Here is a 144,179-nt window from a genome sequence, read left to right as displayed (position 1 = left end):
TTTCTGCTTCATCATGAGAACATACTCAGGCTGACTTGCTGGAAGAATGTGAGAGACAATGGAAAAGAACAAAGCCCTTTCTAGACCTGATGACAGACAGCTGGTCCCAACATGAGTGTTCAGCCAAACTTAGTAGAGCCACTTACCCAACCCACAGCTGACTCAGAAAATGAGTAAACCCAGCTAATTCCAGAAGAGTTGCCCAACTGAAAATGCACAGACTCCTAGGAAATAATAAATGGTTATTGATTTACTCCACTGACCCTTGAGGGGCTTGTTAGGCAGCATTTTTGTAGCAATAAATGACTGGTACAATACCTGTGAGTTAGGTTTCACCTGTGGATCATGAACTTAAGAGCTTTGCTAGCCGAACAAAAGATTTAAAATCCAGCAATTGCTTGAATGAGTCCCACTGTGAATGTGAAGAATGGAAATATTTATAAAACAGTAGAGATAAAATTTGTCACTACTTGCTAATATTTTACAGTTAGTATAAGATATTTTAAAACCTAGGCTAATTTAAATTTTTTAAAAATACCTTTAACAAAAAAAAAAATCAAAAGTAAAATCACCAATACCTCTCTTTTCCAACACACCTATGCTAATTTTTGCATGTTTCTATTCAGCCTTACCCATGTGTATGTGTATTTTCATATAGTTCTAATAACAGTGTTGTATTTTGCTTTAATATAAAAGGAAAAGTACCAGCTGGGACCAGCTGTCTGGCCTAGAAAGGGCTTTGTTCTTTTCCATGGTCTCTCACAGTCTTCCAGCAGGTCAGCCTGAGTATGTTCTCATGATGAAGCAGAAACTGTTTACTCATTTACCCATTTACTTAATGGGTCTCCTGTGTGCCAGGCACTGTAACAGGAAACTAGAGAAACAAGGTTAAATGGGAAGTTTCCCTTTCCATTGAGGAGCTTATCATCTAATGGGAGAGACAGGCAAGTAAACCAGAGACCATAGTGCAGTATGCTAAGTGCCATGATTGTGGCGTGACAGGCCCTATGGGTACAGTGGAGGACCTTCCAAATAAAAATGGTTAAGTATGGAGTGACAGTCTTACGTGTCACAGAGGAGGTAATCCTTGAGCAAGTTTTCAGGAGGAAGGGGAAGGAAATTTCATGTAGGAGAACAGCAAAATCTCAGTGAGACAGAACGTCATGGCATTCATGGTGAAGTGCAATATTTTGGTGAAGGGTGGAGGGAAAGGAACATGAAGGAGCAGCATGAGAGAAAGCTACTCAGGGAAGTGTAGTAGTTAAGATTCTTCTGATTGCAACTAACAACTCCAGCTAGTTGACTTTACCAGAAGGATATTGGGGTATCTTATAGAATTTGGGGAATTGTTGTATAACCAGGGAAATTCAGTAGCCGGAATCCATAAAATGCCCTCTTGGCGGGTTGTAAACAATTCCCATCTCTTTGCATCTTGGTTCAAAATGTCAGTTTCCCAGGAGAGCAAATCTGTTTGGTGGTTTGGGTCAGATTTCTACTCCCATGTCACTCAGCCATGACTGACTGCAAGTTATGTGTGTGGCTCTTTGCTGCTTTTCCGCCCCTGTGCTGGGGAGGGAGCTGTCACTGTGAGCTGTGTGGCTAGTCTAAGAGGTTTCTGTTGTGTTTTATTATTTAGTTACCTTTCCCCACATGTGCAATGACAAAAATGCTGCCAACCTATGTGATCCAGTCATTCTAGTACAACAGCCCCTGCACTTGCTCTCTTTCTACGCCCAAAGGTACATCCAACTAGTGGAAGGAACATCTTGGGGGTATTGATCTTGTAGTTCTGATCTCTGGATGTAAAATACCTATTTTTCTTCCAGTTATGGCACAGTCATATCTAGGTGTGGTTCCTCGTGGTCTTGTAAGCGAAGAACTAAATGGTAAGTATAATTACTATCAGTACACTCTATAAATAATTGCTGGGGCCAGCGGTTGCAGTGGTTGCTACAGAAATAAAGAATAAGAAAACAGTTATAGTTCTTGTTTTCATAAAGCAAAAAAACAGGGTAATTTTTCAGTCATCCCGCAATATGTATGCAGACTTTTAATTCCTGCTACTGTTAATGAGGTTGTAACTGGTAAATATGACGACCCATTCCAAGTTTCCTTGTTTGCAGCTAATACGGCAGCTGACTGAGGATGCTGCCTGCCAGGGTGATTTAAGCCTTCATTTCTAGAGGTCTAAGCCCTTGGTAATCATCAGCATCAATTGTGTCAAACTAAACAAAGGCAATGCAACAGATTGGAGAATGACCCTGAGGTGGAATGACTGGGAACTCATCAATATTTGTTCAATAACTGGTTTCTGTTTTATAGATGAAGCTGAAGCACTGAGAGTTTAGAATAACTCTCTGCCTATTCCTACACTCTGTCATTAAGTGACAGAGTCAGGATTTAAACCCGTACTACCTGTCTCCAGAATGAACCTTCTACGTAGTTATGTCACACTGTCTCTGCACATTCAGTGTGGAGCCTGAGTGGAGGCACTGGGCCTCCACACCCAAGATTAATTTGTTTTAGCTCTTCATCTGTAACTAGCCTTGTCACCAAAAACAAGTACTTATTTTTTTCTAAGTTTCAGTTCTCCCCCGCCCACTCCAGTTCAAGCCGTTGTTTCTCAGTCTAGTTGTGTAGGACACAACTCCCTAGCTCATACTGGTATTATGAGCCTTGCGCTCCCCCGGGCTGTGGCAGTTGGTTGCCGGTCATCGGTAGGTTGCTCACAGAGGCTCTCAGAGCCGTTATGCTCCAACCACCTGAGCCACTGGGCCGGCCCATAAGTTTCAGTCTTTTCATTTATACAATGGAGATACTCTTTTGGCATGGCACAATGCCTATAATTTGATAAGTAGATTTGTTAAATGTTGACTATTATTATTAATTCAGTGAAAATGTACTGAGCCTACCATGGTAGGCACTATATGTACGCTGATAGGCATAATTCCTCTGCTCATGGATCTCTCAACAAACTGAACCACAGAATAAAAATAGCAATGTGTGGGCCACACATCTGCCTCCCTCACCTTGGATTATGAATACCAAGACTGACATGTGGGAACATAACAATGATTGTGAACTGAAGAGGACAGATAAGGACAGAAAACAAACCTGGGACAATCAAACGTAAAGGGAGCAAGACAAGAAACGGGTGAAATCATGAAAACTCCCAAGAGAAAGAGTATCGCCTGGTTTTCTTAAGCCTAGCATGTAAGTCTGGATTTTACAAGAAAAGTGGAGGGAATTGATCAAGAGATTCTTGTCAGAACAGGAAGTTAGTAGGTGAAATGAGAAATGATTTGTGAGAGACCTGTGGAGATGGAATACTAGATAGTCTCAATACACTGTAGAAAGTGTGATTAAAGGGACCGAAGTGAGAAACATTTAAGGAAAATTATCCTCAAGTGCTGATTTGGAGAACAGCCACACTTTGTAATATGAGCCAACAGATAAAATCAAATTTGTCTCTCAGGGGGGAAAGTAAGCCTTTTTTCAGGCTAAATTCCCCTGCCACCTGGCTTGTTTTCTTCACTATAAATGAGCACTGGGAAAAGAACAAGCTTTAGAGATTCTGCCCAAGGAATTCACAGACCGTTTTCTTGGTAATCACTATGTAGCTCTTTTTTTCAGTCAAGTTCACACACAGGATTTAATCTTGGTTTTTGATAGCAAGTATTATTTTTAACATTTATCAGTGTACCAAAATATCTCTAAAAGTGTCATAGAATGTAAGTAGGGGAAGAAAAATGAGTTATATATTTTATATGTCAATCCTTGGAGTGACCTAATATAAAACTCTGCACATTTACCCTTATGAACGTGGGTATGTAACTTGACCTAAATCATTGTCCTGGTTAAGGCCAACATTTACCGTAATGAGCTATTACATGGATTAAGTGATCAATTACATAGTATTTTCAGGAGCACCTGATGGTAAGTGGCTTAATTGTGGCTAAATTACTGGCAAAGTAGTTGAGAAAAATCACTGTTCCTAAGTAAATCCCAGCTTACAGTGTTCATCGTCAAACCTGTTATCTTTGTTAAAACTAAATGTAAGGTTATTGTTTGGATCAAAACTACATATTTGTGTGATTTTTGTTTGTTTAGGTGAAAGGGACATCTAAAGCACAAAGATAAATGCATCTTTTACACAGATGCTTTTCTATGTGTTTGCAGCTTCAATTTAAAGGATAACAAAGTTGATTTCAATTTCTGTGGTGTAATTATGTTGACTGTATTGGAAAAACATGAATTGATACATTTAACTAAGATCTACGACTGGTTACAGAAAGTTACTCATGTATATATTATCTGTTGAGCATTTCAAATTGATAAATAATATTTAGCTTCTGAATAATGATGACAAATATATACATTTATGCATATATCACACATAATACATTAACAATATCTATTGGCTTTTTGGAGCAAAATATGATCGTAAAGTATATGTCATTACAGCCCAGATACATAGCAATAAACAATTTAGAACAGAATATTTAACAACACAAATCTATTAGGAATGACATTGTTATAAAATATTTATAACATTCTCTGATTTTAAAAAAGCCAGAGATTCATTTAGTATCTTTCTGGCATTTGAACTGACATCTCTTCATCTTCTACACAATTGCTGATTGAGTGGAAAAATGGTTAGATCCGACAGGCAACTTTATATTTTTACATTAAAATTCAATGTTATTCAGAACCCAAGAAGATAGATAATAAAAGTGTCATTTCTGATCAGTGAAGAAAGTATAAATTATACAATAAGAAAAGGAACCACTAGCCAATTGTTTTTTTTTTGGGGGAAAAAATACCATGTGCCAAAATAAACTCCTGGTGGATTAAAGAGTTTAATGTAAAAATGAACCCACAAAATTACTAAAAGAAAATACAGAGAAATACTTATATAATTTTGGGAGTGGGAATTAAATTTCATGAGGTGTAAATAAAAAGATTAATTTCTAAAATATGTAAAAAACTATAAAGTGTTTCAGAAATCACCAAAAATTAAATGGCAAACACCAAATGGGTAGGGGAAAAAAGCTCACCAAAAAATTAAAGTACAAATGCCAAACTGGAAAGGAAAAAAGAGACAAAGGGGTAAGAAGGCTTACAAATCAATAAGAAAAAGATAAATAGTCAAACAAAAAAATGGACAAAGGAATTCTGCAGGTAAGTAAAAAAAAGGAATGAAAAAGTTCAAAAAAATGGTCAATAAAGATAATTTTTTTCCATTTTCATCAGTAATAAAAACTGCAAATTAAAACAATATTAAAATACTACCTTTGCCTACCTACTTGGTAAGGATTATTTTAAAAGAAAATATCCAGTGTTAAGGAGGGTACTACATTTGTTCTCCATTGCTCTTTGACAAAATTTCTGAAAAGTACATACCTTTTAACATAGCCATTGCACTTCAAAATAATGCTAAGGAAATAATTAATGATGTGCAATACACAAGATGTTTACTGCAATTTCCTTCCTTGTTCCCTCCCTCCCACTCCACCCCTTGCCCTCTCTCTTTCTTCTTTATCTCTTTTGGTTTATGTTTGATATTGGTGAAAAATTGAAAAAATTAAAATGTCCAATAAAAAGGGGACTGATTAAATTAAGTATGGTAAATTCATTGAACAAAACATCTATTTTTAACAAATAAAAATGACACCGCAGTAAATGTGTTTGAAAAGATGTTCACAATGTTTTGTTAATGAAAAAAACAAAAACAAAACAGGATACAGACGAAATTGTGTATGTGCTGCCGAAGCGAGCACCAGACCAAATTGTATTGGGGGATCTCTCTCTCTCTCTCTCTCTCTCTCTTTCTCTCTCTCTCTCTCTCTCTCTCTCTCTCTCTCTCTCTCTCTCTGTCTCTCTCTCTGTCTCCCACTACCACAGCCACATATACAGTCACTGGAAAGTTTCTAGAAAAATATAATAAAACATTGGGAAGGGAGATTACTGGATTGTTAAATGTTCTTTTTGCCTGTCATTATTTTCTAACTTTACTGCAATGAACAGGAATTACTTTTTTGATAAGCAAAAGTATTTTAAAATTAAATATATAATGTTATTCAGTGGTTGTCTTTTCAAAATATATAAGAATCATCAGTTAGCCATTTGGTTATGTATGTTTTGATTTGAGAAAAAAAATTTTGAATCTTAAAATGCTATAGAATTGGCAGATAATTTTTCATTTCATAAGGTAATATTTATAATTACTTTTTTATTGTTACTATAGCAATATTTTACACACATAGTGGCAGAGGTTAGGAATTTGTGCCCTGAAAAACATACCAGAATATCAAATCTGCAGTAAATAATGATTTCCACCTGTAACTATAACAAAGATATGGAAAGATGTAGAAGGCAAGAAGGCTCCGTGTTACTATTGAGATAATTAAGTTCTCCAGGTGCCAACCAACCCCGCTCCAGCTTCAGGGTCAATGACTCACTAGCTCACAAGGAAGTCAACAAATACTGAAGTACATACTATCTGCACAAAGTGATTTTCATTACCCAGAGAACTACTGCAAAATATTATTCAGAGAAATTAAAGAAAACCAATCTAAATTAGTATTTAAAAAATTCTAATTGGGGAGTATTTAAGATGCATGTGAAGACAAATTCTTATCCCGGGTCACTCCAGAACTGCCTCCTACCCTCAAAAGCTCACATTCAGAAGGAGAGATAGATTTGTAAGTAAATCTCTGCCATTAGCCCAATCTCAGTGCTTGCCACACCCACTGCTTCTAGCAGAAGCCTGGCCATAGCCCTTGGTGAACGAGCAGCCTTGGGTGGCCAGGTTCTGCACAGAGTGACCCACCTACTTCCGCTTTTCATCTACTTTCCCTGTCATGGCTAGGAAAAAAGCCTTGGCCCAAAAAGTTCCTCCCAGAGAGAGAGAGGGTGACAATCGGATTGCCTCTTTAAGAGTTCCAACGTGAGAAACAGATGGTGAGCTAGTAGTTGGTAGTGGGAGCTGAAGTTGAAGCTGAAAGCATTCATGGAGAGAGGCCATTATAAGCCTTCAGTGGACCAAAGTTATGCGAAAGCAAAAGCTCTGCAGTGTACGAGGAGATATATATACAGAGATGCGAAGGGAGTTAGTGGTCGCAGCAGACGAGGGAGCAGAAATGGAGACAATCGTGGTTACCTCCATGGTGAAGGATCGGTGATTTGACTACAAAGTCATCTTCAGGTAACTAAGGTTACCTGAAATCTAAGGTAGTTTACCTTAATATGACAGTGTAGTCAAATCCTGGGTTGTGAAAACAAATACTTCTCTGTGTAAATACAAACTGTTTTCTGTTCTCCACAATGAATTGTTTCCACCGTGACAGCCGATACTACCAACTACATTTGATTAGTTTGTCTGTGGCTGACGATTGTGATGTATGTGAGTGTTCTTGGCTCTCTAAGCTGCTGTGGGTAAGTCAGTCTATTTAAAAACATCTTGCAGTGCTAATATTTTATTCCAATATTACAATAATTTCCAATCTCATGTAATGTTTTGTGGCACTTTTTAGCTATAAATATTCACTGCACAATATAGGTCTTTGTTAATTTTTTCTTAATGCTTTTAAAGGAAATAAAATTTGAATTGGTTAAACGTAGAAACAGAGATCTTGTGTCTCTCACAAAGTATTTGAGCAACGGTAGTTGTCTACGTGAGATGGAAGAGGATGAATTTTTTGCCTTGTCAAGTAAGAATGCAATTGCACAATTGGCGAAGTCATTAATGGAAAGACTTTTTAAAGGAACATTTACAGCAGAAGAACTTCCAAGAGAAGAAATAAAGGATATCCTTACAGAGAGTTCTGACATTAAATCAGAATCTGATCTGAAGTGTGAATTGACTAAAGCAATATCAATTTTGACATCAAAGCCTAGACCTATGCATGCAGACAAAATATTTGCATCTCTAAGGAAGGAAATAAGCTTTATATGAAGCTATGCATTCTCTCACTCCCAACTTGAAGATGCTTTGAGACGCACTTATAACAATTCAACCAAAGTCTACAGAAAATGAAAGAAAATTTTCCTCATCAAGTATATTTGCTACAAAGCGAAGATCACGATTGTATAATTGGGCAATTAATGCTCTATGTTTCTTAATGTTTCATTTTAAAAATGACAAATAAAAACTATTTGAAGTATTTTTAAATTTTCAAATGAATAATATTTGCTTTTGTTTTCTATTAATATTTAATTTAATAAATAAAATATTTAAATGAGATTGGGAGTGTTAATACATTGTGTGACATATGTAAAAACTCACTGTACTACAAGGTTTGGTTAAATGAAATTTGTATTAATTACATTGTTTATATTTTGAGAAAACCTGAATTGGTTAAATGTAGAAACAGAGATCTTGTGTCTCTCACAAAGTACTTGAGCAACGGTAGTTGTCTACACGAGATGGAAGATGATGAATTATATATTCTGAAATATAACAGAAACCTAGCCAAATGATACCGTAGTGACCCCTGTTTAGCGCTCAGGGCAAGAGATGCACTAGTCATGAAATTCTGGTCGACCTCCATTTAGTAAATTTTTTTACTCAAGTTTTGCGTCGACCTTTTACATATAGGAGTGTCTCGAAACCTCTGAAACACTGTGCCGAGGCCACGAACTCTGGTTGCCCCACCTTATCTATGGCTTTTCTGTTTATTAACATTTACTGTTACAGCCATTATTACAGACGATCAACGAAAATTAAATTAAAAAGATTATTTCGGGAATTCTCGAGAATTCTCGGGAAATATGATTTCCCATTCTGGATTCCCAAAGGTTCCAAAATGTCAGGAATTTGGAAACCCTAATTGTCTTCCTCAGCGTCTGGCTTTCTCGATTATTCAATCCACATGACAGCTAGCAGATGGCAGTCACAGTTCCCAAATTTACTTTTACGGATCGAGCCACATGGAAAGACTCATTCCCTCTCACCTCCTAGCCCCAGTCCTATCACTGTGGCCAGATGCTAGGTAATGTACACAGTTCTGCCATAGGGGAGAGACCGGTTAAAGACGTTCCAGAATATGCATACTACACCAGGACGGTGCTACATAGATCTTACGGCTCCCGGCAGGAATAATCCCCCTCCCCTGGGAAAGGCAAATGAGATGAGGGGCAGCCAGGGAGGTAACTGTCTGTATTTACACAGACATACCTTCTCCGTACATCTCTTCACCTACGTTGGAGGTCAAACTGAAAGCGAGTTGAGAGAGAGTTGTTTTTTTTTTTTTTTTTTTTTTTTTTGCAGGGGGGAGGTCTGGGACTAAATATTCTCTAGGAAAAGAAGCAGTTATCTTTCTTTACAAGTGATCATGATCAAGTTTATTCAAAAGAATTGATTTTGCCACCTTCACATCTAATGTTGTTAGATTTGGTGGTAACAAGTTTAAATGCTTATAAATGGGCTATTGAAATAATCTATTTACTGAAAAAAATAAATACATTCTGGTATTTTTAGTACCACTTATTGAGAATAGTGTTTGTTGTTTTCTCCAGAAACATCTGGTATTCTCTCTCTTTTTTTTATTTTTTAAACATCTGGTATTCTTACAATGCACATTAGTCAGAAATAGCACTGGAAGAAAGACAGAGGAGGACAGAAGAGAGAGACTCAGGAAGGAAATAGCATTTCTAGCATATTTTATAAAAGTCCTGTTTTTTGTTTTTAAAAAATAAAATCCAAGAAGTACCCTATTTGGAGAATATACATAAATAATTTATTTTGAAAATTATACCAGTAAGAAGGTTGTGTGGCCTAAATGGGTATGGACATAAGCGGTAAAACCTTAAAACCTTGAGGGGCTATAACCCAGAATGACATTTAAATGTAGTATTTCAGGAAGTTGCGTGGCAGCCATCGTCTGCCAAATGAAGACAAAGAATTTCCAATTTAGACTCCAGTCTGATGGCTATCTTTTTTTACATAAAAAAAGAAGATTTTAAAAGACCTTTCCCTCTTCACACTACAGGAAGAACATTTTGGAGAGAGAGTGACAATGGCCACCCCCCCAGAATTGGCAGAAGGCATTTGGCAGAGAGAATTGAATCCTACTTAGTAATACCATTGATAAGGAGCTGGTACATACAGTAAAATTGAGATTTCAATGTCCCTTCTTTCAGGAAGTCATTTCTCATCCCCTCAGACTAGGTTAAAACTCCTGTTCTGAACTTCCACAGGGTTGTAAATAGCATGGGACATACTTACACTAACAAATTATAATTTATCTGAAATTCAGATTTAACTGAGCATCCTGTATTTTATCTGACAACTGTCCCTATATTTCATCTTTTCCGTTTTTAAGCACTACCACAATCCAATGTGACTGCTTGTTTAAGAGAATATGCTATACTTTGCATCTCTAGGCCAGGCATGGTGCTGATCATGTAACAAGCATTTGATAAAGATATGTTGACTGAAAGAAAAAGTTCTGCAAATGAATACAAAGTAGAAAGTGAGCATTTTTGTAGATGTTTAAAAAGACTCAGATTCAACAAGGTATACATTTTAAGGTGGAACATCTTGAGATAAAAACAGAGTGGATTAAACCATTCCTTTGAAAAGAAAACAAGAAACCAAAGTGGATTACACAGAAGAGGATTAACTGAGTCTGGATTCGATTAATGCAAGAAAAGAAGACATCATATTAGAGATAAGCCCCTAGCTTTCCTGGCTTCTCATTGAGGAGAAATAGATTCCCCCGACTGAATATTAATTATGGTTTGTCACTGTATTCTGGAATTTTGCTGAAATGAACTGTCCAGTGAACTGTTTATAGCTCTCACTCCATAACAGGCACTCAAGCCTTTTTCAGTGATTTCCAGTCATTGTTGTTCTAAAAGTTCCACCTGGTATAGAGATAGGTGAACAGAGGTGGCTGAGTCAGACACACCTAAATGACTCTTGCGGAAAGGATTCCACAGCCCAGAGTCAGAAGACTTGGGGAGCAGCTGACATTAAGCCTCTTTATTTCAGTGTGGTGTGTTACGCATTTCACTTGCAAGAGGAGAGTGCCAGACTGTTTCTCGGCTTTCTGGGTGGACATTGGAGCCAAGTGAATTGCTTCTGATTGCTAAAAGATGTTGTAAGTATATTTACACATCATGTAATTCCAGGCACTCCAACTTTGTTTATACTGTTTCCTCTCCGCAAGCAGAACTTTCCTTTCGTCTGTAGTTAAATTCAACTCTCTCACTACTGCAAGCTTGCATCCTGCAGCTGAACAGGTACCATACTCACTGGACCCACTTTAAATACATATTCCTGTGCTGCCCAGTCAACTGCAGTTCCGTAATCCATTCCCTCTCCCACTACTTCATGCCTTCTCCTCTCCTCAAACTTCCAAGACCTCTTCCCCACCCTCATTCTCAGCGGATGATCTTACTTCCCATTTCACTGTAAAAGGAGAAGCCGTGAGAAGAAAATTGGCACAAAAAGGAGAACCCACAATATTCTTTTAGGGCCTAATTCCTCAACCTCCTCGCTCATTTCCCCTCCACCCCAACTCTTACCAGACTCCTGGCCCTTTTGACCCTAATCTGTTGGGCCAACATTATTCTATTATAGGCACAGAGCAGAAAAGTAATGGAGAATAATGAAAATAATGATGTATTTGTAGTTTATTTCAAATAGCTGATGTGGTCCCCATGCTTCTAAGAGATTTTCTAGCAGTGTTTCTAGGCAACAAGGTGGAATAGTGGTTTCATTTAGAAGTATAGCTGAATTATTACTGTTATTATCTACCCCAATCCTGAACAGTCTCAGAACTGCTGAAGAAGTCCCAGGTCACCCAAATGTCATTCTAGATCTAACAGCCTCCTTTCTACTCTAAGACACTGAATGTTCATTTAGCCAGTGACTTTCAGCTTTTTGTTGTTGTTCATATTCCACAAAAAGAAATATATTTTACATCAAGACATAGCAGACACACATAAACACAGTCACATACATGACTGAAACAAAAGTTTCACTGGATAGTACTTATCTTTACAATGTGCAATGCACTCACATTTTCTAATCTATTTTTCAAATGCCGATTGTGACATAATTAAATATATTTCATTACTCACTAATGAGTCAAAGCTCATGGTTTCGAAAATGCTTCATTAGGACTAATTAGAGATGTTAATAGACAAAAATCTTTGGATTCCATGAATAAATGTATGAACATTAATCTGGAATTCATTCAACTATAACCCCTTTGCTCCCCTAAAGACATGGCCTCATAATTAAGTGCTTAGCTAAGAATACATGACTCATATGACTATTTGTCTTTGTGGTAAAAAGCAAGGCTGAGGTCAGAACAAGTAAGGTAAAATCAATTAGGGGAAGGGAACAGCTCCTTCCTAATTTTCTTTTTTGTTCTCCACCAGCACAAACACCACTATTCAGGTAGCCTCTGCATTACAGGTGGCTGAAAATAAAGCCCTGGTTTGGGGTAAGGGACTAGATACATTAGATGACTCCTAAATTAAATTACTTTCTAATCCTAAAACTTTATTCCTTCAACAAGTATTTACTAATTACTTAGTATGTATGCCAGGCACTATCCCCAGAGATTGGGACCCAACAGCGAACAAGACAAACAGTGCTGATACTGGTGAGAGGCTAACAGTCAAGCTCGAGAGACAGATAATAAACAAACAAATAATAGAATACAATTAAGTTAGGAAGGAAATAACAGAGTTCAATGATAGAGAATACTAGGGGTGGCCTACTATTCTCCATATCTATTATTATAAATTATAGGACTACCACTATTCCTATAGAAGTCGTAGTCATATAGTAATTATTAGGATAGGGTGGTCAGGAAAGGCCCCTCTGTGAAGGTGACATTTAATCTGAAACCTGAAGAATGAGAAGGAGCTGGCTATGGACTGTGCAGGAGAACAGCCTTTCAGGCAGCAGAACTGCAAGTACAAAGGTCCTCATTCAGGAAATAGCGTGTCAGGTTCTAGCAACTGACAGAGCACCGGTATGATCTCACAGAGTCAGCTGGGGGAGAGTGCATGAGACGAGTCTGGAGAGGGACGGTAGGCAGGTCAGAGCGTGGAGGCCGGAGTACGGAGTTTGGATTCTGTTTTATGTCAAATGGGCAGTCATCAGAGAATTCAAACAAGAAAGTAACATAATACGATTTTAAAAGAACACTGGATATCGTGTGGAGAATGTGTTAGACGTGGGGAAGAGTAAAATAGGGAAATTACCTTAGGTGTCCAAGCCAGACATGATCATGGTGGTGGCAAATCTAAAATCCTGTTTTGTTGCAATGAATGGACAATAAGAAAGTAGTTCTGAATATTGACTTGAAAGTGCTGCCTATTTTTGCCTCCAAAGCATGCATTTTTCCATCTTTGCTAAATAATTTAAATCCAGTGGCCCCAAAGGTGTGTGCGCGCATGAGTGCATGTTTCAGGTGGTGGTGAGGGTGGCTGTTTCTCATATCCCAGAGCTCTGTAATCATGGATGTGTAGGAGCTGGGTGGAGGGTGGAAGGACTGGAGTAAATTGAGACTTCATGGGAAGAAAAGGCTGATGCCACGTTGCTGTGCAGAATAAGGTAGCTCACTGAGAGTTCCCTCAAGCTTGGAAAAGTGTTAGAGATGCTATATAGGCCCACCTTGGGCAAGTATGGGGAAAGAAAGATGTATAATCTACAAGTTTGCTTTCGGAAGTCTAAGATATCAGAGTAAGAGGATATTATTTGCATGAGGGTCTCAAATCCTCTTGGAAAAAAATGGTAAGAATTTGGGACTGATGGTCAGTTCCCTAGAATACCATCATTATATTTCCTAAACACAATAAGAAGAAAGAGACTTTTTCTAACAATTTTGGAGGAAAGATGTGGCTGCCTTCGATGGCAGGAAACCAGGAGAGGAGGCTGTCAGCCTGTGAGGAATTGCTTATCATGATACCGATTAGTGCTTCTCTGGCCTCATGTCTGAAGAAACTTGTTTTAAGTTCTTAACAAAAACAAGAGTGAAGTTGGGGGGGAAAAAAACGGGCTGCCTCTTGGAGGTTTAAATTGTGTTAGTGTTAGCCTAAGAGCTAGTTTACAAGTTAAGAGCTGTATTAATCACTAGAAGGAAGGGATACGAATCCCTACCTTCTCCCCTCATCAATTTTGAGCAGAAGCCCTACAGGAATAGGAAAGATTGCTTCAGAGTCCCGGCTGGAGCCCTGGCTGGAGGCTGATCCTAGAGCAGCAAGAAAAAGCTCCCAGGGCCCAGGAAACCAGTGGGGCTCATGAGAATGAGAGAAACTTAAGAAGCTGGATGTCCTTATAAGGAAATCAGAATGGGAACTTAGCACCAAAGACCATGGATCTTGCCATCCCCGCACTCAAAAGCCCCAAGTATGGCCTGGGAAAACAAAGGTTACATTTATTTGGAGTGAGAATTGTTGCATCCTAAAGCGAGCTGTGGAATCCTCTTTGGAGATTTACAAGAATTAAACCAATATTTAGTCTAGAAATAGTTTACATCCAGATCTGCTTAGAAGTGAGGAAATAGATCAGGGAAACTCTCAGCCCCCAACTGCTGCTCAACAAGAGAGAACAATCACAGTCACATATTCAGAGTGATATTTTGTTCTTTCCTCCCAGACATGTGGTTGACCAAATGTGGACAAGTCTAAAAATAAGCTCCCTAATCAAGATTCCAGATCAGGTGCAGGCTACAAGAGATCTGAACAATATTTAATTTCCTAGAGCTGCTGGTCTTAAAAGCCCAGTTTGGGGTAGGTGCAAGGACCCTGCAGGAGTTTACCTGGCTGCTGACCAGTTACTGTTGGGTGTCGATGTCCATTTTGGTTCTTTAGCCACGCTTGTAAACAACAGCACATAGGTTTTTCCAAAAAGGCAAATCAAAAGCCCTCACGAAGTTATTACCATTCTATAGCAAATGGAAACATATTTGACTTTCTGAAATGTCTCAGAAATGAATCACACATGTTGCTTTCCATTTTTGGAATAGATAAGAAATGGTTTAGCACGTCAAGCAGGTTGATCTGGCTTCCAAACTCTGCGTTGCTATGTATATATGTGCATTTCTCTAAGGAAAAATAATTAACAGCATTTTCATCTGTCAGAAGTAGTTCTTTGTTTAATTACTCTTTTCATCACCTTCATAATTTCACATTTAGTTCACATCAACATTCTGGAGGAGGCTATAAGTGAGCAAATAAAAAAGTGTTATAAAAGTCATTTTAAGAAAACATCATTGATTATATTCCCCAAACTGTCTTTCATGTCTCTGTGGCAATATTGTGGCTACCAACTTCAATGGAATTGTAACAGCTATATATGATTAGAGGGGTAATGGATTAGGGGAGGGGAATTATCACTTTGGGAGGGGTGTAAATGTCTATTACATTGTTTTGTACACCTGAAACTAATAAAAATAAATAAATATAATTCTGTAGAACATGAACGAATGCTAGACACTTTCCTTTGTTAAAAAGACAGAAGTATATCTTGACAGTAATAAATGAGTATATTACATAATTACTTAAATGAGTCTTCAGCAAAAATGAAATGACTTGGGGCTTTTCAACAAATACCACGTTTAAGCTCAGTAAATAATGGCATGTGTCAAACTTGTTTATTAGCATGTATAATTTGTTCTTAACTAGACATATTTTACACTTGAAGTAATGTTTTACTAGAACTACATAAAGCAATTGTGCAAGTGATAATAAATACGTCACTATTGGTAATTAAAAAAAAAAGTCATTAAAAAAATGAGTAAGAAAATAAAATTTGCAGCCAAGATATACCTTGAATAGAACTCTTTGTTCAAATGTAGAAAATGACAACTGCATATATGCCTATTTGATTCTTGCAATGGGAAGAATCTTTGCTGATGGGAAAGAGAGATAGAAGCATGGATATCAAAACATGAATTTGATTCTTGCAAAACACCTAGGCTCCTGATGGGAAACAGGGAAGTACAGACATGGATGCATGAAAGGACTCACTTAAGGCTATAATGAGGTCAGAAAGCACTGACATTTGTGCTTTCCTGAGGCTGGTCCTGTGTTGTCAGGCCCAGATAATAGCAGATCCTTTAAAGAAAGGGAGGAAAACGAAAACAGAAACAAAAGCAAAACAAAACAAAAAAAATGGATTAAGGGAAATCACTTCTAGGCCAGAATTGAAAAAAAATGAGATTGGAGTTTTTGAAAGCCAATGCTATCTAAAAAATTAAAACATCACATTCTTTATTCCATAAAATTACTTTTTAAGAAATGTTAATTAGAATCAAAACAACAACGCTTTCATCTACTGATTAAAAAAACAACACAATCTTTGAAGAGAGAAGAGTCTAGAATGATTCCTTACCCTTAATGCAAGATACCCTTCCAAAATCCCTGCCCACCTGTTTCTATCAGCCAACTACTTTAAGTCTCATCTCACAGAGAACAGAGGGTTTTCCTTCCTCTCCTCAACCTACTTGCAGAATAAAGAAATAGCCCATTTAAACAAACATTTATTGTGCATCTATTTTGTGGCCTACAAAATAGTTCTAAGTACTGGAAAATCAGCTGTGAATAAGACAGTATAGTGCTCTCAAGGAGTTTATGCTCTAGTGAGGGAGGACAGGCAATAAACATAAAAAAGAAATGACAATGGAGTATTACGCAGCCATAAAGAAGAAAGAAATCTTACCATTTGCAACAACATGGATGGATCTAGAGAACATTCTGTTAAGTGAAATAAGTCAGAGAAAGACATACCATATGATCTCACTTATATGTGGAATCTAAAGAAAAGAATAAATGAATGAACTAATCAGAAACAGTCTCAGAGACATAGAGGAAAAACTGAGGGTTGCTAGATGGGGGGGGTGGGGATAAGGGGGAAGGTGAGGGGATTAGAAAGCACAGTCGGTAACCACAAGATGGCCATGGGGATACGAAAGTCAATTTGGGGAATGTAATCAATAATGTAAAGATTTTGTAGGGTACCTGATGGACACTTGTCTCATTAGGGAGACCACTTCAGGGATGATGTAGATGCCACACTGTACACCTGAAGCTGAAGCTGAACAATAATGAATGTCAATTACAAGCTTATATACACACATATATATGTGTGTGTGTGTATATGTATACGTATATACTTGCAAGAAGCAGAGTGCAGCATTAGGAGTAGAGACAGTGGAAATGTAATGGCTCTGTGCGATGTCAGAAGGGTAGTGGATGGGGGCGGGGGGTTCACACAGTGTGAGGCATATAAATGATAAACATCTAAGCATTACTTTGTCTTGTGCACCTGAAACTAATAAAAAAAATCAAAAAAAAAAAAGAAATGAGTAACAATTTCAGGTACTGATAAATATTATGAAGAAGCTATAATAGGATACTGAGATGAAGGTGACTGGGGGAGATGTGGCATTACTTTAGCTGCAGTGGTCAGGGAAGGATTCCCTGTGACAGTGACATTTGAGTCATTTTTTTTACCACCTAAATGATAAAAAGGAGGAACCACTGAAGATCCAGAGGCGCTCTCTAAGCAGAATGAGCAATAGGTGGGATGGCCTGAGACACGAACAAGCTTAGTGTGTTCATGGGACTGAAAGAAGCTCTCAGTTGGAGCTCAGTGAACAGGAAGAAGAGTGGAGGGAGATGAGAGCAGAAAGGCAGATGGAGCAAGATTTGGCAGGTTTCATAGACCTGACAAGAAGTTTGTAGGTTTTTCTGATTGCATTGGGAAGTCTTTAGATGGTTTTCAGCAGAATATTTATATTATTTGATTTATCATTTATAGCGATTACTCTGGGTGCTATGTGGATAGAGGAAGGGCAACAAGGGGTCAAGAGTGCAGAAGGGAGACCAGTGAGAGGTGAGGGGTGATGGCACTGGCTTAGATGAGAAAAGGAGAGATGAAGAGAAGGTGTTGTGTTTCAGATATATGTTAGAAGTTGGAACCAGTATAAATTTGAATTTGTAATAGATATTCATGGATGGACTAAATATGCTGTGTGAGAAAAACAGAAGAGCCAAGTAGGGCTCTTAAGTATGCATCCTGAGCAACTTAGTGTATGTTTGTATTATTTACTAGAATCAGGAAGGCTGGGGAAAGCAGACTTAGGGTAGGAGAGAAATCGATAGCTTTGTTTTGGCCATGTTAAATTTGAGATTCTTACTAGATATCCAAGTATGCAGCTCAAGTGCGAGTTTTGGGTCTGGAGATATAAACTTGAAAGTCATCAGTATCTGAAGGTCTTCGAAGCAACAGGACTAGATGAGCTCACTTAGGGAGACAGTAGAGAGAGCACTGAGGACAGAGTTCTGGATACTCTAACATTTAGAAGTTCAGTGTGTCTCTTTATATCCAAGGCAAGACTTTTTTATGTTCTCTGATTTCATTCACCCCTTTTGCAGTAGATAAAAAAATGTCTGTAAATTCTTTGACTCTCCTCTCACTGAGAGGTGAGCCCTTATGCTTTTCCCTTCTATCTGGGCTGAATCACTTAGGCCAGTGACTTGTTGAACCAACAGAATTCATCTGAAGTGACATTCTGGAACCTAAGAGACTAGGTCATAAAAAGTCTTGCAGCTTCTGTCCAAAACATTTGAAACTTTCTCTTTGGAAGCCTGAGCCGTTATGCAAGAAGGCCAGTTACCCTGAGACTTCCCTACAGGTGCCCTGGCTGACATTCTCAACTGAGCCCCTCCTTCAAGTCTCTCATACGAGTGAAGCAATCTTGGACCTTTCAGACTAAGCCGTCCATTGGCAGATCTGGCAAGTAACTTCATATGACATCACATGGGAGAGAACTGCTCAGCTGAGCCCTGCCTGAATCCCTGACCCCAAAATCATGAGCTATAATAATTGTGAAGTTTGAGATCATTTATTATGCAGCAATAGAAAACTGTTAACACCTTCCCTCTTTCTCTGGGACTTTATTTTATAACCTATTCCCATCCCTCTGGATCATCCTCCCTTCTCAACACACATTATTTTGTTAACTTTTTCTTCCTTACTGGTTCCTTCTCCTCCACCTGTGAGTATGCTCAGTCTTTCCCATCTTGACAAAAACCTTCAGCTCCCATTCATTCTTCAACCTTCTGCAACATTTGCCTTTTGCCTTTACCACACCCCTGAAATTGATCTCATTGAGTTCACTAATGTCAACTCCTAATTGACAAAGCCATCGTATATTTTTCTGTCCTTAAACAATATCCAGTTTTAAAAGCTCTCATCATCATTTCTTTTAAGGATCAGGAGAGCTGATGTAGCTAGCCTGAGAAATAAGGTGGGAATCAGAACTAGTCTACACAGCCAGGGACTTCAGATCTTCAAAGGCTTGAGTTTCTTCAGCTGGAATATGAGAAGCACCTCAAAACCAGGAGAAATCCTGAAGATAAGGTGGATCCAGAGTGAATGAAGCAGGTCAACAGAGTTGGGTAGGTGAAAAAAAAATACCAACCAAGAGAAATTATTTGATTTAGAATTCTGGTCCAGCAATTGAGCAACCAGCAGGATCAAACTCCTAAGAGTAAAGCAGTATATTGTTAAAAAATAATAATAAATAAATAAAAAGGAGGATTCACTTAGAACAGTGTGGAGAACAGGTAGGAGAGAGCCCTTAAACAGATTCTTAAACTTTTTTTGTGCCTGTGAATCAACTAGGGAAGTCTCATTAAAGATCCTGATTCCCCAGCCTTGCTCAAGAGATGCTGGGGTTGGATCAAACATTTCCCTTTCAAATAAACATTTCAGGTTATTCTGATACAGGTGGTCTGCAGCCAGACTTTGAGAAACACTATTTAAAGTAGGAAGGTCTTGGCTAGGATGTTTCAGAAGAAATCTGGATATTTCTTCTTTACCTACCTAGTTAACTCATTAATTTGCTCATGGTTGCATAACCTATTTGTGCTGGATTCAGCTGGGACACTGGGACAGCTGAACCGGATTTCTCTCTCTTTTTCCATGTAGTTTCAGGTCCTCTTTCTCTTTACGGGGCCGCTCTATGTAGCTTCTTTCCATGTGGTCTCTGCAGCAGGGTAGCCAGACTTCTTAGATGGTGCTATAAGGCTCCCAATAGCACAGAATAGAAGCTGCCAGGCCTCCTTACAGTTGAGGCCTGGAACTGACACTGTGTTACTTTTGCTACGCTATTGGTTCAAGCAAGTCACAGGCTTAGCCCAGATTTAAGGGAAAGGGACTATACAAGTCTGAGTCTGTGAACACTGGGAAACGTAGTTCAGTAGGGCTTATAATGTAACAGACTGACAGGGAAAATAAGGAAAAAATATGATAACGCTGGAGATGCTGGGAGCAGGGATGTGTTCGGTTAGGATATAATATGCATACCATAAGGCATGCTCACTTTTTAAAGGTGAACTACAAATTGGGTTCTGAGCATATTCCAGCAGCCAAGAACAGTTAGGATTAAATGAATTAATAAAGAATTCTAAGCAGCCTTGATACACAATAAGATATCATTATGAATATAATGAATCACAATAATAATAATTATTGCAGTAGTCCAAGTGATAATGGAAACAGGAATAATATAGATGGAAATAAGATACCAAAAAAAAAAAAGAAGAAAAAAGAAAAAAGAAAGATTTGGCTTCTAATTAGATGTGAAAAATAAGAGAGAGAGAGAATTATCATTAATTTTATTAGATATAGAACGGCATTTGAATTATGTAGAAAGCTGTCCTTATTTTTTTAGAGATGTATACTGAAGTAATAGGGATTAGCCATCAGGACTTCTATAATTTATTTGAAATGCTTTAGCAAAAAATATACAACAAATAAATACAGTAAAATACTAATAATTGTTAAAATGAAATGATTGATCATTGTTAATTTATTATACTGTCTTCTCTGCTTTTCTCATATTTGAAATGCCTAGTACTAGTAAAAAGTAAAATAAACAAACACACCCAACATTTATTAATTGCCTTGTACTTCTAGGTTCTGTTTAATGGGCTTGTGAACATCAGCAAATAGAATAGACCGAAATCACACTATAGCAGAGAAAGACAGACAATAAATAATCAAGAAAATAAATAAGAACAGCTACTGCATGTAAGAGGTGCTAAGAGCTATGGAAAAATAGAGCAGGATTAGAAAGAGTGCGACTGCAAAGATGGGAAGCAAACACAATTTTAAACATAGTGGTCAAGGTCAGCATCATTGAAAAGGACACAGCTGAACAAAGATTTCAAGCATATGAGGGAGTGTTTTTCATACTGTGTTTCCCCGAAAATAAGACCTAGCCGGACCATCAGCTCTAATGCATCTTTTGGAGCAAAAATTAATATAAGACCCGGTCTTATTATTATATTATAAGACCGGGTCTTATATAATTATAATTATTTTAATGTATATTTATTATTTTAATGTAAGACCGGGTCTTATATAACATAACGTAGCAAACATAACATAACATAACATAACACTGGGTCTTATATTAATCTTTGCTCCAAAAGACGCATTAGAGTTGATGGTCCGGCTAGGTCTTATTTTCAGGGAAACACGGCACCTATCCCTGGAAAGAGCATGGGAGGCAGAGAAAAGAGCCAGTGCAAAGGCATGGGTGTACCTGTGCTCACATTCTACAAACAGCAAGGAGGCCAATGTGAGGGAAGCAGAGCGAGCCAGCAGGGGAGCAACAAGGTAATCGGGAAAGTGACAGGGGCCAGGTCACATACAGCTTGGGGGGCCACTGCAAGGAATTTGGCTTTTAAGTGAATGAAATGGGCAGCTGCCAGAGTATTTGATCAGAGGAATGACAAGACCGGAATTTTGTTTGTAAAGGGTCACTATGGCATCTGGGTTGAGAAGGGACAACAGGGAGGAGAAGGACGGAGGCAAGGAGACAAGAGGCATCCGCAGTAATCCAAGTGACTAACGATGGTCTTTGAGTCAGCATCGTACGACTCCATGTGAAAATTAAAACTATAAATGTTCCAAGAGAAAACATAGGGGGAAAAATGGCACTGCCTTGGCATAGGCAAAGCTTTCTTAGACAGGACAACACAAAGAAATTAACCAAAAATTAGAAATCTGATAAATTTTACTTCATCAAAATTTCAAATCTCAGTTTATCAAAATATGTCATTAAGAAAGTAAAAAGGCAAACTACGAACTGGGAGAAAATATTCACAGTACATATATTTGATAAAGGACTCCTATTCAGAGTCCTACAAGTCAAGTTAAACAAAACATAAATACAGACAAAAAAAGGAAACCATTATTTCATAAATAAGATATTCACATGGCCAATAAACTTCTGAAAATGTGCTTTCTCGGCATCATTAGTCATCAGAAAAACTCCAATAAAAACTGCAGTAAGAAACCACTGCAGACCCACTAGAATGACTAATATTTAAAAGACGGGACTCCGTAACTCCCTTTTAAAGTTGTATAGCCCTTTAGTAGTGCACAGGGGGATATAGGGGGACTAAGAAGACAGGGGGTGAAGCAGAAGGGAGGCCTGGTCTACTCCGTTAGTAGGTACTGGCAAGAATGGGGAGTAACTGGCACTACCATACAATGTGTGTGGGCATGTAATATGGTTTAACTACTTTGGAAAACTGGCAGTTTTTTAATAAAGTTAAATACATACCTACCTTATAACCCAGCAATTCCACTCCTAGAAATATACCTAAGAGAAATGCATATGTCAGCAAAAGGCAAATGGTAATAGTAGTTTTATTATAGCAGATTTATTTATAATGGCCCAAATCAGGAAACGACCTAGATGTCTATTAACAGAATGAATAAACAACTGTGGTACATTCATACAGTGGAATCCTACTTAGCAATAAAAAAGAACAAACTACTTATACATGCAACAACATGGATGAAAACATGGATAAAAACCCTTGTGGATGAAAGAAGCACATGACAAAAACGGTATATACTGTATTATCCCCTTTATATGAAATTCAAGAATAGGCAAAGGTAATCTTTGATGGTAGAAAGGAGAAAATTGGTTGTGTTTGGATTGGGGCGGCTAGAAAGGGGCACAAGGAAACGTTCTGAGGTGATATATCTTGACCTGAGTGTTGATGTATACACTTGCCAAAAATCAGGTTTGTGTATTTTTCTGTTTATAAATTAAATCCTAATAAAGTACTGTAAACATAAAAAGGAATGATTCCTAATTCCCTTTAAAGTTATCTAGCATTTCAGTCAAGTGGTTTGCATGTGCCTGCTTGATCTGGCATAGTGGCCTTAAGGGAATTGAGGGGACAGAAGGGAATCCACTCCTGCCCCATTTAGGGAAGAAAACCAAGAGGGTGTAATGTCTCTGAAGTCAAGTGAAGAAAACATTTCAAGGAGGAGGGAGTGAGCAATTGTGTGAAATACTGCCAGGAGGTCAAGTAGATTTGGACTGAGGATTGACTATCGGCTTTGACAATGGAGAGGTCAGTTACTAGTGACCTTGATAAAAACAGTGGCAGAAGGGTAGTGGAGGTGAAGTTTTACTAGAGTAGGTTTAAAAGAGAATACAAGAAGACAAATTAGATATGATGAATATAGACAACCCTTTCTGATTTTCTGACTGTTCAGTGCCGTGTTCTCAGTGCCTAGCATAATGCCTGGCATATACTTACAAGATGTTCAAAAATATTTAAATTGCATGGTTTGATTATAGGAATAACCCTAAATCCACTCTAATTTATGTAAAGCATCACTCTCACACGTCAGTAGTTTAGTTATTGATAGTAATAAGTTATTCATAACACATCTCATAGGTAAGCCTCTTTACCACACACTAAAACATTCGTGTAGTCCAAATTTTCCATAGCTGGTGACACCATTATTTAAGCTACTATCGTTGGATCCAAAACATTTCTTGCTAGAACCTTGCTAAGAAGATTAAGGATTGCATGAGATACTTAATAGGTTAAAGAAGCGAATTCTGTAGATAAGACAACTAGGCCAATCTAGTGATTTCCTACAGAAAGAAAAGTTGCTTGATATTTGTTTCAGTCACTCTTAAGATTGTATGGGAACAGAGTCCCAGAGAGCAGTTTCCAGGCTCTCGGCCTCACGTGGAAAAGTGCTGGCTTGGGTAGTAGATGGCCACCAGCTGTGGCTAGTTGACCGTCAGCTGTTACCAGTGAGCCATTAGCCACTGATATAACTGCCGCGGCTGCACTGGTTGGGGAGTCCAGTCGAGAGTTGAGTCGGTTGGCAGGCAGAGAAGCGGACAGCACGTTGTGGGTTGTGTGACTCCAGCCTCCAGTGAGACTATAGTGGTGTGACTCCCCTACCTATGGCTCCGTGGGTGTTCCGTTTTGGCCTCGCCATGTCCTGCATTCTTATGTGGGGAGCAGGAGCAGAGACCCCGCAGGCCGCCCCGTAAGACACATGGAGCAGCGAGCAGTGTTTCCCGCACAACAGATTGTTTTTGGCTTTTTGATAGGCAGGAAAAATGTTCCTTTCCACAGGACAGAAAGAGTAACCCTTCCTTTCACCCTTGAGCCAGTGTTCACAGAATGGTTGAGGACAAAGTGGGCAAAGAATTTCAACAAGAGGCAAAGTCCCTTGAGTGAGGATTGAGGTAGAGAACAAAAGCACTAGGACTTACATGGCAGTCCTGGTCAGAAATGAAGAGTGAGCTCTATCAGGAGGGTGATTACCACCATGTCCTCCACCGATAATATATCCTTAGTAACTAGCTCAATGCCTGGCATGTGGTAGGCACGCACAAGGAACAGATGAGATAAAAGCGTTAGGAGCTTGGTCAGATGGGGATGATAAGGCCAAGACATCTTTTTTAGGAGTTAAGACATAATGAATGGGAAGTTGGGATGAGCTTTGGTTAATGGGATTTACGGGTAGAGGTCAGAGCCCCGGTGAGATAAATCTGCGTTGGGGCCTCAGAGCTCCAGGGTTAGCTACCATTGGGTCTTGCTATTCAATCTCTAGTCCTTTTATTTAGAGATGCTCAGATCTGCCGCTGTGGGACTGGGTGGAACCAGAACAGTTTACATAAGCCCCAATCACTCATGCTCTTGCTAGACGTTGAATCATGATTCCTTTTAGCCTAAGAAGTTTCTTTATAGGAATGGTCCTAATAACTGGACTAATGAACAAATTTTGACACATCATCAGGGTATTCCCAGCAAACGCTGAAAGGCAGATTTTTAAATGCCCACTCCACCCATAGCTCCTGCTTACTACACTAGATCATGTGACCCTTTCACTCTCTCTTCACCTCTGCCATTATTGGACCCAGCTGCTTTGAACAGCTGCTGGAAGCTGGGCCCATCAGATTCCCTCTGCCAGGAATACGGAATTGGTGGTGGGGAAACCTCTGAGGACAGGGCACAAATTGAATGCACTATCTTTTGGGATAAGAAATATTCTAAGTGCTTTATAATTTTCTATCTGAGATGAAATTCTTTTTAACATCATAAATTGAAATAGGTCTAGGATACTTATAAGCTATTCTTCAATTCTTTAGATAATTGGTTCAACTCTAAAATCTAGTAAATACCGTTATTTGTGGTTTAGTTGAGCTACAGAAGGAAAATGAAAAAACGACCTTCCATTTGAATAAAATTGAGAATATTCCAAAGAGGAGGATCCTTTAGGATAGCCTTCTCAAACTTTTTGACCATGACTCATAGTAAGAAATACATTTTCCATTGCAACACACACAAATTGAAACAAAAGTTTCACAAAACTATATTAACCCTTTTTGTTTTAGAAGATTTTTATGAGTTTATTTGATCCAAAACTGACAATTGCTGGGAAGCAAGATCTCAGATGTTCCCTATTTTGATCCTTAACATGTATGTCACACCCTGATATTTTCTATACTATTTTCTGTTTTTAAAATGCTGGTCACAACACATCAAATTGGTCTTATAACTCACTAATGAGTTGTGTCCTCAATTTTGAATAGCACTGTTCTAGGTATATGTCTTAGACTGTTTGGGCCGCTATAACAAAATACCATAAACTGGACAGCTTATAAACAATATAAATTTATTTCTCACAGTTCTGGTGGCTGGGAAGCCCAAGATCAAGGCACTGGAAGATTCGGTGTCTAGTGAGGGCCCGCTTTCTACAGACAGTGGTCTTTTCAAAAATAGTGGAAATGGGCAAGGGGTGTTTCCTATAAAAGCACTAATCCCATTCGCAAAGGCTCTGCCCTTAGGACCTAATCACCTCCCAAAGCCCCCACCGCCTAATACCATCACTTTTGGGGTTAGGATTTCAACATATGAATTGTGGGGACATAAACATTTAGTCCATTGCAGTGTCATCGGCAGGATAATAGTTCAGCAGACTTGTCCCCAACAAACATCAACTACAGAAAGAGAAAGAGCCAAAAGATTAAACAAAATGAAAGGAATTAACTCAGTTTCACTGACAAAATGTTGCAACTCCAAAAAGGAGTAACAAAGCAATAGGAGCCTGGAGAAAACATCTACAACAGGGGAATCTAAGAAACCCCAAAACCACAGACAGCGAAGATTAGATGCATCACTCTATTTTGAAAGTGATAAATGTTATATTGAAGGCCCTCAAAGGCTATAACAGGCTAGGCACTCTGGTAAATGCTGAATGAACTAAAAATAGTAGTGAAAACTACCTAGCATTTAACAAGACTCACAGAATCCTCCATGCCAGTAAAGCCAAAGCATAGTGGAGGAAAAACAAGACATTGAATACCCCTCACCCCTACTCCTGCTCCTCCATGGAGCAGGAGACCAGAGGCCCTACTGGACGAGCCCTGAGTTAGGAATGGGGTTTTGGCTGCTGAGAACCACGGTCCTGGGGCTACGAGCAGGGGCTTGGAAGGGAGTGGGCCCCACCACACACTAGCCATGTGAATTTCAAACATCTCTAAAGATCTGTTTCCCCACATGAACAGTCAGAGTCACTGTGTTGTGACTACATGGTGGTTCTCACAGTTAAATGAGATAATGCGTTTAAAAGTTTGGCCAAGTTCCTGACACATAGTAAACATTCAAAAAACTAGCTCTATGATTTCTGAATCAGTCACAAAATAGACAGTGAGGTCTGGTGCTCAAGTGCAAATGGGGTGGGAAGCAAAGGAGGAGCTAAGATAGGAAAACAAAAGGGTCCAGGATTCAAAAAGTCAGTGACTCAGGGATGGCAGCTTTCATGAGACTCAAAGGTTTAGGGAGCATTTCCCAGAAGAATAGAGAGGGTTTTCTGTTCTGCAAAGACAAAAGAAGCCTTGCAGGACATTTGGTCCTGTCTAAAATATCCACGGAGACATTTGGCCCACACTAAAAGGTCCTTGAAATTTGGTCCTGTCCTAAACATTCATGGAGATAGTTGGTGCACACCAAATGATCCTTGATGTTTGGTCTTGTCCAAAACGTCCATGCTTAAGAAAACGTCCCTGGGTTCAAAGAGCCTATAATGTTTACTTCTCCTTTGGGTTCATAGGATGAATACAGAAAAAATACTATCATGTTTTCTTGGTCCAATAATTGTATTGTGGCTGTACTGCCAACAATAACCCTTCTTACCTTGGTAACCTAGCTGGTAATGGCACATGGTGTTAGGTAGGTGGGTCACGGTTCAAATCTTACAGGAGAGCGGGATTTGTATTAACTATGGACAAAATGTTGTCATGGATGTTTTGGATAGGAACAAATGTCTGCTAATCCAAAACAGATGTCCACAATAATTAATTACCGTATTATCCCATCTTAAGACTTCACTTGGGACGTTACAATCAATAAAGTTGAACACACACACAATATGTGTGAAGAGAAATGAAAAACAGATTTGTGAAATAGTTCCACAATTAAATACTATATGTGCTTATGTTTCAGAAAATTTTCACAGTCTAACAAAACTTGCCCTCTACTAGGGGTTTTCTATTCACTTGCTATTGTTCTGTGAATAACATATTGTATAAACCTGAAAAGGAGGTAAGAAATGAGATACAGGCCTTAATGTGGAAGAATCACATGGAGCTGAAAAGTAGAAAGGGGTGAAATGTGAGATTTTCTGTATGAAAGGTATTTAGTTTAATTATCTTTAGCTGTACCAGATCTGAATGATAAAAATATAATCTTACTTTCTCAAGGTATATAAAAAGTATTCAGCAATTAGATAACTGCTTATCTTCATGGACCACTTCCTTGCTCGGCTATCTCTGTCACGGTTCATATCCCTGAGGGTTGTTATATGCTGGCTTTCATATCTTCACATTCATTCATTCAGTTTTTCATTCATTTAATAACTGTTTAACAGACACCTATATATCCCAGACACTGGAAATGCAGCGGTGAGTAAAACACACGAGCGCCCCACCCTTTGCCTTATATTCTAGTGATGAGAGAGACCAAAAAATGTGGATGGGAAGTCTTCGGGAAAAATAGAACAGGATAAGAGGGTGTAGAATGACTCTAGAGGTGGGCAGTGGGTGGGCAGAATACTTTGGATAGAGTGGTGAGGGGATCTGAGGAGACCACATTTGCTCTGACGACTCTGGGAAGTGAATGATGAATGACCAGGAGTCAGCCACAAGAAGAGATCTGTGGAAAGAGTATTCCAGGTGGGCATCAGGCACAAAAAGAGCAAAGGCCTGAGACAGAAATGCATTTGGCATCAAATGTGGTCAGAATGCAGTGAACAATCTAAGAGTGTTAGCAGATGCGTCCACAAAGCTGGCCTTGCAAAGTAGTTTCAGTTTTATTCTAATGGCAATGGGAAATTACCAGAGGGTTTTAAGTAGGGCAGTGATGTAGTTTTCTTTGAAAAAGTCTCTTTGGCTTCTCGAGTGGCAAGAAGATAAACTTGGAGAACAGTCAGATGGCCATTGCAGTCATCTGGCAAGAGATGAGTGTGGCTTGGATCAAGGTGGTAGCAGTCATGGTGAGAAGAGGTTTGATTCAGGTACCACTTTGCAGATAGGTTAACAAGACTTGTTGATGGATTGGACAGGGTGATGAGAGAAAGCACTGGGCACTTGGGGATGCTTTCCTCAAGATCGAGAAGACTGGGGTAGGAAAAAGTTCTGGAGGGAGACCAATAATTCTGTTTTGGTCTTGTTATTTTTGAAATGCATTAAGAGATAGAGGTGGAGACGTAAGAAGGCAGTTAAATATTCAAGCGTGGAGATCTGGGGAGAGATCAGAGTTGAACACATCATTTTGTAATTCATCAGCATGTAGACTGTGTTTACAGCAATGAGACTGAATACAATTACCTATGGCATGAGTTCAAGGGCAAAAGAAAAGATGTCCTAGATACAGACCTGGGGCACTTTAATTTTTAGAGGTGGAGTAAAGGAAGAAGTGACGCAGAAGAAACTCCAGTAACACAGAAGGAAAATCAAGAGCAGACGGTAATGGAAGCCAAAAACAGAGTGTGCTTTACAGAGGAGGAAATGGTCACCTCTGCCAAATCCTATAGAGAGGTCAAACTAGAGAGGACTGAGAACTGCCATTGTATTTGGCAAGCTGAAGTCATTGTGACAGATCTGATGAAAGTCATTTCAGCAAATGAGAAGAACACGATTGGAGTGAGCTGAACAGAGTAAGAGAAGTGAGAAGGTGGAGAGCAAGTATAGGCAATGTGAAGTCTCACCTGGAAAGGATGCTGAGACACAAGGCAGAAGCTGGTGAGGATGTGGACTCCTGGGTGAGTTTACTCAAGGACAATACTAAGGTATGATGCAGATAATGGAAGGAGTAAAATCCTCAACAAGGTGGGCTTGAGATCCAGAGCCCTAGAGAGAAGAGTGTATAATTCTTCATCATGAAAAGAGGGAGTACATGTATTCAGTTAGGTAGGTTAGTAGATTTGATGGTGAGAAAATGAGGTAATTATGGCCTGCTGGCTTCTGTTCCTTCAGTGAAGCGTGAAGTGAGATCACCAATTGAAAGTGAGGGAAGATGAAGTGTTGGTGCTTTAAGGAGAGAGGAGATGTACAGTAACTTGTAGAGTCAGAGGCAATGTCATATTCATATCTGTATCCTAGCACAGAGTCTGGCACATCATAGGCGCTGAAAACACATTTGAAGAGTGACTGAAAGTAAAAATCAGACAAGGAAGAACGGTGATACGCACTAACAATTTACATCATAACAACAAGAGTGATATATTACACTTTACAAGGCCACCTTTCCTACTATGTTAACCTTAAGGGTGAGGGGATTCTGTGTTTTCATCTTTATAGTGTCAGGATGTACATAAAACAGTGCCTGGCACAAAGTAAGTGTGCAATACTTTTCAAAAAATAAATGACTATAAACACAAGGAGCTTCTAATCCCAGGAGGATTTAAATACTTCAAGTGATGAAAAACTATAGTGGATTGTAAAGATAAATGGATGCTTTAGGGACATTTTGAGGGGATCACAAAACTTTCTTTATAACATTATTTCAAGAATGAAAAATGATTTTTTTAAACATTTTTTTATTAGTTTCAGGTGCACAAAACAATGTAATAGTTAGACATTTATCATTTATATCCCTCACACAGTGACAACCCCCCGTCCCCCACCTACTACCCCTCTGACATCGCACACAGCCATTACATTTCCACTGTCTCTATTCCTAATGCTGTACTCCGCTTCTTGTAAATGTATATATATGTATATAAAATTGTAGTTGACTTTCATTATTGTTCAGCTTCAGCTTCAGGTGTACAATGCAGTGATCAGGCATCTACATTATCCCTGAGGTGGTCTCCCGAATGAGACAAGTGTCCATCGGATACCCTACAAAATCTTTATATTACTGATTACATTCCCCAAATTGACTTTCGTATCCCCATGGCCATCTTGTGGTTACCGACTGTGCTTTCTAATCCCCTCACCTTCCCCCTTATCCCCACCCCCCCCATCTAGCAACCCTCAGTTTTTCCTCTATGTCTCTGAGACTGTTTCTGATTAGTTCATTCATTTATTCTTTTCTTTAGATTCCACATATAAGTGAGATCATATGGTATGTCTTTCTCTGACTTATTTCACTTAACATAATGTTCTCTAGGTCCTTCCATGTTGTTGCAAATGGTAAGATTTCTTTCTTCTTTATGGCTGCATAATACTCCATTGTATAAATGTACCACAGATTCTTAATCCAGTCATCTACCGATGTGCATTTTGGTTGTTTCCATGTCTTGGCTATTGTGTATAGTGCTGCAATAAACATAGGGGTGAATAAATTTTTTTGAATTAGTTTTGGATTTCTCCGGATAGATACCTAGGAGTGAAATTGCTGGGTCATAAGGTAGTTCCATTTTCAGATTTTTGAGATACCTCCATACTATTTTCCATAGTGGCTGCACCAATCTGCAATCCCACCAACAGTCCACAAGGGTTCCCTTTTCTCCACATCCTTACCAGCACTTGTTGTTTGTTGATTTATTGATGATAGCCATTTTGACTGGGGTGAGGTGGTATCTCATTGTGGTTTCTATTTGCATTTGTTTAATGATTAGTGAGGTTGAGCAGTTTTTCATCTCTGCTTGCCATATGTATGTCCTTTTTAGAAAAATGTCCTCTGCCCATTTTTCAATTGGGTTGTTTGTGTTTTTGGAGTTGAGTGAGTTTTTTAATAAATTTTGGATATTAACCCCTTATCGGATATATCATTGGCAAATATCTTCTTCCATTCAGTAGGATCCCTTTTTGTTTTATTGATGGTTTCCTTTGCTGTAAAAAAAACTTTTTAGTTTGATGTAATCCCACATGTTTATTTTTTCTCTTACTTCCCTTGCCCAAGGGGATATATCAGTAAAAATCTTACTCCGGGTAATGTCTGTAAACTTTCTTCCTATATTTTCTCCTAGGAGTTTTACGGTTTCAGATCTTAAAGTCTTTAATCCATTTTGAATTTATTGTTGTATATGGTGTAAAGAAGTGGTCCAGCTTCATTTTTTTGCATGTGTCTGTCCAGCTTTCCCAGCACCATTTATTGAATAGACTGTTTTACCCCACCGTAAATTCTTGCTTCCATTGTCACAGATTAAATGACCATATAGGCATATATTTATTTCTAGGCTCTCTATTCTGTTTCATTGATCTATATACCTGTTTTTATGCCAGTACCATGCTGTTTTGATTACTGTAGCTGAAAAATGATTTAAATGGATATTTGGTGACACCAATGTGGCAACTCTTCTAATTTGCTTGAGTTTACAGACTCTTTGATCTTCTTCTATAAGTAATACATTTTGTCTTGTTCAGCTAACACTGTGCACTGCGAACTACATTCCCAAATGCTTCAGAACCACTCATCTTGCTTACTCTCCTCCTCTAGGAAGACTCGGGGAGATTTCTTCTCTGTCCGGTTGATGAAGTACCATGTTCCCCAGTGTCTGCCGTGGAAGACCAGCCCCAAGGAGGGTTATACGAAACTGGCAGATTCTCTTGACTCCTATGTTAGGCTTTTCTTACTCCTAGAGTTTTGTATAGCATGGCCTCCCCATTTCCCGTAACACCGCTTTCAGGAGTAAAATATTTGAAAAAAGTACTATAAAGATGAAAAGTATGCTTGGAAAATATATGAGGGAAGGAGAGGGAGGGAAGGCAGAAAACCAAAAACAGAGAAAGGGAGGCAAAAGAGAAATCTGACCACTTTAAAGTCAGTTAATATAATTATAGTCATTCAGTTGAGCAATGAAAAAATATGACAACTTCACAGGTGCGAAAACAAAAAAAAAACACATGGCAATGGGGAAGGCAAAGAAAAGTTGAGAAAGACAGTAACTCTGACCTGGTCCTCTTGCCCTGGAATGATCCTACAAGCTATTTTTACGCTGCGGAGAAATGTAAGCGTGGTCATAGCTATCTCTGGTTTCATGTTTATGTATCACTGCAAATCACAAAGGAGAGCGAATATAAACATATTTTACTAAGTAAGGCCACTGGCTTTTCTGATCAGAAATATTTCAGAAGGGAGAAGGCAGGGACCACTACTCAGTCGTTGTGTTACTGGCGCCCTCTAGTGGCTATTTAGATTCCCTGTATGTGGATCCTAAAATGCACTTCTGAGGAGGAAAAGACCTTTAGAAAAAAAAGAACTAAACTTTTTAGAAAACCAACACCACCACCAATAAAAAACTCACCTAATTTTAATATCCTAACACAGAGGGTTTTTATTTTTCAGTGTGCTCTGGCGGCAATGCTAAATTTTTCAATTGGGGAAAATAAAATATTTGCCTGTAATATAATTATTAAAAATAAGCTGTCTTTGACAAAATAAAAGGGCAGTGTCTAAGACAATAGCAATTAGTCCTTCGGGGCAGGTTTCTCCTGTCCGTTTGCCAATATCTTCATCCAATTCTACCTAGAGAATTTGCACAGGGGAATTGAACCCTTCCGATAGGTTAATACAATGCTAAATAATTGCTATTTACATATTGATGAATGTACTTGGAAAAACATTATTCTATTAAAAATCCTTTCCTCATCGTTTATGTGTAAAGACTATCCTTTCATTTATGTTTAGGTAGCTCTGCAGAGCTTAACACTATTGTGAATTTGCTGTTTAATTCAGTGTTAAGGATGATCGAAAAAAATCTTCACTTTGATTCTTCACTAAGTTATTAGTAATGTTTGATACAGCTATAACAATCCAAACAGATCCCAAGGTAACCACGTCATAAATTGTTTGATAGCCTAAGGCTTTGGGCATTATTTGATAGGCAAAAGCAAGTTGTGATATTGACAGCATTCTTTCAAAGATAGATTACACTATTGGTACCGTAAAGGACAAACTAGATCAGGAAACGAAAGACCAGTTTGGAGGCTAGTTTGGATATTCCAAGTGAAATATGATGCAAGCCTAAGCTAATAAGGCAGAGAGGATGGAAAAGATGGGCCAGGTTGAAGATTTATCTGAAAAAGAATATTCACCACTACTGACTGAATATGAGAAGGGTGAGAGGAAGGAATTGAGAATAACTGAGGTTTCCAGCTTGGGAAAATGGATGGATGGTGACACCACTAACTAAAAGCAGGAATCTAGAGGACAAGAGTGTTTTGTTTATCCAGGTAGGTAATAAATAAAATGTGAACAAAACAGGAGGCACACACTAAACCTGACAAGCTCAGGGAGGCCCGCATGGCGGGCCTTACAAACCCAGAGACCAAAGAAACCACACAGGGTGGTCTGCACGTAAAAATTCCTAACTAAAAGCGGGTCATGGTGGGTAGTCACCCCCTGGGCCTGTAGCTTCCTCGACAAGGTCCGTCATTACCTTTGAAATTGTCTATTGTCTTGGTGCATCTAAGATAACATACCTTTGAAATGTCAGAGTTAATTTTCTTTTCCAGACCCCTCAAAGGCACAACCGCCGGCACCAGAGCACGAGACCACGTTGTTGTCTTGTTACCCACGTACCCTCTCTATGTGCTGTAAAGGTTAACTGTCCTGTACCCACCAATGTATGAGAAGTATGTGTCTCCCCATTTTACTTTTTTATCCAATCTCAGAGATTTTGCCGCTTTGCTTTCTCCCATCTCTTATCTACCACCAATGAATTTCATGTGACCTCCCTTACGTCTCTTCCTTTGATTCTAATGTATAAAATAAGCTGCAAAACTGCCATTCTCCAGAGCATTTGCTCAGCCATTGAGATTGTGCTTATTGGCAACTGTTGCCAGTTTGGCTCAAATAAACTCTTATAAGACTTTTTCTTAGGCTGGATGTTCTCTCGTCGACAATGTGTTTTGTATATCTAGGTAGAGGTGTCCAGAATACAGTTAAAACTACGAGTCTGGAATTCAATGTTGAGGTTGGCATTTAAGAAACAGATTTGGAAGTCAATATTTATAAATGAAGCCATGAGAATAGATAAGGCCATCAGATAAGCACACCAGAGAAAGAAAAGAAGAGGCCCAAGAAAATCATGTGGGATCCACTGCATTAGATGTGTTAGGGACCCTAAGATACGAATTATCAGAATTACAAAAAAAGAAAATAACAAAACAAACAAAGAAAAAGAATGATCAGAATTAGAAGGACCTTAGACAATGGTATTTGAGAAGATCAGAGAGGATAGATCATCAAACCATGGTAGTAGACAGTGTCAAATTGAGCAGAGAAGTCAAGTAGACTATGCATTAAAAACCAGCCATTTGCAATGAATTCACAGGCTAAAATAACTACCATTCAAAACCAGACAAACAAATAAGCATACTAATCAGGGTAATACAAAACAGACAATGATTTCTAAAAGCTTGTCAAAATTCTTTTGCTGTACTAGAATTTAGATATATCAAATACTGTTTGCATGGGCTCAGTGTACACACACACACACACACACACACAGATTTTTCTAGTAACAGAATTGGATCAGTATTCTCATTAAACAGCTTTAATTTCAACATGAGGAAATGAAAATCTTAAGGAGTCATAAGTTTCCCTCTAATTACCACTGTAGTTGTATCTCACCAATTTTAACTTTGTTCTTTATTACCAAAGACAATACCGACATTTCCTATTTATACATTCTTTGACACAAGGTTGTATAATTTCCACATATTTTTCTGGATTTTCTAGATATGTAGTTACTGATATTTACTTTAATTACATTGTAGTAAGAGAACACACTCTATATCAGTCTTTTGAAATTTACTGAGACCTAAATTGTGGCCCAGCATATGATCTCTCAATATTTCCTGTACAATTGAAAGCAATGTATATTTGACAGTTGTTTGGAATGGTATTCTTTAACTGTCAGTTAAAAAATCAGTTGATGGTGGTGTTCATATCTTCTATACCCCTACTGAGTTTCCGGTCTCTTATTTTTTAAATTACTGAGGGCTAACCTTGAATGTTTCCCTTCTTTTAAGGGTTACAATCTTGTGCTGCCTGTAGTTCAATACCTAAAGAACTGCCTTGCATATTTTGTCCAGTTTTATAATTGTATAGGAATCGAGGGTAAAACCAATACCAAGTATCCCATCATGGCTGGAAGTATGAGGTTGTATACTCAAAGTCCATATTCTTTAACCACTTTTGTAAATTACCTCTTTAATGGGATTCTATGTATAGGAAAATGGTAAATGGAAAAAAGTTCTTAATAATGTGGAAAAACATCAACAGGGATTGGAGAATGAGAGAGCTGAAAGAATAAGAAATTATTGTCATAGAATGTGGATGTAGGAATATAAGAGTTCCTAGAATGAACACATGATAATCAGATCCTGATATGGCCACAGGTATGGATGGCTAAAACATAATAATCTAATCTGTTTTGCAGAAAGAGAAAATAGTGATCTGAGAGCCACCAGATTATGATCTTTGATGGCAAGAACTGTGTGAATAATGATGGTAAATAAGCAAACTATCTAAACAAAAATGGAAATAGAAAAGCAAGAAAAGTTTTGAGGAAAGATAATGAGCTGAGTTTTCGATTAAATTTTTCTTAAAAACAATCTACAGGATATGCAGGGAATTTTCTGAGTAGGCAACTGAATATATAGGTCTGCTGCAAGGAAAAGATAGAGATAGATCTGGAGGTTATTACCATAAAGAGTCTTATTGAAGCAATAGGACTCGGTAAGATTAACTAAGAAAAACATATATCTTTAGAATAAGAAAGATCCAATGTAGAAACCCAGGAAATCCCAAAATTCTAGAGACAAGTAGACTAAGAATGGATGTTCAGAGAAGTGAAAGGCAATATAAAGAAGAAATTTGGTATGCCAGTTAAGAGCATGGACTCTGGAATCAAATACTTGATTCAAATCTTAGATGTTATACTTGTAAAGAAAGCTACATGACCAGGAGAAAAATTACTTAACGCTTCTGTCTGTGCCTGTTTTCTGTAAAAATATAGCGATAGATAATAGTATATACCTGATGAGAGACAAATCATGATGGCTCTGAAGCTCATCTGACCTCAGCCCCCTGCCCTCTCACACTTTTACTAGCAAAGATCAACAAGTTTCAATGAACTCAACAGAGGAACAAAAAGTTTCCCCCTTTCTAACAAGGCAGTTTCCATTGGTGCATAGCTGCACAGATATTCTCTGCCCACCCCAACCTAATAAGTGTGTAGAATATTATGAAGACATGGTTCCTCTCGGCTGCAACTTTGATCATGGTGCATGCAGACGAGGATGGATTTAAGCTGTAGGATAAGAGTTTGAGGGATTATGTGTACTCTACTACTAACCTCCTCGTTAAGATTTCCTCAAACTATTTTATGTCCACATCATGTGGCACTATAGTGCTGTGTTACATGACCTTCTTGCAAGATATTTCCTCAGAGGGTTGTTGTGAAGATTAAATAAATTAATATATGTAAAGTGTTCATAACACTGCCTAGAATGTAGTAAACATTATGTAAAAGTTAGCTCTGTTTTTAAAAGGAGAATCAGGGAGGACTTGCAGTGTTCTAGAGTCAAAGAGATACTAAATGAGAGCTGGTAAACAAGGTCAAATGCTACAAAAAATTAAAGTATGAAAACAGGACACGGTGTGTGGCAACAGAGTAGTAGGAGTGAAAGTCAGATTGTATTAACAGAGAGTAAAACAGGTAGTAGAGACGACTTTTCCTAAGAAATTTTCTGACAAAAGGAAAGACAAAGTACACTGGTTAGGGCTTTTTTGCTTCCAAGTGACAGAAATCTAGTTTGAACTAGCTTGTGACAAGAGCTTACTGTAAGAATATTGTGGTGTTTAAGAATGCAAGGTCCATAATGTGGCTGGGTCTCACAAACACGTGGAACCAAGGATCACCAGTATTCTTCTTCTTGTTTCTCTCTGTAGGTCTGCTTCATTTTCTCTCCTCCTTTATCCAGACTAGTTGCATTACTTCTTTGGCCCACATGGGAGGAAATATGGCCATCAAGAGCTCTGGAGTCTTGCATTTCACAGTCCAGGCACAAGAGATGGTAGAGTGTGATTTTTCTTTTTCAGTTCCAGTTTCAAAATTCTTAAAAAAGGACTCTAGCCCTACTTATATTAAGTGTCTAATCCTGGGTGAATCAACTGTACCAGGGATCATAGAGGTTAATGGATTAGACCATAACATGGCTATTTCTATTGCAACTGTATGAATCCAGTGGGATGTGTAAAAGATCAAACAAAATAATAAGCATGCACTATAAGGAGACAGAACATTTTCTTGAGGGGTAAGTAGTATAAAGGTGGGGGTTTTGATGGTGGTATTTTTAGGCTAGAGAAGGGATTTGAACATGTTTAAATGAATGGAGGCAAAGGAAAATGATGGAATTTTGTGCTCAAGTAGAAGGATTAGCCTTGAAAAGAAATAAGCCTTTCTGAGATAGGAGGGAAGAAAATATGAATGTACATGGGCATACGAAGGTCTAGAAAGATGAAGGAAATTGAGGGAGATTGGACCTGAAGACCTCCTATGAAATACGTCAGTAAGCTATCTCAAGAGTGTGGGAGACACGGTAAAAGAGATGCTTGAAAAGAAAAATGAATATTAATATACTTGTAATGAAGAAGAGACAGGCAGTGAAAAGGAAGAGGTTAAAGTTTGTCAAAAATTGTTCATAGTCCAACTCAGATTGGAAACTATAAATTTATTAAGGTGCCAGATGTACACTGTGACTCTACTCAGTAATGCTCACTCGTCTTATGAACAAGAACTCACAAGGCACATGCCAGAAAGACAGGGGAAAGGGAAATAAGGGTGCTGGCTAAGGAGACTTAACTCTTAGGAGCAAGGTGTTAGAAAGTAGCAGTAAAAAGATAAACTTTATTCCACACCTGACAAGTAATTCCAAATTCTGCATTAGCATTGTCAAATGGTACTGTCAATATATTAATGGCTTTAATGATTAACTATTAGAAGATTAACTCCGTATTATTGTCTAAGGATCATTTATATTCACTTACAAATTAAATATTTGGTCTAAAGACATCAACTCTGAACTCTTGAGAGATTTATAAATTCAAACGTTTAAATATGTCATCTTTACTTTCCTGCATAATTTTTATTCTACCATAAATCTAACCATGTTTAAATGGAGTCACTAACCCAAAGTCCATCTCTTAATGCTTATAACAAATCAATTTCTTTGGAACACATACTTGTGTCTTTGTTAAATAATTCTACCTGTAAAACAGGAATATTAATAGTATCTACTTTACAAGACTGCTATGTGGATTAAATGAGTTATCAAATATAAAGTGCCAAATAGTGCCTGATAAATACTCAACAAATTATGAAACTGTACCATTATGAACCTGTAGAATGACTTCTAAATTCATATTACTTAATTTAAAAATAAAGTATTACTAGAAAAATAAGCAATAGTATGGTAGTTTGATTGAAAATATAAATTACTCAATGTACATGTGCATTTTAACAATAATTTTTATATAAAAAACAAAGATAAGGAAAGCAGCAAGTTTAAACCAAAAATAATGAATAAAAGGAATTTTCACAAAAATATAAGTAAACTTTAGAGGAAAGAACGTTCTTTAAGAATATTAAAATATAATATTTATTCAAAAGCAATAAAATAACAGCTTCTATGAAGTATGAGCTACATATAAGAAAACACAGCACAGCACCAAAAATCCCGTTTTCCATCACAGCAACATCTTCTTTTAGTTATAAATTTTCTCCCTGGAATAGTGCAAAATAATAGCTTAGTACTGAAGTACTCTTATATTGATTTAGCATTAAATGCCCACTGTAACATCAGAAGCATGATTTAAAGCAAGAGTGAAAATTATTTTTTTTATGTGAAAAAAAAGTCAATAATGGAACACATGAATGTAAAAAGCAAATAATTCTGGTGGGAGGGGTGGGATGGGAGTGCAAGGTTAAAAAAAATAGGACAGAATAAAAATCAGATAGACACTAGTGTCACATAGTTCGAATGAGGGCAGAATAAGGAAGATAGATGGAGGGTGACATGAAAAAAGTCAATGGAAAAGAAAGAAGAAAAAAAAATAGAGCAGGAAAGGAAAAAGAGAGGAGAAAAAGTTTACACAAAGAAGTAGCACAACATAAAGAAGTAGAAAAATAGAGGAGAAGGCCCAGGAGAGTCTAAAACTGCAGGTCAAACAGTCTTGTCATACCTTGGTCTTTCTTGGGCCAGGAATCTGAAAATGTTATCATGTCTCTAGGTATTACCTGCATTCCCACTTCATCTTGTTTTTTCCATCTTTAATTGTTTTTCCTATAGCTTATTTTCTCAATTTTTTATTTTTCATCTTATTGCATGGTATATAGATCATATTCTGCAAACTACTTTTTCTTTTTGGAAATAAGATGGATATAAATAATACTTCTTATAACTTCCTAATAAACTGTGAATTGGCTAATTAATCGGTATTTACAACACTTCCACTGCTCTAATCTAAAACAAAAGTTCTTTATTTGAAGCCTGTGAACTCTTTGAAACTATGTTCAAAATTGTGTGTATGTGTAATTTTTTTGAGTTCCGAAGTTTTTGTCAGAGTCTGAAAGCAGAATACTGTTGTGTCACAGGCTTTATTGTGAACAGAACTGCCAACATAGTTAACCATTAGGAAAATTAGTGTTTGGGCTGCAACACAAGAAAGAGAGCTATAGCACTTATGAAGCACTTCTCACAAAACAATTTCTATGTTCTGCTGTTCAGGGGATTTTAAGACTGCATTCTCTGGGGCAGGGCTCGATTAAAGCCAATTGATGCTCTAAGCACAGCCCAGCAATGTCCCCTGGCCCTTCCATTGCTTACAATAATGAGTTTAAGGGTCCTTCACACAAATCAGCTTATGAATTAAATGCTATCTAGACTCGGCTGGTTTTACTCTCTACAGAAGTGAAACGCACACCATAAGTCAGAAACAAATGTAATATTTGATGACACCTCAAACCGAGCTTTTAAACTTTAGTCACTCACGATACCAAAGAAAAAGATTTTTTAACAGTGCAAATTAAATTGGAACATGGCAGATGGAGACAATTCCAAAAAATTCTACTACAGTTAAGTGCGGCAGTGAAAGAAAGAGATAAGGGCGTGACAGCTAGAGCAGGGTGCTCTTAGGGTGCTCCACTTCCCTGGTGCCCTAAGCGCCTGCTTATTCTCCTTAAAGGTTAATCCAGGGCTGCTCTGGGGTCTTTGCATAAGCAGCCATGAAACAGGGTGAGCAAGTCACTGGGTGAAGGTCAGAAACAACACCCTCAATCAGATAAATTATCTTTGCATATAATCAACATATTTGAATTTCCTTATAACATTTCATTTAAACAATAGTTTCTTTGGCTTAAAAAAATTTAAAATTCTTTTTGGAAATAAGAGACCAACGCACTGTCAGACTTTATTACTGGGTGAAATAAGCTGAGGACTAGAACTAGCCTGTAGATCATGGTTCTACATCCCAATATAAAGCATCTCATGTAAAATTTTACAAAGTGGTACACATTTATTAATACACACGTAGAGGCCCATGAACAGTTAAACCAGAGCAAGTCAAAGTTTCTTTCAACAGTAGCAGTCCTCGCTCTGAATTTTCTCACCTTCCATTAAAAAACAAAACAATGAAATTAGAAAAAAATGAAGGCCCAACAGAAAAAGCATTGAGGAGATATCTTCAGTTAACTTTCCCTTAGGATTAAGGTATTATACGCAGGTAATGACCATAAAAGAACTGAAGAAAACTCACAGATGAGCATTTGTCAAGTGTCAGTCCCAGCCTGGGTCCCAAGGGAGCACTGAACTGAGCGCCCAGCAAGCCTAGGAGCCAGACCCTTACATCCAAGACAAAATCAAGTCAACACAGGCAATGCAACGGAGGGTTATGAGCCATGAGAGCTTAAAGTTGTAAGTACTGACTGTGGTTAATGCAAATGTAAAACTCAGTAGAGTATCACCAGTAATAAACAAAAGTTAAATTCTATGTGTATTTAACTTTTGGCAGGACTTTATTTACGGTGGCCAAGACATGGAAACAACCAAAGTGTCCTTCAACTGATGACTGGATAAAGAAGATCTTGTATATATACACAATGAAATACTATTCTTCCATAAGAAAAAAATGAAATAGTGCCATTTGCGACAACATGGGTGGATCGTGAGATTATAATGCTAAGCGAAATAAGTCAGACAGAAGTCGAGAACCATATGATTTCACTGATGTGTGGTATATAAAATTGAACACAACGAAAGAACAAGAGAAACAAATGAAGAAACAAAAACTCATAGACACAGACAACAGTTTAGTGGTTACCAGAGGGTAAGGGGGGAGGAGGTGGTAGATGAGGGTAAAGGGGATCAAATATATACGGTGATGGAAAGAGAACTGACTCTGGGTGGTGAACACAAAATGTGATATATAGATGATGTATTACAGAATTGTACACTTGAAAGCTATGTAACTTTACTAACAATTGTCACCCCAATAAACTTTAATTAAAAAAAAAAAAAAGAACTGGCTACAATACTTTGCATATTTTAATTTGGGACTGAGCTTCCATGATCATAGAATAGGAAAAATGACTTGAAATACTCAAACGCATCTCTCTAGAAATCATTCTATCAGTTGTGTAGTAACTTTTAAGTCCCATCCTCTTAATCCTTAATTGACTAAGCATCTATAAGACCACACTAGACAATACTGAAGAAAATACAAATACAATTAAGTAAATAGTATATTAACTTAATATGTATATATTAGTATTATATATATATGTAATATGTATATATTAGTATATTAACTTAATAGTATATTAACTTAGTGGTTAAGAACAGAGACTCAGTTTCCTCACCCATGTAATGGGAATAGTAACAGTACCTACCAAAGTAGAACTATTTGGTACTATTAGGATAATAATAGTACCTATTGCAGGGTTGTTAATAAAGATTAAACGAGTTAATTTATGTAAAGCATTTACAATAGTGCCTGGCATACAGTAAATGCTATGTATTACTATGATTACAATCTGTCACTGTACTTATCCAACTTATCCTATGTAAATTAAGTTCCATTTTACTAAAAATAGACTCTTGCACACCTATGACCCTAAAGACCATGGGAATAGAGCAGAGGTCTTATAGGGAGCATCCAGGAAATGAGAATTTTACTTCTCATCTAGGAAAATTATAGATATTTGTGAGAGTACTTTTTGGTTGTCACTATGATGGGGAGAAAGGGACATCCTGTTGCTAGCATCTAATACAGACAGGGACAAAAGATGTCACATGCATTCTGTAGGACTGTGCCACACAATAAAACTATCTGCCCGGCAATCTTACTAGAATTCCCCATTTAAATTTTCCCACTCTCCAAGATAACTATTTCATACACCTTCCTGTTCTTAAACCTCCAACACCTCAGCCTGCCTTAGCGGATCATCTTTCTTCCATGTTACAATGATCAGGCCTCACTTGATCCATATATCAATGATCAGGCCTCACTTTATTTAGCAACATTTGATACGGCTGATCTCAACCCTCCTTCTTGAAGCACAACTGTCACTTGGTTTATGGGATATTATGCTCTCCTAATTTTTCTCCTGTTTCACTTTACTTCTCAGTTTGCTCTACTGGATCCTCAGCTTCTTGAATGCTAAAGGCAATTTAGCTTTACTAAATTAGGCTTGGTTTTTGGACTTCTTTTTTCTACCTCCATTAATTCCCTTGATTTAATCCAGCATTATGGCTTTAACTACCCTCTATTTTGCTGATGATATCTAAATTTATAACTTCAGTCTCATAAACCTAATCACTCATTTGTCATCTCCACTTGGACATCTAATAGAAATCTCAATTTTAATATATTTAAAATCCATCTGTTTTCTCTATGCCTCCACATCTGCTCATCTAGTAGTCCCCATCTCAGTAAATGCTCAGTTACTCGGGCAAAAATCTGTGGAGTGTTCCTTGACTTCTATTCCACGCAAAACCTACATCAAATCCCGTTGGCTCTACCTTCAAATGTATCTAGAAACTGAATCATTCTCAACACTTCTGTATTTATCCTCCTGCCTATTCAAAATCATCTTTTGCCTGGATTATTGTAAGCAGCCTCCTGGTTGATCTCTGCTCTTGTCCCTTTACCATCCATTCTTCATAAAGCAGCCAAAGTGGCTGCTTTACATCAGATCACATCAATTCCCTAAGCAGAACCCTCCAATTGTTTCCCATCACACTGCAAATAAAATCCTAAATTTACAGGAAGTATAAGACCACTAGGGCACCCCCCAGCCCCAAATTATCTTTTATCTCACCACCTACTACTCTCCCTCTTGGTTACACCAAATCAGCCATATATCTCCTAGCTGTTTTTTGAACATCCCAGGTATGCTACCACCTCAGGACTTTGGTACCTGCTATTGTTATTCCCTTTCCTCCAATGCTCTTCCTCTAGATATTGAGATAGTTTATTTCCTTACTTCCTACAGGACTATGATCAAATGTCACCTTCTCGTGAGACTTTCCTGACCATCCTATTTAAAATAGCACCCATGTCACATTGTATCCTCTTACTAGCTTTTCTTTACAACACTTATTTTCACTTGGCATTAGAACACATGTCTATTTACTTGTTTATTGATGGTCTCCTCACTAAAATGTAAGCTCTGTTTGGACAGGGTCTTGGTCATTTTTGTTTATTTCTATAGTCCCAGTACGTGGTATATGGTAGATGCTCAATAAATAATGAATAAATTGAATGGCTGAATAAATGATACACAGGAAACACAACTGTACTTTTAAAGGCTAGATGGAAACTAATTTTATCAGGCTTTATAGAAGATTGCCTTGTTTATTATGCCATCTGCCTTGTTTATTATACACTTGAAATTTCATAATGTGCAAATTTTGTTTTACCAATAGTATCACTACTTTTATATAGTTTTCTACTTATAAATAGTAAATTAAGTTCTTTTTAATGTAAGGAAGAGTAAGAAAAAACGAAAAGAAGCTCTAACAGTCTTTGCAATGGATCCATTCTAAAAACATTTGTTAAATTGTTTAGGTTGCCAAACCTATTATGATCTGTTTGAAAACAAGGCAAATGGGCACTTGAAAAAGCTGATGTGAGAGAGATTCTTATTTCCATATGTAAAATACAGATTAAATGCTATAAACAATGTTGAGTGTCCACAGATAAGAGTCGTAGAGATAAAGTTGCCTCTTCAGTATGATATGCTCAGAGAATAATGGGAGTAAATAAATCATGTGTATTGGATATTCTGAGCCACTGTGGAAGTCTATGACCAAAACAAGGGTTACCTTAATTTTTACTAGAATGGTTTCCAGCAAGTCTAGGAACACAACTAATTTTGACGCTCCAAAAACATTTTCCAATATTTAGAGTTAAAAATGCTTTCCTAACATGAAGTAAAATTATTTAATCAGATATAGATATTACATGTAATCAAATATATAGGCTATTTTAACAAAAGCTACTTCTCAAAGCTAAATTTTCATCTACTTGTCTGGGGTAAAAGCATTCCAAACTCACAATGAATTTTTCTGTACTTGTTTCAATTTGTGTACATCATCTACTGGCACGCTTTAATTAAATATATGGATTTTTCTACCAGTAACAAAGTGACATTCAATGGAGACAAATTATTATAACTTCTAATTTATGAAATACATACCTGAGTTAAACCAGCACCTGTTTGCACAGAAGACTTTTTTAATAGTCTCACTTCTCTGTTTATGTATCTTAGCATTCCACTAAGAGTACTGAAGTCATTATTTTCAGAACTGTCATCTTCTAGGTCATATGTGAGAGGTTTAAATGAGTCTGACGGGGTATAAGTCAGATTCTTCTGGCTTTCTTCCAATGTTGAAGGTTGTTCTAATCGCATTTTTTTTAAGCCCTTTAGTAAGTCTTCAGAAAGATCTTCATCACTGTGAGTTTTGAAACTAAGGTCACTGGCGCTAATAGAGCGACGCAGTTTTCCACACTTGAAAAAAGCTGTGTGAGAATGTTTAGCAAATTTTGGATCTTGAATGTCAGGCATAATTTCTGTTGAAGATGTAAACGGGGTTGGTAGAAACTTGATGTCTTCTGCCCTTTCGTGTCCAGAAATTTTGGCTTGTAATCTTGTTAATTCTGATTCCTATAGACAAATCGGTACATAGTAGGTGCTCAATATACTTCTGTTAAATTAATTATTTAGAAAATCACAGACTCTTAGAAGTCATCTAAGTCAACCTGCATCTCAGTACAGAAATTCCTTTTATAACAACTCATCAGAAATTTTCAAGCTCTGTTGAAACCCTTCATTTTGGACAATTACATATTTCACTTGAAATATATTTAAACTACACTAAGGAATTCCATGAAAACTAGATTTGCCTTATAGAATTTTTTTCTTTTTAGTGTTAATGATAATAGCAATTTCTAGTCAAGACGGAAATCTTATATCTAAAAACTTCTCTGCAAAAGTGTAGAGATACACTATCTTTGTTCATCTAACATATATACACACACAAAAAAACTCCCTTCAGAATTTCTAACAGGAATAAATGTGTATTAGTGATTCTGCTTTGTAAGTCCTCATTACAAGAAAGCTTTATTATGCTAAAAATTTTTCAAAGAAAGACATGTAAGAAAGTGATTAATAATACTTAATAAATCTATCCTGATTAAATAAACTTTTCATTTCTATGATTTTTCCATGTCCTTCCTTTGGGTCTCTGACCCTATTTTGGGATCCTAAGAATGAGACAACATATACTAGAAAGCCAGAAAGCCTAAAAAAGTGAAGAGCAGACATTTTATTTATTTTATTTTTAATTTTTGATTGGGGAATATTGGAGAACACTGTGTTTTTCCAGGACCCATCAGCTGCAAGTCAAGCCATTGTTTCTCAGTCTAGTTGTGGAGGGTGCAGCTCACTGGCCCATGTGGGAATTGAACCGGCAACCTTGGTCTTATGAGCACTGCGCTCTAACTGAGCCAACCGGCTGCCCCAAGACATTTTATTTTAAAAAATTAAATAATATGTGTACTAGTCTCCTGTTCAAATATATTCTCTTTTTCTTATGGGTGTCCATGAGATATAAATTTCTAAATCAGCCACTTTAAATCTGATAGTTTCTATTTTTTCCAAATACTGTGCTTATAACTGTCATAACCACAGTGTACATTACAAAACCAAAGTTTAACATATATATTTCAGTTATTTGATGTCATTATACTACTTTATCAAGGCAAACTTTGTAAGTGACTGGAGTGCCAATTTTTTGTAGTGAATATTGTACTCACATTCTTATAATTAATAAAGTAGCTATAGAATTGATACATACACAGTTGTGTGGGGAGATGTTTTGTTTTTTTTTAAAACTCTTGTATGTCATCTAGCCATAATAGAGAAATGCAGTATCTCAGATAAGTAGGATTCCATTTAACACTAACTTTTACAATAAAATGTAGTACATTGAATATAATGAATATAATTCAACTTTCTCTTAAGGTCACTGTTGTAATTATTGTTGTAGTGTAGGGTATAGGACTCTCCAAAAGTGGTCTTAGCTTTGCCTTGGCTCCAGCTGCCCTCAAATATGAGGCACTAGTTAGGGTACTAAAGGAAATGAGCTGGAAGGATCAACTGCCTCAAAGACTGTTCTCCCTCACTTCTGTTTCTGTTCTCTGTCATTTAATGCTGCTGTTAATGGAATTGCTTTCCATTATTTATAGCTACTTCTAATTGTTACAGTTATGCCAGCTTCTGCTCTATTAGCTTTTCTTACTTCTTTCTCTCTTATCCTCCTAAACTCCTCTTCAGTCTAGACTTTAGAGCCAGTTGACATTGATTTTGAGAGCTAATGTCAGAAAACAAGTGAATTCTGTTTTCTGACTGGTATATTGGCTAATCATGGTACATGTTCTAATATCTCTATATGTACATTTCATTTTAGAATTGTTGCTATTTACCCAATATTTTGGTAATTTCCAAAGCAGATGAAGTTTAAAACTTCTGAATAATAGGTAAGTGCAATCCAATTGTATTTATCTCATTGGTAATATCTAACATGTGAGCAGAGATAACCACTGTGACAAGGGATATACAAAGTAGAACCTTTTAGATTTTTAGAGTTAATTTTTCACAATAAAGTTTTATAATTTTGTATAAATGTTGTAAATCCACAGAACATTAGGTATATTAATGTTTCAATAAAAGCAGAAATAGTGTTCAACTAAAACATAATTTTAGATTGTCTATTCAGCTTTCCTCTACTACTGTGAATATCAAGTATATTATATAAGAAATTTAAGTGCTCAGCTTAGTGACTAGAAATATTTCTAAGGTATTACTTTAGAGTTTTTGGCTTTTCAATAATTCCCATTTTTCTATAAAATAATTAATTGCTTTATAACTATCAGTGAGATTGTTCTTTTTTTAAGGTCTTGGCTAACAATGGTTAATCATACATATTGGCAGTTTTGAAGTAATATTAAAATTTTTATCTCTATGCTTCAATATTGATATTAATTCCAAATTCCAGAGTAAACTGCCATGATCAGCAGGGGTGAATAAGTAGTAATGAGCTATTTGAAAAAATGACATAAATATTCAAACCCAGTAAAAAATAAAAGAATAAAAAACAATCTTGCATTTTCTAATTTATGATTTTTAAAGGAACTTTACTGATTTTGAAAAATGCTACTTTTTAAATACACCAAGTATAAAATCCTCTAAAGTAAACATTATGATTAAGTTTGTATTTGTATAAGTTCAGGTCCAAGATGGCAACATAGGATGCTCTTCCCACGACACACCAAATCTATATAGCTAGCTACACAACGAGCTATAAATCCCATGCACAGCACAAAGCCATACAATGGGAGGGAACACCTGACTCCCAACTTCTCCCTGAGGAGTAAAGGGTTTGGACCCCACATCTACTGCTCCAGTTTTAAAGATTCTCACCTGAGGGATGGGTCCCCAAAACAGTTAGCTGTGAAAGCCAACAGGGCTTGCATCCATGAGACCCACAAGACTACAGCAAACAAAGAAACAGTTCTTAACAGATTTGTGAGGACACACCACAGCTATACCCATAGGACTCAGCAGGTAAAAAAAAAAGACCATGAACCAGTCATTCCCTGAAAGAGGTCTATTATCACACTTTAAAAGCAGTTGCCTGAGGTTCAGGCTTCAAATACAGCATGTGACTATATAAATTACCTGGAAACACTAACTTATTCAAATCTAGTAAGTTAGATAGGTATTCTAAGCATAATATACAACTGTGAGCAACTAGTATGTTGCTATTTCACTATACTTATGGCCCATTTTCTCCCTGGAAGAGCCTTAACTACATACTTTCCCAGCTGTTGCATGAAGAGTTCAGCTTTCAACCAGCCTGCATCTAGGTGCTGACTGAGATCTTCCCCTTTGGGATACTGACAGGTCTTGGCACCCCCTCAACCAGTAGAAGCCACTAACATCAAGAAGGCTCTTTGGACGATCACAAAGGTTTGAAAGACAACAAGGAGCTCAAGTCGGGCTGACTGATAAGGCACATCTCCTACATAAGACAACTCCATCAAAACTGGGAAAGGTGGCTGTTTTATCTAATGCACAGAAACCAAAAAAGAGAGTCAATAAAAAAGAAGAAACAGAGGAATGTGTTCCAAACAAAAGAACAAGATAAATTTCCAGAAACAGACCCTAATGAAATACCTAAAAGAGAAACACCTACACAGAGGTGATTTGCTTGACATAGATACCAATAACCATCATAAAAATGCTGACCAAGGTCAGGAGAATAATGCATGAATACAGTGCTAGTTTCAACAAAGAGAAAGAAAATTTAAGAAAATGCCAAACAGAAATCACAGCATGAAGAACACAATAACTGAAAAATTCAAAAGAGGAGTTCAACAGCACACTAAATCAAGTGGAAGAAAGGATCAGTGAACTTGAAGAGAAGGCAGTGGAATTCATCCAATCAGAGGAGCAAAAATAAAAGAATAAAAGAGTGAAGATAACTTAAGGGACTAATGGGACACCATCAAGGAAGTAGACACATACATTATAGGGGTCCTAGAAGGAGAAGAGAGAGAAAGAGAAGCACAAAGCTTATTCACAGACAAAATGGCTGAACACCTCCCTAATTTGAGGAAAGAAACAGACATCCAGATCCAGGAAGCGCAGAAAGTTCCACATATGATGAATTCAAAGAGACCTGCACTAAGACACATAATTATCAAAAGTTAATTATGGAGAGAATCTAAAAGCAGCAAGAGAAAAACAACGTGTTCCATATAAGAGAACCCCTTCCCCTTTAGATAATCAGAGAAATTTTACAGGCCAGAAAGGAATGGCACGATATATTCAAAGTGCAGAAAGAAAAAACTACCAAGCAAGAACACTCTTCCCAGCAAAGTTGCCCGTCAGCAGTGAAGGAGAGAGAGTTTTCCAGACAAGCAAGAACTGAAGGAATTCATCTCCACTAGACTGGACTTACAAGAAATGTTAAAGGGACTTCTTCAAGCTGAAATGAAAGGATACTAACTGGTAACAGGAAAACATGAAAGTTTAAATCTCACTGGTAAAGTTAAATATATAGTTATATTCAGAATACTCTAATGCTGTAATGGTAGTGGGTGAATCACTTATAATTCTAGAATGAAGGTTAAAAAGTATTAAAAATAACAGCAATTATAATAATATGTTAATGGATACAAAGACAGAATTGTGACATCAAAAATGTAAAATTGAAGAAAGAGTAAAAATGTGAAGCCTTACTATGCATTCAAAATTAAGTTCTTATCAGCTTAAAATAGACTGTTATAAATGTAAGATGTTTAATGTAAGCTTCATGGTAACCACAAAGCAAAAAATCTATAGTAAATACAAAAAAGATAAAGACAAAGGAATCTAAGCACACTACTACATAAAATCATCAAATCACACAAAAAAAGAGAGAGCAAGAGAAGAAAGGAACAAAGAAATTAAAAACAGCTAGAAAACAATTAACAAAATATAAATAGTAGGTCCATATCCACCCATAATTACTTTAAATATGGATGGACTAAATTTCCCAATCAAATGGAAGATGGATAAAAAAAAATAAGATCCAATTATATACTGACTTCAATCTTAAGGACACACTAAGACTGAAAGTGAAAAGTTATAAAAATATATTTAATGTAAATGGAAACCAAAAGAAACTGGAGTAGCTAGCTATACTTATATGAGAAAAAACAAGAGACAAATAAGGTCATTATACAATGATCAAGTGGTCAATTCAACAAGAGGATAAAGCATTTGTAAATATTTATGTACCTGAAAAACATAGGAGCACCTAAATATATGAAGTAAATATTAACAAACCTGAAGAGAGAAATAGACAGCAATATAATAACAGAAGGGGACTTCAATACCCCACTTTAATTGATGGACAGATCATGCAGACAGAAAATCAATAAGGAAACATTGGACTTGAACTATATATTAGCACAAATGTACTTAACAGACATTTACAGACCATTCCATCCAACACAGGAATATACTCATTTTTCTGAAGTGCACATGGAACATTGTCCAGGGTAGATCATACGTTAAGGCACAAAAAAGTCTTAATGTACTTAAGAAGACTAAAATCATATCAACCATCTTCCAACCACAATGGTATAAAATTAGAAATCCATTTCAAGAAGAAAACCAGAAAATTACAATTATGTGAAGATTAAACAACATGCTACAAAACAACCAATGGGTCAAAGAAGAATTCGAAAGAAAATAAAAAATTATCTTGAGATAAATGAACGGGCTGTAGAAAAAAGCAGAGCTGAAAGTCTGTAATGATAAATGCCTACATTAGAAAACAAATATCTCAAATGAACACTCTAACTTTATACTTTAAGGAACTAGAAAAAGAACAAACTCAGCCCCAAATTAGTAGAAGGAAGGAAATAACAAAGATCAGAGTGGAAATAAATTAAATAGAGACTCAAAAGACAACAGAACAGATCAATAAAATTAAAACCTGGGGTTTTTAAAAAATAAAATAGACAAATCTTTAGTTAGACTTACCAAGAAAAAAAGGGAGGACTCAAGTAAAATCAGAGACAATTTCAAAGACCAGATGGTTTCACTGGTGAATTCTACCAAATATTTTAGAAAGAATTAATACCAATCCTTCTCATATTCTTCCAAAAAGCAGAAGAGGGGGGAACATTTTCAAACTTATTTTACAAGGCCAGCATTACACCGATACCAAACCAGACAAGGACACTGAATTCATTTACTAGTTCAAACAGTTTTTTCATAGATTCTTTAGGGTTGAGACAAGAAAAGAAAATTACAGGTTAATATCCCTGATGAACACAGAAGTAAAAATCTTAAAAAATTATTAGCAATCCACTTTCAACAATACATTAAGAGAATCATATACCATGATCAAGTGGGATTAATTCCAGGGATGGAAGGGTGGTCCAACATTTGCAAAACAATCAGTGATACACCACATTAACAAAGCGAAGCATAAAAATCATATGATCATTTCAATAGATGCAGAAAAAGCATTTGACAAAATTTAATATCCACTAATGACAAAAACTCTCAACAAGTGGTTATAGAGGGAACGTACCTCAACATAATACAAGTCATATATGCTAAGTTGACATTTAACATCACACTCAACAGTGAAAAGCTGAAAGCTTTTCCTTTAAGATTAGGAACAAGACAAACATGTCCATTCTCACCACTGTTATTCAACACAGTACTAAAAGTCCTAGAAAGAACAACTGGTCAAGAAAAAGAAATGAAAGTAACCAAATTGGAAAGGAAGAAGTAAAACTGTCTCTATTTGCAGATGACAGGATAGTCTATATAGAAAACCCTAAAAAATCCACCCCAAAACTGTTAGAACTAATAAATGAATTCAGGAATTCTTTGTTGCAGGAATACAAAATCAATATATAAAAGGCAGTTGCAGTTCTACATATTAATAATGAACTATAAGAAAGAGAAATTAAAAAAACAACCCATTTATAATTACTTCAAAAATAATATCTAGGAATAAATTAAACCAAGGAGGTGAAAGAACTGTACACTGAAAAGTGTAAGGCACTGACGACAGAAAATTGAAGAAGACACAAATAAATGGAAAGTATTCCGTTCTCATGAATAGGAAGAATTAATACTGTGAAAATGTTCTTACTACCCACAGCAATCTACAGATTCAATGGCATCTTCCACAAAAATATAATAAACAATCCTAAAATTTGTATGGAACCACAAAGACCCCCAAAAGTCAAAGCAATCTTGAGGAAGAAGAAAGCTGGAGGCATCGCACTTCCTGATTTCAAACTCTATTACAAAGCTATGGTAATCAAAACAGTATCGTATTGGCATAGAAATAAACTCATAGATCAATGGAACAGAGTAGTTAGCCCAGGAATAAACCCATGCATACATGGCCAATTAATTTTATAACAAAGGAGCCAAAATATACAATGGGGAAAGGATAGTCTCTTTAATATATGGTCTTGGGAAAACTGGACAGCCATATGCAAAAGAATGAAACTTGACCACTATCTTACACCACATACAAAAACCAACTCAAAAAGACTTGAATATAGGACCCGACACCATAAAACTCTTAGAAGAAAACATAGTGGATAAGCTACTTGACACTGGGTTTGGCAATGATTTTTTCAATTTGACACCAAAAGCAAAGGCAACAAAAGCAAAAATAAACAAGCAGGACTACATCGAACTAGAAAGCTTCTGCACATCAATGAAAACCATCAATAAAATTAAAAGGCAAACTATGGGATGGGAGAAAATATTTGCAAATCATGTTTCTGATAAGGGTTTAATAACCAAAATATATAAAGAACTTATACAAATCAATAGCAAAAAAACAATGTAACTTAAAATGGGCAGAGGAAAGAGTAGACATTTTCCCAAAGACATACAAATGGCTAACAAGCACATGAAAAGGTGCTCAGTATCACTAATCATCAGGGAAATGCAAGTCAAAACCATAAGGAGCTATCACCGCACACCAGTTAGAATGGTTATCATTAAAAAGAAAAGAGATAAGTGTTGCAAGGGTGTGGTGAAAAGAGAACCCTTGTGCACTGTTGATAGGAATGTAAATTGGTGCTGCCACTAGGGAACACATGGGGGTTTCTCAAAAAATTTAAAATAGAACTACCATATATATGATCCAGCAACACCACCTCTGGGTATATATTGAAAAGGAATGAAAACAGGATATCAAAGAAATATCTGCACTCCTATGTTCCTTTCAGCATTATTCACTATAGCCAAGATAAGGAAACAACTAGATAGATAAGGGTACTGCATGGTATCACTTCCATGTGAAACCTTAAAAATAAATAAATAAATAAAAAGTCAAATTCATATAAACTGTGAACAGAAAAGCGGTTGCCATAGGTCAATAGGGAGAAGTTGGTAAAAGGGTACAATCCTTCAGCTATATGAGCATCTAATGTATAACTACATGGTAATTATAGTTGGTAACACTGTATTGTGTAATTGAAATTTGCTAAGAGAGTAAAATGTTGTCACCAAAAAAAATTTTTTTAATTAAAAAAAAAACTTTGTGTTCAAACGTTTATAAATTATTTCTCCTGTGGTAATATGATATACATCATATTAATAATTCCCAAATTTAATGTCTTCTAAATAAAATGCTTTTCAAATAGGTCAATATTTGGTCATATAATCCTCTACAAACTATAAGAATGGGAAAATAAATCATAAATTTACTTTTTCATAGATATGAATGGATGAAAAAGGAGCTCTGTAGTAAATCTAATGGAAAGTAACCTCAGGATGATCTGATCATAAATTCCTACCTGGGCAGGTTATGGTGACAGTCAGGCCTCAGGCCTGTAACTTCCCAAGTAAAAGGTTATCTTCGCCCTAAGCAAGCCCTACCCATTGTTCTTGTGCACCTAGATTAACACACCTTTGAAATGCCAGAGTAATCCTCTTTTTCAGATCCCCTCTTTTTCTGAGGCATAACCACCCTCAAGAAAGCACATAATTCTGTTAACTATCCTGTAATCCAATCATAGAGATTTCTCTGCATTGCTTTCTCCACACTTCATGTAATTTTCCGTACATTCCCTCCTTAAATCCAAATGTATAAAAGAAACTGCAACTGTCATTCTGGGAAACATTTTCCTCAGTCTGTTGAGATTTTGCTTCCAGGCGTGTCCTCTGTTTGGCTCAAATAAACTCATAAAATTTTTTTTTACAGGTTTGGACATTCTGATGTCAACATATGCTATACATACTTATATATGTTTACTTACTTTAATAAGTAATGCTTCATTTGTAGCTTCAATTACTTCATTTCTGTCTTGGACTTGTTGGTGCAAACTGCTTACAGTGTCCTGAGCTTCTTCTAATTCTAGTTTTGCCTTCTCCAACTGTTCATTTAGTTGCTGAACAGAAGTCTTTTGAGAGTCGGCAGAAATAGTCCACTTTTCATGGTTCTCTTGATGTGAAACCATCTAGATAGCCCCAAATTGAAAAGGAAAAGAAGAAAATAGTGTGGAGTTGGTTTCAACAACATTCTAATACTTTCCACTTCCACTTAAATGACAGTGAATTGTTTTTAGTCACAAACATCTGATTTCTCAACAAATAACATGCTACAGGAAAAAGGGAGAGGAGTAATGTATAGTCTGAAATTTATTTAAGACTGAAAAAAAAAATGGATTGTTTTTGGATCCTTATTTGAACAAATCAACTATAAAGACATTTTTGTGACAATTAGGGAAATTTGAACATGACTGGATAGTTGATGATATTAAGGAATTACTGTCAATTTTTATGTGTGATTTTATTTTTAAAAATAGCCCTTATTTTTTAGAGATAGTTATTGAAATGTTTACTGATGAAACAATGATGTCTGGAATTTGCTTCAAAATAATATGTGATATGTGGAGGCGGGGGTGGGGGAAGGGAAGTGAGTGAGGTTAAAGATATAGTGAGCATACTTCCCAGTTTGCCTACAACTAACTGTCTGGGTTTTATGCCTTGGGGTCCTGGCTAGTTAGTAACAGCCTCCCTTTTCATTCTCAGAGTATTCCTTTAAATAAAAGAAATGGTCAAAATACTTAAAGATGAAGTCAAATTGGCCAAGCGTTGTTAATAATAAATATGGGAGGATTTATACTCTCTACTTTTTTTTTATTTATTCTCTCTACTTTTGAATATGTTTAAAATTTTCCACAATAAAAAACTTTTTAAAATATCATTTTCATTAAAAAATACATTGCAATTATTCAGTGACTTTTCTAACAATTCTGAAACCTGTATTTTAAAAAATACTTTTAAAAATCATTTCTAATTCTGTATTAATGACATATTGTCTCATTTTTATATTCAACCAATATACACCTTTAAAAATAAATCTTTGTCAATTACCAAAAAGAGAAAAACATTACTTCTTTTTTCTCTTAGCATGTAAGCATTTATTTTAATTACTCCTGTTTGGAAGTCCTTATTTTTGGAGAAGAGCAATGGCATTTTATTGTCCACTCTTTCCATTGCTTAAAATCTTCCTTAAAGGTTTTGGCAAGTTCACTTATCCTCATGACTATGTTTTGGAGTGACTCCAGAGGTGTCAGCAGATTCATCATCAATCCACCTCACCAGCACTTCATATCTTTCTATTATGTTGAAGCCAACAGTACACTGCAACTTGAGTCAACAGGTAGGACAAAGGTTTCTGGGGCATTGGTCAGCTTTTCCCAAGTGTATGGAGCCTTACATCAGGCATGCAAGCCACTGGCAGTGTCGAAGTTCAAATATGTGTCCAATCTCATGGGTTATAAAGACTTACAGGATCAAAGCAGTGAAATGCAAGTCACTTCAGGAATGTAATAGTTATCAAAAATGAAATAGTCACTTGAAGATATTTTCTGCAGTTTTTTCACTTTGCTTTCATAGCATGAGCTATAAAAAAACTGCCATACCTGGCAAAACTGAATATTCCATACCATCTGACAAAGGCCTATCCAAAGACAAAATTCCAGGAGTCTCTTGGTTACAGATCAATCAATGTTATTCCCATATCACAGAAGGCATCTTTAGAATTCTGCTTTTGTAAGAACTTCAGGATATGCCCTGCATAAATTTGTAGGTCTGTGAGATATCAACGACTTTAAAGAAACACCTCGTTGCCGAGATAGAAATTGGTTCCAGGAGTTTTACTGTCAAGCCATAGAAAAATGCTGCACAGCAGCCCTTGAACCATTTAATATATTCTTTACTGATAATTCTGGTCTTTTTTCTAAGAGATATAATGCATTGTATATAAAAACTGTGTTTCTCTAGAGAAGGTATGTTTCTTTAAGGATCACTGAAAAACTGTTCCAAGTCTTGGAAAGCCTCTGGATGGAAGGTGATCCACTCGATCACAGATGCAAGGAAATGGGCCCAAAGAGATCACTGTGTGACTGGAAGACTTTGTTCATCAAACACTGCTCCCCAGGATCTCACGTCTCATACTGTGATACAAGTGCTGGGTTCTTTGAAATGAGAGCTGTTTTCAGTGTCTGTTCAGAGAGCTGTACTGTTTGCATAATGAGACGTCTCTTCCACTCACATCATGTTCCGATTTACTGCTTTCATTCTTCTGTTGAATGGGTCCAACAGCTATTCCACCATGAGGTTTACAAGGACCTGCATGTCTAAGCCTGGCCAGAAAAGTGTTGTACCAGGTACCTTCACCCTTAACAGGCCTTGACACCACCTGTAGGGGACCCTGCACATGTGCTCATATTATATATTTTTATATCATACATATACAAAATTAGTACCAAATATTACACAATTCCAGAACCAATTTTTACAATTCACTTTATGTACTATCTGCTTATAAATAATTTCAGGTTGCTTACAAAACTAAAGGGAAAAAAATTGGATAATTAAAAATAAACGTAGAATAGAGATCATATAATAAAAGTGTATGAGTAGTTGCTAGCAAACACTTGAGATGGACTAATCATTATTGATGGTCACTAAGTTGAGCAGCTAGTATCAATTAAATAATTGTGCTGAATCCAACAGCATTCACATTTGTCTCTAAAGATCAAAGGTTGTAAATTCTTGGCCTGAGATTGGCTTTAGCTTGCAAATGTGTTTTGTTTCACAGACACGTTTTCAAAGAGATCTGTATCTAAATGCATTTAAATAAGACATAGTGACCACAAGCCTGATCGATCCTTCACAAAGATGTTACCAAATTCCCTGAAAGGTGTTTAATATAAATGTATTTGCAAGCCTTGCCAAAGAGAAAAATGCATTATTAGAACTTCCTAAGTAATTTATTTAGGTCTTGTAAATAAATTTTGTATATCTTTAGATGTAATTTTTAAAAAGACAAGAAATTCTATTCTAATTGATAACAATGCCCATTTCTATAAAGGCTCAGATATACTCATAAATAAAAAGCAAAGTATCAGGTTCTGGTGTTGCCGCTCTATCTAAATATCAGAACAAATCTTGGAAATTATAAAGAATTGCATATTCACATCACATGAAACTACTTATGTTAGTTTTTAAATCCCTTGAGTTAGTTTTGGCAAGTGCTATTTTATAACTGATGACAACGACGATGATCCATGCTCTGGTGTAAGAACTTTAATTATATTGATTCATTTAATCCTCAAGAAAGTTCTATGAAATAGACACATTTATCCTGTCCATTTACAGAGAGATGCTAAGTTAATTGCCCAATGTCACATAAGTGCTAAGGGATGAGTTGAGATTCATAACCAGGCTACCTGGCTCAAGATTCAAGTTCCTAACCCCACAGCATATTAGTTCACTGGATATGAAGTAAAAGTGGTATGTTTAGACCACCAGAAATAAAGACTACAATGTGTTATTCTATACTGAACATTTAAGAGCTAGACTTATATTTTTGTCCATATAGGTCCCCACTTTAGCAGGGCGTAATGGTACAAATTAAAATTGTCTTTACCTCCAGATGATAAGCTTCTTTGAGAGATTCCACTTCTGCTGACAGTTTCTTGATTTCTGCTTGCATTCTTGCTTCTAAATGAGCTTCACGTACTTTAGAAGCCCCCAATTCTTCAGCTAAATGGTTTCCATGAGCATCCTTAAAAATGACATATTAAGTAAAGGCTATATAATTTGTTTATTTGTTAACTATAGCTTGGCCAATGCAGTGCATTTATGGGAAGTACTTTAATCTTTTATAATACTATAAACTCTCATACACAAAATTAACTTATTAAATGGCACACTTTAAAATCTAGACATTTAAAAGACTAGTACTAATGGAAGAGTATTGATATATTGTTTGTTATCATAGGTTCAATGCTTTCTGTAAAACTAATAACCACAGCATGCTGAACTTTGGCAGATAGGTAATAGTCTACTCTTAGGCATGCCCATGCAATTTTGTTTACCAGATGTGCTGTTTATCAAGTCAGTTGTGTATCTATCCAAATCTATTTATGCTAGCTGTGCTTGTTACTGTAATTACATAATTTTATTAAACATTATGAACACTAATGAAGAATGAATGCAACAGTGTTTATATGAAAACTAAGTTACATGCTTTGAAACCACTCAATGAGTGAATCACAAACATTTGCTCCCCAAGTAGAAGCAGTCAAAATAGTTGTAAAACATTGTGGGAAGCTCCAGAAAAAAATATGAGATGCTATACTCTGATTTACAAATGTCTTTTAATTCTTCTTTCACTTTAAAGAAACCAATATTGGAATTATAGATGATTGAATAAGAGTATGTATGGTTTATGCCAGAAAGACTAGGTGGAATTCTAATCAAAGGACCCTACCCATACACAAAGAACCAAGATTTGGTCCCACATTAAAAGATTAACATATGAACATACATTTAGAGTTTTGGGCTGACATAGAATATCTTTTAATGTCATTTTAAGTAATTCCCACATTCACTCACTTTTTTGATTGAGTTTATCATATGAAATCAATCACACTGTACTTAGATACCACTGATAAGGACAAAAGTAGATAGCTTCCCTTCTGGTAGACTCCCAAATGCCTGACTTATTTTAATAAAAATGTTCTTTATTGATCTAACCATCCAGAAATGTGAACAAAAACATTGTCATGTTAACTAAAATTAAGCATAAAAATATTTAACTTAATTCCTATTCTGAATTAGTAACCATAATAGAAAGCAAAAAAATCATAAGAACTTTCTAGAACACCAATAAATATACTTTTTTCAAAGTCTAAGTAATTAACCCACGTATACCAATCTAAATATGTTTAAACCAAGTTAACCTTCTACCAATTACTGGGGAAATCAAATTTATGAGTGCTCTTGCTTCTTAAAAGCGCTATCCTTCCCCAAGTGTTCTGGACTACAGATTTCATAGTAGTTATACATTTAAATAATCAGTTTTCACTTATAAGATGGCTACAAATATAAAAACTTTTACTCAAAAAACATTTATTAGCTTTATTTTTTCTTCAAGTAATAACTTAAACTCACTTGAAAGTTTGAAAGTGCTTTATAACTCAATTAACTGACAACTAATTAGGTTGGCCAAAACTCAAGTTCTAAAGAACTTCCTAGTTACATTGGAAAGTGATGCTAAATATAACACTTTTTTTTTTCTTTTTAAATAACGTAACACAAAATTTACCACTTTGACCAATTATAAATGTACACTTCGGTGGCATTAAGTACATTCACATTGTTGTGCAACGCGAACTTTCGTAAGAACTGTATTCAACAGTTCAAAAAAGTGAACAGTAAGATTAAGATTTTTCAATTAGGTAAATTTATTTAAAATACAAATTACCTTCTCTTTAGAGAGTTGCTTTATTTCCTCCAGTTCACTTGAGAGCCTTTCTATTTCTCTCTGTGCTTGGACTTGTTGACGATGAGCCTCCACCAGTTCTGCATGACAGTTCTGCATCTGCTCTCGGGTTAGCCTCAATTCTTGCTCCAAATCTATGGCCTCCTTATACTGAGTTGCAATATACTGTTCCTGCTCTTTCATAACCTGAAATACACAAGATACTTGCTGGCTTCAAAATGAAATGATACAGATAACCTATTTCTTATTTTGATTTCTCTTTTAATAAGTGACTTTCCCCTTCTCAACTAAATCTCTGTAAAATTTAACATAATAAATGAATCTCACCCACAGTGAAACTGATATTCAGAAAGTTTGTTTCTTTTTTAATGACAAGAAAACGACAAAAGTACTATAATAAATCTGCAACCCACTGATATATTTTGCATGACTTTAATATGCAAATGGTATAATCCTTTACCATGAATGTAACAAGACAAAATATAGTGTAAAGAGAAAAAACTTAATATTTGATTATCTATATCAAAGATGGAGAATATACTGGCATGAACTATCAAAACCCAACATTAATCCACACAGCTGGATTAAGCTCATGACCTTATTCTCTGTGAAAGTAAAATCTGTCACTGGGATTGCTACTCTCTCTAAAATACTTTGACAATACTCAGTTAAATCCCTCGTAAAGTATTGTTTCTTAGAGGAAAAAAAAATCAGTGAAAAGTCAGTTAGTTCTAAATTAGCTTGGTTAGTTAAGTTAGGTGGTAGGTAATGACACTTGATTTTAGGACTAATAAGAAGAAACCAGTAGAAATTACTAGGACCCTGATTTCTGGAATGGGAGCCCACGTTCAACTCTGTTTTATCATAATATAAACCTCATGTAAATATTTTTACCCATCCTTGTTAGTGAACATAAAGTGATAGGGCCAGTAATCATTGTTACCCCCACTAAGGCCCAAACTTATTCTCAGAGACCCTGTTTGATTTATGTACAGAATTAAACTAATATTTATGTTTATTATGTGGTATGTACTATTCTAGGTGCTGACACAAGAGTGAACAAAGGAGATAAAATGGCCACCTTTATGGGGTTTATATTCTACTGGAGGAGACGGATAATCAAATAGTCAAATACAATAAAGAGTGATATACAAAGTTTGAAAGTTCAGTACAGTATTTAAAAATAAGAGAAAGTTACATCTACGAAAGCTCTTACTAGAAACAGTATCAGTTTTTGAAAAGGCAAGTGGGTGGAATTGGTTCACCACTCAACACACGTGCAAACTGATGACACGAAGTCATCAAACATCATCTGGCAACTAATTAGAACATCAGAATAAAATATTTAATAAGATCAAAGAAACGAATAGGTATCTGGCTCAAACAATTACCTTCAAAATACTTACTGTACAATTTCTGTTTATTAAAATAAACCAGTTTAAAACATAAAGATTGATGTCACTCTTCAGATAATACTACTTGTTCCTTAGGAGGAAAATAATTTGCTTACACTTTCCATTTCTTTCATCTTTTGTTGTGTTCGTTCAGTTTCTTTTTTCAGTTGACTAATCTCCTGTTCATTTTGTAGTGTTAAAAACTCTTTTTCTCGAAGCTGTTCTTTGGCATTTTGCAATTTTTCATTCAAATTTTCTACCTGAATTTTAAACAGAATATTAATATAACTAAGGAAAAATAATTCTTTAATCATAACTGCAATCCAAGTAAGTCAAGCTTTAAACATGTATATCTAAAAATAGCAAAATACAAAAATGTGTTTTTAAGACAACCATAACTTAGGCATAAACATCAGAATTCCTGCACTTAATAAGATGCTTATATGTATACCTAAAATATGCTAAAAGAGATGAAAGCCTCAATTATACTTGTATAAGAAAGGAAAATTAGGTTACAATAAAACAACAAATGTTACATGGCCTTACAAATAATTTTATAGGTAATATGTGCATGAGATAAAAAATATACTGAAAAAGTCCTCATCCCATTGTGTTCCTTCCTTAGAGGCAACCACAGTTAACAGAATTACTTGCAAATCCTTCCAGAGATATTTCAGACATGCATACGTTATAAGTATGTGGACACATCGATACAAGAAAAAATATATTCAAAATCCCATTAAGAAGGTAGTCACCAGGTTCTAGGAAGTGGGGGAAATGGTGAAATGCTGGTAAAAGTGTACAAAGTTTCAGTTTTGCAGGATGAATAAGTTCTGGAGAGCTAATGTACAGCTCTGTAACTACAGTTAGTAATACTGCATTGTATACTTAAAATTTGGTAAGAGAATAGTCTTAAGTGTTCTCACCAAAACCAAAACAAACAAAAAAAAACCTAAGGGAGGTGAAGATATGTTAATTAGCTTGATTGTGGTAATTATTTCACAATGTGTATGTATAGCATTGAACACCTTAAATATATGCAATTTTTATTTGTCAATTATGCCTCAATAAAGCTGAGGGAAAATACTAACAGGAGAAAAAGGAATATAAAGTAGCATGTACAACATGAATAAAATTATATAGTATTTTTATTGTATGCATTCTATGAAAAAGCTATGTTACGTGAACAATGGATGCTTACAGTTTAGTAATTTTTTAAAAACAATATGTATCATTTTTCATGATTTACCTGTTTGTTGCATTCTTTAAGTTCTAATTCTGATTTCTCCAGAGTACCCTCTAATTTAATTATTTTCTGTTCCATTTCTCCCCTGTGCTCACGAATAGTCATATCCAAATGTGTAACCTAAATACAAAAATAGTATTAAACTGCCATTCAATTTTATTCTAATGTGGAAAATTGTGTGCTTGGAATGTGTTTTAGAATGATTTATTGTGCGTATAATTGAAACAAACTCATCTCAAATAAATTATTAAAAAGAATGAGAAAAATAATCATTGCTTACTAATTTTGGATCCTGAGCCCTATACCACGGGTGCCAAAAAAATGTATATGCATGACTTGTATTCATCTTTTGTTATCGGTATATACTGAGTGTTACAATTTTAATAGTTTTTTTCTTTCTTAAAAATGTGTATACATTTTTTTGGCACCCTCTATATATATTATAGAAACTTAAAAAATATGATTATTTCATGAATGAGAAATAAAATGATTCAGACTTCACTTCATTTTATGATAGATAAAAGCTGCTAAATACAATACAACATAAGAAAAATTGTGAAATGAGGCAAAAGCAGTGCTTGGAGGAAAATTTATAGCACTGAAGACAAACATTACAAAAAGAAGAAATAAAGAAAAAAGAAGAAGAAATATCTAAAATCAATCATCTAAACTATCTTAGGAAACTAGAAAAAGAGGAACAAATTAAATCCAAAGTAAGCATAAGGAAAGAAATAATTATTATGGTACAAATCAATGAAATTAAAATTAGGAAATCAATAAAATCAAACGGTGTTTCTTTGAAAAGATAAATAAAATCAATAAGTCTCTACCCAAGCTAACTAAAAAAAAAGAGGACACAAATTACTAAGAGCAGAAATGAAAAAGGAGACATCACTACAAATCTAATGGACATTAAAAGAATAATATAGGAATATTATGAAAAACTCTCTGCCTATGAATTTAATAAAACTACATGAAGTGGACCAATTACTTAAAAGACACAATCTGCCAAAACTCAGAAGAGACAATCTGAATAAGCCTATATCTATTAAAGGTACTGAATCATCGATTAATAACTTTCCAAAACAGAAAGCACCCAGATGGGTTCATTGGTCAATTCTACCAAATAGTTAAGGAAGAAATTATACCAATTTTCTACAATCTCATTCATAAGGTAGAAGCAGAGGAAATACTTGCTAACTCATTCTGTGAGGCCACAATTACTGTAATGCCAAAACAAGACAAAGACATACCTAAGCAAAAATGTGTAGGTATAAATCTAACAAAATACATACAAGATCGATATAAGGAAAACTACAAAACTCCAATGAAAGAAATCAAAGAATTAAGTAAATGAAGAAAGAGTCAATGTTCATGGATATTCCAATCAAAATCCTAGCAAGTTATTTTATGGATATCGACAAATTGATTCTAAAGTTTATATGGAGAGGCAAAAGACCAAGAATAGCCAAGACAATATTGAAAGAGAAGAACAAAATTGGAGGAGTGACATTACCCAACTCCAATACTAACTACTATAAAGTTACACTAGTCAAGACAGTGTGATCCTGGTGAAAGAAAAGGTGAGTAGATCAATAGAACAGAACAGAGAGCCCAGAAACAAACCTACATAAATATAGTCAACTGATCTTTGACAAAGGAGCAAAGTTAATACAATGAAGAAAAGATAGTCTTTTCAAGAAGTGGTGCTGGAATAAGTGGACATTCACAGAAAGAAAAAAAAAGAATCTAGACATAAACATTACACCCTTCATAAAAATCAACACAAAATGGATCACAGGCCTAAATGTATAACACAAAACTATAAAATTCCTAAAAGATAACATAAAAGAAAACCTAGATGACCTTGGGTGTGGCAATGACTTTTTAGCTTTAACACCAAAGACACAATCCATGAAAGAAATAATTGATGAGCTGGACTTGATTAAAATTAAAAACTTTTACTCTGTGAAAACTAATGTCAAAAGAATGAGAAGAAAAGCCACACAATGGGAGAAAATATTTGCAAAAAACAAATCTGATAATGGACTGGTATCCAAAATATACAAAGAACTCTTAAAACTCAATAATAAAATTATAAACAACCCAATTAAAATATTGCCCAAAGATCTTAACAGACACCTTACCAAAGAAGGTAAACAGGTGGCAAACAGGCATAGGAAATGATGCTCCACATCATGTATCCTCAGGGAAATACATATTAAAACAACAAGAAGATTATACTACACACCTATTAGAATGGCCAACATCCAAAACACTGATAACAGTGAATGCTAGCCGGGATGTGCTGCAACAGGAACTCTCATTTGTTGCTGGTGGGAATGCAAAATGATACGGCCACTTTGGAAGACACTTTGGAAGTGTCTTATAAAATTAAACATACTCTTACCACATGATCCAGCAATCACATTCCTTGGTATCAACCCAAAAGAACTGAAAACATATGTCTACACAAAAAGCTGAACACGAATGTTTATAGCAGCTTTATGCATAATTGTCAAAACTTAGAAGTAACCAAAATGTCCTTCAATGGGTGAACAAATAAGCTGTAGAAGATCCGGACAATGGAATATTATTCAGTGCTAGAAGGAAATGAGCCATCAGGTATGAAAAGACATGAGGGAACCTTAAAAGCATATTACTAAATGAAGAAAACCAATCTGAAAAAGCTACATACTATATGATTGAAACTATGTATATGATATTCTGGAAAAGGCAAAATTATGAAGATAATAAAAAGATCAGTAGTTACCAGGGTTGCGAGAAGAGAGAGAGTGATAAATAGGTGCAGCACACAGGATTTTTAGTGAATGAAAAGGTGGATACAAGTCATTATACATTCGTCCAAACACACAGAATGTAAAACACCAAGAGTAAACTATAATGTAAACTCTGGACTTTGGGTGATTCTCATCTATCAAAGTAGGTTCAGAACAGTATCAAATGTACCACCTCTGGTGGGGAATGTTGATAAAGGGGGAGGCTACGCATTTGTGGGGACAGGGGGTATATAGGGAATCTCTGGACCTTCTGCTCAATCTTGCTGTGAACCTAAAACTGGTCTGAAAAATCAAGTCTTCAAATAAGATGCTGGTAAATAATACCTTCTGAATATTTTGGCTCCTCCAACAAACACTAGCTGAGCAAGTAACTCCTTTAATCCCATTTTCTTCTGATACACAGTAATATAAGAGAGCAAAAGGTTCAGATACTAAATTAACCTCCATTCTCAAAAATCCACTTGCTATAAAAATAGCAAGATAAAGAAAAACGATCTATTCCTAATTCTTAAAATATCTATGTGCAAAAAAACCAAATATGCTATAAAAATGTCCATTTTACCCAAAAGTGGAGACCTCTGAAACACTGTGATTGTATTTTAACAGAAAATTTCATTAAAATATAATTAAGAAAACCAACTTGAGCTGCTCTTTGCTTTAGCTCCCAATTTCTCTCCTTAAGTGCCTGATCCATTTCAAGAAGTTCTTGCTTTTTGTCTTCAATCTCCATCTTGCATTCTCTGAAATTTATCAAAGGAAAAAGATCAAAGCAAGTATTAGGAATATTGTAATTTTAAAAAATTAAGTCAACCAGGTTACCTTTTCTTTAAGTTAACAGTGATAGGATACATAAAATTATTTCAGATTGAAAGGGCTCATGTTCAAGTAATAATGTGCAAGAAAAATGATTGACATTAATACAATTACTTTAATAGAGTATTCTAAAAAGGAAAAAGTTAACTCAAACTCTACTACTGTACACAAATTAAGCTAACTGTTAAAGCACTCCCATAGTGTAAGATTGAACCAGAGTAAGAATTTTAAAAAAATATATCCATGGGGTGGCCGGTTAGCTCAGCTGGTTAGAGTGTGGTGCTGATAACACCAAGGTTGCCAGTTTGATCCCCACATGGGCCACTGTGAGCTGTGCCCTCCTTAAAAAAAAAAAAAATATATATATATATATATATATATATATATATATGTGTGTGTGTGTGTGTGTGTCCTATATATATAGGATATATATATACATATTATATATACCTCCATATTTTTTCATCTATAGATCAAGGGAGCGTTTGAAAGTCTTTTCTATATAACAGCTGTGAGTTTATTACAATTGAATGAGGCATTTATCTCATGGTTGATATCCCTGATGTCCACAGCTCAGTAAACGACCACTGTATTTCTCATGGGAATTTTATTCAAAATGATGTCATACATACAGTGAAGTAATTAAGTATACTATAGAAATATTTTTATAAATATATTTTATACATATATTTTATAAACATATTTTCTTATAAATTCTCATCTTCCAAAACACCTAACTTATGTATAATTTTACATTATAAAAATGCTTAGTACTAACACAATTTTAAGACTTTTATCACTCTGAAGGCTGTGATCAGAGAATTTTAATTTGAAACTCTACGTTCTAATATGACAAAGTCTGAAAATGTTGATCTTGAAAATCTTCATATGTTTCCAGTCTTAAATATGAAACAATATTGAATAAAGGTACCGATTTTAAGAAGCAGATTCTGAATTTGTTTATGATCTCCTAAAAGTCAAGACTTATAAAATATAAGGCTAAACTAATATTCTAAAAGTAACGTGAAATGAATTCTAAAGAAAACTCTAACTGCTATCTGTGCAAACAACTGAGCTTCCAAAATTGAGCTATTTACTAGAATTTAAGATTTCATTTTTACTTCTTTCATCTATTCATCCACTTAACCATTTAGCAAATATTTATTGGATGCTTCCTATATGTCAGAGTTCTAGGTACTGTGGATTTAATAGTCAACAAGACAGATGTTCTTCATCACACGTGGAGCTTACATTCTTGGGTCCAAAGAAGATGGACTATAAATAATAAACAACTCAACAAGAAAAATCTGATAATATAAAGTACTCTGTTAGAGCATTACATAGTAATGAAATAGTGACTGGGTGGCTGCTTTAGAATAGGCGGTTGGGGAAGGGCCCTCTGCGGTAATGTGAAGGGCAAGAAGCTGGCCATACAACCATTATTTCGGCCAAAGAAAGAGATATAGCAAAGATCAAAGATGGGAAAAAACTTGGTAATTTTTGAGGACGACACAAAAGCCAGAGCAAGGAGGACAATATGAAACGATGCTAGACAATTAGGCAGGAAGCTTGCCATATAGGGCTTCATATTCCAGGGTAAGGAGCTTAGATTTTTAAAAAATAGTGTAAAATACATATAACATAAGATTTACCATCTTAACCACTTTAAAGTATACAATCAGTGGCATTAAGTACATCTACAATGTTGTGTTATCATTGTCACTATTTCCAATACTTTTTCATCACTTCAAAAGAAAACCCCATCTCATTTTCTATTCTCCCTCACCCAAGTTCCTGGAAATCACCAATCTGCCTTCTATCTCTATGGATTTGTTAATTCTGGATAGTTCATATAAATGGAATTATGCAACATGTCTCTGGTTTCTTTCATTCAGCATAATGTTTTCAAGGTTCATCCATGTTGTAGCATGTGTCAGTACTTTCTTTTCATGGCTGTATAACGTTCCTTGTATGGATACACCATATTGTGTTTATCCATTCAACTACTGATGGACATTTGGCTTGTTTAACTTAGTGGCTATTGTGAATACAGCCTCTATGAATATATGTGCACAATTTTTGTTTGAAAACCTATTTTCAATTATTTTAGATACATACCTAGGAGTGGAATTCCTGAGTTATATGGTAATTCTATGTTTAACCTGTTGTGGTTAAAGTTTTCTGCACAGCAGCTATACCATTTTAGTTTTCCATCTGCAATGTATGAGAGTTCCAGTTCCCCCACGCACTTGCTAACAGTTATTATTTTCTGGGGAGGGGGTATAGGTGGGGGGCAACAGTTGTTTGTTTCTTTTTATCATGACCATTCTAGTGGATGTGAAGTGGTATCTCATTGTGGTTTTGATCTACATTTCCCGGAGCTTGGGTTTTATTCTGAATCTTTTGGGAAGCCATTAGAAGGTTTAAGTAGCGGAGCAATATGACCTATTGATATTTGAAATCATAAACTTAAATCCATTCTGGATTGTGGGGAGGGTCAATACTTTAAGCTGGGAGACCAGTTGGAAAGTCACAGCCATTGACCAGGTGAGAGATGATGATGGTGGTAATAGAAAAGAGGCCAAGAAATCAATGGATTTCAGAATATGTTTTGGAAATAAAGTTGACATGACTTGCTAACAGACTGAATGCAAAAGGGAGGAAAAGAGATAAAATAATCACAGATAATAAACAGATTTCTGGTTTGAGCTATTGTATGATAATGAGAGGGAGAGCAGGAAAAAAAAAATGAGTTCTATTTTGTCCAAGCTGAAGAAGCCGCTTAAAAATATCTAAGTGGAGATAACAAGTAGGTCATTATATATTTGAGCCTGGAGTTTGGGGAACAGATCATTACTGCAGATATGGGTTTGAAAGTCGAAGATACAGTATTTAAAGCTACATGAAATTTACTAAATGAGTTTGTGGGTAGAAAAAAGAAGGGAGCCCTACACTGAATCATGAGATACATCTGGGTCATCTTGCTGCTCTCTATTCTGTTCTTTCTTTCCACATTTCACATCCTGGTTTGTAATTCTGTTTTCCTTCTTGGAATCTATTTCCTACACTTTGGCTCGGGTCTGGCTCTCCACTCCCATTTACCGTAATGTGTGCTAGAACAGCTTTTTATGCTATAGCTGCTAATCTGAGAACCAGGATTTTAGCGCTGAACATACTTGTGTTTAATTCCCTTCTCTAGACCCTCTATCTGACTTTGGACATTTTACTTCGCTTTCTCAATCCTCAGTTTTCTCAATATAAAAAGGTGAAAACATGTATCTGATAGGTTTGTTGTAAAGAACTAAGATCATATATGAAGTCCCTGGCGTAATCCTGGCACAAAATAAGGGCTTAATACAAAGAACAATATTGTAATTATTAATATTATTTTGCTATTAACCACTGCTGTAGGCTGATCCAATCATTTTTTCCCCAGTACAGAATACAGGAGTGGGCCAGTGTAAAATGATCCAAAGACCAAGGATAAAATCTTAAGCCAATAGCAACTGCTGAATTAGTTAAATGGAGCTAGGGACAGGTTGACCAGGAAGAGCCTCAGTGAGAAGTTTGGACATCTAGACTTCAACAATAAACTTTACTGTATGAACCAAGGAGTCCGAATAATAAAAGTGAATCACCTGAATTGTGATAGCATTTCTTAGTATTTAACTCACCTAAGTTCAGCTGTGAGATCCTTTATAGTAGTATATTTTTCCTCTAATGATAATTGAGCCTTCTGCAGTACATCTCTCAATTCCTGGAGTTGTCTTAACGTACTTTTTAATTCTCCATGAGCATTCTGTAGTTCAGTGTCTACTACTTCCTGTTTCTGCAAGGCTTCTGTTAGTTCAGTTTCAGTGTGGTGCTGTAATTTTTCTAACTCCTTCGCTGTTAAGAGAAGAGAATTATTTTAAAAGTACATATAAACCATTTATTATTAAGAACTTTGTAAATAATTATAATTAAGAATATTCAATTTTATTCATCTACCAGAGGCAAAATAGTGACACTCGTTGTCCCTTCCAACCCCACCATCCCAAATTCTTACTTTAGTCCACTTCTTTAAATATAAACAAGCAGGCAGCTAAGCTCAGCTAACCTCCTGCTTACCAGCATTTGTTTTCTTATCTAGTTCTGTCCTTGTCTGTTCTAAGATCATGTCTAACTGAGAGAGATGCATTGCTTTATTTTCTCCATCTCGTTTTAGGTGCATTATTTCTTTTTCCATTTTAGACAGCTCTTCTTTGTATTGATCCATCTCAAGTTTTACTTGCCTAATTAAAAACAAAAAATAAAATAAAATGATAATCTGGAAACTTAAAAACCAAACTGACTTATCTCTGATCAAACAAAGACTTCAAGTTATATGAGGACAAATATCAGCAAAATGTCTAGTCAGAATCTTAAGTCACCTATTATATTGTTAAAAATGCTCCAACCAAAAGACTGTAACTCTGCACCAATTACACAGCACTAAATACAACTGTACTACCTAGTAATATTTAGCAGAGCTAGCATTCTTTTCAATCTAACTACAGTTAACTTTTTATAAAGCTTTATATGGAGAGAGAACATCCACAAATAGGTACTTCATTCTTATTAATTTCTATTATCTGCAACATGGAAAATAAATAAGCCAGGCAATCAAAATATTCATCATAAAGACCATACAAGTACTACTTATAGGAGAGCCACGTCAGTCATTTTTACTCAGGCATTTTTTATTAATGTTACCTTTTTAGCTTTAAAAAGGACTAGAGATTCTTAGACTAGTGCTTGCTTTATAGATGAGGAAACTGGAAGGTTAAGTGAATTGTCTAGGATAATAGAAACAGTTATTAACAGTGAGAGGGCTTATTCCAATAAGGAAGCTTCGCTACCTAAAGGCTAATCAACACAGTGAAAGGAAGTTTTAAGTCCATTTGCTGGTAATTCCAAAGTGATATTCACTAATTACACAATTGCTAATGTCATCCACAACCGTGGGCAGAGCTACTATTCTTTTACATCACCAATTTTTTTGTTGTTGCTCTTTTGGTCTTTGACATTTCATAAACTGAGTTTGCAAGTAGAAGCATTTCTTTGCTAAAGGCCACGTAAGACGAATTTACATTTGTTCAAGAGGCTTTTTTCAATGTCATGAGTGAAACAGAGGAAAACTTTAAAACTCCTGAGACAACATGCAAAATTATGTATGCATATGTACGTCTATGTATGAAAATGATCCATACCTTTTTATCATATCCTCAATATATCCATGGACCAACAAAGTTAAGAACTATTGGATTAGACAAGTGCTAATGACCCTTTTACATGTTTAAAATCCTAGGGAAATGATTTTCAGCTTGACTAACTCTTTTCTTATATTAGGGTAGACATAAAACATAATAAAAAAAGAATAACCAAAAGAGGCTGGCAGACAGTACCAAGAGGTGACAGCTTGTCAGTAAAGGAGTTGGGGAAAATTTTTTTTTAAAAATAAAAGAACTCAAAAAGCACAGCTGTCTAAAGATATTTAGTATAAAATAAACAGAGCTCTATACTCCTCAAGGTTTCATATCTAGCACAGTATAATAACTGATGTATGTAATGATAACCTCAAGACACCAGAGAAAGTAAAAATGACAAGAAAATATATATTTTGGACAATTTCTATTAAAAAAATTTTGTTTTGTTTTAAAGTTTCAGTACTTGGTAAAGATAGAGTCTACTCTTATTTACTTATGAGCAACTAGGCATTATATACCAATGCTACGTAAATGAGGCATTACTATAATATAATAAATATTTACAGGTTTAAAATTTTTAACTATTATATAAATAGTCCAATACTAAAAATTTTCCCATAACTTCCAAAATTTTACAACGGGGCTTAAGCCCACCAGTTTTTCCAGAATACTTCACCTTACTGTCACCGAGTTATTGTGGGGAATCAATAACTGTGAGGCTGGGAACAGGGCCAAGAAGGATTATGTAAAAGTAATACTAAACTTTTAGAACTAAAGCTGAGACTCTGTGGCTTCTTCAAATGTGAAAAAGATTTTCAAATGGCTATGGAGGCAGTCTGAGAAATGTAACAAGTGCTATATGAGCCTCAGCATTGAGAAACCAGGGTTAGGATTATTCACATGCAGTGTCATTTATACATGTAATACCAGAAGAAACTTTTAGTAGTGGTGTTAACAGAAAAACTTGGTTTTAGAGCACATCTAAACTGTGCATCTCATACCCTAACTTCTTTGAGTTTCAGCTTCCTTATTTTTAAAACTGGGATAATAAAACTCGATGTGGCTGTTTTGAAGATTGAGTTAATGTGTTTACCTAGCATACTGCCTGGCATACAGGGTGCTCAATACATTTAGTTTCCTTTCTTTCTATCTGAAGATATTTTAATGTTAAAACAGATCCTAGGAGATATATAACAGATATATTATATATCAGATATATATGTAACAGAGATATATTTTAACTCTAATACTTTTGAGGAGAGAAAAAGTTTTATATATTGTAGTTCCAGAACTGAAAGAAGCAGTAGTGAAACAAAGAAACAGAAAACCTTGCTTCATGAAGAGATTCCTTGGAACTAGGGTGCATCTTTCTTATGAAATATAATTATCTAGTTTATAAGCTTCCTATTGGTATTTGGGACTTACTTTTCCTACTGAATGTGCCTACTTGCCATAATCAGGAAGAGTTTTTGTCTATTAGTCAAATTGTAGGGGTGAGAAAAGGAAGAAACAACTGCTTCAATTTTCTCAGTGTAACAAAAAGCAAGATTGGGGATGGGGTGTTGGAGTTTTGAAAGAAAAGGCAAAGGTGTAGAAGAGTATTCTACAAGAGTGAGTGGTATGATTGTCAGACAGCATTAAGGGAACACTTAAAGTATGAAATCATGAATTTAAAGCAAGATTGGTCAGTGTGGTTCTATTTTTCTCCAGCCTCTATAAAGATGGAGTAGTCTGAGTTGGAATTGTAGGCTGAGTATCACAAAGTAAGAGAGAGGTATGGGAGTTATGCGTATATGTAAATCAATGATTTTAATAACTAGTAAGCATTTAAACTGGGTAAAAAGAGAAGAGAGGCATCAGGGATTGATACAGTTGTGGAACTGATGGATTAGAGGTCTGGAGACCACAGATTGTTGAATTTGAGGTATTAAAAGGGAATGAGATGATAACATAGGGGTAGATGCATTAATATTCAGATTATGATGAAATATTGGAGACATTATAAATGACAAGATGTAGGGTAAATCATGTGAGTGAGTGGCTGAGGTATATAGAAATCATGATCATTAGAGAAGAATTTTAAAAAATGAGAGGCTAAGATGTCAGAAAGATCAGCTAGATAGATAGATATTGAAATCCCCCCAAATAACGACAGAAGTGGTGTTAGAGAGCAACAGTAAGTCAGGTGGCCCGTAGGTGTCAGCAACAGTGAGGGATGGTATAATCTGATGACATGAGGTTCATGGAGTACATGACTAGTATACTCCTCTACATCTTGACCCTGTGGTGTAAGAACTGTGCGGAAAAGTTTTTATTTTAGAAGGCTGCAGGGAAAGACACAATGAACTCAGGGGAGAGTCAGATTTCTATTTCTCCACCAGGAAAAAGAAGTGGAGAATATAGGGTATGTCTCTCAGGACGGATTGTGAATTTCAGAGGACACAGTGGAAGTCTTTCAGAAGGTGGAATGGAACGGGAGAACAGAAGAGAATACATAGAGAGGTTAGTATGAGAGATGACAGTTGACCTGGAAATCTTAGCTTCTTGTGGTGTTTCGCATAAGCAAGGATAAAATTATACTGTGATTAATCTTTGAGGAATTAAGGTATACACTGGTGTTGAGGCTGTGTTGTGGGTAGACACCTGTCAATGGAAGAAAGAAGGTCTGAAGAATCCGAAGAACTGTGATCTTAGTCTTACATAGGACACCCTCTTGACTCTGTTGAGAAAGTTGAGGACATCTGGGGAAGCAAGTTGCTACTCAAAGCAAAAGGCTCTATCTTTACTCCGGTCAGTGGGGGAAAGGGAGCCTGGGGACATGTGGTTTTAGTTCAAGTGCATAAATTAACTCCTGACTCCTATTGGTAAAATGCTGGGCTAATTATGAGTATATTATTAATTATGTCAATTCTTGTTGACAAAGTAGAAGAGGTCTGGGGAAGCTGTGTATAGCTTTCAGCTCATGTGTCCCTTTCTTGACTAATTAGAAAGGGACACATAAGCTGAAAACTACAAATCAGAATCTTTAGAGGTGGGACCCAGGCATCAGTACTTTTTAAAGTTCCCTGGGTGATTTTAATGTTCAGTCAAGGTTTAGTCAAGGTTGAGAACGACTGCTTTATTCTGTTAAGTTATTCCCTCTCATAAATAATTAGACCCAATTCCTATATATGAGTACATCTTTGTCTGAAACTTTTATGTTATTCACAATTTAATTTACTACAACAGTTGCTGAGTGTCTGTGAGGTATTATGCTAATTGTTGTGAGAGAACCCTTAAAATAAACCAGATATTATCTTGGCCTTAAGGAACTTATATAATAGTAGGAAGGTTAAGAGGGAGGTTAATAAAATACTATAGGAACACAGACTGTAGAGAAATTAATTCCTTAAGCAAAAGCTTCACTGAACATTATCTGATATTGAAACTCAGGTACTACTGACGTTTAAACAGAAAGATAATAAACACTAACATATTCATTTTACCTGGCAGTGCCAGTAAGCTCAATAACTTTCTGCCTTTTCAAATCTGCTTCATGTGCGGCTGCTTCACATTTCTCCTCCATTTTTCTCAATTTTTCAGCTGAATTTTCCCTTTGTTTTTGAAGCTCTTGTTCCAGTTTTGATACCTTGTAAAGTTTTCAGTAAGTATTTTAAATTCAGTCACAGCTCAATATTCTTCAGAAAAAAATATTTATGTAAGTTTGTAGCCTAGCCTATCATTCAGTTTCAAGATGTATTACAAAAATCAGTGTACAGATCAGGAAGTACAGCAAGTCCTCGAAAAATGTCATTTCATTCAATGCTGTTTCTAGGGTTTCCAGGAGGGAATTCCCGCCTGTTCTCAGGAATTTTTTTCGTTTTCCTGTTCCCAAATCCCAAGATATAAACTATTTTCTGTTCTCCACGATGAATTGTTTCCACAAAGTGACGGCCGATACTACCAGCCACCTGCATTCAAAGAGTCGATTTTCACGATTTCCCGACCAACTTTCGGAATGAGAAAGCGAGAAAAAATTCCTGAGAACGGGTGGGAATTCCCGCCTGGAAACCCTAGCTGTTTATTGTAACATCGATGAGGTACATAGGAACCTAACTTTTGATTACATCAATTAGCCTGTGGTAAAATTGATTTCATTATACATCATTTCACTTTAGTGTCACAGAACTTATTGAAGACGTTAAGTGAGGACTTACTGTAATGTTTTAAAATATAAAAGCAAAACAATTTTCAATAATAAAGACATTTCATTCATATACATATTTATAGAAATGGCTACATCATAACACTAATTTAGGATTTATAAGAATTGAACAGTTAGCTCAGTTGGTTAGAGCGTGGTACTAATAACACCAAGGTTGCCAGTTCGATCCCGCATGGACCACTGTGAGCTGCGCTCTCCTTAAAAAAAAAAAGAATTGAATAAAATAATGGTAAATGTTCCCCTATTCATTATTTCCATTTGAAATGTTCTTTCTTCTCTTGTCCAACTATGTTCCTTTCCTTCTTCACAAATTGCTCATTCAGTGAAGGATTTCTAGATTCATATGCCCTCAAACATTACAACCGCATTTGCTACAACCTAACCTGCATTTTCTCCTATTTATTCTTCCTTCTGTTTTACTACTGTGAAGGAGGTATTCTTCCTCCTGTACAAGTCAAATTGCTTCATAGGTATTCTGGATTCAATTCCTATCCACTTTCTCAGGAACCTCATATAATTGACTATCTCTACTTTCTGCTGTATCTTCAATCTCTCTTCTGGTTTCTTTATATTAGCATTTAAGCATGTTCAAGATCTTCCCATCATCAAAAATTTTCCTTTATACTTTACCTCCCTCCAACTACCACCTTTTCTTCCCTCCCCTTTATAGCCCAACTTCTGAGAGTTTCTATGCTTGTATCATTTTCTCACTTCTCATTCATTCCTCAACCCGAACCAATCTGGTCATTCAACAGAAACTGCTCTGTGTCATCAATGACCTCCATGTTGCCAATTCCAATGGATACTTCCCAACCCTCAATTTACTTGACATTGATTGCAGTAGCCAATGACACCAACTATCATTCCTTACTTCATGAAATACCTACTTGGCTTCCATATACCACGTCCCTTAGAGATCTGTCCAAGTCAATCTTCTCACCCGTCATTCTATACTCTCCCTAGTTAATCTCAGCCATTCTGTGTTTTCAAAGAACATTTACATGACTGAGCTCTCAAAGTTAACCTCTGGTTAATAACTTTAATATCCTCTTTGCACTTCTAAAACCTCTCACCGAAGAACTAAATACAGATTATAAATCATTAATATCCACACCCCCAACTCAAGTTCCAAGAATAAAATTAAAATAGTACCCAGAAAGGGAGGATTTGACACCTTGCTCCCTGGCATATGTCGTCATTTGGCTCAAATAAACTCTTATGAAAATTCAAAATGAAAAATAGTACCCAGGTATGAAGGGAAGGGAACCATGAAAAATCTACCCACTCTGTGCTTAATTAAAGCGCACCCTCATAAGCAGAAAAAAAATCTAAAAATAAGTAATAATCTGAAAGAATCCAGGACAAAATCTATGCATAGTAGAACAGGAATGAAAGCTAGAAAAATACCTGCTAAAAAATTTACTCCAAATACTGAAGAAATTTTTTGATATAAACTCCTTTAGACCCTCAAAGAAGTTAAAGATAGAACACAAAACTTAAAATAAATATCGTGAAGAAATACAATCATCAAATGAAAAATACAAATGAACTGGTAGATTTAGTGGGGGAAAAAACCGAAGAAAACTGTAACAGCATTATAGAAATGAAAACAACTCCAGAAGGAACAAGAATTATAATTATTCCTGCAAAATTCAGAGTCAGTGACAAGAGTTTAGGAAATAAGAATCTAACACAGATGAGATGAAGAAATGCTACAAAGGATAAAGCTGTACAGCAGGCATATCAAGCAATAGGTTTAGACTTTAACAAAAGGAATGGGGAGTGATACATAATACCTGCCTGATATGTTTGAATGTGTTGAGAGGAGATTCTTTAGTTCCATTGGAGAAGCTCAGGATGAATTCAGAATATATAGATAAAAAGTCATATAAATGACATAAAGGTGAGGTGTTGTGAGATTACAGGGAACCATCATTTCCTGATGTATGTTTCTATAAAGTTTGAAAAGAGAAATACAACAAAATATGTGAAATATTTGTCTGAAGAATTCAGATGAATTTGGTAATGAATGAGACAGAAAAGATTAGATTCTAGAATAAATTTTCCTAGGACTTTTTCTTTGGAATAGTAACTTATTTTTAGAAATAAATAGTACCCTTTGGGATTTTTCTTTTAGTGCATTGCTTTGGCATTTCTTTAAGGATTATCACACGTGTCCAGATCCAAAAAGAAGAGATTAGAAGGTATAATGATTTAGACAGGAATTATATTCAAATACAAGAAGAAAGGAGAGATAGAATAAAGAAGTCTAAATTATAACTAAGTTGTATGGAATGACAAAAATGTGCCCATGGTATTAGATGGTCACATTACATAGGAATAGAACTATATCCATTTTACAATGTCAATATAGAATATTTCTTATAATATGAAATCTTTGGTGTTAAACAGCAATTTTATATCTAAAAATGTACTATCAATTGTAAAAATTTTTATTTCAGGGGTGGTCGGTTAGCTCAGTTGGTTAGAGCACAGTGCTCATAACACCAAGGTCACCGGTTCCATTCTCACATGGGCCAGTGAGCTGCACCCTCCACAACTATATTGAAAACAACGACTTGACTTGGAGTTGATGGATCTTGGAAAAACACACTGTTCCTCAATAAAAAAATTAAAAAAAAAATTCTATTTCATACAAATAAAATAATTCTGACCAATAACATATACCTGTTTTTCAAGTTTAGTTTGAGTATCTTCTAGCTCTCCATTTCTAATTGTCTCTTGTTGTAACATTTGCTGCTGTTGCTGAAGAGTATGCTGTAGAATAACGTTTTGCTCAGTGGTCTCTTGAAGACTGTGACTTTTTATCTTTAGCTCTTTCTGTAAACAATATACCTAACAAATATATACATTTCTAATTACAATGATATGTTTCAAATAAAAAGCAACAAAATGTCAAAGCTGGTCTTCTATCCCTAACGTTAGCAATGGGTGTCTGCTTATGATAATCTCAGTCACCTTAGCATGCTTTGTTTGGCTTTTCCACTCTTCCATCACCTGTGTATTTAATTCGCTGTAAAAAATTCCCTCCATTTTAAAGATATAAAAGGGTTTCTGTTTTTTTGGTTGGACCTTTCTGATACATTCAAGTCACCTTGACAAAGATTTGCTGGGAACTATTTCTAAACATGAATTTAAGGTTTAAATATTATATTATAAATTCTAACAAAGAAATAAAGGAATTCTCCATTAAGATTATTCCTTTGAGCAAACATTTAATGAGCACGTATTATGTTGAAAGCAAAGTGGTAAACAGTGAGAAAACAGAATAACTCAAAAAAGTCTTCTAACTAGCATCTGAGAAACTTGTCTCAATAAAGAAAGTTGAACTTCTAGTTCTCAATCTTCAGATAATTAGAAAGAACAAAATCAAAATGGAAAAAATTTGAAGAATTTTATACCTTTAAATCTAAAACAGTGTTCTAAGTATTAATCATCTATATTAGAATTACTGTCATATTAATAATAATTAAATTTTCTGATTCCCCTAAATATATAAATGAATCAGAATTTTAAGGTGTCATATTTTGTGATGTACTGAAATTGTGTTTATTTTTAAAAGAATATAGAATTGGAATGTACATTTTATTGGAATTTTTTTATATCAGCCACATAAAGATGGACTTTTTAAAGTATCTTGAAAATAAACAATATCTCAAAAATATCTCATATTGAAAAATATGCTATATGTATATATATAAAGGAAATGTTAATTTACCTCTTCAGATTTCTTCTTTAGCTGTTTTTCAAACTTTTCTTTATTTCCTTCCAATTGATTCAAATGCAAGGCAAGCTCTTCCTTACAAATTTCCAATGCTGAATCCAACTGTCTGACCTAAGCAGGAAAAAAAGGAAAATTAACTATTATTAACGAGTGCACATTATAAGCTCAATATTTTACAGATTTATGTCTTAATGTTACCTTACTGCTGTATATCAAACAGTGTATATACAGTCCAACTTAGGATGTAAAATGCTATTGCAGAAGAGATTTATTCAGAAAACTAATTTTTCATTGCAAACTAGGAAAACTGAGACTGGAGTCCTACAGAGTAAACAGGACATGAACAAGTGAAGACGGGCACTGAAGGGAGAGGGAGTATGTTCAGAGTCAAGGCACTGCAAAAGGGAATGGTGAGCAACTGGCAGTGGCTTAGGGCATGAAGAGTATGAATTTGTAAGAAATGGACATTTGGGAGATAAGACTGGCAAGACAGTCAGGCCAACTGTCCTTAATAAGGTTGTCAAGATTGGCAATGCCAATAATGGGGTGATCTGACATTATGTGCCACCTGATGTGAAGCAGTAAGAGGAATGCAGTATAACTCATGTGGTGTTCTAGCTGACTTAGACTTTTCAATGTCATAAGGAATAGGAGACAGTGAGTTTAGGGGAATCTGAAGAACCAAACACAACATGCGAATTATAATTGAATCCTAGACCAGGAAAAGAAAGGGAACAAGCTGGCGTTTCTCAAGGTTTTAATGCGCATATTCAAGCCAGTGTTTCTCAAGGTTTTAATGGGCACACAAATCACCTGGACATCCCACCGAAATGAAGATTCTGATTCAGTAACAAGGCTAGGACTAGGGTACGCAAGGAAGGTGCCTAGGGCTCCGAATTTAAGGAGGCACTCACTCTCAGGATCATGCAAGTTCTGACCCTTTACTCATACGACCCTGAGAGTAAACATCTCCTTAAATTTTGCCTCGCTTACTTCACCTTAGTCCCACCTTTGTTCAATAGGTATAGGGGACAGCAGATATTCTGCAAGAAATGAAAGATGACCTTTTAAGTAAGTAAGCCAATGCATGAGCTAATAATTCATCAGAAATAAAAGGGCTTCCAAATCTTTCTAACTTACTTACTTAAATGATATAACTTTAAAGTAATCCTTATAACTCACATGCAGATAGAAAATTCATAATACATTTTATGCAAAGAACACACTGAAGCATGTAGAGGAACATGGCCTAAAGTCAGGAAAGAAAGGTGGTATAACATGATCAAGAAGAGAAAACTAGGTTTCAAACTTCTATTTTGTTGCTACAAATATCCTATATGCTAAGAATCATTTAGTATAGCTTGAGTCATAGAAAGTTTGTTTCTACGTTTCTTCCTCATTTTGATTCCCCCCCCCCATAACAGCAAGCCTATTAAAGGTACCAAGGGAATAAAATCCAAAATCATAATTCATTCTTTTGCTGATTTCCTTCCTGTCTCATACCTGGTTACTAACATATGGAAATAATTTCCCAGGAGACAGACAGATTAGATGTGTTAGGTAGTTTACGGAAAAATATAAGTGGAAATGTAAATTTTATTTAATAAAATTATCTCATGCCTATAACCTTTGTATAGCAATGAGTTTTTTAATACTGATGATCTTAGAGGTTATTTTTACATATTATTTACATAATATTTCATGCCATATCAATTTATGAAGAAATAAATTGATATGGCATGAAATATTAAATGTTTTGGAGGATACTATAGGAAAGTTATGGATAAACATATCATTGTATTTACATGGTTATACAAGCTCACAAAATGGAATGAAAACAAAGTACTAGGCAAAAAGTACTAAATATCAATTTTTTTAATCCTTTATATTCAAGCCATATATGATAGAATAAAGGTAGCAGTATATTTGGACCTATTTTTAACACTAAAAATGCAAAGGAGAAAATATTTAATACATAGTAATTAGTTATGAAACTTTGAGTAACTTAGTATACGCTAACCATTTTATGTATCTCATTTATGTAATCCTCAGACTGACTCTCTAGGGTATTAATATCCTTATTTTACAGATGAAGAAACTAAAGTTCTGAGAGCTTATATAACCTATCCAAGTTTAGTCAGTTAACACTCCGAAGCCAGAAGTGAAATCTAAGTCAATTTAGCTTCAAAGCCCGTGCTTTTAACCATGAAGATACACTAATCAGAACACTGTATTTTATCTGAATTCTGAATTCTGAATTTTATCTGAATTCTGAATTCTGGATATTCTGAATTTATCCCCTAATTAATATTATAGCAGAACTGGTAAAAAGAAGCAAAACTGGACTGCTTCTAGTTTTCCTCCCTTCACTTTCCCTGTTAATTCTTCACTAGTAATGTTAATAAGTAGCTAATGCTAAAAAAAAAAATTTGTGTTAAAAAAAACATCCTTTTTAAGGCCAAAAAAAGCTTAAGTAGGCAAAAAAAAGGTTAGGTAATCTACAAACCAGACTATCAACTATCAAATAATTAAGATCATAATTCACATTGAAGAAAATATACTTACAGAAACTAAGTTCATTGACCCAGGTAAAATCTTTACCTCTTAATTTTTATATGAATAATTTTTACAATGTATAAAGAAAAGTAAAAAATGTCTCCATTAAGAAAATGTCTCGGTAGGTGACGTCATGAAAATGGCGGTGTAAGCCTCTTGAAATCTCCCCTGGAATTTACAACAAATTGAACAACTATAATTCCACAAAGGACTCCCTGTGCAGCAGACAGGCAAGACTAAGGTGCACTACTGAAATCACCTAAAGGTGGGCAAACTGCACAAGTGGGGGAGGAGGGAAGGGAGAAGTGAGATGCAGGACGCAGACCTAGCTCAGTGCTCTGAGCTCGCTGCATTCCAGAACTACCGCAGCTGCGGGAGAGGGAAGAACTCAGACTGCCAGGGCTCCGCTTATGGCCCACAGGGCTGAGGGGACAGCATATAACATGGCTGAACCCAAGGCTCACAGCAGAGACCTGGGAGCAAAGACTGAGGGAAGAAAGCTGAAAACGGTGGTTTAAGCCCCCAATGCCAAGCAGAGAATGGAAGCCTTAGGCACTGAGCCTAGCTGCCCCCTCCTTACCCTCCCAGAGCTTGTCCCACACCTCCTGCCCGGTGCTAGAAGTAGAACAGTAGCAGTGTCAGATCAAAAGAACAGAATATTTGCAGTTCTGAGAACTGTGGTCCACAGACACGGACTCCCTGCCCAACTAGTTCCGGCAAAGGGCAGGGAGCTGTGGAAGCAGGACTGGCTGTGGTGGTGGTCGCTGCCATTGCGCTGGGCCACCTCTCACAACCCCCCTCACTACCCCTGCCCTACCCCCCCCCCCCCGTCCCCACCTATCTGGGCGGATCCCTGCAGGAGTAAACAGAGCTGCTGAGACACAGGGGCTCTGAATCTGGTGCAGGAAGAGCTTTGGAACTTCAGAAGCTCTCCACATACCCCCACAGAGGTGGTACCCTATGACCCAGGCGAACTGTTCACAGAGGAGAAGCCCGCCTTCCAGGGAATCCCCGCATTGTGTGAGAAGTCGGAATAGTGCAGTGAAAATATAACACTGCAGCGTGAGAGAGAATAGAAGGCTGCAGTCAGAGAAAATAAAACATTCTACCAACACCTACTGGAAAACAAAAGAAAGACCTCTTTCTATCAACCTGTTGCAGAACCCACTCCTGTAGATATCTAGGAAGAGAAATAATAAATCATTAATAGCCATGAATAACCAAGGTAACAAGTAGCTCAGAAAGAAAATAAAAGTTTCCAGTAAATGAACTTAAATATGTGACTTAAATGACAGAAATCAAGATTGCAGTTCTTAAGAAAATGCAATGAGATGCAAGAAAACAAAGGCAGTTTAATGAACTCAGAAACACAATCAAAGAACAAAATGAACATTTTACCAAAGAGATTGAAATTTTAAAAAAGAACCAAATAGAATTTCTGGAGATTAAGAATTCAATAGAAGAAATGAAGAAATAAATAGCCAGTTTAGGTAGTACAGTTGACCAGAGGGAGGAAAGAATCAGTGACATTGAAGATAGAAATCTAGAAATGACACGGATAGAAGAAGAAAGAGACTTGAGACTTAAAAGAAATGAAAGAACTCTACAAGAACTTTCTGACTCCATCAGAAAGAGCAATATAAGAATAATGGGCATACCAGAAGGAGAAAAATGAGAGAAGGGAACAGAATATATATGAGCAAATTAGTCGACAAGAACTTCCCAAGCTTGTGGACAGAACTGGATCCTCGAATCCAAGAAGCAAATAGAACACCTAATTACCTCAATCCCAACAACCCTTCTCCAAAGCACATTGTATAGAAGCTGTCAAAAATTAATGACAACGAAAGAATCCTCAAGGCAGCCAGGGAAAAGGAGACGGTAACCTACAAAGGAAAGCCCATTAGATTATCATCAGATTTTTCAGCAGAAACTCTACAAGCCAGGAGGGAGTGGAATCAAATATTCAAACTATTGAAAGAGAGAAATTATGAGCCAAGAATAATATATCCAGCAAAGATATCCTTTAGATATAAAGGAGGAATAAAGACCTTTCCAGACATACAAAAGCTAAGGGAATTCTCTAACACACAACCTGCACTACAAGAAATACTGAAGGAGGCTATTCAACCAGCATAAATAGGGATAATTTATGATAACCAAAACATAAAAGGGGGGACAGTAAAGGCTTGAACTGGAATATGGAAATGGAGAAAGTAAGCATGCTGAAGAAATGAAATACTCTAAATATAAAACTTTCTTTTACATAAACTTAATGGTAACCACTCAAAAAAAATCCAGAACCAAAATATATAACATAATAAAAGAAGCAACAGAGGGAAAAATCATAGAATACCACCACACAGAAATAACAGACAACAACATAAAGGCAAAGAAACTATGGAGACACAATCTTACCAGAAAACCAAAGATATAATGATAGGAAATCCTCACATATCAATAATCACCCTAAATGTAAATGGACTAAACTCACCAATAAATAGGCACAGAGTAGCAGATTTGATCAAAAAACGAAACCCAACCATATGCTGCCTCCAAGAGACACATCTCAGCTACAAGGACAAACACAGACTCAAAATGAAAGTGTGGAAATTGACACTCTAAGCAATTGGTATTCAGAGAAAATCAGGTATATCATACTGATATCAGATAAAACAGACTTCAGGATAAAAAAGGTAACAAGAGACAAAGATTGACATTTCATAATGATAAAGGGGACTATACAACAAGAAGACATAACAGTCATCAATATTCATGCCCCCATTCAGGGAGCACTGAAACATACCAAGCAACTACTAACAGAACTAAAGGGAGAAATTGACCAAAACACAGTTATACTAAGAGACCTAGATACATCATTGACAGCTATGGATAGATCATCCAAAGAGAAAACAAAGAAAGAAATAGCAGCCCTAAATGACACGTTGCAGGAACTGGACATAATTGACATCTATAGAGCACTTCATTCTAGAACACCACACTATACATTTTTCTCTAGTGTACATGGAACATTTTTAAGGATAGACCAAATATTGGGACATAAAACTAGCCTCAGCAAATTTAAGGAGATTGATATCATACCAAACATATTGTCTGATCACAAGGCTTTGAAATTGGTATCAACTGCAAAAAGAAAGCAGGAAAAACCACAAATACATGGAGATTAAACAACACACTTTTAAAGAATGACCGGTCAAAGAAGAAAGAAGAGGAGAGATCAAAAGATACATAGAAACAAATGAGAATGAAAATACATCCTACCGGGGGGAGGAGGGTGGTAGATGAGGGTAAAGGGGATCAAATATATGGTGATGGAAGGAGAAGTGACTCTGGGTGATGAACACATAATGGGATTCATAGATGATGTAATACAGAATTGTACACCTGAAATCCATGTAACTTTACTAACAATTGTCACCCCATTAACCTTTATTAAAAAAAAATACATCCTACTAAAATTTTTGGGATGCAGCGAAAGCAGTTTTAAGAGGAAAATTTATATCATTACAGGCCTATCTCAAGAAAGAAGAAAAATCCCAGATAAATAATAAATAACCTCACATTAAAGAACTAGAAAAAGAAGAACAAATGAAACCCAGCAGAAGAAAGGAAATAAAAATCAGAGCAAAACTAAATGAAATAGAGAACAAAAGACAATAGAAGAAATAAATGTGACAAAGAGCTCGTTTTTTGAAAAGATTAATAAAATTGACAAACCCTTGGCTAGACTCGCTAAGATAAAAAGAGAAAAGACAATAAACAAAATCAGAAATGAAAGAGGGGAAGTTATCACATATGCCACCAAATTCAATAACCTAGAAGAAATGGACAAGTTCTTAGAAACATATAGCCTTCCTAGGCTGAATCACGAAGAATTGGAAAATCTCAATAGACCAATCACCAGTAAGGAAATTGAATCAGTCATCTGAAACCTTCCCAAAAGCAAAAGTCCGGGACCAGATGGCTTCACTAGTAAATTCTACCAAACCTCCAAAGAGGATCTATTACCTGTCCTATTCAAACTCTTCCAAAAATTTGAAGAAGAGACAATACTCCCTAACTCATTTTATGAGGCCAACATTATCCTGATACCAAAACCTGGTAAGGATAAAACAAAAAAAGAAAACTACAGACCAATATCTCTGATGAATACAGACGCAAAAATCCTAAACAAAATTCTAGCAAATTGAATGCAACGATGCATTAAAAAGATTATTCATCATGACCAAGTGGGGTTCATCCCAGGGGCACAAGGATGGTTCAACATCCGCAAATCCATCAATGTGATACATCACATAAACAAAATAAAGGACAAAAATCATATGATTATATCAATTGATGCAGAAAAAGCGTTTGACAAGATACAATATCCATTTATGATTAAAACACTTAATCAAAATGGTATAAAAGGAAAATACCTTAACATAATAAAGGCCATATATGACAAACCCTCAGTAATATCATAATTAACGGTGAAAAACTGAAGTCCCTCATACACTGTTGGTGGGAATGCAGATTGGTGCAGCCCCTATGGAAGGCAGTGTGGAGGTTCCTCAAAAAATTAAGAATAGAATTACCATATGACCCAGCAATCCCTCTCCTGGGTATCTACCCAAAAAATCTGAAAACATTTATCCATAAAAACACGTGTGCTCCAATGTTCATTGCAGCTTTATTTACAGTGGCCAAGACATGGAAACAACCAAAATGTCCTTCGATAGATGAATGGATAAAGAAGTCATGGTATATACACACAATGGAATATTATTCGGCGGTAAGAAAAGATGAAAAAGATGAAATCATTTGTGACAACATGGATAGATCTTGAGGTTATAATGCTAAGTGAAGTAAGTCACACAGAAAAAATAGAGAACCATATGATTTCACTGATATGTGGTATATAAAACTGAAAACAACAAAAGAACAAAACAAACAAATGAAGGAACAAAAACTTATAGACATAAGACAATAGTTTAGGGGTTACCAGAGGGTAAAGGGGTAGGGGGGTTGTAGAAGAGAATAAATGGGGTCAAATATATGGTGATGGAAAGCGAACTCACTCTGGGTGGTAAACACCCAATGTGAGATAATATATTACAAAATTGTACACCTGAAATCTATGTAACTTTACTAACAATTGTCACCCCAATAAACTTTAATTTTAAAAAAAGAAAAAAAGAAAATGTCTCCATTAAGAAATGTCTCCATTAAGAAAAAAAACTTTTTTTAAATTAAAATTTATTGGGGTGACAATGGGCAACCAAACTACATAGGTTTCAAGTGCACAATTCTATAATACATCATCTGTATATTGCATTATGTGTTCACCTCCCAGAGAAAAAAAATTTTTAAAGTATTAGCATACTAGCCTTGATTGTTTCTTCAGATACTTGGTTCTGTAATGCTTTCAAAGCTTCATCTTTCTTCATATTTTCCTTTTCCATTTCCTGAAAACATACAGATTGGTAAGCAAAAATATGAGTATGAATGTTTCAGCACTACTAACAAGCTATTAAACAAGTGACTTGATTAAAGTTAAAGGTATGTTACAGAAACATAAAATAGTAGTCAACTTTTAAACAGCACTTTTATAAACATGATTTTACCCTTTTGCTTTCTGTCAATAGTCTGTCTAGTGATTCAAGATGATGTTGCTTGCATATTATGTCTTGCTGTAACACAGACATAGTGTTTTCTTGCTCTTTAAATTGTTGGTCTTTTTTCTCTAGTTGAGATTCAAGCTAAAAATAAAAAAGAATTTATTAACTTTTATGTCAAATTTTAAAACATTTTAAATATACAGAAACAATACATGTTAAAATACCACTGAAATTACACAGATTTTTGCATTTTGCCAAATTTCCTTCCATTTGCTTTTTAGAAAAGTAATGAAATCACAAGCCCATGTCTCATCCTTTTCCTCCCTCACCAAAACTATGCTGAAATTGGCCTGTATCATTCTCTGGTGTGTTTCAGTCTTACAAATGCTTTTTGTGCTTTTATTATACAAGTTGATACATGAACAATTCGTAATACAGTTTTCTGTTTTGAAAATTTAAATAGATGGTATCAACATTTCTGCAAACTTCAGCAACTTTTTTTTCACTCAATATTGAATTAGATATTTATCCATAGATATTTTCCATTTATCTATGTGGGTCTAGTTCACGTATTTTTAAGGCATTATAGTATTCCATTGTAACAACAAACTACAGTTTGTCTACTCCTCTCCTCAGGAACAGTTAGATATTTTGCTTTTTCACTATTACAACAATGTCATAATAACGCTTTTGTACATGTCTATTTATGTACATATATTAAAGCTTCTTTGGAACAGACCAAAATTAAAAGTGGACTTACTGGTTGTAGGATATGTACAGAGTGTGCCAAAAAAATGTATACACGTTTTAAGAAAGGAAAACTGTATTAATATTGAAATACTCAATATATACTGATAGCAAAAGACGAATACAAGTCACATTTGACTTCTGCAAAAATTACAAGAGGTGCTCAAAGTGGTTCCCATCAGCATCCAGACACTTCTGATTACAGCGAACTACTGCTTGAGCAACGTTGACCAGTGTCCACTTGTATACATTTTTTTGGCACCCCCGGTATCTGATATGACATGGATTAAGCATACCATTTTACTGTTTTCTCTGTCTCCTTTGATTTTCATTCCTGTTTCTTCTTTCCAGCCTTCTCTTAAATATATGAATATTTACAGAATTCCGTTTTAACTTATCTATTGGCTTGTTACCATATCTGTATATTTTTTAGTAGTTTCTCCAGAGATTATAATATAGACCTTTAACTTTCCATGGTTTCCTCAGAATTAAGATTTTGCCACTTCAAGTGAAATGTTGAAACTTGACAATAGCATAGATCCCTTTATCCTTCCTCTTTTATATTGTAGTTGTCCAATATATTACACCAACATAGACTGAAAACCTTACTAGATAATGTTATAATTTTTTCTTTCAACTGTCACAAATATCAAAAAAACTTTAAAGGAAAAACAATAGTTCATGGTATCTAACCAAATATTTACTGTTTTTGTTGCTCCCACGCAACAAAGGTTCAAAATTTCCCTCTGGTATTATTTCTCTTTGGTCTGAAGAAATTTATTTAGTATTTATTTTAAAACAAGTCTATTTGTGACAAATTCTCTAAATTGTCCTCCATCTAAGAATGTTTTTATAATTCCTAAAGAATACTTTCACTAGACATAGAATTCTAGGTTGATGGATTTTTCTCTTTCAGCACTAAAGAAAAATGTTCTGTCTTCTAATCTTCATGGTTTTTGATGAGAAATCTATAGTAATTTTAATCTTTGTTCCTCCATATGCAATATGTTATTTATCTTCGGCTGCTTTTAAGATTTTCTTGTTTTGGTTTTCAGCAAGAATTCGGATGTATCTGAAAGAGGTTTTCTTTGATTTAACCTCTTTGAGCTTGTGGAATTTGTAAATTTATTTGCTTCAATAAAATTATTTTTCAGTCATTATTTCTTCAAATATTTTTTTGCACCCATCTCATTCTCATCTCTGGGACTCTAATGACATGAATGTTAGACCTCATGATATTGTCCCACAGGTCCCTGAGGCACTGTTCATTTTCTACCAAATCTCTTTCCCTTTCTGTTGCTCAGATTGAATAATGTCTATTGCTTTATATTTCAAGCTATATTTGTTTCCTCATAAGCTTCCTTCTGCTATTAAGCATATCCAAATGATCTATTTTTTATTTGGTCTTGTGTTCTTGGTCTTACATCTTCTTCTTTACTTTTGTTTTTACTCTTTATTTTTAACCCAGTGTTAACAGTGCTTCTACTCTCCACCAATCTTCAAGCAACTGATATCTCTAATGGAAAAGAGTCTACAGAATCACTTAGTTTGATAATGTCAAAAAAATGACAAAACTGAAATGGCAGGAATAGTATATAAGAAAGCAGTGTAAAATGATCCAGAAATAATGGGATTCTAAGTATAGTACTTGCCAATAATTTTTCTATTTCCTCATTTAAGGTTCCTTTTAGCATTTATATTCTAAATATACATTATATCTACTTTTAAAACCATTATTAATTTCTTACTCTTTCAATCTGCTTTTCCATTTCTTTATGCTGTTCAAGATGAATTTTCTTCGCCTTTTCAAAAGCCAAACAAATTTTCTCATGCTCTGTATTGATATTGGTTTCTAGACTTCTTATCTTTTCATTCTTTTCCTAGAAATACAAAAACACTTAAAAACATAATTGAGAGCTTCTTTAACATAAAAGTACATGAGTACAGCATTAAATTTGTGATATTCTATTCTTTAAAGATTCATAGTAGTTAATGTCAAATTTCAAAATTATTTAAAATTTATAAGACAAAATAGTTATTTAAAAAATTATATCAAAATGAGAAATTAAACTATTTTAAAAGCATATCAAACAACTACCACTATTTCCTTCAATTATACTAGGATAAAAATACAAGAATATAGATAGTAACTTGCGATATAAGCCTACTAATCTAAAAATACAGAAACAAAAAATGAATAGTGAGAAGAGGTCAGCAGAATTTATACTTTCCTATTTGGTACAATTTACAATAATGATACTAAAACAAACATGCCATCAAAATAAAGATACAGGGAATTTGTAGCAAAAAAGGTAATTTTTACCATAAGCTCCTGTTCAAGTTCTGCATTTTTTGCAGCAATAGTGGAATAAGCAACTATTTTTTCTTCCAACTGTTTCTCTAGAGTTAAAAGTTGAGAACATTTCTTCGTCATCTGAAAACAGATTGAAATAAATGAAAAATTATTTTTAAAAACAAGTGACAATCTAGAAGAAAAACAAATAGTGGAGGGTAGGCCACAGATATGACACAGCTTATTCCATCTATGTAATATGATACATAATTTAATTCAGATCCCTATGTCCAAATAGGATTGCACCCTAACCCATTTCTTAAAAGTAGCTGCTAAAGACTTAAATTAGTATAATAAATTTAACAATTGTTATTCCTGGTGCTGGAATTATCAATGATTCATTTTCTTCTTTGTCCTTTCTGTATTTTCAATAAGTCTGTGCTAATTTTGTAATTTTTAAAAAAAGTTATTGATCTCAATACTTGACATTTTCTAAGTAAGCTGATGGCTGTAATTATAGGCTGACTAAATCCCCTCTTCCATTATTTAAGTCAATTCCTATCCCATAGGTCTTTTCCTTCACTACAAATTTTAAGATGAGAACTGAGACATTTAGAAAGTGCTCCCATAGATACCTACACCCTTTGGTTTGAAGGTTAAGTGTAACATATACACATGTGGTCCTGGTCCACAATTACTTAATGAGGTCTCCTTATTCAGTCATCAGTGGAAATGAAGATCAGATATTTACAAAACACACATTATCCTCTTTTCAGAATGTAATCCACAGAATATTTGCACCAGATTTACAGGCAGTTGTTTAAAAATGTAGATTCCTGAGCGTTACTCTTTATCTATTGAATCAAAATCACTACTTAGGATCCAGAAATCTGCATGTTTAGCAGTTTGCTAAAATTTTAAATCCTCCATTACCACTCCTTTCCTTCCAGTTACATAATTCAAATCCTTTACTTTTACATGTGTATTAGACACATTAACTTGGACTTGGAAAAAAATAACAGAGTGCAACGCAATATACGAGGTCTGACAATCAAGTTCATGAATTTGTTGCAACGATGTTGCTAACCTTTTTTGATATCAGAGGATTATTCATTATGAATTTGTACCAACTGGACAAACACTTAACCAAGTTTACTATTTGGAAGTGCTGAAAAGGCATGAAAAAGTTAGACGCCCTGAACTTTTCGCCAACAATTCATGGCTCTTGCATCATGACAATGCACCAGCTCACACGACACTGTCTGTGAGGGAGTTTTTAGCACTAAACAAATAACTATATTGGAGCACCCTCCCTACTCACCTGATCTGGCCCCCAATGACTTCTTTCTTTACCCACAGATAAAGGAAATACGGAAAGGAAGACATTTTGATGACATTCAGGACATCAAGGGTAATACGATGACAGCTCTGATGGCCATTCCAGAAAAAGAGTTCCAAAATTGCTTTGAAGGGTGGACTAGGCACTGACGTTGGTGCATAGCTTCCCAAGGGGAGTACTTCGAAGGTGAGCGTAATGATATTCAGCAATGAGGTATGTAGCACTTGTTCTAGGATGAGTTCACGAATTTAATTGTTTGACCTTGTAAGTTCCACCAAATTTTAGACCTTTTAGCTACTAGAGTGTATCTTCCTACTTTTAACATAGGTTAAAACCCAAAGGTTTTCAAATGTAATTTTAAAAGAATTTATAACTTATGTGGTACCATAAGTTTTTTTAATGTATAAAACTGGACGTAAACATACAATTTTTACACAACTCTGCAACAATACCTTTTTTTCTGCATGAAAATTTAGCACATATAAACAGTTAATTCAAGCTTACTTCACTTTCCAGTTTGCTAGAGTTGGAAGCTTTCTCTAGCAGCTCCTCTTGAATCAACTGAAATTGACTAGTTCTGTGGGCCATGTTAACCTTCAAGTCAGAATTCTCAGCTTCTATTTGCATCAACTTAGTACGTAGTTCTTCTATTCCAGAAGCAAGTCTTTGCCTTTCTCTTTCATATTGCTTGTTCACAGTATGTTGATTTTGATCTTTCGTACTTGCTGCCAATAAATATAAAAGGAAAATTGTTCCATATAAACTTCAAGGAAAAAAAACCTATTGCAGTGCCGAAAGATTTAATCATAAACAAAGTTTAGTTTCTGATCCAAAGAATACTAAAGGGGATGGAGAATGAGACCTATGTTAAGGAAAACGTAATAAAGGAACATGGTAACTAAGTCACTTTCTAAATTAAATACATAAAAAAGTGGAAATAATTTTTTCTGAATCACTCACTTTTCTAGACCATTCTTTCATACCAGAAAGACTCTTCTTATGTAACAGAGAAAGCACTTCTCAACCTTTAAAAATCCCATTTTTTTAGATAGAAGTCATTGTAAAAAACAAAAACAAAAAAACACATTGTTGGGCAGCAGGATGGCTCAGTTGGTTAGAGCACGACCTCTGAACAACAGGGTTGCCGATTGGATTCCCACATGGGCCAGTGAGCTGCGCCCTCCACAACTAGTTTGAGCTGCCGCTGAGCTGCTGTAGAGGCAGACAAATGGCTCAGTTGGTTGGAGGGCGAGCTCTCAACAACAAGATTGCTGGTTCAATTCGTGGCATGGTGGACTGTGGCCCCTGCAGCTAAATATTGAAAACAGTGGCTGGACGTGGAGCTGAGCTGCGCCCTCCACAACTAGATTGAAGGACAACGACTTGACTTGGAGTTGATGGGCCCTGGAAAAACACATTGTTCCCCAACATTCCCCAATAATTAAAAAACAAACAAACACCGTTTAAAAAACCCAAACCTTGTCCTGACTCCTTAAACTGAACTTAATCCTATAATTTATTTGGACAACTTGATATCATTGAGAATATTTTGATTGACATTCAAAAACTGAAAATAGTGATTCCCAGTCCAAATTAACTGATGAAGAATTCAGTGACACTTTTAAAAACTGCTGAAGGTTATATTAGAGCTCATTGTTTGAATATACCCCTTCTCCACTATAAGCGTACATATCTGTCCCCACCTCAAGGTAACTGAACTTTCAGGAGTGCTTTAAAAAGGCATAATGTAGATGATGGCATGAGAACACACAGATGTGCAAACAAGGAGCGATGTACTATGGCTTTAAGGGTTTTACAAATAGCTATTTTCCCATCAATTATTTATATCACTAATATTTCACTTTCTACATTATTGGCTTTATTCTTTGATGTTAGAAAAATCTATGACATTGTATTCATCACCAATTCTAGTTACTGGCATTCCCTTTGCTAATCCATCATTCTCTATACTCTCTAATCACTTATTAATAGATATTTCATTTTCTCTGCTGTCATTTCTGCTGCTAGCAGTTCATTGTATTTGAAGATAGACTATGATAAGTTAAAGATGTACGTGGTAACCATTAAAAAAAAAGAAGTATAGGTAATCAATAGCAGAGATTAAAAAATGGACTACTAAAATATACTTGATCCAAAAGAATACAGGAAAGCTGAACAAAGGCCAACAGAATAAATAGTAAACAAATACCAAGATGGTAGATTTAAACCCCAAAAGATTGATAGTTACATTAAATGTAAGTGATCTAAACATGCCAATTGAGGAGCAAAACATGTCTAACTGGTTATAAAAGCAAAAATTAATTATATGCATTCTGTGAGCATAAGAAACTCACTTATATATAAACATACCAGTTAAAAGGATAGGGAAAAGTCATACCAGGCAAACACTAATCAAAAATAGCTAAAGTGACAAACTATCAGAAAGAGAAATTAAGAAAATAATCCCGGCGTAGCTGGATGGCTCAGTTGGTTAGAGCGCGAGCTCTGAACAATAGGGTTACCGTTCTGATTCCCACAAGGGCCAGTGAGCTGCAACCTCCAGAACTAGATTGAAGACAATGAGCACGGCCTGATGGCTCAGTTGGTTATAGCACGAGCTCTCAACAACAAGGTTGCCAGTTCAATTCCCTAATGGAATGGTGGGCTGTGCCCCCTGCAACTAAAGATTGAAAACGGCGACTGGACTTGGAGCTGAGCTCCGCCCTCCACAACTAGACTGAAAGACAACTACTTGGAGATGATGGGCCCTGGAGAAACACACTGTCCCCCCATATTCCCCAATAAAATTTGTTAAAAAAAAAATCCCTTTTACAATCAATTAAAAAACAATAAAATAACTAGGAATAAATTTAATCCAGGAGGTGAAAGGTCTGTACATTGAAAACTATAACAGTGATGAAAGAAAGTGAAAAAAAAAAAAAGGAAAGATATTTCATGCTGATGGATTGGAAGAATTAATATTGTGCAAATATCCATAATATCCACAGCAGTCTACAGATTCAATTCAACTCCTATCAAAATGCCAAGGGCATTTTTCACAGATATAGAATAAACAATCCTAAAATTTGTATGGAACCACAAAAGGCCACAAATAGCCAAAGCAATCTTGAAAAAGAAGAAACCTTAGAGGCACCATGTTACAAACCATATTACAAAGCTATAGTAATCAAAACAGCATGGTACCAGCATATAAACAGACACATAGATCAATGGAACATAATAGAGTCCAAGAATAAATCCATTCATACATGAAAAATTAATTTATGACAAAGGGGTCAAGAACATACGATGAGAAAAGGGTAGTTTCTAATAAATGGTGTTAGAAAAACTGGACAGCCACAGGAAAAAGAATAAACTGAACCACTGTCTTACACCATGAACAAAAATAAACTCAAAATTGAATTGAAAATTTGAAGATAAGACCTAAAACCACAAAATTCCTAGAAGAAAACGGGGGTAAGCTCCTTGCAATCGATCTTGGCGATGATTTTTTTGGATTTACACCAAAAGAAAAGGTAACAAAAGCAAAAATAAACAAGTAGGACTGTATCAAACTAAAAAGCTCTGTACAGCAAAGGGAAACAATCAACAAAATGGAAAGGTAATCCATGGAATGAAAGAAAATATTTGCAAATTATATATCTGATAAGGGGTTAACATCTAAAATATATAAAGCACTCATACAACTCAATAACAAAAAACCAAACAATCCAATTTAAAAATGGACAGAGGATCTGAATAGACATTTTCCAAAAACTTACACATGGCCAACAGGCACATGACAAGGTGCTCAACGTCAATAATCATCAAAGTAATGAAAGTCAAAACCACAATTATCACCTGACACCTATTAGAATGGTTATTATGAAAAAAGACAAGAATTAACAAGTGTGTAGGCGAGAATTTAGAGAAAAGGGAAGGCGTGTACACTTTTGGTGGGAAGTAAATTTGTGCAGCCACTATGGAGAATACCGTGTTTTCCCGAAAATAAGACCTAGCCGAACCCTCAGCTCTAACACGTCTTTTGGAGCAAAAATTAATATAAGACCCGGTCTTATTTTAACATAAGACCGGGTCTTATATAATATGATATAATATAATATAATAAAATATAAGTATATTAATTTTTGCTCCAAAAGACTCATTAGAGCTGATAGCCCGGCTAAATCTTATTTTCGGGGAAACACGGTAGTGTGGAGGTTCCTCAAAAAGCTAAAAATAAAATGGCCATATGACCCAGCAATTCCACTTCTGGGTATTTATCTGAAGGAAACTTAGTCACTATCTTGAAAAGATATCTGTACTCCTATTTCATTGTAGCATTGTTTACAATAGCCAAAATATGGAAGGAACCTAAGTATCCATTGACAGATGAACAGACAAAGAAAATGTAATATATAGATACAACAGAATATTATTCAGTCATAAAAAGGACATCCCGCCATTTGTAACATGGATTCACTTTGATTGAGGACATTAGGCTAAATGAAATAAGTCAGAGAGAGAAAGAAAAATAATGTATGATCTCACTTATTTGTGAAATCTAAAAAAAAAAACTGAACTCATAGATACAGAGAACGTGGTAGTTGACAGAGGTGAGGAGGGGTGGTGGTGGTGGGAGCCAGGGCGGGTGAAATGGGTAAAGGTAGTCAAAAGGTACAAACTTTCAGTTATAAGATAAATAAGGACTGGGGATATAATGTACAGCATGGTGACTACAGTTAATAATACTGTATTGTATATTTGAAAATTGCTAAGAGAGTTGATCTTACAAGTTCTAACAAGAAAAAAAATCTGTAACTATGTGTGGTGATGGATGTTGACTTTGGTCATCATTTTGCAATACCTTGTATGTACATATATCAAATCATTATGTTGTACACCTAAAATTAATACAATGTTATACAGCATATACACTGTGCGTCAATTATTTCTCAATAAAAAAATAGCTGGACAGGCTATATTAATTTCAGACAAAGCAGACTTCAAGAAATAAAGCACACTAAGAAATATTTATTACCAGTGATAATAAGAGACATTTACTGTAATAATGGTGTCCATTCAACAAGACAATCTTAAATGTATATGTACGTATCTTCAAAATATCAGAAGCAAAGACTGACAGAACTAAAAGGAAAAATTAACAAACCCACATATATATCTGAAGCTTTCAACACTACTCTCTCATTAATTGACAGAACAAGTACACAGAAAATCATTAGGGACACAGAAGACTAACAATACTATCAACCAATTTAACATGATTGACATTCAAAATACACTCCTCTCAATAATTACCAAATACACAATTTTTTCAAATGCATCTGGAACATTCATCAAGATAGAACAAATGCAGACCAATAAACCAAGTCTCAAAATATTTTTTAAAAATGAAATCAGGTTCATTCATGAATTAAGTTGTTTAATGGAAATGATCTAATGTCTACCACTAATAACACAAAGATATCTGAAAAATTCCCTAACTACTTGGAAATAAACACACAGAAGAGATATTAGAAGACATTTTGAACTGAATAAAATGAAAACACAACATAAAATAGTATAACATAGCTTCAATAAAGTACATTTTTAAAGAATGATACAAAATTCAAGAATTTTTAAATAATTTTTGCTGTCTCATCAACCCATAATTAGTAATAATAGATCATTTAGTATGTTTGATAACAGAAACCAGTTGATAATCCATTTCTTTAAAAAAACTATAATTTATTAAAAGAATTTTAATTTATCTGATTATAATTTATTAACAGAATTCAGTATAATATACTCACCTACTTGACCACCTCCTAGTTTTACAGGTTCTTTTTCTAAACTATTTAATTTGCCACTTTCTTTGTTGTCATTATGAGCAATAAGACTGTGAGATAACTGATTCGCAGTCAGGTTTGCCTGGAGCTTTTGAATTTCGGCCTCTTTTATTGCAAGCTTAATCCTAGAAAAGAAGCCAAAAATTATTAGAAAGATTCTGTAAAAATATACCATTTTGACCTTTCCAGATGGCAAACATTTTAAAACTCTGATATTAGTCAACTATTGGGCACGATATACAAACTCTTACAAACCACTGATTGGTCTGTAAACTGGTTCAGCTATCTTAGAAACTTGGTAGTACCTAGTAAAATTAAAAATGTACATACCACATTGTGCAGCAATTTCACATTTAGGAATAATATACACTAGAAAAACTCTCAGATACTGTAGTTAACACGTATAAGTATATACTTTGTAGCACTGTTTGTAACAGAAAACTAGAAACAAGGTAACTATCAATAAAGGAATAAATAAATTGTGACATAGTTATAAGATAGACTCCTACACAGCTATAAAAACTAAACTAACCACACTAATCCATGCATTCATCAATTACTCTACCTTCCTCAACGTAGAAGAATTTTTAAAATGATGCTAAGTGAAAAGGCAAAGTTACAAACAATATAAACATACAGTATATTTCTGTGTTTATGAGTGTAAACATACACAAAATGGATTGAAGAATATGTACCCAATTCATGATGGTGGATACTTAGGAGGAAAATAGGACTGGTGGTAAGAATCAAAATGTATTATGTATCCTGTAATGTTTTATTTTATTTAAAGAAATATTTGAAACAAATCACAAAAGTGTGAAGAGTCAATTCTTAGTGGTGACAACATGGATATTTATTTTAATATTCTCTGGACTTTTTTGTGATTTTTCAACATTTCAATTAAAGATCTTAATTTAATTATCAATTTAAAAAACATTGTATTCCACAACTTCAGAACCTGAAAACCATACCTTAATTCCGAAATCATCATTTTATTTGCCTCACAGCAGCCAATATAGTTGTCTTCCTTGTTTGACAAACTACTCCTCTGGTACTTAGAAAAAGATGATTTAAAACCAAACATTTCTCTTTTTAACTGAAAGTTTAAAACAAACATGTATAAAATTATAATATCTATGATGCAATTGTTTTTTTATTCAGAACTTCAAGTCTGAAAAATTGTGTGAATTTAATAGAAACTACCTAATATCCATTAATAGGAGAATGTATTAGTACATTATGAAATATTAAGAAAACGGGAAAACTACAATAGTTAAATAAACCTGAATTTACCTAAATCATTATGGAGACATCAAATAACATAATATTGAGTGAAAAACAACAGCGACACATGTAGTATTTTCAAAAACACACTGACCTATATATATATATCTATAGATATATATATATCCATATATATATGTATATATACATACATATATATATGGATATATATATATCTATAGATATATATATGTATATATATATGGATACATTATTTTCCCCCTAGATGCATTTGTATGTGGCAATATTTAAAACACGGACAAGAAGGATATACATGAATTTCACAATGGTCGCTACCTCTGAGGAGAAGAGGAGAGAACTGGGATCTGACAAGGTACATCAAGAGCCTTTATTTATCTGTAAAATTTTATTCTAAAAATACCTGAAGTGGATAGTGCAATATGTTACCCAGATTTAGCAAATGCTGTGCTACAATGGTCTCTGTGCTTTTCTGTATGTTTGAATAACACAGAATTTTTTTAAATTAGTTGTGAAAAGGGCAAGGGTAACCACTTAATGACTACTACTTTCAAACTATGACCAAATCACTTTCTAGAAATGAAAAAAATTCACATTTCAAACCATGTTGTTCTTAGCACTGCATGAAACACAGATCAAGTATATATTACCACACCACCTTCAGAATCACATATCAAATAATTCTTGAAACTGGGTCAAATGGAAATATCAATTTAAATTAAATGCTATCTGCACCTAATTACTACCAAATTTCAAAAGTAAACAGTGCATTAAAAAATCTAAGCAAATTTTTAAAAAATCTAAGCAAATAATCAGCATCCTATCTACTCAAGAGACATGAAAACATGTCCACACAAAGACTTATATGCAAATGTTCATAGCAGCATTATTCATAATAGGCCAAAAGTAGAAACAACCCGAATGTTCATCTATTGATGAAAAGATAAATAAAATGTAGTATATTCATACAATGGAACAATATTCAACAATAAAGAGAAATGAAATACTGATATACATCATAACAAATGATCCTCAAAAGCATTAGAAACATAAAAGACCAGATGCAAAGGACAATATACTGTATAATTTAATTTATATGAAATGTCCAGAAAAGATCAATTTCTAGAGGCAGAAAGCAGATTAGTGGTTTCCTAGGGTGACGGTGAGTACAGGGATCTTTTGGAGATGATAGAAATGTTTGAAAACTAGATTGTGGTCATTGTTCTAAAACTTGTAAATTTACTAAAAATCAATGAACAGTAAGTACACTTAAAATGGATGAATTCTGTGATATATAAATGTTACTTCAGTAAAGCTGGTTTTTAAATATTCTGTGCCATTATTACATATGGCATTTGAGAGACTGAGAAAGGATGAAATAGCAGAAAGTACAAAGAAATAGGGACTAGAGAGAAAAGAAATTGATGACTGAAAATATTACCATGTAAGAAACAAAAAAACACAAGCTAATAAAGCAACCACAAAATGATGATCTAATTAAGGCACTTCAGTAAAATTTTCCTTTTCAAACATACTTACTGGCAACTGGGACATAACTTTTTCCAGACTTCTCAATTCTACCCTTGAACTTTCTATTTCTTGCTGACACAAATCCAGTCGCTCATTCTGTGTTGCAATACGGACCTTTAATTCTCGGTTTTCATTTATTACAGAAAAATTTTCTCGAAGTATTTCGTCTTTGTCCTCTAACTCACTCTCTAGCTTCAAAATACTTTGTCTAGATTCAGTCAGCTGTGCCATGACTTCTGAATTTTTCACTGCCATAATCCTTAATTTTTCTTTTCCACTGTTATTTTCTTCTTTTAACTGCCTATGAAGAAAAAAAGCATGAAAATGAAAATAAAATATACGTTCATTTTCAATAATCGTATTTAATCTCACTTTTAAAATATTTTAAAGCTTAATTCTGAAGTAATAATACCTGGTTACATTTGCTGACTGCCAACTTTCTGCAATGCCAGCCACTCAACTCTATACGGTTAGCACAATTATTACTCCCTGTTTATAGATGAAGAAATTGAGACACAGAAAGGTTATGAAACTTGCCCAGTGTCTCAAAGTAAGAAGTAGGGCAGGATAACCCCACTGTCTTTTGCTCCCCTTTTAAAAAGGAGGTCTAACTCCAAAATCCCGATAAACATTTTGCCGCATCAAAAAAGTTTTAGATCATGTAAAAAAATCATGAACTATCAGCCACAACTCTACAAGATAAAGTCTAATCATCAACAAATTACTAGGCAGTAATACTTGTGTGTGTGTGTATGTGTATATATATATATATATATATATATATATATATATATATATATATATATAAACATGTCGAACATTAGAACAATCTAATTTTTAAAACTGTTATTGTATTTCATCAATTCCCTTTTTCAGATTTTTAACATCTCTGAAATGAGAAGTTTGGACTAGATGATTCTTCATGATTTGAAGAATACATACTTTACTAACTAGCTAATGTGTTCATACCACAAGGACATCATATCTGTTTTCTCTAAATATATGCAAAGGAAAAATGTTGATCATATTACTCTATATTTACAAGTATTTTAACATCAATACATGTTTAGTCATTTAAAACCCTAACTTTATACCTAGAAAATGATTTCTGTCATGAAGCATCTTTTTATATAATTTAAAGCCATAATTACAATATACAAAATATTCAATTTCAAAATTTTTTTTCTCCATTTCCACACAAAAGTCCTTTTTCTACAATAGGATACTGTACCTTAACTTCTCTTTCAGAATTTCAAGTTCACTTTTATATAGACCACACTTTTCCTGTAGTCTTTTATTTTCTTTTTCACAGTTAATTAGATTTTTCTCTAGTATTTCTTCTTCAGCTTGAACCTAAAACAATAATTTGTTTTAAGTGGACACACTCATGTGAACTAAAACACACTTTTTGAACTAAAATATAGTGATTTCAGAAATAAACAGGAGAGTGGAATAACTATTCCACCCATTTAAGTCCCTATACTTGTAGTGAAGGGAGCAAAGCGAACTTCCTGGACAAGGAGGGGATTCTACTTCTGTTCAGAAATGGTTAAGAGTGTATGGCAGAGGGGCAACAGCAAAAGTGTTCTCACCTCACCTGGACAAGGCAAGCAACTCATCAAGGCTAATTTTCGAATGGATGCTGCAACAAGTTTCTAAAGGGTAACTTTAGTGTCAGTGTTCCAGAGAAGTCATTGTTCAAATTTTAGTCACAGAATACTCCCACTAAAATCAGTCCCAAATTTAAAACAGATAAAAGTCAAGCACCGAGTATGGAGTGGTGGGAGTGGAGGCCTGGGCAGATCTGCCTTACTTTCTTTGTTACATCTTCCTAACTTTTGGGCTCTGCTGAGCAGTTCGAAACCGATAATCTTGGGTGGCCTGTTAGCTCGGTTGGTTAGAGCATGGTGCTAACAACACCAAGGTTGCTGGTTTGATCCTCGTATGGGCCACTGTGAACTGCGCCCTCCTTTAAAAAAGAAACTGATCATCCTAAGGAGAAGTGTAACAAAATTATCTCTTGCATTTTCCTCTATAAAGTCCTCCCATTCCCCAATGCTATTCCCCCTACAAGTTATTCTACCTCCCTCTATTGATTACCTTATTTAAAATCCCTTCTATGATATTTTGTTCCCACAGGGACCTTCTCCAAAGCTTTCAAAACAGTGATCTGATTAATTCACACATAAGACTTAGGTAACTAATGGGATCTTGATTTCTTAATTTTTAACAATATTTTTCTTTTGCCATTCTACCTTCCTTTAATCAAAATCATTATCTTCTTTTGTTTCAATTATTATCTCAAGATGCAAAGCTCTCATATTGGTGTCTCTTGACCAGACCTCTATTCTGAGCTCAGCATCTGAATATCCAACATGGCCTTCCTCCAAATAGGTATTATTATATGGTATTACCTGAAGATATTAAATAAATGTAATCAAGCTACTACATTGCTGTAGAATTACTATGTTCATTGAACGTTAATATGTTCAAGGAACCTTCCCTTTGAGAGGCAGAAGTGAGCCCTTCAGGGTGGCAGGTCCAGGGGATCAACTGAAGGCTACATAATGTACTCTGATTAAATTGTCACCGAGGTGATGGGAACAAATTTCTTGCTTCTACTTCTATAGCTCAACCTCTGCTCATTCACGCCATCTTTCTCTATATTTTGTTTCTTTTCTTGTCTCCATTCTTTTCCCTCTATGGATAAAAAAGTTTCTGCTCATTATTAAAAGACTGCGAACATCATCCTAAATTAGTATTTATAAATTCCTTATTTCAATAATTTTATTATAAATGAGATTCCTAAAAATTACTCCCTGCTTTAATCATAAGCAAACATATTATGCTTATGCCTATCTTTATTTTTAGAATATGGACAGTAATACAAAACATTGAATTTGTACAACTGCCTCTTACCTTTTCCAGTTTTTCAGCCACTTTTTCCTTATAATGTTGGAAGGCTTTACCCAGCTCTTCAGCATTACATAGTGCTTCATTCCTTTGTCGTTCAGCTCTAACATTTAAAAAGGGATAATTAATAACAGTAAAAAATGCTCTGCATTTAAATAGTTAAGTTCCAAAGTAATTTATATTTAACTTTAATGAATAATTAGAGAGCAGCAGATTTCTCTGTATCAAAAAGAATATTAGGCTTAACTGCAAAATAAAGAATGAAGATTAGACTACAATAATTTCCTCACTATAAAATAAAAATATGAAAAATAAAATATAATATACTTATAAACATAAACTTTGAAATATACATACATTCTTATGTTTTGGCAATATTTTTTTCCTCAGTCTGGAAAAGACAGGTTAGGGAAGTAGCCTGAGTCTATATGATAAATTACCAAAGATCAGGTATTACAGAATCAGTCCTCTGTCTAGTACATTAAAAATACTTGGTAAATCCTGTGATTTGCAAAGGTAAATTTTCAAAAAGGTATTTCAAAAGACAGTAACATCTAATGATATATGAAAATCTGAACAAAATCCAACCACCACCATGCACTGTCCTACGCCCAACTAAGCTGCCTTAGTTGACCCTGACCTTTCCCCATACTTCTCACACTGAATTGAGACAATTGCGCTGAACTTGGTAAATTTCATACCCACACCAAAAATCTTTTCTATATTTAAACCTATTCTCATCACATTTCTTCCAGTGTAAGGGAAGTTAGTAACTCTTCTCTTATCCAAGGTGAATTGGCTTTATCTATACTCTGGATCTTAGCTCTTTCCTTTCAGGAACTGTCTTCTGTATTTTCAGTTTCTTCTCTATTGGCTTACAAACTCAAGTGAAAGTATCCTTTATTTCCAGAATATGGTTCTTAAGTCTGGATAACAACTGTGAATATCAGAGATGTCTATTTGGTTCCAAAGCTTTCAGATTAAAAAAAAATACAAAGTTTAAACAATAAGGAATTTATCTGAGAAGCTAAGAGAATATATTCCATTCCTTAATTTGCATAGGTAGAATTCAGAGAGCAAAGGGTACCTGTATGTCTCACTTAAATAAAAAACCCCATATTGTTTTCCTCTGTCATCCTTCCTTTAAAGTTAAACTTACCCAAGTTTCACTTATCTATTCTTTCTCATCACCAATTAAAAATCATGACATATTTCAGCCACACAGAAAAGTATGGATACATGTATCTATGTACTTCCAACCCAACTTTAATGAATCTTAACTCTGCTATTTTTGCTTCTTGTAGCCTTTTATTTTAATCATCAAAACATTAGACATTATAGTTGAGGTCCCTGTGAGTCCTTTCTAACTCCCATTCCCGACTTCTTCCACAAAGGTAACCCTAGAATCACTTTGTTGTTGTTTTTTAATTACCAAACATTTTGTACATTCACGTTAACCTAAACCCACAAATAGTACCTCATCGTTCATTTATTCTAACAGGCAGGTTGTTGTCACATTTTTCACATCTCTAAACATAAGTATTTTTACAATTAATGGTGTATCATAGTTCCATGGTGATATTTTTTCTTAGTGATTACTAAAATAATGGTGTACCTTAAAATTTGTGTAATCTTACATTCAATGAAATAGTTTTTTTCTCCATGTTTTTATACTTTATGTGAATGGCATCACACATCCTTCTGCAGATTGCTTTTGTTCAATGTCATTCGACATCTATGTTCACCTATGAGACCATAGTTCGTTTTAAAAATTCTATTACATGCTATTCCATTGTATGAAAACATTATAATTTATTTATCCATTTTCAGATGATAGACACTGAGGTTTTTCCAGCTAATACAAACAACGTTGCAGTGAACATCCAGGAGCACAGCTCCTTGGCAGTATGTGTAAGTTTCTTTAAGATAAATAACTATGAGCCGAATTAGTACATATTTTCCAAAAGGTTATTTCCAAGTTGAAGGTACTAGGAAGGTACTAGGTAGTACTTCAACTTTATTCAATCCTTTTTAAAAAATCAGTATAGCAGCTGTACCAATTTACATTCCCAACTAGAAACGTGTATGGGTTTCTGTTGAACCACACCTTCACCTATGCTTAGAGAACCAGTACAGCGTAATAATAAAACAGTAACCTATTTAAGCTTCCCAACAATCTATAATGAAGATAAGCGCACAAAATGAGGCACTGAGAGGTAACCTGTTACCAAAATCTCTCTACTTAACTACTTTGGCTACCTCTAGCATGGTATTCAATCCAGTGGGCCGTACAGCCAGCGTCTGGATTCAAATTCTACCTCTACTACTTTCTGTGTGACCTCAACTTCTCTAAGTTTTCTCTAATTTAGTTTCCTCATCTATAACATTGAGGATGTTATTGATCTCATGTGACTGAGGAGTAAATGAGTTACTCTTTATTTTTTATTTTTTCTCCCCTTCTTCCACTGCCCCCCCTAATCCGGTTCAAGATTGTTTCTCAGTCTAGTTGTGTAGGACACAGCTCCCTGACCCATGCTGGTATTATGAGCCTTGCGCTCCCCAGGCTGAGGCAGTGGGTTCCCAGATGTCGGTCGGCTGCTGTCCGGCAGCACTCAGCAGCCCACTGGCAGCTCACTCCAACCTCCGGCTGCCCACAGCAGCCCAGCTCCAGGGTGAGCTGTTGTTCACAATCTTAGCTGTAGAGGGCGCAGCTCACTGGCCCATGTGGGAATCCAACTGATGACCTCCACATTAGGAGCACGGCGCTCCAACCACCTGAGCCACCCGGCAGGCCCCAAGTTACTCTTTAAACATTTGGAAAAGTGTTTACACATAGTAACTTACACTTAGTAAGTTAATATAATTATCAAATTAAAAATGTTTGCCAATAGTGTGAGATGATTGTAGTTTTACCTCATTGTAATTTTGATCTTCATTTTTAATGACGGTAATCTTGAACAATTTCCTGTTTCATTGGCCATTTGGGTTTCCTGTCCTTCACCCGTTCAGATGCTTTGTCTTTTATTTCTGGATCCCCCCACCCCACCTTTTTCTTACTGATTAGTGAGAGTTCTTTATAAATTCTGGATAGTAATCTTTGTGAATTATATTATTTGCAAATACTTCCCCAAATATCTGGCTTGTCTTTTTCAGTTCTTAAATGATGTGTTTTACAGAACATAAAGTTTTTATTTTAATGGACTTAAAATTTAGCAGTCTTTTCCTGTAATATTTATGCTGCCTGGATCTCATTTAAATACATTTTTCCTTACCATGATACATTCTGGAAACTACTCCCCTATAGTTTTTCTAAAAGTTTTATTTTTTGCAATTGGGTCTTTATTACATCTGAAAAAAATTTTTAATATGCAGGTATAATATGAGGCAGGGCTCTAATTTAATTTTTAAAATCAATAATCAATTTTCTCAGCATCATTTTTTGAACTTTTTGTTTTTAAAATTTCAAATCGGTGCACCCTGAATGTGGACTCACCAAGTTTTAACATTTTGCCACATTTGCTTTATATGTCTCACTTGAGGTTTTTTTGCACTGAACTACATTCTAATTAGTAACCTTCACTCCTAAATACTTTAGCACACATCTTCTACAAACATGGACATTGCCTCACAACCACAACCCAACTATCAAATTCAAGAAAACTAAAAGTGGTACAATACTATTATCTAATATACAATTCACATGTTAAGTTTCATCAATTACTCCAATAATATTTTTATAGGTGTTTTTTTTCCCTTCTTTTCCAGGATCATATACTGCTTTAGTTATGTCTCTTTAGTCTCCTTAATTTGAAACATCTTCTCGGCTTTTCTTAGTCTTTTAGGACACTGACATTTTTGAAGGAAAAAACTAGAAATATATGAGGATTCCAGTTACTCCACAATCTTGCCAAAGCTTGATACTCTGAGTCTTTTTCATTTTGGCCACTGGGGGCCGCAATGGCCCTGGCCTTTTGTCATCATGTTTTGATTGGTTTGCTTTTTTGTAGGCAAATTTTCTATTACTGATTCAATAACTCTAATGGCTCTGTATCTATTCTGGTTTTCAATTTATTCTTAAGTTAGTATTGTGAAGTCATATTTTGTTGGAAAATTGTTTATTTACTCTAAATTCTCAAATTATCATCCTAAAATGGTTCATATAGTGTTTGGTCTTTTTAAATCACAGCAAAATGTTTAATTTAGGAGTCCCCTTTCAATCCCAATATTGTTTTTCCTCCTTGATTAATCTTGTCTGATACCCATTATCTTGTTCATTAAGAAAAAACAAAATTTAAGTTTTGGTAATCCTCTCATTTCTTTGTTTTCTGCTCATCCATTTCACTTTTATTATATTACTTCTATTTTTCTGTCGATGCTTTTTTCTGATGTCCCTTTTCTGACTATGTAAATTGGATGTGTTAGCTCACTCATTTTCAGTCATATATTAATTTTAACATATGAATAGGCTTAAAAATTTTCCTCTAAGAATATCTCTGGCTACAGTCCATAAAATGTGATATACAATATTTTTTATGTCACTAAGTTCTAAAAGTTTTCTAATTGTCATCATATATTCTTCAATGGTCCATAAGTAACAAGAAGTCTGGTTTCAAATTTCCAAACATACACGATTTGGGGGCTTATATTCTAATTTAATTGTACTGTAGACTGAGAAGGTTATATCTATGACATCAATCTTTTGGTGTTTGTTGAAACTCGCTTTCTGGCATAGTGAGGTAACAGATTATAAATGTTCTAGAAGTGCTTCAAAGAATGTGAATTCTCAAATTGTAAGGTACAGAGTTCCATATCTACATCCATTAGATCAAGATTATTGTCATTCTTCTTCGACTTCTTACTTTTTTGTTGTTTAATCTAACAATTCCTGTAAATTTGTAAAAATACTGTATAAGTATAGATTTGTTCATTTCTACTTGAAATTTTGTTATTTTTCTTTATATATTTTGAGACTAAATTACTACATACATACAAATTTAGAATCTTTATAGCTTCCTGCTTAAGTGTTACTTAAAATATATCATATGAGTTATTAACTCTAGTAATGCTTGTTGCACTTAAATCTATTCTGTGTGATATTAATATAGCTGTATTTACTTTGTTTTAGTGATATTTGCCTGAAATATTTCTTTCTATCCCTCCTTTCAACTTTTTTGTGTCTTTATATTTTAAGTATGTCTCTTATAAACAGCATAAAGCTAAACAACCTCTGCCTTTACACTTTTTAATCCATTATGATTAATCTTCTGCACCCTTCCAAAAATGTCTTTGCAAAGATATCAATCTTTGAATTTCATTCTAGTGAATTCTAGTGAAGCCTATATTCATTCTAGTTCTTTAAAAAGCTCTAAGAGTCTTCATGTAACACCTCTACCTAAAAACGTCAATTGCCTATTTTTGCTCTTCAGGTTACAATACAAATCCTTTGGTGTAACAAACAAAACCGTTTACAGTCCGGATCAAATGTCTTCTTGCCTCATTTCCTACTACACCTATCCATTTATAAGGACATAAAACTCTTTAGTGTTCTTCAGGAATGATGCTCTTTTATACTTCTATGCCTTTACAGATGCTGTCCAGACTGTGTCCATGCCCACTTACTCATCTTCTGAAATCAAAGTCAATACCCTACCCTAAAAATCATTTCTATTTAAGTTCTCTATAGAACCAGTCGCTTTTCCTCTGTACTTTTACTTAGCTATATTATAAAGTTAGTTTTCATGTACTATTATCTCACTATTTTAAATAACCATGTACAAAAAGCTTATCTGAATAAGTCTGAATTTCAGAATATTTAACCATACAAGTTACACTTACAATAGGTACATTTGTTAGTGCTTATTATATAAGAGGCACCCTACATTTCTTTCTTCATTTAATCCTTATATCAAGACAGTATCACCTTGATTTAATAGATGAACAAACTGAGATTCAAGAAGGTTAAATCATTTGTCCAAGGTTAACAAAGCCACTGAGAGATAAAATCTGGCTGTTGGGCTCCAAAAACTAAGTATTTCCACTAAGTTTAATATTGTCTACCAAATATATATTGTAACTGGAACTAGAGTAACCAAATGCTGTTGGAAAAATATTCTTCCAAACCCATTTTAACAAAAAATGACTTATTGATGGGTTTGAGAGGTTTTTAGAAGTATAAATGCAAACAAATATTTAACCTATTTATTACAACTTGTCAAAACATACTTTCTTTGTAACCTTATTATGATAGCATAAATTTTGAAAAAATATTTTTATTGTTCAAAATTAAAATGCAGATTATGATCTTACTGTACATAGACGGTGTTATAATTACATTATTATATTGTAAAACCTCATTAAACTAAAATTTTTTTTTTAATATTAGTTAAAAGTTAATTGACATTCAAAGTTAATGATTCCTGGGTTAAGGCTACCTACAAAACTTTATCTTAAGACATGGTTTATACAAAATAGATGTTTTTACATTACGTTATGTAAAAATAAGTAAGGAAGACCCAAACACAGTTTCTCATGAATTTTATGGAGGTCGTGCAACTTTATTTCAGAAATAAGTAAATATCATTACATTGATAATCATTATCGAGCTTCTAGGAATTAATCCCAATCAAGAATGCCAATAACAAAATCCACACATGAAAATTTTAATGAAAAAAATGGACAAAAAAAAAAGTTATTCTACTGCCAAATTTCTGAAAAGTTTTCACTTCAAAACTTAGCTAGAATTTTAAACAGGTAATAGATTCTCTTCTCCCCTATAAAAACAATTACTTGCTTTAAAAACACAATACCTTTTTCCTTGTTTACTTTGTTCAAGTAAATCCACCTTCAACTTTATACATTCCTCTTGGGACTTCTGCAAACTCTGTTCTTTTTCAATCACCATTTTCTGGCTCTGCTCTAATTTATCTTCTGCCTCTCTACAAAACAAAGGATATTTTTTAAAAGCTATTAATTAAAGAGATTATGCCAGTATGCAAGAATACCATGTTTCTCTGAAAATAAGACCTAGCCGGACAATCAGCTCTAATGCGTCTTTTGTAGCAAAAATTAATATAAGACCCGGTATTATATTATATCGTATTATATTATACTATATTATATTAGACCCGGTCTTATATTATAGTAAAATAAGACCGGGTCTTATATTAATTTTTGCTCCAAAAGATGCATTAGAGCTGATTGTCCGGCTAGATCTTACTTTCTGGGAAACACGGAAGTTCAACATTAGAAATCCTTTAGTTTAAACCACTGAGTTAAGAGAAACAAATATTTAATAGGCGACAGAGAAAAGGCATATTTATCCTTTGTTAACTAAGAGTTTAAATAAGGAATAAAAGAATACTTCCATCAAATGATAAATATATAGCTTATATCCTATTTCATACTGAGATACTAGAAGCATTACCATATAGTTCAAAAACTAGATAAAAATGACTGTTATCACCACTATATTCAATGATTTTTTTCTGAGAGTTGCAAAAAAGCAGAACTGAAAACATAGTAAGCATAAATATATAAAAGAAAAGGGAAAATTTTCTTTTTTTGCTAATGTCATTAACTACCTGGAAAATCCAAGAGAATCAAATGAAAAATTATTATAATAAGAGTATGACAAGTAGTGCAATTACAAAATAATTATATTAGACAAGAAGTAGTAGTCTTCTCTTACACCACCAATGAACAAAACAAGAACAAATTCACAACAACCAAAAATATAAAATACCTCGGAATAAACATAAAATATGTATTACAAAGAAAATTGCAAATTTCTAATGGTCATGAAAGACGACTTTAGTGTGCATCTGAATCATGTGCAGGACTTGTTAAACAATAGATGGCTGGGTCCTACCCCCCAGAGTTTGTCATTCAGTAAGTCTGAAATAGGACCTGAGATTTGCAATTCTAACAAGTTTCCAGATGATGCTAATACTGCTGATCCCAGAACTACAATTTGAGAATCACTAAAATGGAGTAATGTGCTATTTAATATGCATATATATCTAATTTCAAAGCAGAAGACGATAAATTATAAATTGCCTAATTCCCTGCTGTGCTGAGTATACATTACTATGTAAGGCAAGAAATGAACTAGTTCATATTTAATAAAAGCATGTAAATAAGTATCTCAGCTTAGATTTAGTCTTTTTTAGCCTCCATATACTGCAGCCAAGTGGAATTCTGATGGACTGAACACAGATTCAACATGTTTTAAAATAGTCTATAGCCACTATAGACTTATTGGGGGGAGGACAAGATTTAGCAAGATATATCAAAAAGCAGAAGTACAAAATAAAAATTTTAAAGTCATAAAAAGTATATTTACCTCAAAACTTTATCTTGAGCTGAAACCTCTGCTTCCAAATTTATAATCTGTTCTTCTAAGATTGGCACATTGGCTGCCTGTTGTTGAGCAGATTCAAGCATAGAGACCTAAAACAAATAAGGTAGTTCCTAGATGGTGGAAACTGGTTAATCTTTCTCCCTGTTCTTTTTTCAAATTTATAAAGTTTTCAACAATGAGAATGTATTATTTTAAAAAGAAAGATAAATAAATTATATTTCCTTTGTACAATAAAACCACAGAAACTGGTAATCTTAAGATTTTAAGAAGTTGACTTATCTAAATGCAGACTATACAAGTTCCCCTGATTCATTTTCAGATACTAAAGTCATATAAAACTGATTCCATAACATATTGATACTATATTATCATAATAAAAATTACACATAACACATTGAAGCAATATAAGGAATAGTTTTCCAATTATAAATCTTTTTAAGTGATGAAGATTCTGTTGACCTAATCACCAATTCAAGAAACATACTTTTGCTCTTGACTGTGTTAATTCAAAGTGGACAGATTCTATTTTAGTCATTAAAGAATGATTCTGTGAAACCAAACAGGCATTCTGTTGCCTAAGTTTATTAAGTTTCTCTCGAAGACTTTTGATCTCCTGATCCACAGGGGTAGATGAAAAAGATATCTGAAAAATGAAAAAGAACAATTTATTTTTATTTCATTAAGCATTACATGTTACTGTAAAATGATGAACAATTATCAGTAAAATGACTAAAAGCTCAAAAAATGAATTAAGATATTTAGTGAATGTTGGTGAGCTATCATTCTTCCTTAAACAATACAGTGCAACAACTATTCACAAAGCATTTACATTGTATTAGATACTGTAAGTAATCTAGAAATGATTTAAAGTATATGGGAAGATTGCATAGATTATATGTAAACACTATGCCATTTTACATAAGGGACATGAGCGTGTTCGAATTTTGGTGTCTGCAGGGGATCCCGGAACCAATCTTCTGCGGATACCAACAAAGGACTGTATATCATTCTAAACTCCGCATTTTTTTACTTAAGTGATACATCTTGGCAACCTCTCCGCAATCAATACACTGAGAAATTCCTATTCCATTTTTCCCATCAGCTGCAGTTCCACTGCATGTGTGTTCAACCAATCCCCTATCACTGGACACTTACTGGACAATCCCCTATTACAGGAGAGCTATTTCTAATCTTCTGTTAAGACAAACAATGCCTCATTTTGCACTTATGCAAGCGTACCTATAGGGTAATTTTCTAGAAATGGGATTTACAAGTCAAGGGTAAACAGTTTTGTGATTTTGGCAAACATTAGTAAATGTCTCTCCGTAGGGGTTATATAATTTTGCATTCCTACCAGCAATATATGAGAGTGCCTATTTCCACCTATTTTTACCAACAAAATAGTTTCAAACGTTTGGATGTCTAACAATCTGTTACATAAGAACTGGTACCTAAGTATAATTTTATTGCAAATTTCTCTTATTATGAGTGAAAGTGAACATTTTTTTTGGTTTGAAGATCATTTTAATTTCCTTTTTCGTACATGTCTTTTGCCCATTTTTCTATTGGGTTGTTGATCTTCTTTTTAAGGAGCTATTTATATATGAAAAAGATTAGCCTTTTGTCTTTAATAGGCATTACCAATATTTTTTCTCCTCCAACTTGTCATTTGTCTTTCGATTTTGCTTCGGGTAAAACACAATGATTTCAACTAAGGCATAAATATGATTAAAAAAATAATCAGCAATTTGAATTAGGATAGAGATCATGTTTCCCAGAATGATATAATCTTTATTGACATGGAACTTGAACTCATTTTCTAAAATGTAGGCTCAGTCAAACAGCTTCATTAAGTAGCTTTCTTACAAAAAGATAATCTCTCAATTGTTGACTGCATGAAGTGGGAAGAGCAAATTTTTAATCAAACAAGATTATGATCTACATATGCAACCATATATATAGTGGGGTAATAAAGAACAGGAAGAAGAGTGGAAAAGCAGATAAAGGATTGACTGAAGTAGAGGGGTAAACACAGGGAGATATTAATATAGCTGAATAAGAACAAAGCAGAGAGAGAGAAGAGTTCCAGACCAGGGAAGATATCTAAGATCATCCACAAAATTCAGGGATAATGAAAATAAAAGAATGCCACGCTATCACAAAGCACTCTGACCCAGGTTATACAGTAAGTATACTTTAACCACTTAATAAATAGTTGATTACCTATTATGTATACGGTATAGTGTTAAAATCAAGGGGGTTTAATTTATTTGAGAAAACAAAACATTTAATTGCAAAAAGGCGATAAATATAAAAGTTTACAAATAGAATAATAAAGGGGTTGGAGGGTGGGAGATGAGGGTAAGGGGGATCAAATATATGGTGATGGAAGGAGAACTGACTCCGGGTGGTGAACACACAATGGGATTTATGGATGATGTAATACAGAATTGTACACCTGAAATCTATGTAATTTTACTAACAATTGTCACCCCAATAAATTAAAAAAAAGAAAAAAAAAGAATAATACACCAAAAATAACTATTTTCCTGTTAAGACAAAACAATAACCATTATATTTAAATTCAACGAGTCTTTAGCACTATAGTAAAAGACTGGAAAACATGAATAAGGCATTTGAAGAAAAAAAACTCAAAGAAAAACTATTTTAAGTAGACAGGTCAAAAACTAACACTACTTTTAAGTAGAGAGGTCTAAAAATAATAACCTTATCTCTTGGCTTTTTTTGAAAAGCAGTACTGTTACTGGGCAGTTTACAAACTTTTTTATAAGGCGAGTAATTCAAAAGTCCAAGTTGGCTAGGCTGAGAAAGATCTTCCACAATGAACCTTTCAGACCTTGAGGGATTAGAGGCATAATCAGAATTTTCACTTGGACTAACACTAGAGAAAAAAGGAAAAATACATTTTAGTTCTTAGGTAGTTTAAGTGTTCAACTCCAAATTTCTATATATTATATAAGAAAACAGAAAGAAAAGCACCTGAAATGCTGCTGGAAATCAGATTCACAGTTATGAACCTAAGGCAATGTTTCAACTAAATTTTTAAATAGACCAGTTAATTTTAAACTACCAATCTATGTAGAATTTCGAGAGCCTCTATGCTAGAATTACTTAAGACTCAAAAAATAGTCACAATAGATTAATTACATCGAAACAGGTATTTCACAGAGTCCTAATACATGAAAGGTGTTTTCTTAATATATAAATGTTTTTCTAATAATTCAGATTTTTTCCTAAACTGAGTTATATTCAAAATTATAGAACATTATTTCGTATTCTAGAGACATATTAGAAACACAGTAAGTAATAATAAAATTCATACATTTTACATTCATAAATTAAAGTCGTACTATGAATTCTATATGTGATTCTACTTACTTACCTGGATAACTCTTCACCTACACTCTGCAAACTCCATTCTGTTATCTTCAGTTCATGTCTTAAGGAAGCAACATTTGCAAGCAAACTTTCTTCTTCATTGTCTTTATTATAGTAGTCTGGTGAATTAGATGCCATTTCCTAAAAAAAAATGAATTTACTGTACCTTGAAAAAAAGAATCTGTGGTGCCAGTCAAAATACTCCCACACTAACAGAATTTAACTCATTTTTTTCTACTAATAGAATTTAACTCATTATTTTTCTTTCTCAGATGTTGTGAAATCTTTCATGGTGATTTAAAACAAAACAAAACAAAGCCAGGGTTTAGTTATTATAGTTCTCCTTTTCTAACCACATTTTTCTAACAAGTGTGTGAACTAAGTATTTTTATTCCATGTTAAAGATGAAGAAACTAAGAATAAGACAAATTAAATAACATACTCAAGGTCACACAAACTCAAGGAAGCAAGATTTGAACCTAAGTCATCAGAATCCAAAGACCTTATAATTAAGCCACATCGCAATTTTCTTACTATAGATCAATTTCAATGAGGTGCTTGATCTTACATAATCACATTACAAGCTCTAAACATCTGATAAAATTAGTACCATTACAGTCATTCATATTTTCCTAAGGGCAATTTATTACCAGATAAAGATTATCCCCTTCTCTCATTCACAATGGTTATAAAATTTTAAAATTACTCACATTCACATCACAACCACAAAGATCAAAATAACATTTGGCAAGTTAACTCATAAGAAATATATAAATAAAAGCCTTTGTTTCTTCAACAAAAGTGTATCTCTAGGGTTTTGAAATTCTCTACTAAATACCTTTGCATATAAAAATCGTGATAAAGGGCAACATTTTATTAATAATACAATTATGTATGAAAACACATTACTATTCATAATTAATATAATTAAATGAAGGCTTTATAATCTCCACTACTCCTGTAGATCTTTCTTCATAATCTTAAAATTACAGTCCTCTTTCAGATCCCATTTACCTCTGCCATTGTAGCATCTCTCTTTCATCACTCTTCTAGAATTCTGACCACACCTAAAGATCCAAAAGGCTAGGAGTCCTGTGTATTATGTTCAGGACTGTAAGGCACTTAGAGAAGCTCAGTATTTTCAGTGCATAAATGATTACTAAACTGCCCTTCCTTCCCCTCACCCAGCTAAAACAGCGTAACAAATTTATTCCCTACTCAAAATTTCTCTGAAGGAGGAAGATTAAAAACTCTCACCTTATTGGAAGAAACTATGGCAGGAAATCAAATATTATTTAATCTTAGAGAAAATGTTTCTATCCTCTTTCCGTTTTCCCCACAAATTTGCTTCCGCTTAAGTGAGAAGACTCTCCCAGATAAGTCAATGGCCCAGGTCCTTCAACACCTATAGCTTCCTCCAGGATGGTGAAGGAAAAAGGGGTAAAGAAAATTTGGGTAAATTCTAAAATGTCATTTGACATTGTGGTCCAACTAAATCAGGTTTTATCTCTGACATATTCTATGAAGTTTGATATAAGAGTTCTCTAACTCTCCTTTAGTATCAGTGAATACGTTTGATACTCAAATATTATTTTTCCCTAGTGGGCCATTTACTGTCAAATGAAGACTTTTTCCCTCCTTTTAGTAGTAATAAAAGTTTACCTTCATTGCCTGTACATACGTGGAAAAGCACATTCCCCTACCTAGAAGCCCTAATGTCATTTTTTGACCCAAATAACAATGCATTTGTAGCTGTACATACGCACACTCATCACAACGAAGATGTAACAGGAAATGCTGAAGTCAAAAAAGATTTCTCATTTTGGAAAGTCATAGCTTTATACAGTACTGTCCGGTATCAAGAACGCTCAATTGGACAGAACTGATCCTACGTTCATCTAGAAGTTGAGGCAAATATGAAATCTTCCTCTCCATTTTTCCTCAAAATATAACCCTGCAGAGCGGCGTGCGCAGAAGGGGAGAGGACCAGCCGAGGGGCGTCCGAGGATGCCAGGAGGGAAAGGAACAAAATTCTCCCAAGTAGGCCTGTTTCCACCCTCCAGGGAGCAGTCGTCCACCACCCAAGTCGCAATCGGGAGAGAGACCCACTCGATGACAGAGGCCGCCGCGCTTTCGCCTGCGTTCGGAAGCCTGCGACCCTCTCCCCAGCTCAAGTGGTGCAACCATCAAGCACAACACGCGGAGATACCAGAGGAACCCGGCTGCAGAGTTCGAACCGACGCGGGAGCCGTTGGTGAAGCGCTTCCCTGCCGCAGCCCCACCTCCCGCGCAGGCTCTACGTGAGGCCGCGCAAGAGGCGCGGCGCCTGTTGGGTATCGTGGTCTGAAGGCGCGTCCCAGCTTCCGCTCTCGGAACTACATTTCCCACAGTTACGCCCACGACGCCCATTGGTGTAGGGGAAACCATAGGAACCTGCGGCGGTCCGGAGGTGAGGCGAGCGGTGCTGACGCCCCGCCTGAGGGAGCGGAGACTGGAGGTTGCGGAAAGGGACTACTGGCCCCGCCCTCAGTTCCTACCCTTTGAAGGCCCGCGCTTCCCACTCTGAGGGAGTGTTTGCCGCCGCCGCGGCCGCCACCTGGAGTTTCTTCAGGCTCCAGGTTTCACTGCCAACCACGAGGCGTCCAGGGAGGAAAAGCGGAGCCAAGGTGCCAATAACCCACACCTCCCACGCCTTTTCCAGCCCGAGATCGCCCTGGCAGGGATGGGCGACAAGATCTGGCTGCCCTTCTCGGTGCTCCTCCTGGCTGCTTTGCTCGCAGTGCTGCTGCCTAGGGTGGCCGGCTTCACGCACTCCTTAGACAGCGACTTCACGTTTACCCTTCCGGCTGGCCAGCGGGAGTGTTTCTACCAGCCCATGCCCCTGAAGGCCTCGCTGGAGATCGAGTACCAAGTAAGTGCGGAGGGTGAGCCAGCCTCCATCCTTTAGCCCAGCTCGCGCGTGTCGTCGACCCTCACTCGCTTAAAAACTTCCTGTGGCGGGCCGGGGTGGTGAGGCGAGGGCTGCCCGGGGAGCCGGCCAGCTCCGCGCAGGCGCACGAGGCTGGGCTCTCGGTGGGCCGGGTACCGAGAAGTTAGGCGAGACCTGGAATTAACTTTCCCTCTCCCCTTTCCTCCGGTCGGAAAGAGGCCAGTACTGGTGATGTCGGTGGTTTTTCTGTTTCATAATACTCCTGTCGCGTTGTTAGCCAGTACATGCTCCAGTTGAGAATTTCACAATACAGGACTGATACACGTTCTCCTTCATCATTGGACGAGATGATGACACTTGATTTATTCACCCCACATCTTCACTGTCATTGCTTCAGTTAAGGATTTTTGACTTGTGACCATGTAATTATGACTAAATCCGATTTTGGAATATTGTGAAAGGGACTGTTGATGTATTTAATGGTACATTATCAGTTATATATCTTATTTTTTAACCAAATAAGATCTAATTGTATGTTAAAACTTTGTAACCTTTCATTCATTGTAAGTATTCCTTACAACTCAAAGCATTGCAAGTATTTCTCCCATATCATTGTTTCTTTTTTAGTATCTGCATAATATTATATAGGGAGTAGCCTTAATTTATGTAGTAATTCTGGTAGAGGGTAATTTCTTAGAAGAAATTTTGTTAGTTCCACACAGCTAATTTCCACGTTTCTAGGTAGCACTGCAAAAAAAAAGATGCATTGGTGCGGTTCATCTTTTAAATGTTTGGTAAGTTACTTAATTTATAATCAGATGCTAATTTTTAAAGATGATGTAGAGAATTTTTTTCAGTAACAGGTAGTGTCACATATAGAGCAAAATAAAGTTATGTAGAATTTTCTTCCGAATGGACTTCAGATTTTTTATAGATTTATAACGTAAGCATAGAGAGTAAAGTATCTAAAGTCACATACTGAGCAAAACAGGCCATAACTCAACATTTTTTTGATTTCCAGTTCAGTTACTGAATGTGCCAGTAATTGCAGGTGGGGAGAAAATACAAACAAAAGAAAGAATTCCTGTTTTCAAGGATCTTAATATTTAAGGTACTGGCTCATAAACAGGAAATTTCAATAAAGTATAGTTAAGTGTTATTAGAGGAGTGCCACTTCTCTGACATTTCAGAAACGGATTCCTGGAGAAAATAAATTTGAATCTAGAAAGATGCTTAAGTGAGACAAACATGAAAGGAAGAGGGACATTTCAGGGAAAAGAATAAAAGAAATAGTTCTGAAAATGTGAGTGTTTTGGCAGTGGGCAGTATATAGTGCTGAGTTTTTATTAGACTTTAAACTAGAAAGTCAGGAGTAGGAGTAAAAGAGCAAGATTAGAGAGATCAGGAGGCTGGATCATGATCTTAGCCTTGTGCACCATGCTAAGTAGCTTTGCCCTTATTCTGTGCAAGGGCCATTGAAAATTTATACAGCATGGAAACATAGTCAAAAATGTTTTTCACGTAGATCACTAGGTACAGTGTGGAAGATGAGTTTAAGAAACTCAAAATTAGAGGCAAGGTAATCAGGGAAATACTCCAAGGAAGAAAACAATTCGTATTATTCAAAAATTCCTCAGTATTTAACCAGGTATTAGGGAGGGAATCTATTTTAACTACTGACCTCTTATTATTAAGAGCACCAGCTCTAGAGATAAAATGGCTGGGTGAAATCCTCTCACTTACTACCTGTGTGACTTTTGAACAAGTTACTTTCCAACTTTTCAATTAGGATAATAGTAATAATTACTTCATAGATTTGAAAAAATGAGTTAGTAAGTGTTCATAGATCATCCCTGACACATAGTAAATACAGAGGGTGCCAAAAAAAAAAAATGTGTACACATTTTAAGAAAGGAAAACTGTATTAAAATTGTAATACTCAATATGTAACGATAACAAAAGATGAATACAAGTCGTTGACTTCTGCAATTACAAGAGGTGCTCAAAGTGGTTACCATCAGTGTCCAGATACTTCTGATTACGGGGAACTACTGCTTGAGCAGCATTGACCGAAGTGTCCACCTGTGTACATTTTTTTGGCACCCGTGGTATACAATGACTGTTAGTTTTTTTACATTTACACTGCTTGTGTTACATACTTTGCTCTTTTAGTCACTCTTAAAGGGAATGTTCCCCCAAAGCATTCTCCCTACACAATTTGTTTCCACTGAGAAGTAAAATCGTTTAATATCTATAATCCTAGACAATGTTGGAGGGGTTTGTAGGACAGAGATCATCTTCAGCCCTTTGTTTGCATTTTCCTACTCCATGATTAATTTTCCATTAATTACAAGCTACTGGTTTTTGTCTTAGTTTATAAAATTTCAGGGAACCAACATTAGACATTGCCCTTGGGTTACTGTGACTTACTGAAAAATTGTAACTGTATCTTACTTTTCAGATTTAGGAGGACACTTTTAGGATAATTGACCAGCTCCACATTGTATTAAGTTCTTGACATTTTAAAATGTCAATACATATATCTTATGAATAAACTAGAGCATTCATTTAAAAATCTAAATCTTTATTGTGTGCTTAATTTGTATCAGCAATATGCTAGGTGCTATGATACAATGATAAGTGAAAATATAGTCTGTGCCCTCATACAATCTTGTATGGGGACAAACGTTAATCAAATTATTACACAAATAAATGTGAAATTATAATTCTAGTAAGTGCTATGAAGGTACATGCATACAGCTATGGGAGTATTCAATAGGATTTGATTTTATCTGGTAACTGAGAGAAGACATCCCAGAGTAAATGGAGTTCAGATGTATAGAAGAATCAGGCTTACTAGACATAAGTGTGTGAATGGAACAAAGTGATAGCTAAAAAGAACAGTATGTGCGAAGGTTTTGAGGAAGAAGACAGAAGACTACTTTTGAGGGACTGCCACACTATTACTACGACAGCTTACAGACGGGAAAATGGTACTCGCCCATCGTGTTCCATTGAAATCATTGGGAAGTATAGTTTCAAATTATGGTATTATTTTTTTAATAAGTAATTTATATTTTAAATATGTGCTTTATATATTTTTAAGTTAGCTTCTGTGTTCTTAAATACCGTTTTAAAAAATTTCATTAAGCCTGATAGCCACTACCAATAATATCTTTTAAACTTATTTTTACTGAAGTCTGCTTCATTTTGTTATAGCTCGTTTTCTGATTTAATGTATATCTTTTTTTTTTTTTTTTTTTTTTTTTTTTTGGAGGATAACCTTGAGTAATTCTTTTGGAATTTTTTGAGTCCTTGGATCTGAAAGTGGTTTTACTTTTTGCTCACCTCAGTAAATACTATAATTTTTTTATTTGGGAACATTGAAGACATGGCTCCATTGTGTTTTGTAGTACTCTACTACTTGTCATTGGACGTTTCTACTGTGTGGAAACACAGTAGGTTCTTTTTAAATTTGTTGAAAAACTCAAGTAGGATACTTGGATATTTTTTCATTTATCCTGCTTCATATCTGTTAGACACTTTCAGTTTAGTGAATTTTATCTTTTGAAGCAGGAATTTTTATTGTTATTTGATAATTTTCTTCCTTCGTTTCTCTTGGTTCTCCCCTTTTGAAATGCTTATTAGATGGATCATTTCAAATCTTTAGCTCTGTTCTTCATGAAGGGTCTTACCGTTTCCTTCATACTTTTCATCTATACTTTTTCACCTTGTTCTGAGAATTCCTTGGCTCCTTCTAGTTCTGATTTTTCATCTCCATCCGTGTTCATTCTGCTATCATGACATTGGTTGGCAGTGGACATTTGAGTTTTGAGATGTTGGTACCTAGATCTATCCTTTGCTCAGTGGAGTATCATCCAGAAATGCCTTCCTAGGTTTCCAGTGTTGTTACAGATTATTTGTATCATATGTTTTCTTCATTTTATTGGGATTTAAAGAAGAAAAAGAATTACGTATATTTAGCTAGTCATTTGCAACCAATTCTTTTGATCAGTAAGTAGAGCGAGCACAGGAGCAGATTATCTTTTTATATCATTCCATTAAAGGCACTAAGAAAAATAAAATGGGAGTGTCATATAAGAAAAAAAAAGAACCCTTGTAAGTAGATTGCTGAGTTTGTATTTTGGCCACGGCATTTATTTGCTGTATCATCTTGGGAAAATTACTTCTGTGCCCCAGTTTTCTTATATTTTACTAAAATGAGTGAACAATAATAGGACCTACCTTTTAGAGTTATTGTGAGGAAAAAATTAATCCACATAGAGTACTTAAAAGGCAATGTGTGGCATAAGCTGTAATTACATTTTGGGATAATAAAGGAATAGATTGTGTTCATTGGACAGTAAATAAATAGCCTACTTCGAATATACAGTTCATATCGGGGAATAAATAGTACATGAATACATTGAAGAAGCCAGTTGGAGTCAGATCATGGAGGTCTTGAGTTCTAGGCTCAGAAGTAGCTAATTATTATTCTGATTTTATTGAAGAGAAAACAAATGCAGAAAAGTTACATAGCATACCCTAAATTGCCTAAGTAAAAGGTTCACCATTTGAACTCCCTTCTGTGTTTCTTTTTACTCTGCAGGGCTTCTCAATGAAGGTACTGTTCTAGGAAGATTATTTCAGTAGCACCCATAAGGCCTAAATTTAAGTGATAGCCAAGATGAATTGGTAAGAAAGGGATCACTTCCAAAAATGAATGGAATTGAACTTTATCTTTCCGCTCCTTTCTAGCTCTAACATGAGTCCATTGACTTTCTTACCCCTCTGGATTTACAAAGAAAATCTTTTTACCATATGATCTATTTTTTTCCCCCAGAATTTTTAATATGTGTTTTTCTCTTCTGTACTTTTCTACAGGTTTTAGATGGAGCAGGATTAGATATTGATTTCCATCTTGCTTCTCCAGAAGGAAGAACCTTAGTTTTTGAACAAAGAAAATCAGATGGAGTTCATACGTAAGTAATCTCTTAGTTGATTCCTTGGTCTGAATAATACCAGTGGGCTATCTGCAGAGCAGGGAAATTTATTACATTTGATACTAAATATCAATATTAAATGATTCCATGGGAGAATTTTAAACAGTCTTCAGTAGTGTTCTATCTTAAAGTTTTTTCCATTAACCATTTTCTTTTTGTTTAGGCATTTGGCATTGATCCTGACTAAATTTTTTTCCCTTGTTCTGGTTAAATAGATGAGTATTCCCTAGGTATTGCATTCAATCTCTTGTAGTATTTTAAACCTGCCTTTCTGGCTAGCACAGGCTTCCCATTACTATAAGTAACTCCGTAATTCCCTGAAAATAAGACCTAGCCAGACCATCAGCTCTAATGTGTCTTTTGGAGCAAAAATTAATATATGGCCCAGTCTTATATAAGACCAAGCCTGTTATATTGTATTATATTTATTATATATATTATATTTATTATGTATATTATATTATACTATATTATATTAAAGATCCAGTCTTACATTAAAATAAGACCAGGTCTTAATTTTTGCTCCAAAAGACGCATTAGAGCTGGTGGTCCGGCTAGGTCTTATTTTCCAGGAAACACGGTGTAAGTTACTTTAACTATAAGTTACTGTTCCAAGTATGTATCCTAAAGTTTCTTGAGCTGCTGGCTATATCATCTTTGTCCATTCTTGTATTTCTTAAAACATTAAAGTACATCTCGGTGTAAAAAAAATTTTTTTTTTTTTTTTTTTTTAACTCAGACCTCACCCTTTTTAGACAGAGGACCTGAAAGTAAAAGCTCTTGCCATAGAAAACCATATGGAAAGAAAATACTTGTTGTAATGCTTTCAGTTTCAAGTTTGACAAAAGGCCATATATTCTCTTCTTACATCTCACTTCCCTTTTTTCATCTGTCACTGGTGGTTCCCTGGTCCATTCTATTGTTTTACCATAGTACTTTCTTTACTCAGTATTGTTACTGTGTTAAAATTAAACTGTAAGTTTATAGGAAGAATGAATACCGAGTGTCTAATATTTGTCATAAACTAGCCTTTGCTTTATATATGCTTCTAAATTAATCATTCCAACCCACTATGAGATAGATTCTTTGATCCCCTAATTCCCATTTTACAGACAAGGAATCTTTACAGACAAGGAGGCTCAGAGAAGTTAAATAAGTCTGCAGGGATACACATTTATTAAGAGGAGGAGGCAGGATGGACCAAAATTCTTACTTTCTACTATACGATGCTTAGAACATCCCTGGCACATAGCACTATGTAAGTACTAGCTATTACTATAATTATTGGTCTTTGTTAACCAAAGTACCTGGCACGTAATTCATAGTAAATACTAAATACATGTATGAATGAATGGTGAGGGGGGAGGGGATATCTCCACCATAATTTTTAAGATAGTCATTTCAAAGTGCTTTTTAAAATGGCATTTTACCTATACAGAGCTCAGAAAAAAATATCTGCATAAACTAGTAATAAATATAATAGAGACAAAGTGATTTAAAAAGTCAGTTTAGACTGACTATGGGATTAGCTATGCTTCTCTTTGATAGGTATCTGAGCAAGAACTAGAAATGTACTTCATCCTTAAATTTCAGAATAGAAAATGTATAGAATTTCTGTCAGTTTTTATTTCTCTCCAATTTTCTGCTTTCCTTTTGAGATAGATACTGATTTTTAGGGGGCAAAAGTATCTTACTACTTTAATGCATAAAATTACCTCCCATTATAACACTGGGAGACAAGAATGCGTTTTTATAAGAGTTCATATTTACTGAGATCTTTTGACGTGCCAGGTCACTGTTCTAAGCACTTTATATGTATTAATATATATTATTCACCACAATTCTATGAGGAAATTATCATTTTACCAATGAGGAAATTGAGGCATAAAGCTGTGAGGTACATTGATGAAAGTTATACAGCTAGTAGACAGCAAAGCCAGGATTTAAAACCCGGCAGTCTAACTCACTCTTAATCTTTACACCAAATTTACATATCTACTTTCTAAAAATTAGATTTCAATAAAAATTTTATCTTTAGCTACATTAACTTTTTAAAGGCAACTAAAATCTCAGTTACAGCATTAAAATCTTTAAAACAAATACTGTCCTTCCAGAAGTCGGGGAGGGTTAGTAAAAATTTCTCCAAACAGAGAGCCCTTTAAAGCTTACATAATTCCTATTTGTCTAGTACTGCCTGTAATGAAGAGTTATACATAAATTCATTTTTCTAAACAACTGAATTAATATTACCGTAACTTACTCCAGAACTTATACATTTTGGACTACTTATGCTAACTCTTTATTATACTTGACAGGAAAATTTAGTCTGTGCATTTTTATTTGTATATTTTGTATTATTTGTAGTAATAAAATTCCTTTCTACTAAAAGATTTAGAGATTAATATACGAATGACTGTAAAGTAGTAAACATCTTCTTTATACACATGCCGAAGCTCAGACATTTAAATCACTGCTTCTCAAACTTTTTTTCATTTTTACCCATCTCCATGCAACCTTTTAAGATATTTTTTCATAATCATCTCCCCGTGAAATTTTAATACCACAGATATACTAAATATGGTTTTATACTGTGTATGTATATATGTGTACATACACACACACACGTACATTATACCAGGGATGCCAAAAAAATTTATACACATGACTTGTGTTCATCTTTTGTTATGGGTATACATTGAGTATTACAATTTTAATACAGTTTTTTCCTTTCTTAAAATGTGTATCCATTTTCTTTTGGTACCCTCTGTATATAAAGAGTAGGTACAAAGCTTACCCTTTTTATCCAATGCTGGGTTAAGAATAGCTAAAATTGAGTTAGATAAAATTAAGACTAAACAAAATTAAAAGTTAAAGAGCTATTAACATTAAATTTAACTTTACATAATAGTCATGACATTTTGTTTCGTTTTTTTCCTTTTAAAATTGTTCCCCATGACTGAGGAGATTGCAAAGAATGCAGACAGGCTCTGAGCAGTATTGTAGAAAGATCAATTAACTTGAGAGTCAGAAAACCAAGCTTTGTCTATGCCTATAACAGGCTGTGAGATCATGGGCAAGTGTCTTCATCTATGTAACTCTACTTACCTTGGAAAAGTGAAGTATGCCTACTATCAAATAGGATGTAAATTTTGAAGGGGGTATACAAATACTGGATATTTTTATTTATCGTATATATGTTAAGAGTCAGTCACATTTCAAAGTAACTTCTATGTTTAAACAAAAATAATGAGTTGGAAATGGGGAGGGAAGAGATGGAGATTGGCTTAAAAGATGAGAATCACATGTTGTGTTCACAATGCTATAGAAAAATAATACAAACCACCTCAAAATTTTAGCAATCCAGCATACTGGAGATAAGAACATTTCAAAATCATTTAGACTAACCTTCCATGAATAATCACAACAAAAGGTAAAACAAAGTAAAACAGTGTTTTCTGTGGATAGCAGTAATAAATGTCATTATCCTGTGCAATATTTTCCTTGTTCAAGTTTCTTTCCACAAAAAAAATTATTAGAAAACCACTTTGATAAATTAAATCTGCCCAGGCCAATTATCTTGAATGTAAAGCCAATGTGAAACTAAGATCATAAGGTTAGTTTAAATGTGAATTGCATTTATTCAGTAAAGACAGTGCCACTGAGAGTAAAGCTCTGGTTTTTGGCCTCTAACCTCATCCCTAACCTTTGAACTGTATTACAAAGATGTACTTAATTGGTAGGAGGCCTGGAAAAAAAGTATTTAGGAAAATCCATTATTGCTTTTGAAAACAAAACAAAACTCAATTTACAGATTAAACTCAATGGAAGGGCAGGTTTGTAGTCATATTTGCATGAGTTGAACTCATGGTAAATTATTTTAATAACATGAATATTGAAGTTCATTGTGAGGTATCATGCATCTAGGTTTTTAATTCTATCCTTTTCCAAAAATTAGGTCATCATCTACCACAATTTACTGAGTACAGACTAAGCACACCTTTATTCCAAGTACCTGAATATTTATTTCCACTTTGTCTTTCCCAAGAAATTATAAATTTATCTTAAATACTAAGGAAGTCTACCAGTAAGCTGTGCAATTATTTTAAACCATTCCTTCTATCTGTAGTAGTTTTTCCTTTGATCCCAAATAGAAATACAGATAACTGAAGACATGTCCTTTTTTTAATACAGGGTAGAGACTGAAGTTGGTGATTACATGTTCTGCTTTGATAATACATTCAGCACCATTTCAGAGAAGGTTATTTTCTTTGAATTAATCCTGGATAACATGGGAGAACAGGAGCAAGAACAAGAGGACTGGAAGAAATATATTACTGGCACAGATATGTTGGATATGAAACTGGAAGACATCCTGGTCAGTATGGTATTTTAATAAAATAAAAATTATTAACATCCAGAGACCTTACTATGTGGTAAGCAGTGAGCTAAGAATTTTATCTGCATTATCTCATGTAATCCTTACTTAACGCTGAGGATTAGCTCTATCTTGCCAATGGGGAAATTGTGGCTTAGGGAGATCACATAACCAGAGGGAGGGAGAACTAAAATTTGAACACAGACTCTTAACTACAAAACTCCGTTAGAATATTCCCTAACAGAAGAATGTAATGATCTGTAGCATACTTGCACATAGAATTAAACTGAGTAATTTGTAAACACTTAAGATGTAAAGGCATTTTTCTCACAGCACAATTTTTATAACATGAAATTTGGTATTATTTGATTAATTTGGGAACACTGTTTGCATTACTCAGACCAGACCTAGCAGTTATCAGAAACTAGCACTACACTTGGGAGTAAAAATTTTTAGGATATGGCTTCTTTGCTTTAATTGCTTTATGCTTTGTCTCTCATAAACATGCATAATGAAACGTGCATGTATAAGAACGTATTTGCTAATAATAGTACTACCAATGATGGGGGCAAGGTTATAACTTTTCAATCGCAGCTAGATGTAATCAAATGATAGAATTTACTCAGTGTTATTTATAAATAACATATACTTCTATTGTAGAAATTCCTGCAGGAGAAACAACATGGTTATTGCTGTTTGAAACTTTATAACCTCTAATACTCTTCTTATAACATGAACTATTTTATAATATATTTTGACCATTTGCGGGTTTAATTTTTATTAAATTTATTGAGGTGACATTGGTTAGTAAAATTATATAAGGTTTCAAGTGCACATTTCTATATCATCTGTATATTGTTCACTACCCAGAGTCAGTTCTCCATTTGCAGTTTCTTAGGAAAGGAACTATCAAACAGCAGAAGACACTACATATATATGTATGTATGTATGTGTGTATGTATAGTTAGCTTAAAAATTTGGAATATTAAATGATATCACATGCGTAATTCCTTGGTGCCTGACCTCTCTGAACCTTGGTTTCTTAACCTGAAAAATGGGGATACTACCTCTAGAGTGGTGAAAATGAAATGTGATATAGCATGTGTATAAGTGTCCAGCACACAATGTTTTAATCTTACCTTTTCCACCGGTGTTACTGTGAATACAAACTGAAAGAATTGAGTTTTTACCATGACAGTTTTTTATCTCACCATGATTTCATATGTGCATTAAACTTAGTTGAATTTTAGAAATGGAAAATGACTTAGTTATTAGTCTAGCTCCAACCTCCCTCCCTTTCATTCCATTTTATAGATAACGAACTGCCTTAAAGTGAAAATGGAAATGATGGATCCATAGTTCCATCTTCCCACCCACTTTTAAAATCTCAATCATATGAATATATTCGTCATTTAAAATATAACAAGAACAAAATACTAGTTATAAATCTTAGTACTTCACTACATTCTCAAGAGATTGACTTTATACAGTTAAACAAAATGACCAGAAAATTCAGATTTAAATACAACTTAAAATACTTAAAATACAAATCCCTTTTTAAAAAAAATGAAATGTCTTTCAGGAACTTTTTTCACTTACTTTCCCCAAATTTTGTATCACAATAGCAAACTTGAATAAATAATTTTATGTTTAACTATCACTAGGATATTGAAGAGAACTATGCACGCTCTTTTTGAGGATCTGAATCCCATTTTTTTTTAAAGTATTTTCATTGCTTCATAAATATACCCATATGATGTTACATTTTGTAGTTTTGTAAGTTTAGCACAGCAGTCTGAAATTTTGATTACTTTTTTTTTTTGCTTAAATGAGGATTTTTAAGCTAGTGACACTCCAGGAAAATCTGTTTCTAGTATTTTTGATATAAATACTTTGACATCATTTCATTTCTCAACAAATTAAGTAAAATTAATACCTTACATTCATATAGTCTATAGTTTTCAAATTATTTCTGACCAAGTCCCTACTGTAAAATAGTTTTTTTGGAAGACATGCAACTTAGAATACATTTTGGTAAGTTTGTTTAATGAATGTGATCTTGGAACATGTTTGTATTTAAAAGAGGTTATACTTTTGGATGTATAGTATACACATCGAAAGCTGAGAATATTTTCTAACTTCACTACTACTTTGTGAGATAGAAACATTGGGTGTTTTACTAGATACTAAACTGGACCAAACTAACGCTCAAAGAAGAAAATATTAACACACAATGCATTAGATAAAGGTAAATACCTAAAAGCTGTTTGCCAATTAGGTTTTTTAAAATTTAATCATTTTCTTCTGGTTGCAAGGGCTAAGAAAGAGATAAAGTATGTAAAATTCCTGGCACTATTCCACTCAAACATATTTTTGTATTTTTTATTTTCAATTCACTGTAGCTGTGCTCCTTTGTTAAATCTCTTTGTTAAATCTCTATTTATAAACAATAATTTATATATATATATCTATATATATATATATATATGTATGTATATATGTATATATCCAAACTATTATATAACCTTACAGAAGATCTTTAGGTAATCTAAGTAGTATTTGTTCTTTAATTAAAGTTGTTTTGGATATAAAACTAATATGAATATCAGAGTACTGTAAAACACATTTTAAAATTAACTTAAAATTAGAATTCTTTTATAGTAAAATTATTTTCTTTGTCCCCAGGAATCTATCAACAGTATCAAGTCCAGACTAAGCAAAAGTGGTCATATCCAAAATCTGCTTAGAGCATTTGAAGCTCGTGATCGAAACATACAAGAAAGCAACTTTGATAGAGTCAATTTCTGGTCTCTGGTTAATTTAATGGTAATGGTAGTGGTGTCAGCCATTCAGGTTTATATGCTGAAGAGTCTATTTGAAGATAAGAGGAAAAGTAGAACTTAACACTCCAAATTAGTGTACTTACCATTGGAAAAAAAAAAAAAACCGGAAAAATGCAATAAACTATTACAGTCAAGAAATAGTCTTTTCCAAAATGTTTTCAGTTATTACTATAGTGTGAAATAAGTGTAATTTTAATGTGAAAGAAAAGTCTTCACTTTCTTCTGTGCAAGTAATCTTATTGCTCTAGTTGTACTGACGTGTATAACAAATATTTTGGAGAGTATAACTGAAAGAAGCCATATTAATAATGGCATTTTCCAAAGTTTAAAAAAATTTTGCAGATGTCATAGGTGATTGATAAATGAACTTTGGACCTAAATGCAACACTGAACAATGTTTTTAAAAGATTCTCTTTCTCTTACTCAGAAGTTTCTTTGTAAATGTGGCAATTACAAATTAATTGTAGACATTTTCAATATATCAAGTTATAAAACACCTGAGAATTACCTAATCATGGATTGAATGTATCTTTAGAAGACAAAGACTCAACTCTTCTGTTTTACACATACATCTCTCTTATAATATAAATCGAAGCATTGCTGTGAAAAGCAGATTTGTGAGACTTTTATAACCAAATATATTTCAATTTAAAATATCAGCAAAAAGTTATCAGTTTTATATACTTATCCTATACTCCCAAAAGCTGACATTTTGATAATTCTTAAAAATGCTGTTATGCTTATTAAAATTAGGACAAATTTTCTTTGATATGAAGAATACCTAAAGGTTGCTCAGTCTCTTTAAGTATATATTCTGTCTAATCCTTAACTAAGGTATAGGATTTTAAAATTAAATCTGAGGGAATTAAATTTTATTTTTCTATTATTTGTCATCATTTGTGACATGTTAATTTTAACATGTTTATTGACTTGGATAATGCATTATTACCAGCAGTTATAAAGGAAATATTGCTAGAAGGATCTGGGCCTAACAAATATCTCCTTTTCTGAGTTCTCAAAATCAGTAAAAAAAAGAACTAGTAAAATTAAGAAAAAAATTTAGGTAAGCTTGAGAATATCTGATCAATATCCAGATACATAAATAAACTAAGTATCTGGAATCTGATTGGCTCTTCATGACCCAATCCTAATACAAATCATGAACTAATTTCCAGTTAACTGGAAGAAGTATTACTTGGCTGAGTTTTATTTTTTACAACTGTTTTATTCTGTTTTGAATAATCTTTTATAAGTATTCAGGTACATTTCATGAAATATAAGCCCTACTGTAAGATTTAGCACTGGGTACCGTGTTTCCCCGAAAATAAGACCTAGCCGGACAAGCTGCGCTAATGCCTTTTGGGTGCTCCAAAAGACGCATTTAGTGCTGCTTGTCCGGCTAGGTCTTATTTTCAGGGAAACACGGTATACATATTTATTACAATTTTTATTATAACTTTCATAAAATGACTTATGATCATTTTATTGATTCAAGGAATGGAAACCCAGGTTTAAATACTCCATATGGGACTAATTCTATGTAAAATCTGTGCCATCCTAGCTTATTGCAGTCTGTGGAGTATTACTCAAATACTAGCAATTTAGCTACATCATGAATTAAATAGAATTTTTAGGTTATACCCGTTTGTAATATTGTTTATGACAAATGAGTTAGAAACAATCAACTTACAAATTTGAGTGTAGAACCCCTGTAGATTAGGACTGCTGGAATTCTCAAGCAATAATTGACATCCAGAGAGAATGGTTTTATTTATAATTTACACTCAGAGTGGTACTAAAAGATTTATTTCCCTCCTTATGCCTTTGAGAGAACAGAAACTTAGATTTCCTTACCTTACTATGAAGCTTTGTAAAAATGAGAGAAATGCAATATGTATATGATCAGTTACCTTCATTAGCCAAGAAAGTGCTTTAAATGTTCAGAAGCCCCTGTAACACATGCAAAACAAGGGGCCTCTGAGGGGCCCCTCCCTTTTCCCTCTTCTGTTAACCTCATAATGAGAAGCAAACTTATAGTACTATAACTAATAAAACAGTACAGATATCAACTACTGCAATTTTTCTATAAAGCTGTGATTAAGAATTCTACCTCTTGTGTAAGGCTAGTTACTATACTGTACTCTTGATTCCTTACCTAGCGATTTGTTACATCATCTTCTACATGATTTGTACCACTGATGTTAAACCAATTCAGTAACTTCTCACAATAGCCTTATTTGGAAAACAAAGAATTTAAGAATATTGAGGACAATTTTATTTTTATAGACGCGAAGTGAAAAGAGATGATTTAAAAAGCATGTTATCTTTATTAACGAAAATAATTTGTAAGCAAAGTCTAAATTCTTTAATATTTCTAAAGGTGTATTATCTGCCTCAAATGGTTTAATGTCAGTATTCAATTTCAAAATTAAAATTATGCTACAATTGATTAAGCTATCACTAATATTTGCTCTTCAGTTTTTAATTAAACTTTTAAAATACTACAATACATAAGTCCTAGCGTTTTGCTCTGATTTACATTTGTATCATTAATGATATGCTTTCATGTGAATGTCAAGGCATAGAGGGTAAATAATAAGTGGTTGAAATAGCATTGAAATAAATTACAAATTCTAATGTAATTTTGTTGTTTATCCTTCTTAAGCATCATTATGTCTTAAACTGACAAAAGACTGAGTATCTATAATTGTATGCCTCCCAAATGAAAATTCTTTATCTGAAATTTTTAAAGAAACTGAGCATGTAATGGTTATTCATCTGAAGTGTAATAATGCAGTGTTGCTCCAATTGCCTCAGTTGTGAACAGACAGCCACATTAAATGAGCAATGAATACTGCACTGAATATATATAATAAAAATTTTTAAGTCTAACTTACCTACCAGTCATTGTAAATGCTGTCTAATCCTTAACATCTTCATTGATTTTATCTTAGCAAGTGTGCTCTCCCTTCTCTTTGAAAACCCAGTTCTCCGCACTTCTTATTGTATATTGTTCTCCGCTGCATTGGAGTCCTGTGTATATGTGTACTTACTCATCTGTTGCCAAACATGCATTGTAACTAAAAGGTGCTCATAATAGAGACAAAGACCATCAGTTCTGAAAGTCTGGGAGCTTGTTCCACTCCTCTACACCTCCCCGGAAATTGATTGTTTAGTTCTGGAATATGACTTTAGAATTGTAAATTAACCAACACAATTTGGGATCCTGGTGTCCATCACCCTTGGACCATTCGTTAACTGGGTGACCCTGGGAAATAAAAACTCCCATTGAGCCTATTCATTTGTAGAAATATTTTAAGGAACATCTTAAAACTTAATTAAAATGGTATATTTTAAAGTCCAGTACTTGCAGGAGGTTGGTGTATTATTGGTCATTTCCTTCATACCATCTCAACAAGCCACTCTTCCTCAGTTCTACACGCTGGGGGAATTCCTAAGGCACCTTTCTGCTTCTACACTCCCACCACATTCAGGTATCTGGGCTTCTGGAAGGCTTGTTTCATTAGAAACTGGAATCACTATACTTAATATTTGTACATCTGGGGGAAGGGCACAGAATAAAGAATCCAGACCTAAGATGATAGATGAGAGAAGGCACCCTAAGATGATAGACTCTGGATCCCTGAATCTGAAAGAGAAAGGCAGGAAAATGCAGGGCAGGGAAAACATTTGGAGGTCTTCAATGACTATGAGTCAACCGCAAAATGAACAATGAGAAACAGTTATCCAACAGTGAAATGAACTCCCTTATGCATAAGACTACTCACCCATCCTGGTAGTTTTCAAGTGGCAATAATGATCAGATGTTATAAAAAAGGGATTATTTCTACATCTATTATCAAGTGGGAGGATGGACTAATAAACCTATCCTTTCTACTCATTTCAATTTTAAAAGGACTAGTAATGCCATTTGTAGGAGAAAACTAAAAAGGCCAGAGCTTCAAGAGACACATTTTACAGTTCTATTTTGCTGGATTCTTGCTTGATATTCAAAAACAAATTGGACATTAAAAACAATACCATTTACAATCACTCCAAAGAAAATGGCATACTTAGGTATAAATCTAACAAAACATGTAAAGGACCATATACTGAAAATGATTAAATGCTGGTCAAAGACATTCTAAATGGAGAAACATACCATGTTCATGGATTGAGAGTTTCAACATAGTTAAAAGGTCAATTCTTCCTAAATTAATCTATAAATTAAACATAATTCCTCACAAAATCCAGCAAGGTTTGTTTTTGTAGAGAGAGACAAGCTTATTCCAAAACTTTTATATAGAAAGGCAAAGAACTAAGAATAGCTAAGACATTTGAAAAAGAAACAAGTCTACCGAAGTTATAATCAACACTGTGGTTATTGGTGGAGGGATAGACACATTTGTGGAACAGCGTAGAAATACACCAAAACAAATCTGACTTTTTGACAAAGGTGTGAAAAACAATTCAATAGGGAAAAGGCAGCCTTTTAAACAAACAAGCTAGAAAGACTGGAACAAACATGAATTTAAATGTAAAAAAACTAAAGCTTTCCAAAAAAAAATGTGAGGAAATCTTGAGGACCTAGGGCTAGAGAATTTTCACACTTGATACCAAATGCATGACCCATAAAAGTAAAGACTGATAAACTGGAGCTCATCAAAAGTAAAAATTTTTGCTCTACAAAAGACCATTAAGAGGATGAAAAAACATATGCAAACCACATACCCAAAAAAGGATTAGAATATATAAAGAATTCTCAAAGCTTAACAGTAAAAGTAAAATTCAATTAGAAAGTAGACAAACAGTATGAACAGACATTTCACTGAAGATACATGGATGGCAAATAAGCACGTGAAAAGACGTTCAACATCATTAGCCATTAGGGATATTCAATGAAACGATGTTCAACATCATTAGCCATTAGGGAAATTCAGTTAAAACCACAATGAGATACCACTACACATCTACCAGAATGGCTAAAATAAAAAAACAGTTACAACACCAAATGCTGGCAAGGATGCAAGAGAAATCGGGTCACTCATACACTGCTAATGGGATATAAACTGGTAGTCACTCTGGAAAATGTTTTGGCAGTTTCTTAAAAAACTAAACATGCACTTACCGTGCAATCCAACATTTATATTCTTTGCCACTTATCCCTCAGAAATGAAAACATACTTCAAATAAAACATGTACCCAAGCAAAGCAGCTTCATTTGTAATAGCCCAAAACTGGAAACAACCCAAATGTCCTTCAGATAGTGAATGGTTAAACTTCGGTAAGTCTGGAATATTATGCAGCAATAAAAAGGAACAAACTATTGATACATGCAACAAGGGAATTATGGTTAGCAGGGGGAAAACCAACCTTAAAAGGTTACATTGTATGATTCCTTTTATATAACATTCTTGAAATAACAGAATTGTAGATTGAAGATTAGTGGTAGCCAGGTGTCAGGAATGGAGGAAAGAAAGGGAATGTGGTATACAGGCAGTCTTGTGGGAGAACAATTCTGTCTTAATTGTAGTGGTTACATAAAATCTACATGTGATAAAATTACATAGAACTATGTGCACACACACAAATGAGTGATTGTAAAACAGGTGAAACAGGAATAAATTGGGTGGTACCAACGTCAATTTTCTGGGCTTGATATTGTACTTTGAGTATATGAAAGATGTTACCTCTGGGGAAAACTGTGAAGAGCACACAACTCTGTACACAAACTACATTTTTTGTGACTTCTTTTTTGAGTCCATAATTATTTTAAAATAAAAATTTAAAACAAATTTTAAAAATTTTATACCTGAAAGACATTAGCATGTTGGTATATACCTATTTTTGAATGAGCCCATGGATAACAATTTATTCTACCTTCATATTAAATAAAACCTAAATATTCTCAGTGAAAAAGTGATTGTCATTGTAGTTATTGTTTCAATTAAGAATTTAGTTATTAGTAGAAAGGTGGAAACAGGGAGCTTAAGGGATTGAGCCGCATCATTTCTGTATGAAACATGGAAGAAAAATCAAGTCAATCTTTCCTTTTTAAAGCAATTCCATATTCTAAACTGTTGTCTAAAGGGTTATACTGTGATGAAGTGATTATTAGAACACTGCCATGGGAAGACCAAACCTAATTCCCAAATGTTACAGAATCATCGTCTGTCAATCTCAACAGGAGGTATCCTTGACTTTTTCAAATGCTGACTTTTTAGTGGACATGGCATATAGGTATAATGAAAATTTTGAACGTAGGATGATTGATTGATTCCTTCACCCATGAAGGTAATAAAGTCTTTTTGCTATATAGAATCTTCGAATTAAGGTATATATAGCACATGCAACTGAGAAGCAATTTATTAAGTGTAATACAAACTACTACACTTAATAATTCTTAAATGCCACAGGGACATAAATTTTTTAAAAATGCACTGGCAACTACTACTTCACTATTCCTTGGACGAACAGCAAAGAAGAAAAGAATGAACAAAGATCAGTTTGTTTAGACAGGGGAACAGGGAATGGCTATAAAACATTATGCAGATGACCCACATATCATCAAAGGAAAGTATTTCCTTTTTGGCAACCAAGGGAAGATCAGGATGCAATACTTTTATATCCCCATAGCATTTATACGAGTTACACTCATCACAATAATCCCAAGACAAGCTTTAACATTTTAGAATGAGAAAAATTGGAGCAAGATTTTGGAGAACACAAAAGCAAAGAATTTGCCGTTGAAGAGTTGACAGTATAACTTAGGAGAGACCGAGTATTCAGGAATAATCAACTACTCACATTTCCAAGTCAGCTTTGTTATTTATTGCTACAGGAAGTGTGGCAAGATCCCTCAAACCTAGGTGGTGTCCCTCTTCTGTGTTCCCTCTGCACTTGGCTTTCAAAGCACTCATCACACTGTATCATTATTAACATATGGAGACCTTCTACTAATCTCTGAAGGCAGAGAACATGTCTATTCTACCCACCGCACCCCGTGGTTAAGACACAGTATTTGTTGGGGCAAACACGAGGCACACTTTATTACTAATTAAAAAGTGAAGTTTCAAAACAACATGAATGATCCTTTTTTGGTAAAAACAAAAAACTAGACAAAGTCTAGACGGTTAAAGCTTATATACCATTTACTCTGGATTGTAGAATTGGATTTTCAGAATATTTTAGTTTTTGTGTTGTCTGAATTTTTCACTGAGAAATATTTTTATATCATAGTTATAAAATAAAGCTTTTCCATTTAAGAGGGAAAAACCCAAGAGTTGATAAGAAAACTTCCTCCCGTTTTTCTCATCTACTTCTTCCATCCTTTCCCATCATAACCCCTTTCTTCTAAACCACATCTTCATTTCTCTTGGAAATGCTTCACTAATTCTTTTTGTTGCAAACTAAAATACAATCTAAGATTAAGCAGAAAAGCAACACTTTAGAAACAAATTAGCACTATTTCCTCCAAGTCAGGTTTAGTGAGGAAAAGGAGTATTTTTCATGAGATGGGATTAATTTCTATTACAAGAAAATGCAAAATTGGATTCTATTGCAGCTTCCTTGTGAAGGGGATGTTGATTGTAGTAGTTTTCAAGAGTCCACTATGACTGGGCTACAGCAAATGCTTGTCATTTTCTAAACTTAAATTTATATTTCTCAAAACCAAAGACAAAGCAAATAGTGTAATTTTAAAAAGTTCAATTTCAGTAACTACTTGAAATATTTTAATGCTGCTTTCCAGTGTTAGCCAAGAAAACTTATTGACATTTTTACTCACCACTCTGAATATCTAGTTTTTAAGTATTATTGTTAATTTTTCTTCCCAGGACAGTCTTTCCCTCATTCATTTTAAAACCCAAATTATTTGTACATTATTAGTTTTTTTCAATTATTTTTTACAAAATATTTTCAATTTTGATTTTTATTACAACCTGTTTTTTATGTAATACTTTGAAATACAGTGTGGACTTTTGAACCCACAACAGTGTATCTACCTAGAAAGCCCCACGAAGTAGTCTCTTGAAAACATTTACTAGTGTTTTTGCTTCAGAATAAGCTTTAAACATACAAACACAATGATTTCTCACTATAAACATACTCATAGGTACTTATGCTTCAACAAAACAGTTTTGGGGTTCAGCTAAATATTTTAACTCTGCTCTAAATTAGTTATTATTCTGAAAGTATGGTAGCAGGTAAGACAGAAACACACCGTTTTACTGAAAATTTTATACATTCCTGCCATAGTACCATGAAGAACTTGAGTCTAGGTGTTTGCTCAAAAAATGGTGAGCAAATTTTTAATAATAAGAGCATAAGGTTCTGGGAAACGCCTGACTAAAGCAGAAACTATTAACTAGTGTCGTTCCATAATCCCGTCCTATTTCACGTACTTCTTCCATCGCTTCCAAGCACCTTTTATTCTAACCAAGCCCACCCTCCTTGCTGGTTTCTGAACAGGTCTCCTCGTTTCCTCTGATCACATCACAAGCCTCCCAAGTCCTCAAAACTTAAAAGACCCCTTACCTAGTCAGTCATCAAGTACTGGCAGCTGATTTCCCAAAATCTCTTATTATACATATTCTTAAAATTCCTACTGCTGCTACTACCTCAGATTTACCTAGATTTAGATTAGCCCTAGCTGGCTTTGCACCTCACATCTTTCCCTCTAAGTCACACTACATACCAGTGCCAAATTAATCTTAAAAACACACCTTAGCATAGCAGTTCCATCAGAATCCAGATCCTTCAGCCTCACCCATGCCACACACTACCCGAACTCGAATAGCCTTTTCTGTGGGGACTTAGTAAATTTGCCTCCTTCCTGCACTCTGGAATGCCTCAGTGTGCTGCCTCCCTCTCTACTGGTCCATATCATTCATGCCCCATTTTAAATTCTTTCATGATGCCTTCCCTAATAATTCCTTTTTCCCAAATGTCCTCTACAGCCAGGCCCCAGGCAAAAGTAATCTCTTCCTTCTCTTAAATCTTGCCACTCTGACCCCTTTTAATAGTAGCTAACCATATACATTCTTCTCTTCCCAGCAAAGAGAACACTAAGTGAAGGAGGTAACTATCGATTCTTCTCTTCCCAGCAAAGAGAACACTAAGTGAAGGAGGTAACTATCTATTTCACATTGTATGTTTCACAGTGAGATGTTGATTCTCAACTCCAGGCCGATTCTTATCTCGCACCCTCATTGTGAACTAAGATTTTCTCTCCCGTAGCTTTTTTTTTTTTTTTAAGTGTGTTTTTCCAGGACCCACCAGCTCCCAGTAAAGTAACTGTTTCAATCTAGTTGTGGAGGGCGCAGCTCACAGTGGCCATGTGGGGATCAAACCAGCAACCTTGTTAAGAGTAACACTCTAACTGAGCCATCAGCCCTACCCCTCCTTAGCTGCTATTTTAAACCAATCTATCCTTCAAAGTAACCTAACAAATACTACAGTCCAAATTAATCTCATTTCTGCAGGGATATAGCACATATTTGGATACCTTTAATCATATACTGTTTTCAAATATTGCTTAATGCTCATGTCCTAGCTCCCCAAGACTGTACCATTCTCTAAACTATACTCCTTGAGCTCCCCCTACCCTCCACCAAAAGTACTCCATCTCTTTGAATTTATGCTGTTTTCTTATCCCATCCTACTTTTACCAGTCAAAATCCTATTTCAAAGCCAATGTCAAATAAGACTCCCTTCAATGTCCTTCCCTAATAATGCCTCTCTTAGGTTTATTGTACATTCCTATGGAAACTGTACCAATATTCCATAGTACTTACCATATTTCAACTCAAATTTAGTTGTATTTATGTTCGTGTCCTCTATAATTTAAGAATTCAGAGCAGGGCTCCTAATATTTCATTTCTTTACAGCAACTCACAGGTTGAGTTGCTGCATTAGAATAAATAACAAAATGGTTTGAAAAACCATTTTCAGGAACTGAAGCATACAAAAAAAAATCCTGTAACAATACTAAAGTGGATTGAATTGTGTCCCCCACAAAAAGATATGTCCAAGTCCTAACCCAAGTACCTGTGAAATGTGACCTTATCTGGAAATAGGGTCAGATGTATTTAAATTAATGATTTTGAGATGAGATTATCCTGGATTTAGGGAGGGTCCTTAATCCAATGACTGGTATCCTTATAAGAGAAAGGAGAGGGAGATCTGACTTAGAGAAAAACTGTGTGAATCCAAGGCAGAAAATGGAGTAATGCTAGTCTACAGCCAAGGAATGCCAAGATTGGCTGGCTGCTACCAGAAGCTAGAGAGGAGGAATGGAATGGATTCTGAGCCTCCACTAGTAAGCAACCTTGCCACCCACCTGCTTCATTGCAGACTTCTAGTCTCTAGAACTGAGATAAACTGCTGTTATTTTATGCCATTAACTTTGTGGTAATTTGTTATGGTAGTCCCAGGCAACTGACACCTTAATAGTATACCTTTTTCAACACTCAGAAAAATAAACTTTTTATCTTCAAAAATTAGAGTAATACTGAGGTTCTTAAGAAATGAATAGGTATTTCTTAAACTAAAACCATATTTTACCTGAATATATATGAAGTGGATTTTGTTTATAAATACTGGTGGCTTATACTGAGTTCGGTGCAACCTCTCAATATGAAATGTCTTATGTTAAAAGTTTTAAAACACATAAAACCAAAGTTATATATAATTTTTAAAATTCATGCTACTTCTACAGAGTATAATCATGGTGAATAGATGTTCTATTGTATGATGCTATTTTCACTACGATATAATTCTTAATGTTAATGGTGAAGGTTCATATTATCAAGATAATTTGATATTAGGTATGGGCCAATATTTTGTTTATTCTCTATAAAAAATTTAATCCAGTGCTTTCCTTTAACTCTTACACCATGCCATGTTTCTATGTTATCCAACTTTTGCTTTAAGTTAGAGTATGCTTAAGGAAAACAAAAATAATTTCAATGAGCCTAAACCAATAATAAAGTCCTCCAATTCCAAATATAATATAACTGACTGCGTATTTTGTTAATTTTGCTTATCTATGACACTGGCATCTTCATTTAGCAAATAAAATTTGACTGTAATATGGCTGACAACATACATGTTTTCTCTAGAAAAGGCCCCAAAATAAACGTAAATTATATTTTCAAGCATAAAAGTCTTTGTATTAAGTACTAATAAAAACTTACTTTTAAAATATTTTCAAATTTTTAAATTATTTCAAAAATTACTAAAAAAAAAAAATCAAGAATTTGACCTTACTGAGACATTTTAAATTATATTAGGTTGGTGCAAAAGTAATTGCAGTTTTTGCAATTATTAACTTTTTAACTGCAATTACTTTTACACCAACCTAATGCCTTCCCCATAAAGGAAATAACCAGCACTTAATTTAATTTTACACATTTCCCTGACTTAGTTAGCCATGATCAAACATTATTACATAAATCTGATAACTATTTTCTTATCAGTTATGATCCTCTGAAGCTTGACATTTTAAACTTAACTGTAATCGGACAATTTCAGCACTTAAAGTTCTAAAAAAATAACTAATATTAATTCTTATATTCACTTAACCTATAAGGTCATTTATAGTTACATTTAACTGTCAAGTTTTTGTATTGAATTACTGCTGTGATTGACATACCATCTCCTCTGTATTCCTTCAGGCTACTTTTATGACTATTAAATATGTGCATGTAATAAAACCATGTCAATTTGCTATTTCTAAAATGATATTATTCTTATATGACAAGTTCATACTAGATCTTTCCTATAATGCACAGATGGCATGAGCAAACTCTAACAACTTGTTGGAGAGAAAAAGCCTACCGGCTCATCTAAGACTTATGGAAAGCAGTTTTGGTTCCTGTATGTCTTCATCCCCAAATCTCTTCTAGAATCCAAGAGCATATCTGTAACAGATCCACTGATTTTTTTGTTTGTTTGTTTGTTTTTTACTGTGTTGTAATTTTGCTTTTGTCTTATTCCAGTTACTAGGTCACAGAAAACCATGGACATGGTGCTTAGTTTTCCAAGCATTTTTGCTACTTTAAGGTAATCTAAAGATTAATTAGAGTCACAAAATGACCTATTCTAGCCTACATTACAGTCTTATCGCACTTATCCAGCTGTCAGGTTTCTAAAAATCCCAACCACCTTATAATCATAAAAGAAGAAGAAAAATAAAAATGAAAGGAAAGAAAAAAGAAAAACTTTTTTGAGTATGAATATGAAAAAGCCATTTACTTTTTCTCAGAAGTAAATCACTCTCAAACCCTCACTCGAGTCTAAAAACATCCAACTGTGGGTAAAATAAGGCTTAAAATTTTATTTTTACATGGTTATCTATTTGTTCCAGTAAACCCTGCTTAAATTCTTTCCAGTCTACAGCAAATTAATAATGTTTAGAAACGAGGTAGGAGAGAAGGGAAAGGGAGAAAGATGCTCAATGCATTGTGAATAAACATGGATTATTAACGAGACTGCTACAGAAGATATGTAAAAATAGACCCAAAGAAACACTAATTACAATCCTTTACTAAGTATATATTATTAATACTGATGTTGCTATTAACATAAAATCACCACTTAGCTTAAGTTATTAAGAGTAAGAACAAGATTCCCCTAACCACATCTATATCCCTGAGAATACCATGTTACAACAATATACAATAAATGAACGTTTACAATCTCTCAGTAATTAGGAAAAGGTTAACATGCTAGGAATATTGTTTTTAAAAACGTGAAGTACTTAACACATTCCAGAAAATCTTCAACAAAGTGGCATTTTAACCGTTTCTGGTCTTTAATGGTGTATAAAGAGGTATCAAGAATGGGTTTCTAATGACATAATCCTTCACTGGAGAATTTATATCCAGAGGTAAAAATAACACAGAAAGTCTAAGATATAACGTTATGCAAACTTATAATACAAAGAAAATAAACAATAACAATCAATGGAACTGTTATAGGTATGTTCTTGAATTCTG

General features: G+C 34.9%; 2 protein-coding genes and 1 pseudogene across 7 annotated transcripts; 1 reads left to right on the top strand and 2 right to left on the bottom strand.

Moving 5' to 3' along the window:
- Positions 1-39,283: 39,283 nt before the first annotated feature.
- On the bottom strand, positions 39,284-118,483 carry CCDC18 (coiled-coil domain containing 18). Of its 6 annotated transcripts, none has more exons than XM_033114335.1 (30): positions 118,141-118,273; positions 117,289-117,446; positions 116,036-116,172; positions 115,360-115,534; positions 113,117-113,275; positions 112,615-112,721; positions 111,080-111,208; positions 104,280-104,376; positions 102,592-102,713; positions 101,370-101,661; positions 99,539-99,663; positions 98,532-98,692; positions 93,223-93,443; positions 91,410-91,520; positions 90,835-90,966; positions 88,346-88,480; positions 88,109-88,186; positions 80,157-80,273; positions 79,106-79,273; positions 75,699-75,841; positions 71,096-71,259; positions 70,660-70,873; positions 66,813-66,912; positions 63,375-63,491; positions 62,242-62,385; positions 60,714-60,917; positions 58,872-59,009; positions 55,189-55,389; positions 45,530-45,997; positions 39,284-39,556 (listed from the first exon to the last, which is right to left on the bottom strand). In XM_033114335.1, the coding sequence occupies exons 3-30, from the start codon at positions 116,167-116,169 to the stop codon at positions 39,542-39,544; spliced, it is 4,371 nt and encodes a 1,456-aa protein (XP_032970226.1). In that variant the 5' UTR covers positions 116,170-116,172; positions 117,289-117,446; positions 118,141-118,273; the 3' UTR covers positions 39,284-39,541. The 6 variants fall into 6 exon arrangements, with proteins under 6 accessions (XP_032970226.1, XP_032970227.1, XP_032970229.1 ...); XM_033114336.1 differs by having other exon boundaries at positions 117,289-117,436; positions 118,141-118,261; XM_033114338.1 differs by having other exon boundaries at positions 117,289-117,442; positions 118,141-118,260.
- LOC117026710 (archaemetzincin-2-like) lies at positions 56,365-57,547 on the bottom strand (annotated as a pseudogene).
- A 55-nt stretch (positions 118,484-118,538) lies between the features above and the next one.
- On the top strand, positions 118,539-131,717 carry TMED5 (transmembrane p24 trafficking protein 5). Its single transcript, XM_033114340.1, has 4 exons — positions 118,539-118,942; positions 123,845-123,942; positions 128,155-128,338; positions 131,024-131,717. The coding sequence occupies exons 1-4, from the start codon at positions 118,754-118,756 to the stop codon at positions 131,240-131,242; spliced, it is 690 nt and encodes a 229-aa protein (XP_032970231.1). The 5' UTR covers positions 118,539-118,753; the 3' UTR covers positions 131,243-131,717.
- The last annotated feature ends 12,462 nt before the right edge of the window (positions 131,718-144,179 follow it).

Source organism: Rhinolophus ferrumequinum, chromosome 9, assembly GCF_004115265.2.
Source record: "Rhinolophus ferrumequinum isolate MPI-CBG mRhiFer1 chromosome 9, mRhiFer1_v1.p, whole genome shotgun sequence".
NCBI lineage: Eukaryota > Metazoa > Chordata > Mammalia > Chiroptera > Rhinolophidae > Rhinolophus > Rhinolophus ferrumequinum.
This window is presented reverse-complemented; position numbering and strand designations above follow the sequence as displayed.

Excerpts from the sequence above, each read along its gene's own strand:
- TMED5 (XM_033114340.1), top strand. The coding sequence starts at position 118,754 with ATGGGCGACAAGATCTGGCTGCCCTTCTCGGTGCTCCTCCTGGCTGCT. Across the intron at positions 118,943-123,844 it reads CGCTGGAGATCGAGTACCAA|GTTTTAGATGGAGCAGGATT; the intron begins GTAAGTGCGGAG and ends ACTTTTCTACAG. Across the intron at positions 123,943-128,154 it reads AAATCAGATGGAGTTCATAC|GGTAGAGACTGAAGTTGGTG; the intron begins GTAAGTAATCTC and ends TTTTTAATACAG.
- CCDC18 (XM_033114333.1), bottom strand. The coding sequence starts at position 118,458 with ATGGTTTCCCCTACACCAATGGGCGTCGTGGGCGTAACTGTGGGAAAT. Across the intron at positions 80,274-88,108 it reads TATCTGAAGAAACAATCAAG|GTCAGACAGTTGGATTCAGC; the intron begins GCTAGTATGCTA and ends TTTCCTGCTTAG. Across the intron at positions 55,390-58,871 it reads AAGAAGCTTATCATCTGGAG|ATGGTTTCACATCAAGAGAA; the intron begins GTAAAGACAATT and ends GGGGCTATCTAG.